Raw genomic sequence first — 116,326 nt, 5'->3', positions numbered from 1 at the left:
TAATCTTTAACAAAAAAGAGCATTTAAAAAAAAAAAAATCAAATGCAGTCCCACTTGGAAATTATTTTTTGGGAGCAACTAGTGAAAGAATTAATAAAAAAAATTCTTCCATGCCCTTGCCAATTTCTGTCTGCTAGCTGCCTTGATTTCAAGCTGACAACTAAACTCTGTAATGACCAATGTTCATGTTTTTTGTAGGAAACTGAAATCAATATAGTTATATAGCAAAATCATTTGCTTAGTTTCCCATCTACATGATTTTAATTTATTTTTAAATAAAAAAATTGATATAAATAACTAATAAAATAATTTATTTTTATAAAAAATTTAATTCCAAACAGAGAAATTGCATGCATATAATCTAAAATTGTCAACCAAATACAGAGTCAAAACCATTAAATGCCTATTTGACATTAGTTTCCAAATAAAAAAACGCTTTTAAAAAATTATATATGAAAAAATATTATTATTCATCCTGTAAAATATATACTTATATTTTTTTATAGAAATTAAAAGGTAAAATTAATATAGTTAAAATAATAAAGTTTATTTAGTACATTTTTAAGAGATTGATGACTTATATTAATTCATATAAATTAAATAATTTGTGTCATTAAATTAAATTTTAAAAATCAATAAATTTTATTTCTCAATAATATTGGATATTAATCCTATTAAGAAGAGCTCTGAGAGGGAACAAAATACGAAAGAAAAAATATATTTTCGGGTATCATTTGTTAGACCAGTTATCCTGACCCTGCAGTTTGCAGCCGAAGCAGATTCAGAATCGTGACGGGTAATTTTCTTCAGGTAGAGACTGTTCACGTACACAATTCACCACCACATGCTCCTAAACTATACAGTTTCCATCTTGCATTGTCGTGCAATCAGATGAAATTAATAGTGGCATTGAATGCACCCAACAACCCAGAAGTAGGATATTCAATTCAATAGCAGCAGGCACTGTATGATCCCATTTATTTATGGTAACTTTCGCTTATTTACTTCAAATTCTTCTTCTTTCTCAATTCGAACACTTTCCTTTTCCGATGCGCTGCTTAAAGCTCTATCCTTTCAATTACGCTGAGAAAATCCGGTGCTCTCTTTTCAAATATACTCATATTAAAGACATTTCCTTCTTTCTTTTTTATTGTTTTATTATCTCTTAGGGTGTTGTTCATTACGCTGTTTAAGTTGGTCTATAGTCTCATATCATTGAATTGTTAAAGAATGTAAGCGCTTTGGTGCTGCCCATTTGGTAATTATGAGGAATGGTGAAATGGATGTTTTCAGTGTAGAAGAGAATGAAGATGCAGCTAAAAGAGAGAATGGAATTTACTGGCCGCCTCCACATACTCATGTCCAACACGAATGCTCCAAAACGTATAATTCATAAACTAAATTTGATATGCTTCTTGTTTGCAGTTGCTTCTGGTGTTATGAATATTTATTGTTGTCAAATGGCAAGTTGACTCCAAGTGGGAAAGCATCTAAGATAGCAAATAAAATTATTTGTAGTCTATTTCTTTGCCCATTTTTGGTCCTTCCATCATCAGTCTCTGGTTTTTGGATGCACGAGTAGATTTTCTTTCTTTCTCTTTCAGTTTTCAATTTGTGGGAGGAGAGTCTCTCGGACACTTTGTTTGGATTATGTGAAACAATGAAGTTGAACATTTATAAAAATGAATGTTAGAAATCTGATGAGTTGAGTAAGCTTTGGAGGGAGTTCCAGTGTATGTTTGACAAGTTGAGGGAATATGAGATAGTTGTATATAAGAGGCAAGTAAATCTTTAAAAGGTAATTGATAGAACCAAATAGTACTTTCAGGTGATTCTACTTTTGGAAGGAGAAATTGGCAACCTCAAGACATGTTCTAATTTTCCAACTTTGCTTTAATTGGATCATTGTTATCTTCTTTTCCTTTCTGTTGCAAGTTTCCATCGAATTTCCTTGGTTGCATGAAGGGAAATATACATAAATATGATTTGATAAATGATATGTGAGTCCATAATGCATTCTGCAACCAATTCAAAATTTTGAATCTGGTGAGTAGATGGGCCTTTGCAAACATTAGATTCATCTGTTCATTTTTTGACATTGTGGCTTTTCTTTTTCATTTCAGTGAATCGGAGCAGAAGTTGGAGGTATCAGGAGGTGGAGTTTTGCATTCTATAAAGGACCAGAATGGAACATATGTCAGACTACATATTTCATCTATGTCAAATTTGTGTTAATTTTATGTTATCTTCTTTACTGGCATGGCATGGTTAAAGCTTTTGATAAAGAACACAGCTGAGAATGAGATAACTCACTAGTTTTTAACCCTGAATCTAACAAATGTCACTGTTTTCTACGAGGGCTTATAGGACACAAAGCCATACATCTGACTATCCTTATTGTACAAATAAAAATAATTCATCAAAGCATCAGGCCTCCTTAGAAACAGATGTAAGCATCACTGTTCCCTTGCATTAATATGCAAGGTTGCATCTGAATTTTTTTCTTTCAAAACTGGCTTGCAGATTGAGCTGCTGCAATTTCGATTGCAGCAGCTCAATCTGCAAGCCAGTGAAATCTATGCGCCTGATGCTAGATAGAGCAATGGGCCGAGCTTCAAGTACTTTATCTCCTGGACATAGACATTTTGCTACTCAGGTAACTAATTTACCTTTGAGGGTTTTAATTCCTAGAAGGATTTTGTTTTTTAGCCAGTCAGTATTAAGCAAATTGAATCTGGAGCTATAGTAATTGTGCTTGAAATGTTTACTTACTAAACCATTAGCAGCAGCAAATAGTTCTTTTTGCTTTTAGATAACATGCAATGGATTTGAAATAGGCCCTAGTTGTATCACTGCTTAACAATCTTGATTCCTGTGTAACCAAATCTTAAAAAATTCCTATAATGCATTTCATATTTAATGTTCAGGATGCTTAAATACAATCATCTGATGCAGAAGTTTATTGTTAATCATGCTTGTAGTTTTCTTGAATTGATTTCCATAAATCTCTCATTTTTTTATATTTGCTAAGACCTAGCTTCCGTGGGATACGGCCCTTGTAAGAAAGTTAACAAGAAATCAGTGGTTCTGAGTCTGAGCTCATGTGGCATTGGTCACGTCCATTGTTTGTTGTGCTCCTATTTTTCATCATACAAATTGTACCGTAATTATTGAAATGTAGTGGCATAATGTGAAAGTTGGCCTGGTGTAATATTCTTATATCTTTCTTATGAAATGGAAAGGTTACAGTAACCTTCAAATCATTTGTTGATTTCAGACAAAGGAGTTGATTGCAGAGATTGAGTTACTGGAAGAAGAGGTCACAAACCGCGAGCAGCATGTGCTCTCTATGTATCGGTGTATTTTTGAAAATTGTGTTAGTCAGGCTCCTTCTGATCCAAACTCAGGGGTTGCTTCTCCTGCCCATACAAAGCAAGTATCCAGGAAACACCCAAGTATTATTTCAAGTGCTTTCTGCTCGTCAAAAAAGTTGCCTCTGCGACCCCTGCAAGCTCTAGTTTCTATCAGGGAGTCTGCGAAAATATCCTCCAAGGCTAGTGATGCTCCATCATTCCTTGGAAAAAGTGATATTCAATTTGAGAAGACTTTTGACTGCGTCAGGGTAGGACATTTATCAGTTTGATTCAAAGAAAGATATGTCTTATCTATTGATTTTCTTGTTTTCCCAAACAATATTTCAGCATGCGTTTATGGAACTTTGTCAGTGAACTTGAAATGGTTAGCATGTTTAGATCATTGCAATCCTGTCATAAAACGACATTGATCTTGCAATTATGAAGAGTGACTGATTTCTTGTTTGTAGGTTTCTGCTCTGAATTTTCTTGGCAGCTGTCAGAAAAGATTTCATTCCTTTTTCTGCTTTTCTGTACATAAGCTTTTGATATCTATAAGTTTTGCCATTTAGAAACTGGGTGTATGCATAATCCTAGATGGTTTAATGCCAAATAGCAACTGCCCACATGCTTTTTGAAATTTCATTTATGAACATTGGTTGAGCAGTCAAGCAGGATTAGACTTGTGAAAAACAGACATTCAGTTAAGAGTAAGCCTTCCTACAGGTGGCGTGTTTCCACATATTAAACATCTTTTCTCGTTAAGAAACCAAAACTACTACAACAGTAAGTCTTACATTTAAAATGATAGATATCATTCTGTTGTATTTCATGTAGCATTTGCAAAATATTTCTTTCCTCATTATGGTTTCCATTGTAACTATTGTGTAATGTGTGTGAAATGGTAATAGGATTTTACAGTGATTTTATTCACACAAATATATAATCCATGCTTATCATAAATTGACTTCTTGCTGTGAGTCAGTGACCCTTGTTAATGGACTTGTTGGAAGGATTTTATTTTTCAATCCATCATCCTGAGTCCCTGACACACCATTACTCCTAGTGCATGTTATTGAAATCTATATGCTTCAGGATACTGATCTATCATCGGTCATCTTAACGTTCTCGTTTATGTTTTTTCTCAGGCTGAGGAACAGATTCACGTTATGGAGAAATCCTCAATGCTGCGAACTCTAAAAGACCATCTTTATCAGTGCCCAAGCAAGTTGTCTGAGGAAATGGTTAGGTGTATGGCTGCAGTATACTGCTGGCTTCATAGCACAGCATCTGTCCCTGGAAAAAATAGATCACCTCTATTGTCGAGGTCATCCACTAACCTTGTAATCCCTCGGCATGATATTGGACAGGATCGAGATTGGTCTTGCAAATCCACGGTAGAAATATCTTGGAAATCAACTGATAGAAGTCAGTTATCTAGTGCATCTTATGCCATCAACAACTATAGGTAAATTTCAAACTCGCAAAGTCGCAATTAGGGGAGTGGGGAAGAGGAGGAAGAACCTAAAGCAAAAGGACAGAGTTCTATGTTGTCTCTGCAGATATTGGGGTTTTGCGCTGGAAACTCTTTTTAGGCATGAGTTTTTCAATCTGAATTAAGTTCAGGTTAAATCTGTTTAAGGGAAAGAATGGACTAGCATCTCTGTAATTTCTGTGGTCTACTTTTCAATACCTCAATTCCTGCCTCTACTTATTTTACTGATGAACTTACATAACATGCATTTCATTTTTAGAGTTCTTGTGAAGCAAATGGAGAAGGTGACTGTTCATCAGATGGAAAACAATGCCCAAATTGCTTTCTGGATCAATGTGTATAATGCCCTTGTTATGTAAAAGATCACATTATCAGAAGATTGTTTCTTCTTAACGATGTGTCGCATGAAATAAGAGGTTTTTTTTCTCTTGGACAGGCCTATTTAGCATATGGAATCCCTCGCAGCTCTCTGAGGAGGTTAGCCTTGTTTCATAAGGTAGTGCACTTCCTTATTTCTATCCATCCTGCAATTAATGGAACTCAAATTTGTATGAGGCCGACCATTGAATTATCATATGATCCCCATGAGGATATTTCTCGAGTTTCCATTAGCTTGCTCTTTACATAGAAAAACTGGACTTAAACTTTTTTTTCTCTTTGGGTTACTCTTCATATGCATTCTCTGGAGAATCAGAATTGATGGACCTTTCTGTAATGTGTAGGCTGCTTATAACATTGGTAGCCACATAAGCAGTGCAAATGCTATAGAACAGTCAATCTTCGGCTTTCGCACACCCGAGTTGGAACGGTATGCGATTCTCATCTGTTATGGATTAGCTTAATGCTGTCCAAAGAATTTTCAGCAATCCAATGGAATTGTTTCTACAAGCTCCTTTTTGGTGTCCGCATTATGTATTAAAGCAACGTGCATATAAACATTTAATTAAATAAAAATTGTAAATAAGAGTGTACTTGGAGATTTCATTCAGATATTTCTTGAAGCATCTTTTTGCAGTCATTCCAAGTAGTGTAAGGGCAGTATGATTAATCATTTTAATGGAAATATTCTGACCATGATCCCATGCTTCCTAAATGCGGATTTTAGATGGTTTTGTACAAATTGCAGTGGCTTGAGACCATCCTTTCCACTGCGTTGCGGAAAAAATCCAGTGAAGAAAGGCAACTTATTAGTTCCAAGTTTGGTCTATCAGATGCCCAACCCCTAGTCTGCTTTGCCCTCTGCACTGGAGCTTTCTCTGATCCTGTGGTAATTTATCGCTTCATTTCTCCTTTTACATTTATAGAAATATAACTTATTTATACATGCGACACGGTATCTAAACAGAAAAAAAAATCAAATTTATGATTATAAAATTCCTAAAATTAAACAACTGACTCATCTGTCAATATTTATTTCCTATATTAACATATTTATTTTATATAACCTATAACACTCCCTCTCAAATTAGAATGTAAATATTAATTATGCCCAACTTGTTACATATATATAATCAATTTCAGTTATATAAGAACAACTAATTCAAAACAGTTAAAATAAACAAAGGATAAGAAAAACAAAATCCGTGAACAGTACCCGATGAACAGAACTCTAAATCTCGAAATGTTACCCTTTATAAATAACCGATGGATAGAATCTTAAGTATCCAAATATTACTTTACAGTAACCCAAATAAATAGAATTCTAAGTCTCCAAATGTTACCCGTTATACTAACCCAATGAATACAGTCCTAGATAACCCAAATAAACTTTTTCAAACGTTACCTTTATGGGTAACCCAATGAATAAAACTCTAAGTCTCCAAATCCAAATGTTACTTTTATAAGTAAACGAGTCCTAAATCTCCAAACGTTACCCAAACATTACCCTTTATAGGTAACTCAAATGAACATAACCCTAAATCTCTAAATGGTAAGCCAAATGAATATAACCCTAAGTTTTCAAAATTTAAATCTCTATAGGTGAGACTCTGATACCATATAGAAAGATAATATTTTATTGTTCCATAATAAATATTAAATTTATTTATACACGAGAGATGGTATCTAGATAGAAAGGAAAATAAGTTTATGATTATACAATTTCTAAGATTAAGTAACTGAACCATCTATTAATATTTACTTCCTATATTAATATTTTTACTTCTTATAACCTATAACAACATTCAAAGCACTTTGAATCTTTGATTAATATCCATTATTATAGAAAATGATATTCAACACATTGGCATTATATGAAGTTTTTGAGGGTTTTCCCATTGCATATTTGCAGCTAAAAGTGTATAAAGCATCAAGTGTTAAAGAGGAAATGGAGGTAGCAAAAAGAGAGTTTCTTCAAACAAATACAGTTGTAAAAAAATCGAGGAAAGTGTTTCTACCCAAATTGCTTGAAAGATTTGCAAAGGAAGCCTCTATCAACTCAGATGATCTTCTTGAATGGATTACCGAAAATGTCGATAAGAAACTCCATGATTCAATTAAGAAATGCAGTCATAGGAAATCAAGCAAGAAGGCATCTCAGATCATAGAGTGGTTACCTTACAGCTCAAGGTTCCAGTATATTTTCTCAAAGGAATTAACAGAGAAGCCATGGTGGGTTTGAGTGGGACAATGTCTCTATCACAACTCGGTCAGTAATCAGTATTGCTTGGCTTGAATTGTAGCCCATGAATTTTGGATTCCTTTTTGGTCACTGTAATATAAATTATGCTATAATTTCTTTGAAGATTTGCATATTTCCCAGTTTCAGCTGTTAGTGAGTTTGTTAAAAGAGTTTGCTTTCAGGAGAAAAAAAAAATCATTTTATAGGAAAATAATTTAATCAAATTTTCTTATAATTATGTTTGATTTTAATTAATTTAAAATTTTAGTCATTGAAACCTGAGAACAGAATTGTTAAGACCAGCAGCCTGCATTGCTTTAAAATGCAACATATGTTTTAGTGTCAACCCACTTGCACTTGTTTGACATTATTATTAAAAATATATATTACTGTATTTTCAAATGCGTTAATTAAAATGATATTGAAAAATCATTTAATAAATATAGATTAATTAATTAATTTTTTAAAATATAAAAATAATTTTATATATTTTTTAAAAATTAATAAAATTTTCTATAATATAAAAATTAAATATTAATTTTTCCTAACGATAAGTTTTACATTATTAGTCTCAATAGTAAATGAAGCATTGATTGTATGCACTCTATCTGGTATTTATCGATTTGACAAAAGAACGTTCCACTTTTCGGCCATTTACCCCAATTCATTTTATCAGCTAGGAATTTTTATTTTTTTTATTTTTTTATTCTCATCAGATAGGAACTTTGCTTCTACGGTTTCTACAAAATTTAGAAAAATCAAGAGGTACTTACAAAATAAATACTGGCTGTAGAATAATTTATTTAAAAAATTTTATTCCTTCAAAAATCAGAACCTTCACTTTTTTATTATAGGGGAAGTACTTCATAATCTAATTAAATTAAAAATGATTTTTTCAGAAAATAATTCGGTTGAACTCTTCATATTAATTAAGTTTTTTTTTCTTTTATTTTTTTTAAAATGATAAACACTAATTTAAGTATTGCAATTTAAGAAAACTTATATAGTAATCCTTATATTTTTAAAAATAAACTTATAATTAAGTTGATACTAAATGGTGAGAGAATTATAATTTCTTCTAGGAATTATCAATGTAGTGATTTTTAAAATTTTTTATAATTTTATTAAAAATATATATTAAAAAATTTAGTTTAAATAATTTTAATATACAAGTGGAACGTAAATACTTTAAACGGTTTATATAATTTCCATCAATTTCATAACAAAAACATGTTTGAAAATATTAAAAGAAATAATTACAGAGGCTTCAAAGGCAGGTATGATTTTGAGGAAAAAAAGTAAAAAACAAAAAAGCAGGTATGATAGGACTGCATGAATGGGTGGTCATATTTTGTAGATCCAGTCCAATCAAAGTACTACAATTCAAAAGCAAATAGCTTGGCCTTGCCTTGTTCACATAAGTCAAGAAATCATCAATTGATTAAAAAATAATCATAAATTATAATTCACCAGCAGCGGGGAATTTTTTTTATTTTTAATTTTATCAATGCAAGATAATTCTGCATTTAAAATACTGAGTAAAAACTACAAAGGAATCAAGTTCAAGAGAGCGCATGGTATCTAATATCCTAAGATTTAATAGCGCATAGATTCAATGTATGTTTTTGTGAATTTGATTTAATCGATTCACGTATTTTTTTTTTTATTCTCTAATGACATATATAATCATTATTCTGTATTGACATACTCTATTATTATTACGCGAAACTGTACGTACAGATATACTGTGTCATTTTTCATTATCAGACTACCATTTAATTCTCTTCGGCGTTTTATAGACACAATCCCGAATGTATAAGAGTATGTTGTCCCAACAATCTATTAAGGTTGGGGAGGTGGTAGGTTGTTTTCTGCACAACTATCCAAAAAACTCTGGAAATATGGTACCCTTCTGCATGACTTCTGTTGTTCTGACTTCGTTGAACTCGAAAATTTATAGAGCCTCCGAGTTGAACCTATCTACATATTCCCTTAGAGATTCGTTCCTTCTCTGCCAAACTGTTTCTAGGTAGCTCGTTTTCTTTTCGGTTGAGACCTCGGCAATGAACCTACTGATAAACACGCTGGCTAGGTCCATAAAACTTTTAATACTTCCTGTCTCTAGGCTGTTGAACCATGCTCGGACTGGCCCAGTAAAAGTGGTGGAAAAAACTTTGCACATCAGGGCATCCGAGTGGGTCTGTAGCTCCATAAACATCTTATAGTTCAAGATGTGCTCTCGAGGGTTCCCCGTGCCATCATACGCAACTATCGTCGACGTCATGAATTTTTTGATGATGGATTCCTGCTGCACCCATCTCACAAATAGGGATGAGGTTGGTAGTAGGAGACTGCTATTGTCTCGTGCCCCCAGCTCTGCTAGCAGTTGCTCCTTCAGCCTTTCCAGCTTCTGATCAATATCTACCTCTTCTCTCCTTGGCCTTTTCTCCATACGATAATTTCTCTCAAACTCTTCACTTTCTGACCTTTCTGTTGGTTCAAAAGAATAACTTTAAGCGCCATCATTTTCAATAAGGTCCCTTACTGTTTGGCCTCTCATTTTGGCCATAGACTCATTTATTCTGTTAGCTTCTCTGTCTCCATCACTCGTCCTTCTGTTGCTTTGCTGAGAGGCTTGGTGGTTTAGTGTGGGTTGGGACTCATTAACGTTGAACCCTTCAGTTACTGATGGTATGCTTAATGGGGTACTTAGTCCCTTTTATTGCAACGTCTGCCCTAGCCAATAAGCAGTGTTTTGGAGTTTGAGAGTATGTTTTGTAGATCATAGTCAAATAGGGTGGTTCGAGACATGGTCCCTGTTGAGCTTGACGAAGGGTTAAGTGACACAGAGGGTTGACTTAGTGGGGTGATAGGATTAGAAAATGAGAACTGTGGTCCTTCTTGAGCAGAACTCAGATCGTTTGAGATGTTTCCAGTATGATTTTCGCCGTGATTGGCCATGCGGATCTTAGTGAGTATGGTGAGGATGAGAACTCCGGTGATGAAAAAACCTCTTTCGTTTTCCACAGACGGCGCCAATTGATATCCTGAAATCTAATAATGGATAGACTCAAGGTATATCTTTGTGAACTTGATTTGGTTGGCTCACGCCTTCTTTCTTTTATCATTTTTTCTTTTGTTCTCTAGTAACGCATAATCACCGTACTGCACTGATACACCATGTCATTATCATGCAAAATCATACATACGGATGTACTGTACCCTCTCTTATTGTCAAGCGGCTATTTAATTCCCCCTGATGCCCTATGAATACGATCCTGAATGTATTGAGATCTGTTGTCCCACCAATCCCGCTGGAAAATAAATAGGAAATGAAGCCAATTATGTGCAACTCTAATAGAGAACCTCATAGGCGAGCCCAATCTCTCCGCCTAGTTTCAAGTTCAATCAAGGCAGCTACGTGCTGCAATGACATCCTTGTTATTATACGATACCCATTTTAGTAGAGTACCTTTTGAAGATTGTAGAGGAAGTATAAGTTATCCATGGTTGCATTGGCTTTACCTGCCTTTGAATTGAGCCCAATTATGGAAAGAAAGACGGAGCTATAGATGTTATTTTTACTGTCTCCAAAGTCATACATTCTATTTGATATGAAAACAATTTTCACTGCAATTTAATTCAATCAATTTATTTTTATATAATGAAAGGTTTTATTTTTTTAAAATTTTAGAAAAATTAAATTAAAAAAAAGTTAAATTATTAATTTTATAAAAAATTATTTAAATATTTTTATTACGAATTGAATAATATCAGACAATAAAATAAAAAATTAATGCATAACATTAGTTTTATTTAAAAAAAAAAAAAAATACTTATGTTTTTCAACATTTATATGCAATCCAACAGGCAACAAAGGGAGATCTCTACAAAATTCTGAATTTGTTTGAGCTTTCTTCCTTTTTATCTTTAGCAATAAAATTCACATGTTTTTAGTGTATAATCTCTAACCCTTTTGCTTTGCTTCAAATACAATACAATACAGTTCAATTCACTGATTCTTACCTGCAATAGGCTTATTTAATAGCATTGCCTCTCATCACTGAGATTTATCCTACTCTTTTCCTTTTCTTTCTTGAATTGAGTTTTAACTCACTTTTCATCTCATAATATTTAAATGTTTCTTTTAGATTTGTAATTAGACATTTCAAATTCATTGTCATTGTGAATTAGAAAGGGGTGAGTAATTATTAGATTGATTTTTATTCAAGAAATAACAAATTAATAAAATAGGAGAGGTAAGAGAAAATATATATTAATTAAATTTAATAGATATTACATCAGTGAAAATTATTTGAAAACTTATTATTATAGATTAAAGGACTTTATGTTACTTAAATTTAAGTTGAGAGGGTTTTAAGAGATAAAATAAAATTGTATTTTTGATTAAAAAAAAAAATTGTATTTAATTTTTACACACTTTTAAAAGGGTGTTTAGCTTAATTTTAGTTTAAATTATGAAAATTAACGTATAAACCCTAAGTGCTCAGAGTTGCTTAAAAACTTATAAGCATTAAAATTTTTAAACCATTTCATTAAAATACTTATAAATATATTTTATAATAATTAATTTATAAGCATATTTATTATTAAAATTATCATAAATAATATTAAATAAACTATGTAATGAAATTTTAAAATTATATGAAAATATATAATAATTTAATTGATTAAATTAATTTATATAAAATTAATACTTATGAATAGAAAAAAAGTTGATTTTCTCCATTTATTTTTTTCAAATTTTAAGTTTTAAAAATATTATAAATAGATGAGTCAAATTATTTTTGGAGTTTACTGATTTGATAAACTTATGAACTAAATCAAACACCTCTAAATTTAGATGTGTTATTCGTGCAAGTTATCCTTTCGAATTTTCCAAAAACCAAGGTCAACCGAAGTCTAACACCATCCCGTCATCATCTCTCTCTCACAGCACTCTTTATAACCGTCCATATCCTCTCCAGTGTCACGAATCTGGCGCTTTCCTATCATACGGTCACGAGTTCCACCATCACCGCAACATTGCTCTATACGCTTTATCGGATGTATTAAAAGGGCCACGTGTCGTATTACAATCCGTTTACATCCGTTGGATCATTGACTAACTCGGAATACCCTACCTTTTTATTTTCTTTTTTTTTTGAAGGTCTTTTTCTTTTTTCTTTTTTTTTTTTTAAATCGATCGCCTTCAGTTGTTCGCATCTAACGAGTCCGTTTTTATTTCCCTAGCGCGAGGGCACGAAACAGAACACCACTGACAAAGAGGAAAAATATCCCACACACACTCTCTCTGGTTCTCTCTATATCTCACTTGTTTGGCCTTTTGAACCCTAGCTCGATCAACCGGCGAATTAAAGATTCCGGTGAGTATACAGTCTTTAGTGTGCAGAAATTCTTTTGTGGTTGGCAGTCTGGGGCACTTGATTAGGTATTTCTTATAGCTAAAGTGGGCAAATTTGGGACATAGTGAAGGGCTAATTTTGGACTTTTTTTTGTTGTCGTGGTTACTGTGGAGCAGTAGATGAGCTTACGATTGGGGAAGAGTTGAGGATCAACCGGCCTGGATTTCGTCACCGGATGGAGGGAGGTAGCGTCTCTAGACTTACTTGTTCTGGTACTGTTCATTTCCTACTTTGTTTTTTTTCTAATTAAAGCGAATAAGGTTAGCCTTTTTATTCTTCTTTTGATAACGGGTGCAATTAATGAAACGCCAACAGTGTGCTGCTTCAACTTTTCGCTTCAAAATGGTGAAAATTTAAGTTTAAAGGCTCGACCTTTCGTTCCCTCTTTTAGGATATAGGTGGTTATAATAGCTAAGGAGTGGCTACTTTGCCTGTTAAAGTTATTAAATGTTTAAAAAGCTTAAACTAGTGCTTGTGGAATTTGGTTGTATTGCTAGCAGAAATGACTAGTAAGTTCACAGAGAAAAGTAGAGGGGATTTGGCCTTTCATTGAATTCACAAAAGAGGTTACACCGTCTAAGCTATGTTCTGGTAACATATGTGCATGCGTGCGCGCACGCTCAGGCACACATGTATCATTTGCAAAGTTTGCGCTTCTATCTAGTAATTAATAGTTTCTGAGGAGATTAAGTTATTCTTTTAATATAATTCTAATACCTATTTCTGGCCTTTTAAAATTTTTAATTTATATATTGAATTACACTGACAGGAACAGCAAAGCCATGTAAAACAGATAGTTATGTCACAGTTATTCTGATTTGCAGCAAAAATCCTTTGATCCACTATTTGCTTGTCCTACTAGTAGGTACATTAGAGCTTGTCCAGCAGACCCCTATGACTCAGCAGTCAGCATAGACAGGACCAATCGACATTCACTCTTGTACTGTCTTATAGGATGTAATCCTTTGTTAATTGGACACCATGTTTAGGAGGTTTATTGGCATGCTTTTATTCTAGTATATTTGGCCATGACAAATTTTGATTCTACTTAGTTGTATTAAGAAGTGAATTTGTTTGCTGCGGAGCTTGTGTGCTGAAAAGGTAAAAGAAAGAAATGTCTAACTTCCAGCCTTGTAAGCTTTTCATATAACATGTTTGTTGTATTTATCCCCATCCCTTCCCTATGCTTTGAATTTTCTGATATTTAATATACTGCTGCACGCTTTCCACATGTTCCACTCACTTCCATGATTAACTTAGGCATGCAACCGGGACAATCAATGGGTTTTTAGTAGCCATCGTGTATCCTGGTGTAATTTCCCTAGAAAATGAAAAAGTATTTCAAACATATGCTGCCTTGCCCGCTAACCTGGGTTAATGATCTTTGTATCGTTTGTATGTCGATGACATCTGTCTCCCCTCCCTCATCTCTCTCGCCATTTCATATTGTAGGCATACACCCATGGATTATGATGACAATGATTTTCAAAGCCAGAAGCTTCACTTAGCTGGTGAAGGGAGAGATAAATTTCCTCCTGTTCTAAGGCCTTATGCTCTTCCAAAGTTTGATTTTGATGACACTCTTCATGGAACTTTAAGGTTTGACAGTTTAGTTGAAACAGAGGTTTTTCTGGGCATTGAAAGTAACGAAGATAGCCAGTGGATTGAAGATTTTTCCCGGGGTAGTAGTGGGATACAGTTCAGTTCAGGTGCAACGGAATCTTGCTCAATTTCAAGGTGCAATAATGTATGGTCTGAGGCTACTTCTTCGGAATCTGTTGAAATGTTATTAAAATCTGTTGGCCAGGAAGAACATATTCCTGCTCAAGTTAATATGAAGGAATCGGATTCCTGTGATGAACTAGGTTGCATGGTCAAGCAAATGGAGCCGAGCTCAAAACAGGAGAGTAGTATACCAGCTAGAATGGTAGATGTTACAAGTATACAGCTGGGTGAACTTCCAGAAAATCTTTCCATGTTAAATGATGATGGTGGCGAGCAGCAGCCTCAAGTTGGGGGTAGTTCACAGACTCCTCAAGGTAATCCTTCTGTTGATCAAGGTTTAGGTGACCTAACTGCTATTAGTGTAGAGGTCAGGCTGCCTATTGCCAAGGGGAGTCAGTTGATTGATGATAAATGTAATGGTGTTAGTCAAAGGGAAGTTGATGCTGTCATTAATGAATCTTTAGATAACAGGAAAGAAGAAGGTCCCGATTCAGGGACTCAAATTACTAATGCATTTGCTAATGCAAAAAATAACGTTACAGGAAATGATGAATTGGTTAATGAAGGTTCATCAAATCATGTAAATGAAACTGCTGAGGAAAATCTAGATGTTTCAGGAAGAGATAAGGATGAGCCTCAGGAGAAAGGGGGTGTATTATTAAGCCAAGGGGCTCAAATATATGCTCAAGTTTTGAATTCACAAATGGCTGAAAGGGACTCTCCTCCTTGTATGGCCTCAGTAGAATCTATGGAAGAATCAAGTGCAACCAAGACTAGCATGGGTAGTGTGCAAGATCCTAATGTAATACCCAAGGGGGACTCTGGCTTAGAGATGCAGTATGTTCATTCTGGAGTAGCTGCACCTGAAGTACCACCGGTGGTGGTTGAAGGAAATGCTACAGTAGGAAGGCATGAAGTTGAGAAGTCTAATGGGTCCCACTTGGACACTAAGAACTTAAGTTGCAAGTCTGAGGCTTATCTGTTGCCTATTGAGGGCAATGGATGTTCTCAAAATAAAGTGGATAGAAGCAGTAGCTATAGAGCTGTTAATTCTAGTTTGCCTGAGGTTAGTTCTTCAGTTGAATTTATTAGTGAGACACATGCTGAAGGCCATGTTTCGCCATCCACAACTGTTGAATCCATGCAAATGGGTGAAGGAAATGAGGTCTCCAGACAATGTGATGATGATAAATGTGATAAAGATGTTCCTGTTATTGAGCAAAAGGGGAGTGAGGAGTTGCCTTCTGATGATAATGATAGAAATACAATCATTAATAAAGGGAATGGGGCCTCTTCTGGTGAAGGTAGCTTAGGATATGAGTTAATAGTTTCTAAGCCTCATTCAGATACTGCTGGAAATAAATCAGGTAATGATGATCCTTACATGCTGACTCTTAGCCATGAAGTTACGGAATTCAGTAATTTTGAAGCTCTTTTTCTCTTCTCTTTTGCAGCATCAGATTTTGCCTTTGAAAAAGGTACTAACATGTCATGTGATACAGTGGATGATGTTCCAGTGTCTTCTGAGAATTGCATTACTACTGATGGGGTTATTGATCAGAAGGATGTTGAAGCATCTGGTTTACCTGCAGTGTTTACTTACTCAGACAAAGATGTTGGCAAGATTTCTAAGGAAGCAAGTTTTTCTGATCATAAGGCATCTAGTCAAGTGACAACTGGAGTAGATCCTGTTTCTGAATCTGAAAGGGGATCTTCTGCTGCTGCTGATCAGATGCTGTGTGAGTCAGTTGCTCATTCTCTATCCAAAGTGGGTACTTGTAATACAGAAAGCCAAACTGAACGTCAAGCAGTAGCGACCAAAAAAGTTGGGGAGGAGTGCACAATGGATAAAGAAGTGTGTCCAGCTCCTTGTGATTCAACTACAAACAAGGGATACAGCGTTGAAGCTCTAGTACAAGAAAAGGATGACAAGAAAGCTAAAAATGTTTCAGGTGAGCATTTGTAATGTCTATATGCGCATGTGTACTTAGCCTTTTTGAATATCTGGTGACAAGATGCAATTTGGATGAAATTGTCTTTTACTACTTCGGCATGCACTCAGACTATTTCTCACTCTGGAATTATGTTTGAATTTTTTTTAGCAAACTATGTTTGTGTTTATCTTTTCTTCTTTTTTTTTTTTTTTTGGTGACATATTGTCATTTCTCACACTGAAACTTGATGTTTTATTGTCATTTAATACTCCTTTTATGCAGAAGCAACAGTAAACAATGAGATGCTTGGACCTGCGCCCTCAGCTATAAAGGAGCCTTGCCAGGATGGTAGTCAAAAAGATCAGGAGGAAAACACTGTCACGGGATCTGGAGATTTGAGTTTTGAGCAGACTGCTGTTCCAAGCTCTAGCGGTAGATCATTTCATATTATCTATATGTTTAACTTTGCTTTGATTGCCATTCTCCATCTTAGTTTTGTATGTGTTTAGATTAATATATAATCCAGGAGTATTCCTTCTGTCTTTCGCCTTCTGAATCCCAACCTGATGTGCAGTAGAACATGAAAGTACTGCTGATCTTGACAAGGCAGCTGGTGGTTCCCCTATTGTCATTAGTGCTAGTGAGTTTTCTCATGACAAAAATCATGAGGAGCTCAAAAGATTGTCAGACCAGAGTGTTTCAGTTTCTGAGGTAACTGATGGTGATGCCATCAAAATGCTGTCTGCTTCTAAGGATCCAAATCAAAATGATGCCTCTAAAGATGATAGTAGCTTTACTTTTGAGGTTACTCCACTGGTGGATTTGCCTCAAAAAGATGCCAAGAAATGGCAGCCCTTTATAGAAGCTGGCAAAGTATCCCCGGTAAATTCCATCACATTTTTTATTATATATTATTATATTTTTCCTGCTATATATCCCGCTTGTTTGACTGTAAGTTGTATATATGCTGACATAATGCTTACTAATATAATCCTGAATTAATTTGTTCTCCTTCCTGTCCATTTTAAAGATTGTGGATGTATGGACTTCAAGTTCTGGCTTAGGCCAATTAGATCCCAAGATTGCTCATGATCTTTCTCATGGAAGTTCAAAGGTGTCTGATGTACCTGTCGCTCATGGTGCTTCAAAAAGTAATTCCAAATGTAAAACAAGACGAGCTTCAGGTAAGGCAGCAGCAAAAGGAACTGCTAAAAAGGGAAGGCCTGTTAAAGTAACATCTTCTGTGATATCAGAAAGAGAAGTCAAAACAAGCTGTATTTCCCTGAGCCCATCTGGTTCTTCTCAGCTTGTGCCTGGACATGTTGACTCCAGTAATTTAAGACCATTTGTTCTTGCAACATCAACTAGTCTGCCGGATTTGAATTCTTCAGTTTGTACAGCTTCAATGTTTCAGCAACCTTTCACAGATTTACAGCAAGTCCAATTGCGTGCTCAGATCTTTGTTTATGGAGCTTTGATGTGGGTTCTGTTCTTTGATGTTTTCATATATAGTTACTACTATCTAATGACACATTATGGCATGATAAGGGTGGAGTTGGCCAAATTCACATTATGAATGTGATTAAGGTGCTCTTGGATGTCATTTCTGATACACTTGCACCTGCAGCTCCACCCAACTGAGAAAAAAAAATAAAGGAAAAGGAAGGACAAGAGCTTTGCTGGTCTCTTTTAGTTTATTTATTTATTTTTTTTATAAATATCAAAAGATAGAGTTTTGATGATAATGATTTTACTCCTAATTGGTTTTTGAAATTATTGCTGCAGTCAAGGGACACCACCGGATGAGGCATATATGATATCTGCATTTGGAGGACCTGGTAAGTGGTCTTCCTCCCTTCTCCTTCTCTCTCTCTCTCTCTCTGTGTGTGTGTGTGTGTGTGTGTGTGTGTGTGTGATGTCCTTGACATTGATGTAGAATTTTCTGCTATTGTGGGTCTGTAGATGGTGGTAGGGGCCTTTGGGAAAATGCCTGGCAGTCATGCTTAGAAAGGCTTCATGGTCAGAAGTCTCATTTCATTACACCTGAGACACCCTTGCAATCTCGTTCAGGTATGTGTCTGGTAAAACTTATTATTCTATATTTGAACTTGGCCGAGTGCAAGAGTTTCAGAATTGAGATTTACAGGTGCTAGAGCTCCCGAGCAATCAATTAAACAAGGTGGTCCCCAAAGTAAAGCAGTTCCTTCTCCTGTTGTTCGAGGCAGCAGCAAGAGTACTCCTACAATTGTGAATCCCATTGTACCCCCCTCTTCACCACTTTGGGGTATGCCTGCTCCTGGTGACCCTTTGCAAACAAGTGGCATGGCAAGGGGTCCAGTTATTGATTATCAGCTGGCACTTTCGCCTTTGCATCCTCATCGAGCTCCCGCTATCAGGAATTTTGTTGGGCACAGCCCTTCTTGGCTATCTCAGTCTCCTTTTGGTGGCCCTTGGGTTGCTTCTCCACATACTTCTACATTTGACACAAGTGGTCGTTTTTCTGTGAAAGCCCCTGCTGCAGAAACTGTCCAATTGACCTCTGGCAAAGAGTCATCTGTCCCTCATACTGCTGGTGCCAAGCCTATTGGTCCCATGCTTCAAAGTGGAGCGGCTGGAGCCCCTGCTAGTGTTTTTGCTGGGACTTCTTCTGTGCTTGATGCAAAAGTAGCAACATCAGCTAGTCAAACTTATTCTGATCTGAAGCCCAGAAAAAGAAAAAAGGCTTCAGTTTCTGAAAATCCTATGCAAAAGCTTTTGCCATCTCAACCTCATCTGGAACCAATTAGTGCTTCTGTGGTGTCTAATCCTGTGTCTACTTCCACTGCCATCACAAATCCAATTGGCCTTATTTCTAGAGACCCCCCTGGGAAATTCTTTACATCTTTAACTCCTGCATCTTCTTCGGATCTTAGGAAATGTGGCCAGAATGCAGAACCAAGGACAATTTTTTCTGATGATACCCTTGGCCAGATAAAGAAGGCTAGGCTGCAGGCAGAGGACGCTGCTGCTCTTGCTACTTCTGCTGTTAGTCATAGCCAGGAAACATGGGAACAGTTAGATAAGCATAGATATTCTGGGTTGTTACCTGATGTGGAAACCAAACTAGCTTCTGCAGCTGTAGCAATAGCAGCTGCTGCTGCTGTTGCAAAGGCAGCAGCTGCAGCTGCGAAGCTTGCATCAAATGCTGCATTGCAAGCTAAACTGATGGCTGAAGAAGCAGTCATTTCTGGTGGTCACCACAAACCAAGTCAAATAAATGTTAATTCTCTTTCTGATAGCATGGAAAGTTTGGGTAAAGCCACTCCTGCATCCATTTTGAAGGGTGATGATGGAACAAACAGCTCCAGTTCAATTCTTGTTGCTGCGAGGGAGGCTGCTAGAAAGAAGGTTGAAACTGCTATGGCTGCATCTAAACGAGCTGAAAATATGGATGCCATTGTAAAAGCTGCAGAGTTGGCAGCTGAAGCTGTGTCTCAAGCTGGTAAAATAGTGGCTATGGGTGATCCTTTGCCATTTAGCGAGCTTGTAACAGCTGGTCCAGTGGGTTATTGGAAAGTAGCACAAGGAGCTCTTGAGCTGGTTTCTAAATCAAATGACATTGGTAGAGAAATTTTAGATGTGGACAATGTTGGAGGTCCAGATACGTCTGTGAGGCAGCTAACAGAAGTTCCATCAGATAAGAAAGGAAATCAGATTACTAAACATGGGAAGTCACATAATTTTGGAAACGTATCTGGTGAGGACCATGAGAGATTGTTAGATATCACTGGCTCTGGTGCAATCATTGCAAAGGATGCCAAAGGGCAAGGCTGCAAGCCTTCTGATTTGGCCAAAACCATAGGGGTGGTCCCTGAATCTGAGAATGGATCCAGATCTTCCATTGTTCAGAATGAGTATGGAAAGGCAGAAACTCTAAAAGAGAATAGCATTAAGGAGAGCTCCAATGTTGAGGTTTGGAATTTCCAACTTTGTGCAATTGCGTTTTTTCACCTTATAGCAGTAAATTAGATTCTGTTCTTGTGTGGATTTGAAAACTGTTCCTTTTTAATGTCCTATCTAGTTTTTTGCTTCTTCCTTGTTTCTTTCGCTGGCCATTAATGAACATTTTAGACATTTCATTTTACTGTTACTATTATTGGAAGGTTTTCAAAGATGGAGATGGATATAGGGCAGCCTGGTTCCCAGCCAAAATTTTGAGTTTAGAAGATGGAAAGGTCTATGTTAGTTATACTGAGCTCACATCAGGTGAAGGTATGTAATTTCTTCAATGGAAAGCTGGCATATGTGCATGATTAATAAATTACTCCAATGTTGACACCTGCAAAAATCTTGGAGAAATCCTTGTGCTCGGTCTAGATAGACTTTGCATGCGTTCTCTTAGCATAATCCCATATCTGGTCATCACACTCAGCAGGAAGTTGATTTCTTTTAGATTATATATACCTGTAAACAACAAAGTCTAAATTGTCTGGTTGTTGCAGTATTGCCAAATCTTTATATTTATGCAGTTTCCATGTATTAGAAAAGAAAGATTAAAAAAGGGTGTAGGACCAGCTAGCCATATCGTATTGCTAGAGTCCTTCAATGCATAATGATTGATATTAAGTCTGACAAACATTTAGGACCTGTTGGATAATTGAACAGAGGTTATTGTGATGTGTATAGGATCTATTAGTGTCTTGATCCAGGCATTTCAGGCCAGCTCAGTTTTGAATAGGCCTTGTGGCTTTAGAGAGACTGCACAAGCATATATTTTTCATCGTATTAGTTTTGATTCTAAGTTGCAACTACTGTTCCCTAAAGATTCTCCTTATGTAAGGAGGTATTGAAGAAGTGGAAGACATATAATAGTGTTGGAATTTGTTCCTCATAATGCATGCATGAATATTGATAAAAATTTATTTTATCCATTTGATTTCATCCATCAGGCTCGGAAAACCTAAGGGAGTGGGTGCCACTTGAAGGTGAAGGAGATGAGGCACCCAAAATACGTGTTGCTCGTCCTAATACTGCCATGCCATTTGAAGGAACAAGGAAGAGAAGGAGAGCTGCCATGGGGGACTATAATTGGTCTGTTGGTGATAGAGTTGATGCATGGGTACAAGATAGGTATGCATGTGTGTTCCTTTGTTGTCTGGTTGAATAGAAAGATTAATTGCTTGTTTCAGGGAGAGGGGAGAGAGAGAGATGCAGAGAAAAAGATGCTTGAAATTTTGAGCTTTACTCGACTATGCACAAAGCAAAAACTTTTTTTTTAAGAAATTGATGGAAGTTTCCTTTTGGAACCGTTGTATTTTGCAATCTTGTTTCTGTTCTTGCACTTTGAATACTTTGAAATAATGAAGTGGTTTTTTCAAGTCTCCAGTTACTAAACAACGGCAGAAGTAATGCATGTTGAAGGCCTTTTCGTCATGGAATTACAGCTTATTAGAAAGTAATAGACTAAGATCATGTTTTTGAACAAGAGTTTGACTGACTTTCCACTTTCCTTTTTGTAAATCTCCTGTGATTGGTCCACGCGCTTTCTTTGCTCAAATTTTTTTTCCTCTTTCTTTGCTTCAATTCCCTATCTCTATTATGGATGCTCTTGTCTGTTTGTTTTCTTTTTCATTTTTCCTTTTTCCTCTCCTTGCTTGTTTTTGTCATGTAATCATTTAGAAAAATCCCCTTTTCGTTAACATGGACTGATGATAAGTTGTTAATTTACTTTAAGCAATCTACAATTAGAGGAGAGTAAAAGGAGATTATATTGATAGCATAAACCTTTTTCCTGTGATCAATAAGTTAATTTACTTTAAGCAATCTACAATTAGAGGAGAGTAAAAGGAGATTATATTGATAGCATAAACCTTTTTCCTGTCATGATGAAGATGACTATATCATTAGTTGTTATGGATTATTGCCTTGTTATTGGGAACTTAAAGGTTATGGTTTCTTTTGAACATCCTTTTCTTTACAATTTGGATTTCAAAAAAGATTACTGCTGGATATTTTTTTTATATGTATTAATATGAGTTTATGTATTGATGTGCCTCAAAAGGGGGTCAAAAATAGGCACATCATGTATTAATACAAGTACTCTTATTTTATTTCTTTTGCACCAAATCTCGCTCAGGCTCACCACTGCAACTTGCACCTAGGCTTCAGGACATCTTTATGACTTTAATGTGTATGATGGTTTTGTTTTGTTTTATTCTTTCAGCTGGTGGGAGGGAGAAATAACTGAAAAGAGCAAGAAAGATGAGCCTATGGTAACTGTCAATTTTCCAGGTATGTATGATTGATTGTCTAGTTCAGTGACAACCCGAAGTTTTCTGTTTTAGCTGATGCTACTTTTTCTTCATAAATAATCTTTCTGCCCCTCTGGTTGCAGCTCAAGGAGAAACGAGAGCCTTTAAAGCATGGGAACTTAGGCCTTCTCTTGTATGGAAAGATGGAGAATGGATTGAGAGGTCCAATTCAGGAGAGAGTAATCGCTCTTCTCATGGGGTGATTATTTGCGTTTCTTAACCTTTTGAATTTTTGCTGCCCAAAATTTTCATGCTTGGTTGCACTAATTCGAAAATCTGGTGTTCAGGGTGATACCCCACAAGAGAAGCGACCAAGGTTGCATGGCCCTGTCATGGAAGCCAAGGGGAAGGATAAGACTTCAAAAAGTACTGATGCAATGGAATTTGATGAATCTGATGATCCAACATTAATAGATTTATCAGCTGATGAAAAACTATTCAATATTGGTAAGAGCAGTAGAGATGGAAATAGGCGTGATGCACTGAAAATGACTAGGACTGGGTTGCAGAAGGATCGATCTGGAGTAATCTTTGGTGTACCCAAGCCTGGAAAGAAGAGGAAATTTATGGAAGTAAGCAAGCATTATGTTGCAGATCAGAGTAGTCGAATGAATGAAGCCAATGATTCTGTCAAGTTTGTGAAACCTTTGGTACCTCAAGGAGCAGGATTCCGGGGATTGAAAACTACAAAAACTGAATCAAATGAAAGACGAGTAGCCGATTCCAAGCCCAAGGTTGTTAAGTCTGGAAAACCACACACTGTTCCTGTTAGAACAGTTCCTCAGAAGGACAGCCTATCAAGTATTGCAATTTCTGCCCCTGATGATAGTGCTGTGGCAGATAATACTACAAAGACCAAGGATTCTGTAAACCATGGTGAAAGCACTTTGGAAAAGCAGAACGTGATGGCCTTCCAATCATTTTCTAGTACTGATGGAGCGATGGAGGGCCCGATCTTATTTTCTGCACTTGCTCATCCATCAGATAACATTTCCTCTAAGATAATGTCCAGCACAGATGCTATATCTGAACGGATGAGTAAAGGAAAACTTGCCCCTGCTGGTGGTAAGTCGAGTAAAATTGAGGACACGGATATGCATGGTTATTCTACAAAATCAACCTCCGATTCTGTTGAGCCACGTAGATCTAATCGTAGAATTCAGCCGACATCAAGAGTAAGTTCTAAGATGTGAAGTTCTTGTGTTCTATGTTGTGATATTATTTGCAAGAGTTTGTTGCGAGGAGTCTTTTTCACGTAATCAGGTTTGCCTATCTAAATAAGCCAGCATAGTTTCCTCCTGACCCTGCTCCATCTGCTGTAGATAATGCTGATTCCTCATCATTAACATCGTAGATTCAATGATTTCAATCTAACCTCAACTAATCTGGCTCTCCTCGAATCTTCTTAAAGAATCTATTTCTACAATTCATCCCACTTGGTGACAACTTCAACAGCCTATTAGCCTAATGAAGGGAAGGAGTGAATCCAAAAGAAGGGGAAAAAAAAAAGAAGAAGAAAAAGAGGGGGAGAGAGAGAGTAAAGATTAAATTTTTGTTGTTCATTAATTGTACAAATTGACCAGCATATTCATGCTTTCAGATATAGAGAATCTGACGTGTTTTTGTGCTTCTGGTGCTTCTTGTCCACAGCTATTAGAAGGGCTACAAAGCTCGTTGATGGTCTCAAAAATTCCATCGCTGTCACATGACAAAAGCCATAAAAGCAGGAATGCTTCTAAAGGTGAGATTTCAGTTCCCGAAGTGATTCTGTCTCTTTTCGCTTTGTAGTTGTGTTATATGCATGCATAAAACTGACGGATTTATTGTAGCAGGGAATAACCATGGTTGAAAGATCCTGGAAATGTTGAATCATATTCAAAGAAGTTGGATGGTCACTGGAACACACACACTAGTAGTTTGTGTATATTTAGAGGAGATAGCTAGGAATGGAAATTCTTGCTCCCTTGGGTTTTAATTATAAGATGTAGCTGGTAGATGTTCATATCAGTTTAGTGTATTCACAATTATGATTTAGTCTTCGTAGGCTCTGGCCTTAATAGGTTGTATATGGAAATTCTCCATGTAGTTACGGGTTGATATTGCAGGAAAAGCTCTTTCAGATCATTTGCTGGAATTCGACTTTGTAATCTGTCGTTCGTTTCACTGGTTCAAAGACTTCGAATAAATTTATCTGGGATAATAAATAGGCACCTGCAGTCTTCCTATACGAAAAGCAAATGAAAATGTCTTCAACTATTTTTATTATTTTTAATCTCTAGTTTGGCCCCTCCCCCGTCTGTTTCGCCATTGAAGTAATAAATGATTGTCATTAGAGTCGAGTCTGCATGTTTGGCTTGTGCGTAACTTTTTGTTTTTATATTTATGGTATTGATTTTGAATGAACTTTTGTTATATAAAAAGTATTTAATTGAGAATTTATCATTTATTATATTAATTCCATAATTCTTCTATGCGAACACAATAAATTCATTTGCGAAACATATTAACGGTATTTACTTGTCGACTCTGGGTATTAGCATCTCTACAATCGACATCGCCGATTCACGCGGGTGCTGTTATGTCGTGCTTCTGGGCCGTGCAACACTGATAATTTTAATGAAATCTACCTGGTAACGACGACAAAAAAAATTTATCATGATAAAATTTTTGGATTTATACAATTCGAATAAAGGAATTAAATCGCAATAACTATTACAATTAGACAAATTAAATTATTAAAAAAGTAAAATATGATAAATTAAACTATTATGATCTAATATTTAAGTTTTAATAAAATAACTATCTCATCTATATTGTGAAATCTCAAAAATATTTTTCATACAAAATTTCATTAAATCTCAGATTCTATATTATAATAAACTTTCAGAAATCATATTATACCTGCTCTACCTTTCTACCACGCATGACAAGAACTGATGGCCTGAGACCAAGAGTAGAAGAGAAAATTACCAGATACAGATCAAATTTTGGCAATGCAACTTAACCAAGTCCAAAATGAACGTTTGGATACATAAAACGTGCACCTAGCAAAACTACTTTATGAACAATTGCAACTCCTCAAAAGATACCTTCTGTACAAAGATTCAATTTGTTCACTGATCCAACCAGAGAAACTGAACGGAACTCGATCACCACATTTGAGCAGCCTTTCGTTATAATGCCAGCGAGTAAAATTTCACGCCAGCATCTGAGGGTTGGGAAGCTGAGGAGATGAAAGGCTGAGCCATAATTATCTCAGGAAATCTGATCAACATAAAGAATAAATTCTTCCCACCATATCCTGGCCTTAGTTCTTCTGCAACTCTACTAAGTTGCTGGTTCTTCTCTCATGCTTCTCTTCTTAGACCTTCAAAGGCTTTTCTTGCTTTGTTTCTCCTCCACATACTTTGATAGTACCTTTGCCTTGGAGTTCATAGGGACCTGCTGTAATAGATGAGCTTCATCATTGCTGCCTCCATCATCACTGAATGGCTTCTCACAGATGCAAGGAGATGGATATTCATGGAATTCACCTCGTCCAGGTCTCATCTCATCCGGTTCCCCTATGAATCCTCTCTGGCATGATTTCACCTTTTTAGCAAACGTATCCCATTCCATCTTATCCCTTTCCATTAACAATGCACTAAGCCTCTTAGCATTTGGCCTGATGGTCCTCTTATACCCCGCATACCTCCTTTGATCCATGACACAGACAACAAAAGTTAATGAGGAATGTCTAAGAGAATATCAGAATCATTAATAATAATAGAAAAAAAAATCTCCGGTAAATATTCAATATTGACAGGCCAAATGTGAATGCCATGTTCAGCCTATTAAATTGAACCAATGGATAAACCCAAGTTTACCCACATAAACGCTAAATTGAGCAACACAATGGACCAAATTTCTCACCTTTGACCTGCAAGAATCTTGGCCATGTTTCCATTATTATTGGTGACAAAAACATCACTTTCTTCACAGACAATGTAGTCGATGGCTGCTAGACGGGAAGAAAATGGAAGAAAAGGTTTCAGTTCTTCATTAGCAAGCATCTCCTTTGTGTAGAAGTTTGGAAAGAGTTCTCTGAGTGGCCGCAGCGTGTCTTCTCCGCCATATATTTCTCCAGATGCCACATAAATGTATGTGTCGTTAGCAAATCCAAGAGCACGCAGCATCATTCCCACTTCATGAGGGGTAAGTGGGCATTTCCCCCTTGCTCGCTCTTCCTCTGCACTTAAGTCCTATAACATCATATGAACAAACATAGATATTGCCAAATTACAAAGACCAAATAAATGCATTAGAATCCATCTCAATAAGCATTTCTCCAGGTAAATGGAAGAGACTATGACGTGCAGACATAAAAAAGCAAATAGACCGCACAATTTGTCAAGAACTTTTAAGCCAAAAATAACTTCCAAAATCCAGGGGACTAACAATTTTTCCGTAAATTTAAACCACAAAGTCATAAAGGATAGGAATCTCACTGGTAATGTTTCCCATCTCTTTCTTATTTCACCAAGCTCAAATTTCTCCTTTTCACCACCACCATAGTAACATCCAGAAAAAGCAAGCATATCAGGTTCAAACCTGTGATTCATAAGGGTTAAGATACAAATGACAAAATCAAAACATGTGATTGAAGGTTCAAACAAACATTCTTACATGTATGTTCGTATGTCTACATAGGAAACACATATTCCCAATTAAATACTAAGGGAGATAATATTCAAACAATGAACAACAAACCCAATGAAGAAAACAGAATACTATAGCAAAAATGCAGTATTAATTCCTTAGACATTTAACAAACATGAGAGGAGGAAAAATAGCCTGTAGCCCATATTCTTCTCATTATCTTCTGCAATTTCATAATGGGAGAGAGCAGCACTCAGCGGAAGGAATAGAATCTTAAATTTTTTTGCTACAATGTTACATCCAAAAGAAAAGGCATAAATAAATTTATTTTCAGTTGGACAATGAAAACATTACATAAATATCCTTGCACAGAAAGCAGAACATTGAAGGTAACTTGAATTCAGTATAAAACTAACATTCCAATTGACCATATACATCTTTAAGCAATTAAATTGAACATATCAAAATCTGATATCAATGTTCAAATTTAAAGAAAGAGACAAACCTCAAGTGAATTGCAATAAAATGCGGCACCATGTTTCTCATTTTCATAACAAGCCTTTGACCAATATCTTCTATGGGCTTTGCAAATCTTAAAGCATGATAATTAACTCGGCAGCGCAACTTTTGCAGCTGTTCATCATCAAGATTATTTGCAAGCCTATAATCGAACTTGGTCAATTGCACAACCTGTGAATTTCACAGATAAAAGGCCGATTGCAATTTAGAACCAAAATCAATAAAAGGACTTGGCCTATTCGGAATTTAAAAGGAAACAAAGGATGGGTATTAAAATGGAAGTAGTAACTGATTCTGCAAATTGTCTTACGTGTCTCCTCAATAGTATAGGCAGAACTTGATCTAGATAATACTCAGGGGGAGATTTTCTTGGAACACGCATTGTATATGGAGGCTTTTCCATTGATCGCATGACTTTATCAGGAACTCTTTTTACAATGGTCACATCTTTTGCAAGGTAGGAAATGAACCAATCAACATCAAAAATATTGACAAAATCACTGCATGCCAGGTGATGTAATATTTAAGAAGAATTGACAAGTTGACCATAAATAAGGCAACTGTGAAAAATAAAAGAAGATATTCTAAATTAAATGTTACAGTTAATTGACTAAAAGAATCCCAACTTACCTATCATCTTTCCAATAAGAATGATGATCCAACTCAGGTACAACTAGTGTAGCATTAAGAATCCGTGCAACAACCACAGCATCAGTTATCTGAGGGCAAAAAGTAATGCTTATTTTCATGAAAATGCATTTATCTTTCAATGAAATAATAATGAGACTAGAAGTCAAAATTTCACAGAATCTTTATTCAATAAAATCAATTAAGTGAAGCTTATTGGTCCAAACAAACATGATAAGTACATATGACATATAAATAACTGCACTTGACAAAACTGATACAGTCGCAATTTCTTCCACCAGATTCTGGAAAACCACAATGGGATAATAAAACTTTCACTTACTCCTGTTCTTTGTTGGTTCAGCCCTCCACTTGCTGCAATAAGCAAATAGCCATTTGATGACCGCCCACGTTTGGCAGCTAGATGTAAAAATTATAAGTGTTAAGAAGTTCAATCCATGAGTAGAAAATTAGTATCTTGAAATAAGAATTAAGATAAATAAATAATCTCCATTAGAAACACAACACGCATTTTGGTTCCTATCCTTAGTTATGGCCTATGGGGTACATGGGATAATATATATTAGAAAAAGGCCAATACATGTTTAAACACTTGAACTTTACAAAAAAAACCTATGTGCATCCTAAACTCTTAAAATGTCCAATCAGACACTTAAATTTCTCCAAAGTGCACCTAAAATGCATCTAAAACGTCCCATTAGACACTTGAACTTTACCAAAAAAAACCTATGTGCACCTAAACTCTTAAAACTCACGTCATTCTTTAACATTAATATTAATGCTGAGTAGTATAATAAGGTCCACTTAATACCACTTTCGAGAAGTTCAGATGTCTAATGGGACATTTGTAAAGCCCACTTGTTTAAAAGAAGGAACGCTATAGCTAAACTTGAAAGAAGTGATACCTTCAAACATCCGAGTACATATTATTGCAACAAAGAACTTAGTAATCACAAACAAAAATGAGCAAATCCTGCTAACCATTGCAAAGAAGTCAGATTCCAGCCAAAGAAATAAGGGACGCATGGGTTTAAAAAAGAATCTACATTAATTCCTCCAAGAACTAAGGCAGGGCAACAACACAGAACGACTAATACTTGTGCAATTTGTATGCTTAGGAAGATAAGTTTTTTGTAATTTACACCGGTGACAAATGCGCCTGATTGTATGATAATAAGAAATATGGCACTGCAGAAGTAGCTTGACCAAAGGAGCAGAATCCCTAAGTAAAATGAATGACTTCTGAATCCTAGAGAAAAATTGAAAGATCAACGCTTTTCGTTGGTGCAACTAATCTCCTTATTCCACAAGTTGCCCTGTCATTGTTCTAATCTAGCAGTTAGTGATTAGCATAAAAACAGAAGGAAAATCTTCCTCTCATAGTTATAAGTTTTTGTTTTCACTCCAACGGAATGACTAACTAGAAAGAAACTTAAACAGTAAGCACCCATTGCAAAATCAGGAGCAAACGCTATAATGCCTGCTTATGAATGAACTTACGAGCAAAATTACGTCCTCTTTCACTGCATCCATAGAAGAACTTCGAGTACTTCGATTTCCATATATCAATCGGTTCACGCCGACTCCCATCCTGCTAATATTAAATTTAAAATAATAATTACAATAATTTACATGAAAATTTGTCATCACATTTCAACTAAGAGCTTGAATCTTATCTTTTTCACTCTAGTTTGTTTTTTTTCAAATTAACTCTAATTTCAAAAAAAAGAGGGGGGGGGGGGGGGGGTAGAACAAGAAGTTTCTAAAGTTTACCAGTCGGCCCAAGCTGTGCTTAACCAATCTCTGAGAGTACCATTCAAGATCAGAGGCCACGTGTCCCGTGAAAAGCGAAATCAATCCCAAAATGAAGAGCATTAACCCGCATACTAGCGACCACCGGATCTTCCTGCGCTGCTGCGTCGCAGAGGATCTCCACCACTCATTGTGAATATGATGGTGGTGGTGCTGATGCTGATGCTTTCCGCGGCCTCTGCTGGGGCTGTGGTTACCGTTTTGCTGCTGTAATAGAGCCAGGTTCGTCAATATCACGCTAAACCTCAACGTCTTGATGAGTCTCATTGATTCCCAATCCTACCCCTTGTATCATCCTTTATTTACTCAAAAAGCCACCATGAGACCACAATACTCCATGGCCGAGAAACAGAAAATGCAGCTCGCTTTCTCTCTCATCTAAAATCAGAGACTGAACCAAAAAGAGTGAGACGGAGACACACACACACACACACACACAGAGAGAGAGAGAGAGAGAACAGAGGGGCAAATGAGTAAACAATGAGTGTGCTGTAATTTGGAAAGTGAAAAGCCTAATATCGAGGGGTTTTGTGGGATCGTCTCTGAGTTTTTAGAGCGATGAAATGAAGAGAGACGCTGTGCGTGTGTGGAACTATGAAGCTTTTTCTTTTTCTTTTTCTTTTTCCTTTTCTTTTTCTTTATTATTATAATTATTATTTTTTTATCAAAAAAAATTATGTTACAGTATCTACTATCTAAACAATTTTTGGCAACTGTGAACGGACTTTTATTTATGAATTAGCCCTAAACCCAGTGATATTTTTTTAAATATATTAAGGTAACTTGTAATTTAATCTTTTTAATTTAATAAAATATTTCTTTTAATCTATATATTTTTTTAAAATCTATATTTTAGTCTTCGATAATTGAAAAAACTATAATCTAGTTCATATCGTTAGAATTAAAGTTAACTAAATGTTAATTTTTATGAAAATGATCAAAATATCTTTAATAATCACTGTTTGAATTAAAGAAAATTAGAGGGACTAAACTGTTAAATATTGAATTTGCTGAATATCGCGGAATTGGATTTACAATGAATAGTGAACACCATTATTGTGACTCAACTAACGACCAAGCTCGATCAAGCCCAACGGTGGGCCACATCAACACGCGCTGTCGCCGTGCGATGATAGATGGCATGGCCTGATCGGGCATTAGTAGACACCGATGGCCAAGCAACTCTTATTCTTCTATCTACGACCATTCCGTCTTTTTTTTTATAAGAATCAAAAAGAGACCAATTCCTCTCGGTTTCGTCAACTGCCATAAAAGGCATCCGCCCCGTGAGTTGATAACACCACCTTATTCGGGTTTGGGCATTACCGATGATGGGAACACTACGGTGAAGGGACGTGTGAGTCTCGAAATTGATGGCATCGCAAAGGCATGTGCAATCTTCTGGAATTGCATAACAGCCCTTTCCTGTGATCTTGAAGTAATCAAATTTAGTATACAGTCACCACGCACGGTCTCTGCCTTTGCTGAAAATAGGCACGCTTCGACCGCTAGACCTGTCGCATTGCCCATTATTAGTCAATGCTGGGTCTTCTCGTAGTAGCTGCGACACTAGACCAACTCTACAATATTCAATAATTAGCAATTTAGTCCCTCTGATTTTCTCTCTGCGAGCAGTAAGGATTAAGTATATTTTGGTTATTTTTATAAAAATTAACTACAAGTAAACTCTAATTCCAACGGTAAGGACTAAATTGTAGTTTTTTCAATTATTGATGACTAAATTGTAAGTTTTTAAAATTACAGAGACTATAGTAGACATTTCATTAAATTAGAGGGACTAAATTATAGTTTATCCAATATATTATGATTTTTTTTTTTGTGGTCTTCCTCTTGAAATGTTTGATCTTAGTAGTCTTCCTTTTGAAAGGGTCTGACATTGTTGGTCTACCATTTCGGTTTTGTCCTTCCGACCTGACCTTAGTGGTATTCCCTTCCGACCTGATCTTAATGGTCTGCCCTTTCCGGTTTTGCCCTTCCGACCAGTCTGCCTTTTTGGGTCTTATTCTTCTGACCTGACCTTAGTGGTCTACCCTTTCAGCCTAACCTTAGTGGTCTGTCCCTTTGTGATCTTCCTTTTGAAAGGTCTGACTTTGGTATCTGCTCTTTTAAAAGTCTGACCTTGGTGGTCTTCTTTTTGAAATGTCTAATCTTAGTGTTCTTCATTTGAAAGTTCTGACTTTAGTTATCTGCTCTTTTGAAAGGTTTGACCTTGGTTGTTTTCCTTTTAGAAGGTTTAGTATTAGCATTCTTCTTTTGAAAGGTCTGACCTTGGTGGTTTGTTTTTTTTAGAAGGTCGGACCTTGGTAGTGTTCATTTTTAAAGGTTGGACCTTGGTGGTCTTCATTTTTAAGTCAGACCTTGATGGTATTCCTTTTTAAAGGTCTAACCTTGATGGTCTTTCTTTTAGAAGGGTTTAACTTTGTTAGTTTTCCTTTTAGAATGTCTGACCTTATTGGTCTTCCTTTTGGAGGATCTGACCTTGTTAGTATTCCTTTTGGAAGGTCTGACCTTGTCGGTCTTCCTTTTGGAAGGTTTGCCTTGGTGGTCTACCCTTCCAGCCTTCCCCTTTTGACATGACCTTAATGGTTTGTCTTTCTGGCATGACCTTATTGGACTGCCCTTCCGACCTAATCTTAGTGGACTTTCCTCTTAAGTTTTACCCTTCTGGTCTTGTCCTTCCGACCTGATCACAGTAGTCTGCCATTCCAGTCTGACCTTAGTGGTTTGCCCTTATGGGTCTTACTTTAATGAGACCTTCATCTTTGAGATCTTCATTTTGGAAAGTCTAACCTCAATGTTTTGCTCTTTTGGAAGGTCGGACATTGGTGATCTTCCTTTTGAAATGTTTGACCTTGGCGGTTCACCCTTCCAGCCTTGTCCTTCCGACCTGGTCTTAGTAGTCTGCCTTCCTATCACACCACTATAATTTTCTCCGAAAACATCCAATTTTTTTTTATTTGAGTTGGCACTAATTTTGGTGCCAAGTAGGTGGTACAAGGATGGGCCAAGTCATTTTGGGATGGTGATAGTTAATTTTGGGCCATTGAAGAGGTTTTAAAAATTATAGGGACCATTTTGGATATTTTTCATGAAGACAGCTTGTTTAGGGCCATTTAAAATTAATATGGGCACTGACAGGATGAGCTGCTAAGCGGGTGAGACTTTTGGACTTTAGTATTGGCGAGACGAGCTGCTAAACGGGATGAGCTGTTGAGCAGGACGACCTGCTTAGCGAGCGAGTAAAGTTTGTGAGGAGGATATTCAGAGCCTTGTTAGGGTTGATTGGGGCAAGAAAGCGCCTGGAAGTTTGTCAGGACTGATTTGGGCAAGAAAACACCTGAAAAGAGCGTCAATGCTGATTGGGGCAAAAAATTGCCCAAAAGCTTGTTAGGATTGGTTGGGGCAATAAAATGCACTAGAGAATGCCCGAAAGCTCGCAGAGCTAGTTAGAGCCAGAGAATCCGAAAGCTAACAGGATTGGTTGGAGCCTAAGAATGCTTGGAAGCTCGCCAGCGCTACTATATTGCTCGAACAATTTTGGTCTGGCATTAGACATGAATTTGGACCGAGCTGGACTAGCGCACATCCAGCTCGAGTAGAAGCTGAACTTTGCCAACTTTTCTAGAAGCGGCTGGAGAAGTCTAACACCAAAACAAAGAGGGTGTGGAAATAGCTTCTAGAAGATAAGTTTTAGTGGGGATCACAATTTTTTAGAATTATCTTTTATTTTATTTGGCTCCTATTTATTTGTATTTTTCTTTTATTTTAAAAGATTTTAGGACTTTCCTTTCACCATATAAATACTCATTTGTAATCAATTATAAAGAAAATAGACAGAGAAAAAAATAACCACACTCTCTTATACAACACAGTTGTAAATAATTTATTTGTGAATAATACAAAGTATATGTTCCTTCCATCTATATTAGCACTGGCATATTAAATCAATCAACTCTCTCGACTTAGCTTCCGCTAGTAATTACTTTTTGATAGTTTTGTGTGTGCTGAACACTTAAGAACCGTGACCTTCTGGTCTAACTTTAATAGACTACCCTTTTAAGTATTGTCTTTCTAACCTGATCTTAGTGGTTTGCTCTTTCAATTTACTATGGGTTTTGTCATTCCGACTTTACTTTAACGGTATGCCCTTCCAATTTAACTTTAGTGGGCTGCTCTTCTGGCCTTATTTTTCTGATTTGATTTTAATAGTCTATCATTTCGGGTCTTATTCTTTCAACTTAATTTTAGTGGTCTGTCATTCAAGTTTGATCTTAATAATATGCCCGTATTCTTATAAATATTATGTTAAATATAATTTGAAAAAAAAAAACACAAATTAGGATCTATTTGAATTTACTGAATATGATGTTGAGAAAAGTGATTTTTAAATCTATCAATTTAAAATTATTTTTTATATAATTTAGTTAGAAGCATATTTAAAATAATGTTTTTTAAAAATTAAAATAATATTTTTTTTTAATTTTCAAACTCAATGCAAATAAACTCTTAAGCTGATGTTATTCTATAACGCCATTAACGATATTGAATTATTTAAACCGCGCAGTCAGCAAAATTCTCCGTAGCTATAATCTTGTTGGAGTTGATCTTTATGAAAAGAAGCAACACGTGTCATCGTTAAAGGGTTGCTCAAGAACAAAACGGGGACCGATGTGGATAATCAGGTCTCGAATCATATGCAATTGCTAGGAATTAATTGTTTCTGTCAAGGATACATTATATAACGATATGATTGCTCCTTACAGTATGTTTGCTTCTGCAAAATAATATTTATGTTTGTAATTTAAAAAAAATATATAAAAAATTTTTAAAAAATAAAATTATTTTATTTTTTATTGTTTAATTATAATTTAAAAAATAAAATATATTAATAATTTTATATAGAGAGAGATTTTAATAAAATTATTAAAATATAAAAAATAATATTTTAATTTTTTATTTGATTATAAAAATATATCATTAAAGGATGTTCTAAACTAAAAAAAAAATATTTTTCATAAAATAAACAAAATTTTAATTATTACTTTGCTTCCATTGGCCTTCGCACGGATTGGAGCGCTTTTTTTTTTTTTTTTTCCTTTATTGCATAGTTGCAATGTAATGTACAATGGAGCAAATGAATACAAATAGAAAATCATATAACAAACCCAATAGGACCAAATTAAAGCCCATACTTTTGCAGAGAAATTAAATATATATATAATATATCATTATAATAAATTTGAGGTTTTTTTTATTTTTTTATTGTTGTTTTTTATATAATAGTTAAACGAAGTCTTATATAATATATTCAGAATAATTATTTGTAAGTATTTTTAATAAAATCAAAATTTTGAGTGATTAAAAGAAATATCAGTAGTTGGTGTTTAATTTATTTTTGGTAGTTTATTTATTAAAACGATGGTTAATTATTCACTCGAGAATTGAGATATAGGTTTAAAGCGATTGTATAATTATTCAATGACGTTATTTGCTCCGTTATACTCTCAATTGATTTAAGGAGGAAAAAATAAATTGAAGGTTTTCTTCATTTCAAATTAGGAAATTATATCGCTCCCTTGTGGATCAAATGCTGGATGACAATCCAATTATACACTTATAATTAATAGATGGGACCCATTAATTGATGAGGATCCCGCAGGTTATTGCTTCAATTAATACTTTTTAAACTTAGCCCAACTAACTGAAAGATTAAATTTAATGGTTTTAATTCAATTAATACATATTAAGCATTTAATTGATCGAGCGTAGAAACCAAAAGATTATATTATTTTTTCATAAAAGTGATATATTTTGGAAATATTTAAAATTTTTTATTATTATTATTTATTTTATCTCATAATTTTTTTATTTATTTATTTTATTATTTTAAAATTATTATTCATTTTCTAACACTATAATAACATATAATTAATTATTATAATTTTATTTAATTTTATATTATTTTAATATTATTTTAAATATTTTTAGTATTTAATATATTTAAAATAAATATAATTTAAAAATTAATAAAAAAATTATATTAAAAAATATAATGAATAAAAATTTAAAAAAATATATTTAAAAAAAAAAAAACATAGTGGCATGGCATTTATCCTGCAGCCACACACAACTTCCCATTGAATTGCACCAGTACTCGACCTGCGGTACAATTATTTTTAATCTGGCCGACCCCGTTTTTACTCTGTCATCTTATCATTTAATTTAAAAGAAAAATAAAGAAAAATTGAACCTGTAATCAGATTCTAATAATTGCCTGCAACTGAAACGTAGGTCCCATAAACAGAAGTGGAGCACTGTTTAGCAGCTCGGCACCTGCTACGAGCGACGACCAAGAAGACACCTTACTCACACCTCTCTCCCTCTAAACTGGGAAGCCCAAACTCATGAGAACCCAGTATTAAAGAAGCCCGACTGCAGCTTACACGAATGCCTTTAGCCCAATAAGACACAGTCTCAAATGCCAACCCGAGAAGGAACTGAGTTTAATGTTAATTTTCATTATGTGGTGTGGGTTTTGACTTCCGAGACGCTTGATGCTCCCTTTCTCTAATTCCTATTCTACATTTGACCACACTCAAAAGAATCTTCCGACCAGTTAAAAAAGCATTAACAATGGTATACACGCAAAATTTTTAAATTTTGATCAGAAAGTGTTTGCTTACGTAGCATTACACTACATGATTATTTTTATTAATATTATTATTTAAATTTATCCATACATCATTTAATTTAATTGTTTGCCAAAATAAAATTTAAAATTATTAAAGGAAAGTCATCTACGTCGTCACTAATTGTTAGTGTAGCTGAAGATTTGATGTTTATTTTCATCGTCATTTCAACTACTAATTAACTGCTAAAGTTAGTCCATTTCTAATTTCCAGTTAAAGTAGTTCGTCTTCCTTTCTTCAGCAATTGAACTGAGTAGTTTTTATGGTTCAACTATGAAAATAATGTTTTTTTAAGGCCTTGCATAGTTGAAGACTGCCCAAGTGGTGGCCCAAAAAAATAAAAAAATAAAAAAACGAGGGCGAAGTGTTTTTTTTTTTTTTTTTTTTTTTTTTTTTAAGAAGGTCAACTATTTGTTAAAGGTTTTTTCTTTTAAATGATAAATGTTAGCCAAAGCTTTAATTTAAAAGTTTATAATTAGTAGAAAATAAGCTAATATTTTGTATGAAACCACATAAGATATTTAGCACCAAATTCTTTTCTTAAGTTCTGTTTACTTCACATAAAAATATTTTTTTTATTTTTTAGTGTTTAAAACATTCAAAAAATTTAATTAATATAAAATATTTTTTAATTAAATTAAAAAATAAAATATTTTAAGAACACTTTAATATTTTTATTAAAGTCTTTATATATAAAATTTTTTAAAAATTTTATTTTTAAAATTAAAATTAAATAATAAAAAATAAGTTATTTTATTAAAAAATACTTTATATAAATTTTTTTTAAATATAAGTTATTTTTTCAAACAAATAGAGACTTAATAATAAAAAAATAAAAGAAAAATTATGTTCACTAGAAAAAAGTGAGAAAAAAATCAAAGAAATTTATTGAATAGAATAAAAATAGAAATTAAAAGATTTGATTTTATTTCAAGTTAAATTACATGTTCAGTGTAGCTTAGAAGAGCCTATTGGACATATCTTAATTACATAATATTTTCTAGCAAATTATTATTATCCATAATTAAAAAAAATATACATGAGCGGAGGTACACAACATTGAGTTAAATTAATCTCAGTATAAACCATTATATTTTTTGTTTAAACTTTTTGCACAAGCATTTAATAAAGTAATTAAATCGTCTAAAACCTTTAATTTAACCAAATTACTATTTATTTTACCTAATTAACCTAAAAATATAAAAGTAAAACAATTAATATATAAGTTTTAGAAGCTATATAAAAATTTATTATATAGCATAAACAATTAGTAAATAAAAGTGAATAGAGAGAATAATTGAAAGCTACAAGTATATATAAACATAAATGCTTATGCAGATTGATGAGCGGATATTACTATTCACCTTCCTACATAGATGCATCCATCAATATCCTTAACAGCTTACTACATGATATTATTGAATTTTTTTATTTTCATAATTATCTTATTTATTAGTTGCTGACATTAGCCACTATAAAAAAAAAAAAAAAGTCTAGTACAAAAGGGATTCCATATTTAAATTCCTAATCCTATTCCACAAAGGAAATATTCCTTACTAAAAAAAATGTGATTGTTTAGTCTTTATTACAGGCTTGTCTGATTTAAGATCATAACAACCCAGAATTGTTTCTTTGGATTTCCATAGATATTTGCTCGCTGATGAGAAAAAAAAGGATATTCTAGCTTAGCTTTGTCAATTACTATTTGAACCGAGCTTTCTTGACAAAGGCAGCAAATAATTGGAAGTTCCTTGCTAATAACAACTTGCTCTCGTAGAATGGTAGACGAGATGGGGGTTTCCAAGAAGTGGCCCAACCAATAGAGAACAAAGAAAAAGGAACGAGATGAGATGACCCCTCGATAATTATAATTCTAATGAAATAATCCATAATGGATTTTCGTCATGTAGATAACTTCATTGCGCTTTGAAAGCGATTCCACAGAAGACTTAGACCTTTGCCGTCCTTATTATATAGTTTCCTCTCTACAATAATCCCACCATTAATTTCTCTTCTTCTCCTCAATAAAACTCATGATAAGCATCCAAAATAGTGATGCCACTTATGAGAGCAGGTATTTATATGAAAAGGGTATTTGAATTTGTTAATTTTCGAAATATAAAACAAAATCTTCATGTTTTAAATAAATATACATATTCGTTCAAAACAATTTGGAATGACATCATTAAACATGATTCATGCTTTTTATGCAGTTGTGAATTTTGAGATCACACCTCTACCAGTTAGGCACAAAACTAAGTTTTCTAGCTCGGAAGTGATTTAAGATTTAGGAATAAAACATTATCTTTACCTAAATTTGGTCAACAAACAAAGCAACATGAGCAAACTCAAACTACTATATATCAAATTATTGTAATTTTTTTTGTTCAACCCCTAAAATAAAATTAGTGGAATAAAAAGATGTATGTTCAAATTTCAAGACCAAGTAGGAGTCTTTGATCAATTTACCAAGTTAAATTAAAATAATATAATTAATTAGCACCAAAGACAGTGGTTTACCAAACAAAGTCAGAATCTGCAATGAAAAGGCACGCACGGAAGAATCTTCGTAACTTTCTCCCCCAATTTTTCTTGTGCCTCGATACTATCTAATCTCAGTTTTCAATTACTGTATCATTATAAAATCCACAGCCTTGATTAACGTATTGTTGTCAATTCCAAGCTCCATAATAAAATCCTCTGCTCCTGGTCCCCTGAATTTATGTTTCTGGGCTCAAATCTCTAAATAAATACAGCTAAAAAACAGAGCTATGCTTCGGTTTTTCAGTTATTTCAGTTTCCTCTCCTTCTCCTTCATTTGCCTTTCCCGCCCTTCCTTTCCCACCAGATTTATACCGGACTCCATAACCGGCATAACCACCGATACCCACAACGTCACCGATGCTCACAACGTCACCTGGCATGATTTCGGTCGCTTCTTAGATGTCGGGAGGGGAAGTGAGGTCAGTGGCATGTCGGAGCTCAAGAAATACTTGTGTCGTTTCGGGTATCTCCCCAGCACCAACAATTTCACCGATGTCTTTGATAAAGAGTTAGAATCTGCAGTTAGAGCCTATCAATCCAGTCTGGGTTTATCTGTGACTGGGAAGCTTGACTCTGATACCATCTCAACGATCATGTCACCTAGGTGCGGTCTTAGAGACACAGCCCATAATACAACCGATAAATTGCACGTAACCCGACATTTTGCGTACTTTTACGGGAAGCCCAGGTGGGTAAAGGAATCACCGATGACCCTGACCTATGCCTTTTCAGCTAATAACATGATCGATTACATAAGTTTAGAGGAAATAAAGAGAGTTTTTAAGCACGCTTTTGCGAGATGGGCATCAGTGATTCCAGTGAGCTTCATGGAAGTGGAATATTACCAATCAGCCAATATTCGAATTGGGTGGTACCATCGAGATCACGGGGACGGAGAGCCGTTTGATGGGGTGCTTGGGGTGTTGGCGCATGCTTTCTCTCCAGAAAACGGAAGGCTTCACCTTGATGCTGCTGAAACATGGAGCGTTGATTTTGAGACGGTTAAGTCAAGAGAGGCCGTTGATCTGGAATCGGTGGCGACCCATGAGATTGGACATATACTTGGGTTGGCTCATTCTTCGATTAAGGAAGCTGTGATGTATCCAAGTTTAAGTCCAAGGTCTGTGAAAGTGGACCTCAAGCTTGATGACGTGGAGGGTGTTCAGGCTCTTTATGGGACAAACCCTAATTTCACGTTGAGTTCTTTGTTGGAGTCTGAAAATTCTTCTAACGGGGGGGGATTGGTCTGCAAAGTAGAACATCAAAATGGACCATTTCCTTGGTGGTGGTTGCTTTGTTCCTTTTTTTACGCACATGGTGACACTTTTGTTTTCAATTTGTCTTTTTTTTTTTTTTTAATAGGTATAGCAAAATGTTCACAATTCATACTCCTAAAAGGAATTCTTTGGTTTATAAGATATCTCACATCTCATGAAATTTGAATTATGGGATGACATTTTTAGTTCCTTATCAATATTATAACTTTATATTTTCATATAATATGTGTTATTGCAGATAATGGACCATCATATTAGTTTTGTAAATGAAAAAGGTTTTAAAAAGATTTACTTTCCCTAACTTGCTTGAGTAGCACAAAAGAATCATGCTCCAAGTGATGCAAAGACAGTAAGCAACCAAAGAATATGCCTAAATTGGAAACAGGAAAATAACCAAAGTATTACTTAATAATCAAGTCAATATTACAAATCCAAGGAAGGTTTTTAAATTATTTATTATGATTATATATATTGATAATTAATTATATTAAAATATATTATACAATTCATTATAATAAATAGTTGTGATAAAATTGTGTAATAAAATTTCTCTTATAATTAAGTGAAAAAAAAAACTTGTCATTAGTGTTTTGAGTCTTCAACTTAATATTTAGCCAAAACAAAAAATCAAACTTCAAAGTCTCCGCTTGGAATTGGGGGAAAAAAAAAGAAAATTACGACTGCAATTGCGTATTGGTTCAAATGAATGTGTAATTGAAAATAATTGACCACGAGCCATCATTTGGGGATCCAGCAGGGGTACGATGGACTTTTTCTACTCACTATACGAGAAGAGTAATTATGAAGTATTTAAAAAAGTGAAATTATTATGAATTTGAATTTCTGCATCGTTTTTATATGATTAAAAACTTATTTTTTATACGATGTCAAATCTATAATCTATTTTTAATATTTATATTTTTTATATATAAAAATAATTTTTTATCTAAATTAAATTTATATAAATTCATAATATTAATGTATTATAATTTATTTAAACTCTATCATTATTTTACATTGATTTATATAAATTTGATTTAATTAAATATTTTATATATACAAAAGTGATATTCCAGTTCAAAAAAATATATATATACAAAAGTGATAAAAGAGTAAAAAAAATAGAATTATCAAAATTATTATTAATTATTTATAATTATAATTTTATTTTTAATTTAATTTAGAGTTTATATGAATTTAAATTTCTTAATTCTACTCATGCTTAACATGTTTGGTTAATTTTTTTATTAGTACAATTTAAAATAAATTTTCTAAAAAATAACAGCCACGTTTTTTTTTTTGTTAGTAAAGCCCATTGTTTTCATGTTTTAAAAACAAATTCATTAATTTATATTAAAAAATAAAAAAATCCCTTTTATTTATAACTTTTATATTTTAAAAAATTAGTGAATATGGAATTGAAAAACTTGATCGTAAAACGCAAATAATGAGATAAAATTGTGTAATAAAATTTCTCTTATTCACTTTTGTTTGAACAGTATTTCTGTTATTAGTTTGAAATTTATATAAAAAAATAACGTGCACAAATAACATTTAGATACGTGTTTAATAATAAATTAACGTGTTTTATGCTATTGACTTTTGTGTTTAGGTAGGATTTTTTTATTAACTTTTAAGGTTAATTAATTAATTAGTTAATTTGAATTTTTAAATCATATATAAAAATAAATAACGAGCACATATAATGTATTTTTTTTATAATACATACAATGTATAAATAAAATACTAGTTTATATAAAGTATACCTTTCAAAAATTTAATTCAAAAAATATTATTTTCCCATTGAGAAGTGAGTGATTTAAGTTGATAAATTAATGTATTTCAGAAAAAATTTATAAATAAATTAATAATGTGGAAAACAAAATTGAGATCTATAGTCCTAAAAAAAAAAAAAAAAAATTCTGGCTCTTAATTGAATAGTAGCACTGTCAATTAACCAACAAAAAATTTATATATATAAAAATCTTAATAAAAATGTTAATGTGTAAAAAATAAATTTTATATTTAAAACATAAATCATTTTCTTTAAAATGATTTAATTTTTTTATTAAAAAAATAATTAAATTTTTGAATACTCTACATATTAAAAAATATGAAAAATATTTTTTTTATAAAACATAAAGAGCCTAAGTATTTTTATTATAAAAATTAATAAATAATTTTAATAACATTAAGAGAGTCACCAGTAATTATTAAATATAAATCTTAATTAAAATATAAAAGAAAATTGTCTATCCAATATGACATCTATCAAAATGCTTACAAGTAATACAAAAACAATATTTTTCTTTGTAACCAAAGAGTTGGTAGAAAGGAAATTATAAAAAAATGTATTTTATTATAATTGAATGTAGCTCAGTATATCGATGAGCTAAATTACACAGCTTTAAATAAGTAGAAAAACAACCATAGTAGCAAATAAACAGGAGAAAATAACTGAACTAACTTAGGCAATCAAACTCATCACTCGCAGAATCATAACCACTTAGACACATTCAAAGTAAAACATATTTACAAAAATACACCTTATCACTCCAATGCTCTAGCACACGGCAATCACCTTATTACTCCAGAGGGATGAACACATCCTTATAACTCCTTAAGCTATTATCCCCCCTCAAACTTTGTCGGGGCTGAAGACAAAGTTTGTGTCGAAATTGAGCCAGGCGAGCTTTAGTCATTGACTTAGTAAATATGTCAGCCAGTTGGAAAGTGGACGGAATGTGCTTAGTGATTAAGACCCCTTGAGCAACTCGTTCTCTCACATAATGATAGTCCAAAGCTATGTGTTTGCTACGGGCATGAAGAACCGGATTAACAGTCAAATATAAAGCACTTAAGTTATCACCATAAAGTATAGGTGGATTACGTTGAGGAACTCGTAAATCATCCAACAGATATCCTAACCAAGTTAACTCTGCGGCGGCATGAGCCATAGCTCGATACTCTGCCTCGGTGCTGGAACGGGCAACAGTAGTCTGTTTCTTGGCACACCAAGAAACAATATTAGACCCTAGAAAAGTGCAGTAACCAGTTGTGGAACGTCTTGTCATCTGACAGTCGGCCCAGTCTGCATCAGAAAAAGCAGAAAGAGCAAGTGACGTATCTGCTGTAAGAGAAAGACCTAAGTCAAGAGTGCCTTTTAAATAACGTAAAATACGGCGAACATATTTGAGGTGGGACATGTGAGGAGAGTGCATAAATTGGGAAACATAATTAACACTAAAAGAAAGGTCTGGACGGGTAAGCGTGAGATACTGCAATGACCCTACAAGCACACGAAAATAACTTGGATCATCAACAGGTGTGTCAACGGATGTAGACACCGATTTTTGGACCAATGGCGTGGGCATAGGCTGGCATTCTAGCATTTGAGCACGCTCCAAAATGGAATAGGCATAATGAGTCTGGGATAAATGAAGTCCAGTGGTTGTGGATTGAACCTGAATGCCCAAGAAGTGATGTAAAGGACCAAGATCTTTCATAGAAAATTTTGAATTTAAAACCTGCAAAAATGACTGAACAAGAGTACTAGAAGAGCCTGTAAGAAGCATATCGTCAACATAAATTAGAAGAATTAAAGTACCAGCTGCCGAATGGAAAACAAATAGAGAAGGATCTGCAAGACTACAATAAAACCCATATTGCAGTAAAAAAACACTCAGTCTATCAAACCAGGCACGCGGCGCCTGTTTCAATCCATAAAGAGCTCGTTGGAGGTTACAAACATAGGAAGGATTATTAGAATCAATCATTCCTGGTGGCTGTTCCATATAAATATTCTCAGAAATAAATCCATGCAAGAAAGCATTTTTCACATCTAACTGACAAATAGGCCAATGCCTGACCAACGCAACAGTTAAAACCAAACGAATTGTGCCCGGTTTAATAACAGGTGAAAACGTTTCAGTGTAATCTACACCGTCTAGTTGATGAAACCCTTTAGCAACAAGACGGGCCTTTAACCTATCTAAAGTGCCATCTGGTTTCAACTTAGCTTTATACACCCATTTACACCCTATAACATGCAAATCAGATATACGGGGAACTAAGGTCCAAGTCTTATTTCTAGTCAAGGCATTAAATTCATCAAGCATAGCATTTTTCCAACCATTATGAGCAAGAGCATGTTTAACATTTTTTGGTTCAGGCGGAATAACAGAAGACATAGTAACATTCAAAGCATATCGTGGATTGGGTTTAACAATACCTGATTTTGAACGAGTAATCATAGAATGATTAGGTGCTATACCCTCAACATGCTCCTCAGGTACATTAATTTCAGCTAAAGAAGAATTACCTGCTCCTGCACTAACCGAATCACCTATGTGTAGAACCTCTAAAGACTGCTCCTGTTGTGCACTAGATTCAATCATGTGCTGATCCGTGATGGGTTGATCATGGAGCAATGGAGCGGCAACAGGAAGCTCCTCTGGTTCCTGGTCTTGAATCAACTCGGCTTCTGGTTGTTCTGCAAATACCCCAACTGCAGAAAACTGATCGGCTAGTACATCTGAAGTATAAGACAGAACGTGGTCTGTTAATTGGTGTTGAGATGTTGTAGATGAACCAGCTTCCTGAGCTGCTGCTGGTACAACAGCAGTTTGGTCCGTTTGCAAGGGTTGTCCAGCAGACACAGCAGTGGCTGTTTGTTGAGCAGCTAGTGGGTCAGCTGGTGACTGTAACACTACTGCTGACTGTGTGCCTGCTGCTGGCGGGGACAGCACATCAGACTCTTCTTCACACGGCAAAATACCTGCTACATCAACAGCTGAAATAAATGGTGCACATTCCTGTAAACTAAGAGAAGAATCAGTTACATTAGTTTGGGTATTTAAACCAGAACAATCAGGTAGCCAAGAATTCATAATTTTAAGAGCAAAGGATTTATCAAAAGATGACGACTTGAAAGGAAAAACTGCCTCATCAAAACTTACATGACGGCTTATGATAAATTTTTTAGTTCTAGGGTTAAAGCATTTATAACCTTTGTGTTTTTCACTGTAACCAACAAAAACACATAAGCAAGATTTTGGATCAAACTTATGACTTCTAGAATCCCAAATGTATGGAAAGCACTTCGAACCAAAGACCCGTAATGAACTATAATCAAAATGGAATCCATGTAGCATATAAAATGGTGTCTCATTGCCCAACACAGTAGTAGGTAACCTATTCAAAAGAAAGACAGCAGTCTGAAAAGCCTCTACCCACATACATAACGACATATGGCTATGGTACATCATAGTTAAACCTAGTTCACGTATTACTCGATGTCGCCGTTCAACGGCACCTGTTTGTTCAGGAGTATATGGACATGAAATGTGATGTTTTATGCCATGTGCAAGAAAATGAGAAGACAAAGCATTATTAACAAACTCACCTCCTCCATCGGAATGAAAAACTTTAATTCGCTTCCCAAATTATCGAAATATAAATTGTTCAAATGCTAAATAAGTAACAAAGAAATCAGATTTCTTCTTTAAAGGAACTATCCAAGAATATTTTGAAAAGTCATCAACAAAACATGCATAAAACTTAAACTTAGAAAAAGAAATTACAGGGGCTGGTCCCCATAGATCACAATGAATCTTATCAAAACTAGATGAACTAGTATGTTCTGAAGAATTAAAAGGAAACTTACTCAATTTGCCTAACTGGCAACTATCACACAAAAACTTAGATTGCAATGAACCTTTTACATCAACTAGATTTTTATTAAATAAAACTGAAACTGCAGAAGCTTGTGGGTGTCCTAATCGTTGATGCCAAATCTCAGCAGTACCAGTCCTAAACCGATTCGAGAAATAAGCTGTAGGTACTCCAGACAACGTATACAAATTACGCCTCCTTGGTCCTGTTAAGAGCACCTGTCCCGTTTCCCGATCCTTTACATTAACAGACACGTTAGAGAATTCACAGTTTACAGGATATTCATCAGTCAGTTGGCTAATGGATAACAAGTTCTGTTTTAAATCAGGAACAGATAACACATTAGAGATAGGCAAATTATATTTTTGGTTTAAACAGGCTGTACCTACACCATCAATTGGCAGGAAGGTACCATCCCCTATCGTAATCGAATCAGGTCCATCATACTTATCAATATTTTTTAGAAGAAGTTTGTTACCTGTCATGTGATCAGACGCGCCCGAATCAGCTACCCAGTCCGTTTCCACGACTCCATTGTTAAGCGTGAGAGCTGCAAGGGCTTGTTGAGGATCTTCACGTTGTGCTTTAGATATCCACCAGCAGATTTTGGCTATATGCCCCTTTTTGCCACAGTATTGGCAAATTTCATCCTTATAAAGTTCCCGTTCAGCAGCAGTCATTCTTCGCTGACCAGGTGGTGGAGGGCGACGTTGAGAGGAGTATGATCCTCTGTTCTGACCCTGTCCTCGAGTTTGTTGGGCCTGAAACCCCCATCCATGAGAATCGAAATTGTTGCGTCGATTCGAACTGGAATTGGCTTGTTTCTGTTGATTACCATAAAAGGCAACATGCGCGATCTGGTCAAGCGCAGAATCCGACTGATTGGAGAACCAACTTCGCCTCTGATCCAGATTTTTTAATTGGGAAACCAGCTCGTTGTAACTTGGCCGTGGTGGTTTGAGCATGGTGGTGGTGAAGGTCTCATATTGCGGACCTAAACTTGTGAGAAGACAGAAGATCTTTTCATCGTCTGGAACTTTCTTCCCGATTGCAGCCAGATTATCACAAATCTCCTTAAACAAGCGTAAGTGCTCTGTGATTGTTTTATTTTCATCTTTTCGAAAATAAGTTAGCTGTTGGCGTAGGGTAAATACCCTTTCTTGTGAATCTTGTGCATAGGCCTCTTTTAATGCACTCCAAACAGCACACACAGTTTCTAGCCCAATGATAAGTCCCAGAGATTCTTCGCTAAGGGTTCCGTAGATCCACCCTCGAAGCAATCGGTCAGACTTTTGCCATGTCTTAAATTCATTTGACTGCTGTGGTTGATAATTTTCTGGAATTGGTGTTGGAGGAGGAGTGAATTTCTGATATGCTGGAAATTCCGCCACTAAATGATCGGATAATTCTTGACTCTCAGCTAAACTCAACACCTGTTCTCTCCAAAGTTGGTAATTGGTTTGTTTCAGCTTTAGTGTAACGAAATTCGCTACATTCAAGGTAGAAGAAGCCATGGTGAGTGGACAGAAAGAAAAGAAAAAAAGAGCGATACTTTTGCTCTTTCTGGCTCTGATACCAAAAGGAAATTATAAAGAAATGTATTTTATTATAATTGAATGTAACTCAGTATATCGATGAGCTAAATTACACAGCTTTAAATAAGTAGAAAAACAACCATAGTAGCAAATAAACAAGAGAAAATAACTGAACTAACTTAGGCAATCAAACTCATCACTCGCAGAATCATAACCACTTAGACACATTCAAAGTAAAACATATTTACAAAAATACACCTTATCACTCTAATACTCTAACACACGACAATCACCTTATTACTCCAGAGGGGTGAATACATCCTTATAACTCCTTAAGCTATTAGGTAGCACATTTATTTCACATAAAAAATAGTTCTTCTGAATTTAAGTTGCAAAAGAGGAGGCATCTTCCATTTTTTTATTAAATTGTTATTTAATTTATTGAATTAAATAAAATTAATAATTTAGATTCCATTTATTTTATAAAAAATATTTTCTGTATTTTCTAATATTTAAAATACTCAAAAAATTAATAAACAAAAAATATTTTTTTATTCAAAAAATTATTTAAAAAAAATATTTTCTTCCTTTATCATCTTTATAAGATCTATATATAAATTTTTTATTAAATTTTAATTTTTAAATTAAAATTAAATATTAAAAAATAAGCTAATCATTAAAAAAAATTTTCATTTTTTATAGATTTTTTTTAAATATAAATTATTTTTTAAATAAATGGAGGTTTGTTTTTTATAAATTACATTTTTTGTAATTTTTGTAGTAATTTCAGCCGTTCAATCAAGTTCTATTAGCTCTATGTAATGAAAAATACAACTATGTGATTTATATAATTTAAAGTCTTATCATTTAATTTTCGTTATGATATTTTTTCCCATCTTTAAATATATTGATAATAAAAATTTAATTTAAACTTATCGAAGAATAAAAGAGTAAATAAAAAAAATTGTATAAATTAAGTAATAAAATTTTTAAATGAAAAATATAAATAGTTAATTTTGTTAAAACCAAAAAGGCAAGTAATATTTTTTTTTTCCTATTTACCATATTTTCCCAAATGAGAAGAGTTCTTTTGATGGCAGGGCTTAGATCCAATCCAATCCAATCCAAAATCCAACCCGATCCGACCCTCTTTGACTACGCCTTGATTGTTTGGCCTTCGCAGCTAAAACCCTAAACCCTCACGACATAGCATTCCCTTCTGCGGTTCCGCCAGGTCTTCTCCCCATCTCTGTTCATCTCCCGTCATGGCCTCGTCTTGCAACAGATTCATCTCTAGATCATCCCTGTCGTCCCTTAAATCCGTCATCAGATCCAACGCTCCAAAATCTCCTGTTATCAGATCAACCATTTCGTCCTCTCCTTCTCCTCATTCCCCCTCCTCTTCCCTTCCTCGCCGCTTCTCTTTCTCTTCCAGGTACGTGTATGCACTTGTGCATTCATGTGTGATTGATTTTTTATATGTATTTGTATGTGATTGATATTTATTTGGCAGGGCTCCGTCTGAGCTGGGATGCGTGCAGTCGCTGCTGCCGCTGCACAGCGCGGTGGCGACGGCGAGGATGACTTCATGCTTGAGCACGACATCAAGGAGTTGCCGAGCACTTTCACAGGGTACACTCTGCTGCACCTCTCCCGGCCTCTAGTAGTTTATTGCTATGTTTTAGAGTGTGAGTAGTTTTGTTGCTTCTCCTAAACTGTGACTTCTTATTTTGTTCCAAACCCTCGATTTGTATTGATTATTAGTGGTTGAATTTGTTCATTTTTCCTGTTTCCGTTTGATTGAATCTCGTTTTCCTTTATCGTGTTATTTTTGGTACTGTTTGTCTTACCAATTTGAATTAGATAGTAGCATTATTGTGATTAATCTAATAATGAGAGTAGCGATAGAGAAAGAGAAGATAATTTTAATTTTGGAGTTGGAGACTGCACAAAAAATTTGGATGGTTTCATTAGTGGCATGCTTGGTTCCTTGGCTCCAAGGTAATGCGAGGTTAAAGTTAGTGATCCAACTTTTTAATCACAGTGTCAGAAATTAGCAGTTGACTTGAGATTCTTTACCCTTTATGGGGTTTTATCTTGTTAGATCTATTAGGTTCACTGTTTGGTTGAGCGAGCTCAGGTTCATTAGATAAATCAAATTCGGGTACTTAAGCGGCAGGAGAGTGCTTTAATCGGGGTTTTAACACCATCTGACTGGAATATTTGGTTCCTGCAGGCACATAATTCGAAAGAAATAAACTTGGGACCTGTCAATTATGGCCCACTGCATCTTTATCAAGTATGAAACTACGAGTGCTTTGTTAGTGTGATGTTTTTCACAGTAATCTTAGAAATATTTGTTATTTCAGAATCCAGGGTTTTGTTTATATTTTGTCATTATTTTCTATAAATATACATCTATTGGCTTATCTGTAATTTGTGTCAAGGAAATCTTGTAAAATCAATAGAAGGATTTTTCAAAAAATTTTTCCTGTTGAAATATAATTTGTATCATGCTACTGTGGTGTTATAATTTGGTGCCAAAATTCCTGTTAATTAATAACGATGTTTTGTTTAGAAGCAGTTTGTTGTTCTGCTGATATCAATTGCTTCCCTTCACTGCATATGCTATCATGATTTTGTGACTCACATTCATCTCCGCAGAGTGGATTATTGTAATTCATTTGCTTGATTTCTCTCTGAAATATCAAGTCATGTTCCATGATCTATATTCTTAACTTTCAGTTTTCATAGGTCTAGTGCATGCCTGCTTCTTCTTCAATATTCTAAAAATTATATAGCAGATTAACTCATGACACCTGTTGTGCATTTAGTGATGACACTTCTACATTGTAGCTCACTTCTGCATAAAAAGTAAACGAAATAGGGGAGTTAGGTGAGATTAGGACAAACGAGGCAGCAAACTTGTGAATGTTTTTAATTACAAATATATTGGCTTGAACTAGATATACAAAATTTATTTATGAGCAATTGAGGATAGTATGGTAACTTAGCTGCTCCTTTTCCCAGATGGAGTTGATGGTACGTGAAACATGTGTGCTGTTTTTGGAGGTGGGTCCTGTCATCAACTATACAGTTGAGTGTGACAATATGGGAAACTTTGGAGATGATATTTGTTGCATGACTTCTTAAATGTCATTATCTATATCTTTTTGGCAGTGATAAAATATTCTGCAACCAATCTTGTGATTATTTGGGAAATTGCAATCCAGTGAATTATATATTGTCAAAACTATTTTCTGGATTTCTAAACTTGCGGCGATTGCAAAACAACAGAGTCCTGTTAATTTATACCAGAATGCTGTTATTCATGTTTTATTCTAAATTTAGTCTCATTTTGCTCATCGGTTTTCTGATTCCACCATTTTTTTCCTCAGAGCTTGGTCTGTCAGTTCCAAGGTAACCTGTTGGGGGAAAAAGCTTTGTGATGGGAGATTGTCTTTGCATGATTGAAGAACCAAGGCCTAATAGCTTTTCAATACTGTGAAGATTTTTTTGTCAATTTATAAGTGCGTGCTAAACCTTTAAAGCAGTGAAGCTGATTATGAGTCTTCATAACATAGGGGACCCATCAACTGAAATGTAACAATTACATGCTATTGGTTAGTATTGTCATGCAGCCATTATATGTTCAATAGGCCCTATGCATTTCGTCCTCTTGATTTCGTAATTTGCTGATGTGATGCAAGCTAATTTCAGATTTCTGGAGGACCCACAGTTTTTTTTTTCCTTCCCTATTTTTGTTACAAAACAAGGTATTTGATAACTCTATTTGGTAATTGCCCTAAAGTAACAACACATGTTCATTTTCCGATTTCTGAGGGACCTATTTCCCCTTAGAAACCTGTAGGAGCTTGAGAACTGAAACTCCAGCTGTATTGACCAGGTCCCATGAGACTAGATGGCATCAGACTAGGATAGTTGTCTCTTCGGACCATATTCGTATCTAGAGCAGTTTCTAGTATAATCCGTAAACTAGGGCAAAAAGCAATTATGACTTGTACCCAACAAAGCATAAGGTGAGTATTGAAATATGCCTACAGCAGTTTCAACTTTAAATTCGGTTTTAGACTGGTATAGTTGGACCATGGTGGCTTCTAGGTCTCCTGTCTCTGGTTTAATTTCTGAAATTGACAAAAATCAACGGGTGTTGTCCATGATAGGATAAGAATTATCTTGTAATTATGCAACATCATTGGACAGAATCAAAGAGGGAGGAAATGGTTGCGAATTGCGATGTGGTTGCATTGCATTTTTTTATCTACAACCAATTGTTATGGAGGAACGCAGATGTGCCGGTCAGCGGCGGGTTCACAAAGAAAACTCCAGTCAAGTTTTTTTTTTTTTTTACTCTACTAACATTATTGCATTTAAAGCCCACCAATGATCACTATGTGCACATTTCAGAGTAGGGTGTAGGGGAGTCGAGCTCAGTATTCCAGAGTGACTTCCAAGTGCCATTAGTCAACTCAGCTAGTGGCCGGTTGGCTAGTCAAATAACCAATGAAAACACAAGGAACCGGCAAAAGGTAAAGTAAAACGGAAAAAAGAATTTCCTCCACCAGTTGAAGACCAAGTAAAGCAGAATTAACATTGGAGATAAAGTTTGGAACTTTTACTTCACTGGTGTTACTCGGCGTATATAAATATACTCATTTCTGAGAATTGGTCACTGTCCCAGAGATGATGAAATTGTCCAGGTTAATTACGGTTCTAACATATTACTGAAATGCCTCGTTTGCAGAAGTTATATGGACATGAATTACACGCAAGTTCTCAGTATAAGCCTTCTGGCATTTCAATTTTCAATCACCACAAAATGAAATTACGTTTCAGGAAGCACTTGCATTTTCCCAGGCGTATCAACCATAGGTTTTTTTCAATATAATTAAATGGGTCCAGGCCCAGAGTAACAACACAAACTTAAACCACTAATGTCATGAAGTGGGCCAGAAGGCCCAAGAAATCACCTCCGGACTCCGGAGGAGGGTCAAGGAGCTCATGGCTCCCCTTCCCACAGATATGGGTGGAAGCAATCCTTGGCAACCAATATGCACTCCCGTTGGCCTTTCTGTGAATATGATAAAACTTTAAATTCCCATTCACGCTGAATCAACTCCCTTACGTTATAGTTTCTCCTTATCCTGCAAGTAAGACCGTGACAGCCCGAGGAACATCAACCTCTTAGAGCACCATGCGACTACCGCTGATTCTCCACCTCAATATCTTAAGCAACCGCGCATTCCAGGCCATAGACAAACGTTGAAACAAAACCCACAATTCAGCAAATGGGGATTGAGCATGACAAAACTTCATCCAGAAACCTCCATGCTAAGTACCTTCATGATCACGGATCAAACCTCCAGAACATAAGCAGACCGTATATAAGGTTTGAATCCGTCATCCGCGTTGGACTCGGTGGAGTGGACCGGCCAATTGAAGTCTTTTCTCCCTCTTCGCTTTGGTGGAGGCGGGAAGAGAAGATTAAGCATGATGAATTGATAAAATCTTTAGCTTTGCTCTTCATAATATCCACCATGTTATGACAGCCGGTATATCCTTCATTAAAGCTGTGCTCTTCACAATTATCTTCATCAAAAGCCCTTGTTTCGCCGATTCCAAATAGATAAATGAATGACTATGGGGCGGCCCCTTCCACCTCAATCCAACTAGAACCAACTTCTTTTCTCACCCCTCTCTCCCTCATGATCTTTCTCACTCTGCTCACATCTCTCCATTTGCCATAAGATGCAAATATGTTAGACATCATGACATAGACATAACCGTCATCACCCTCCAATTCAATAACTTTTGCTGCTGCTATGTTTGCGACATTCAAATCCCTACAAGCTCCACAAGCACCAAGCAAAGCCCTCCAAACGGTCCCACTTGATCCAAATGCTAGTTCATATATCATCCTCTTTGCCTTCCACAATTTCCCTCTTTGTCCCATAAGCCGAATCATTGAACAGCAGTGCTCAACAGTTGGTTCAATCCCGTAATCGTTGAGCATAGATTCGAAATACCAAATTGCCTTCTGCAGTGGCACCTCGGTATTGGAGCATGCAGCTATTACATTAAGAAATGTGATCCCGTCAGGTTTCAAATCCTCGACAGTTTTCATTTCCTCAAAATGTTGGATCACCTTATATGAATCACCATTGTGAGCATAGCCAGAGATCATTGCATTCCATGTTATTATATTCCTTTTAGGTAACAACTGAAACACAGATTCAGCATTCTTTACTTGCCCACATTTGGAGTACATGTCGATGAGAGCGCTCCCGACCACTAAATATGTATCCAAACCTCCCTTTGTTGCACAACCATGGATCAGCATTCCCCATTTCAAAGCCGCAAGACCAGCGACACCTCTCAAAAGAACTGAATAAGTATACTCGTCCATTTTAATTTCACTTGAATGCATTTTAGTGAAAAAGCTCAAGGCTTCTCGTGCTCGATTTTTGTTGACCAGTGATGTTATGATGGAATTCCAAGAAGATGAATTCGGTTTTGGCATATTCAACAAAATTTCAACAGCATCCTCTACACTGCCAAACTGAGCAATCCCGTTAATAATTTCATTATATGAGATGGTGTCCGGCTCAGGCATCTGATAGAAAAATCCGCATGCCAATTCAAGTCTTCGGTTTCTAGCACTTGCAGCTATAACTGAATTCCAAGAAATTATGTCTTTATCAATCATTTCCTCAAAAACACAAATTGCCTCCTCTACAGAAGCACATTTGCCATACATATCAATCAAGCAATTCCCAACAACAATGGCACACTCCAGGCCATATTTAACTATCTTGCAATGAATTGACCTGCCAATCTCCAAAATATTTAGGTGGGCAGAAGCAGATAAAGCCAGTGTAAATGAGTAGGCATCTGGACATGTACCAGACCTCTCAAGTTGAAGAAACAAAAACAATGCCTTCCTAAACTGCCCAGAATGCACGTAAGCGGAAATCAAGGTATTCCAAGAGACTGCATTAGGTTGAGGAATTTCATCAAACGCTTTGTCAGCGTCACTTATAGACTCCGTTACGCTATAGAACCTAAGCAAGGCAGTGGAGACAAAGACATTGGGGGCAAACCCAGATTTAAGAATGTAAGCATGAAGTTGTCGGGTGTAAGAGTGGAAGCCCAGGTCCGTAGAAGCTCGAAGAAGGTGAAGCAGAGAATAGGCATCAGGTTTGGTGGCAGAGTTGAGCAATTTAGACGCATTGTAGAATGCGAGCTCCTTCGTGGTGCCGCCTTGGGCAAGGACTGGAACTATCGCAGACCAAGATTGGATATGGAGATGTGGGATTTTGTTAATTGAAATGTTGACAGTAATTTTATTTAAGAGCGGCGAGTGTGGATGATGTTGCTTTTGGGGGAATTCTTTGAGTCCCTTCAAGAGGGACATTCGCATGGATCTGAGCGACAGTCGGCAACACCAGGCTGCTTGTGCTGCCATTCTTAGAATTATACATACACATACACACTGATAGATTCTTAGACTGACTTGGCTTATCATCTATTTTTTTTAATGGATGATCCATTTGTTTATTATTTATATTTTATAAATAAATATTTTTATTAAAATAATAAATAAATATAAAATTTACAAACGTAATTAAATTATTAAATTAAAAGGGTTTAATTTGAAGTTAAAATAAATTAATATTTTCTATTTAAAATACTTATTTAATAAATGCGATAAATTTAACAGAAAAAAATTACAATTAATACAATTTAATTAAGCTTATAACTTAGAGTAAATTTGTTTGAAAATCTAAGTTACAATTGTTAAAAGGTTTGAAGGTTTTTAACTATTGTCTTAATTATTATTAATTAAAAAAGCTATTTTTATTATTATTAGTGATTAAATTTATGAATTAGTAAAATTTTAAAAAAAAATTATTATGCGGTTGCTACCGGATCAACTCTCCAACTCCACGTGTCAACCAACGGTATAAGTCTCTAGGTTTGAACGGTAAGTTACAATTACACGTCCATAACCTTTAAAAGATATAGAAAATTTTATTATTTATTTTAGCCAGCCCCTATATTTGAAGAGTAATTATTATTCCATTTATTTTTGTACAAATATCTCCATGATTATCTTTAAAAAGATTAAAGAAATATATTTAATACAGTTGAATGTTTCCCTCATCTATTTTTTATATGTCATTTAAGAGTTAATTAAAAATATAATTACTATTGTCTAAATTACTTGTTATTCATCAGACTCAAGAATCAAATATTTAATATTTATAAATAAAATAAATATTTGAAATATTTTATTTTTTAAAAGAGTGGATATGTTATAAATAAAATTTAATTTTAATTAATAAATCTCGGAATATATGTAATTATGCCAAAAAAAAAAAGATCTTTTCTTTTTTCTTACTTTCATCTCCCGTTTTTCCGTCAATGTAAAACATAAGGTAACAATCCCATCCCAGGGTAGAGCGGAGGAGCAAAATGCATGGAAGGGTTCGTAGTTGCGAAACACGTCGTAAGCTACTGCATATTCCCATCGACAGCTAGAGAATTAAGTTTACCATATGTGTCACTGCTTCATCTAACTCAGCTCACATTTCTCCTGCCTGCCATTTGGCACGCATACGTGCCATAACATCACAATTCTTTATACATATACATGTATTGTTGGCGGATCTACTGTGAGGCTGTAGGTATTTATTTGATTTTTTTAAAAAAGATAAAATATTTGATGTTTAGAAAAGTGAACTATAAATAAACTATTTGATTTTTTATTTAATTAATAAAATAGTAAAATAATAAATTTAATTTTGTTTTCGTCTACTAAATCTTTCTAAAACGGATCTCCGAATATCATTGTTTTCAATTTAGATGTTAAACACCTGAAGTAAACGTATCATTATGTAATTAAGGATTCATTAGATAAAAATATCAATGTTAATAAGCAACACCCCTTAAATAAGCAAATCCCTTTAAAAAATCTAGGAAAAATTTGAACATGTATGGTTGAGAAAATCTAGTGAGAGAAAGAGGGAGGGGGGCGTCGAAGGGTAGGTAGGTAGAGATCCTTGTCTTTCTTACACAACAAATTATCTTAAAAAAGGACAACAAATCTTCTCTTTTTACCGAGGAACCAGGGAGAAAGACTGGTAGAGAAGCGTCAGGAAGAGAAAATTAGCTTTCTACTAAAAACTATCAAAAAAAGAAACACTGGAAGGCAGCAGTTGCTGGACGTTTCTTCTCTCTTTTCCACTTCATGTTTCTTCTCTCTTTTTTCGTTTGCCAACAAGAAGAAAAAATTACATTGCAGATGTGCAGAGTTAGAAACAGGTGGTTTTAATTTCTGAGCTTTGAAATTAAGGAGAAAAACATCTTGATCTGGAGTTGGGGTTTTGTTGAGGAGAAAGAAAATGGTTGGGTACATGAAGAAGGAGATGATAGAAGATTTAGCGATTGTAGGAGGGTTGATAGTGGTGCAGTTTATGTATGCAGGGAACTCTGTTTTCTTGAGTTATCTGATGTCTCTTGGTTTTACACCTTCTACCATTGTTATCTTCTCTACTTCTGCTACCTTCCTCATCACCTCTCCTTTTGCTATTTATTTTGAAAGGTATCTCTCTCTCTCTCTCTCTCCTCTCGAAATTATATTGGTGAAGTTTGGTAATAATTGATGCATGTTCATTTTGCAGGAGGAAATGGCCTAAGGAACTCACTTTCAGATTGACGATTCAGCTCGTTTTGATCTCTTTTGCAGGGTATGCAAAACTTTCTTTATATGTTTAAATCTTTCTTCTATGTTTGCCTTTTTTTTTTAAAAAAAAAAAAAAGAAGAAGAAATAGTCATGTATAGATCTTCTAAAAAATTTTCAAGTTGGCATGTTTAACGAATATTTTTGTGAAGTTTGTGGCTTGGTGATGAAAAAACAAAAGAATGAATTTTCGTCATTATTTTGAAATTCTAGGAATGATTATGAAATGGTTGAAAAATTAATATCTCTCATATTTATGTATATGTATATTTATTCAAATGTATATTTATTCAAATATATTTATGTTCAGATTAAATCAGTATTTATATTTTTAAACTGTATTATATATATATAATATAATTTCTGCTTTTATTTTACTCGTTAAACCTTAACTTGCTTCCGGAAATTAACACACAATTATTTGTAATTAAAAGTTTTTTTTTTCTGGAATTTTATGATTCATACAAACAATTTTGCTTATGAGCATTGATTACATTGGCTAAGTTTGCCGCACGTGTGCTCTAATTTGTAGTATTATTTTGGGGTTTAATATGTATATATACACATAATGAAGTCACATTTTTTTATCTTTTTATCAATTTTCAAAGATGTGACGAAAGGCAAAGGCCATGTGCTGCTCTTCTATGACATTTTGTCGCCTTCTATGACAAAAGCCAAAAGAAAAAACTTCTCAAGTTCTGTGTTCTGGTCTGGAAATGGAACATTTTTCTAGTTCCTTCGTAATTGCAAGAAGCACCAAATGTCAGAATTAATTGTCTAATATTATATTCTGGAGAAGTGTTTTTATTCATGGGTTTATGGATTTTTCTTTTCAGGGTAACTTTATTTCAATCTTTATTCCTGAAGGGGATTAAACTAACCTCACCAGTACTGGCGACAGCGATGCCAAATCTTGCCCCAGGACTTATTTTCCTCATTGCTTGGACGGCAAGGTATATGTGTGATTCATTTCTTTTTCATCTCCAACATAATTCAAAGGATTTAGTCTCTAATGATTATGTTTTAAATAATTCTTTTAACTAAATTATATGTAGTTTCCTCTTAACTAATCCAGTACACTATGATTCAGGCTAGAGAAAGTTAGCCTAAGCTGTGTATACAGCAAAGTGAAGATTGTAGGTACATTGCTGTGTGTAGCAGGAGCACTATTAATGAGTTTAATGCACACCTCTAACGAAACAAAAGATGCCCACTTTCTAGTTCCCTCGGTGGATTTCATTTTTGATAAGCAAAAGATGATTGGTTGCATGTATCTCATGGGAGCTGTTTTTGTTCTCTCCAGCAACGTTGTATTGCAGGTAAAATTTTCTGTTGGATCATAAATTGAGGGTGAGAGATTTATTCTTTGTTTTGATTGCTTATAAATTGAGTGGTTGGAGGTGTTGCAGGCTTTTACTTTGGGTGGATTTCCTGCACCAATGTCACTGTGTGCCATAACATCCTTGATTGGCGTGGTTATAACTGCAATGGTTCAGTGGGTTCAAGATCCCAATTTTGGAATCACTTGGCCTCTCGTGAAACTTGAGGAGCTCATTGGCTATTCCTTACTGGTAGTTATTATTAATATCACCTTGCAGATAATCTCCTCATTTATCATACATATAAAACTCCATCTTATTATATGACAATGCACAGGCAGGTGGTGTGGGTGGAGCTTGTGTGAGCTTCAATGGATGGGCAATGAAGAAGAGGGGCCCAGTTCTAGTGTCCATGTTTAGCCCCATTGGAACAGTCATCTCAGTTGTTCTCAGCATTGTCACCTTAGGTGAAAGCATCAAATTAGGAAGGTACGCATATACCACCTTCAATCAGTTTACATTCATGAAAAAAAAGGTCTCTCTTGTGCGTTGCATTAAATGTATCAGTCTAAAAGCTGAAACTCATTATGTATAATGTTATATTAATTGCAGCCTTGCTGGTATGCTGCTCATGTTTACTGGGCTATATTTCGTGCTGTGGGCGAAAGGGAAAGAAGGATACCTTGATGGGGTTGGCATGGAAAGTGACTTCGATCCCCAGAAGCCTCTGTTGAGTTAATCTAATGGGTTTCCTGGATAGACCTGTAGCTAAAACTTAGAAGATAGAAAGTAAGTTGGGGAACACAAGATAAAATACTTTTAGAATTGTGGAGTTTGTTGGACGAATTTCCTGGTTTTGTTCTTAATATGGACTAATGTTTGACGTTGATCAGAAAATGCAGCACAGATAAATAAATGTATATAGTTATTAAGCTCCTGCATGCTTTTCTACTGCATGTTTCTGGAGAAAAACATGATGATCAGGTTACATATATGTATGTTGCTTAATTTTAGAATTTAGGAGGGGGAGATAAGTTGTTGCTTGCTGTGAAAAAGAGGAGTTCACGATCAATTTGAGAAATTTATGCAGTAAGCAAAAATAGTTTGTACTAAGACTAGCTCGTATCAGAAAAATGCGTACTAGTTCTTTTTGTTTTATTATAATGGGGAACTGCACATGCTAAACCTATGAATTTCATATGGAATTGCATGTGCAGATGCATAAAATGTTTTTAAAAAATTAAAAATAGAATGAAAATTTGCACAGTGACTTGCTCCAGGACATTACTTTGGGCGTATATTCATGATTTGTTGGGCCTCGGCATGGGCCAGGATTGTCAGGGCCGTCAAATTCTTGGACACACCGAGGCCACGATTGTAAACTTTTGCCATCTTCAATTCGTCGTGTTCACGTGCCCAAAAAAAAATCATTATCAATGGTAATTAAAACAAATAAATAAGAAAAAAGAAGAAAATAATATAAAAAGGGAAAGCATTAGGGGAGAACCTAAACTATGCGCAATGGAAGCCTCGCTCAGCTTAAACACGGGGAATCAGGCGGTGGTAGGCTGAAGTCTGATTATTTTATATATGAAAACTATTTTAAATTTTGATCTGAATATGGCGGTGATGAAATTATCAACGGTTAATATTTTTTTATTGGGTGTCATATTTAAAAAAAAAAAAAGCACAGAATATGAAGATTATGCCAAAGATTCTTTGCTTGTTGGTTGGTTGCTTGCTTCTGTCTGATCCATAAAATGGGGTTTTAGGCTTTTGGTTTGATTTCTGAATCCTTGTGGTGTGTCTCTTCCTCTATAAGCATATTATATAAAAACATTTCATCAACATACTGTGATTTTAGACCAGCCCACAGCTAAGGCCTACTCATTGGCTTCTACTGAAGTGTGATCTAAATGTTTTCACAGTTGTTCTCCATTCTTCTTCGGCCATATATTCTGCTGGTTCAAAAAAAAAAACACAAGTGCATAGTTTTTTTTAAAGAGTATCAGAAGTTAGTTTGATATAGGTAAGAAATTTTGTGATTATATGAAACAAAAATTCCAGATAAAGTAAAATGGTAGGGTCCACATGCACCCCTAACTAGAAGAAGACCAGGTCAAATAAAACTTGCAGCCACAAAGACCAAATGGGTGAATTTTTCACAAATTAGAAAAAGACGGATGAAAGAAAATTGCCAAGTATAGGTTTCCACTAAAGACTGGTGGAGTTGCCTGATTTTACTATTTGTTAATTGACGTAATTTGGAAGAAGCAACGCACTACTAGTGGACTTTGCACTTAATTAATTTTTTTTTTTTTAAAAAAAAGAGAGAAAAGGGACCAGTTTGGGTCAAAATCATCACACATAAAAGCATGGAATCAAATGCTCTAAAAGGAACTGATTACCAACAACATTTTAACATACTTGGAATTTTGTATTGGCTTATTACAAGTTTCTGTGTTTTTTTTTTTTTTTTTTTTTTAATTTGTTCTTTTGTGATGGGCTCATGGCTTTGTTGAATTCATGAGGTTGGATTAGATTATTACTTTCTTCCTAATTGGATGTTGAACAGACCTTGTTGTGGGGCCCTTTCAGTTTTGGAATTCTAGTTGAAACAAGCCCTTTTTTTTTCCTTTTTTTTAATTTTGTAATTAATAGGAATAAATGGGATTTCATTTTTTAATCAACCAAAATAGAAAGTCATATATCAAGATTTAGGAGAATAATAATGATATTCGTCAGCATATATCTCTTGTTTTAAACTTTACTTTTTTTTTTCTTCCGTATAACTCTTACAAAATTCACTTTAATTATCTTTTATTAATTATTATATTTAAAATTAATCTCCCACTTTCTACCCCTTATATTTTTAATTGTGTATATTAATTTGAAATGAATATATATAAATAAAATTTTAAAATTATCATATCTAAATGCCATTATTTAAATCATTATCCATCCAATAAACTTACCTTATTTAAAGTAATTAAATCAAAATCATCAAGTGAACGAAAAAAAAAAAGAAAAATAGGCACTATCTCATATTCAGAATCTAGGGGGAGGTAAACTAGTGAGACAATAATGAAAAGTACATATAATTTCATTTATTAATTATAAAGTATCATTATTTTATTCACAAAATAATATAATGATTTATTATTATTTAAAAATTTAAATTTTATTTGTTAAATAGATTTACTATTTGCATTCAAATTGGTTAGAAATAGTATCATTAGTGACAAAACAAATCTATTACCGCTAATGATAATAAATTTATCGTTAGTGAATATATATATAATATTCATTTAATAATTACAATATTCATTTTGCTTAATGAATATTAAACTGTAATAAATTAAACTTTTTTTTAGAAAAAAAAAAAAGAAAGAAGGAAAGAAGAAGAAAGAGGAAGCAGGAAGCTATAGTTAGGATAGTCCTAACTATAGAGGAAGCAGGGCAAGCGGGTAGGGGGACCCACGAAAGGACTTGAAATCCGACATGAGAAAGAAGCCAGGTGTTAATTTGTAATAGGATGAAATCATTAGTTGTTGACACGTTCCCTAGATTTGGCTAAATCGATCCGACCCCATCATTTTCTATTTATTATGGATTCTTTGATCTATTAATTCACCATTCTCTCCAACGCCCCGCACCATCTACCGCTCTCTACCTAACCCGTACTTTTGCATCTCTACGAAAATTTCCCAACTTTATTTTAAATGTCCAGTTACACGCTTCATAAAAAAATTAAATAAATAATGTATTGTGTACATTAAAAATTATATGAAATTTATATAATTCGATTCACAAATCATTAATTCAAATAAAAATTATAATATTTCAACTCAAATAGTTGATTTTGTTACAATATAAGAAACCATTTTTTTACCGATTTCAAGTTTTCGAACATATGAAGTTTTATTATATTGTTGTTTTTCCTCAATGAATCTGTTATTTTAAAAAATAATTTTTATTAGCATTTATTTTATATATATATATACTTTTTTTTTTCGTTGCGTTGTTATATTGGGACGGGACTGAAAACTCAATGACGCAGTATACAAAGAGACAAAACTGAAGAAGCGCGTGGGATTGAAACATTCAGCAGCAGCCGGCAGGTTGCAGAAACACCCCATGCATAGAAGCAACGTGTTTACAATTTGTTGCTTGCTGGCTTGTATGGCACGATACGGTATAAGTATTTAGTACTGAAGCAATGAGAAGGTATCTTTAGTGTGCAGTGTATAGTCCATCAGAAAAAGAAAAAAGAAAAAATCCCACTCGCCTCGAAATGCGTGCACAATGCCGAATCCATAAGACAGTCTAGTTTAGTGCGTACTTAGCATGTACAGTGTCTGGATCCACAGGCCTCGATGGCTCGGTCTGGGTAATTAACGGCAGTCGCCGGCTCGCCGCGTGAACACCATCATTTTTGTATGCTTGGTCTTCCTCTTATATAATCGCTGGTTATATATATAAACAAATAATAATTTTGTAAGAAACTTTTCCTAAAATAATATTTTGAGAAATTGCCAAAATTAAAAATGATTAAATTTTATGATAATTTTAAACTTCCATTATTAATTTTGTTGTGAAAAAAGTATATTGTTGTTTACTTTTTAACTCGGTTTTAGATCTTAAAATATATTTAAATAGTGAAATATTATAAGAACTAATTTTTATTGATATGTAATAATTTAGTTGAGAGAGTATCATGTAACATACTACACTATGTGTATCTTATGACTTTTACTATTAAAACCTTTTATCTTTCTTTCATAATTTTTCTCACTATCCAAAAACTATTTTGGCTTCAAAGAAAAATAATTTTTTTTTTTTAGCTTTAAAAAAGTAATTTGCCAAACGTAGCATGGGAAAACGAATGCCATAACGAAAAGCAGAAGAAAGACAGCACCGTTTTGCAAGTAAAATTTCTCCGTATCAAATGCTCCATTCCTTTTATATATATGGTTTATAATATATTTTCTGAAATTTAACTAAATTTACAGTTTAATTTATATTGTTTTAATAATAAATAATTTAATTTTTAACTTTTTATTTTATTAATAAAATAATTATTTTATTAAATTCACTATTAATAATTTAGTTTTTTAAATTTATTTTTTAACATTTTAATATTTTAATTTTAATAATTTTAATATTACTAATAATTCAATATTTAAATTTAAATTTATTTTTTATTAACAATTGACTAATGTTAAAATTTAACAAAAAATATTTTATTTATAAAATAAAAATATTAAAAATTAAATTTTTTATTGTTAAATTAATAAAAATTAAATTGTAGATTTTATTAAGGGTAAACTATAGTTTAGTCCCTCTAGTTTAATGAAATATTTACTTTAATTTCTGTATTTTTAAAAACCTATAATTTAATCTTTTATGTTTTAAAAAACTGCAAAATAGTTTCTACCATCAAATTTTCAGTTAATCTCCCGTTTATTTTAATGAAAATGACTAAACTACCATTTAAATAAAAAAAAATCAATAAAACACTATTTTTCACTTCCAAATCAACCCATCTCACTACCTCTCCTTCCCGATCCTCTTCTTCCTTTTATCTTCATCCTTCTCCTTTTTCTCCTTCTTCTCCTCATCCTTATTATTCTTCTTCTTAGTTGTGGTTGCTCTTACTCGCTTATTTGCTCTATCTTATTCTTATCATTGTTCTTATTCTCTCTTTAAATTTACCCATATTCGTATAACCACCGCTACCATCTCGCCCAAGAGTCAGCGTCATCATAGCTCCAGAATCATGACTGCTTCAGTACAGCCAATAGAATCAGCGGCTATGCAAGATAAGGTCACAACTCTTTACGGCTCTTGGAAGTCTCCAATCACCGCCGATGTCGCATTCAGCGCATCCAAGCGACTAGGCGATATTGCCATTAGTGGCTATGGTCACCTTTTCTGACTTGAATCTCATCCCACTGAAGTAGGGTATGCTCTATTATATCTATCTTTGTGATTTTAAATTGTTACTGATTCTAAGCTGTGGTAATTTTTTGCTTAGACGATCTGTTCTTGTTAAAGGAGGAGATAAATCTGGAGAGGAAGTTGTGGATGTTACCCTTCCTTATTTGCCAATGGAGAATCTTTGATTCATCATTCTCCAATTGCATGAAATCAAACACAAAAGAAAAAGAAAAAGGAGGAGGTTGATGATGATGAGAAAATGAATAAGAGGATCGGGAATGAGAAGTAGTGAGATGGGTTGATTTGGAAGTGAAAAATAGTGTTTTATTGGATTTTTTTATTTAAAATGTAATTTAATACTTTTTTTTAAATAAACGGGAGTTTAATTGAAAATTTGACGGTAATGATTATTTTATAATTTTTTTAAATGTGAAATATTAAATTATAGATTTTTAAAAATATAAAAATTAAAGTAAACATTTTATTAAATTAGAAAGACTAAACTATAATTTACTATTTTATTAAATTTTAAAGATTAATATTTTAAATTGTCCTTATATTTATAAATTTATATTTATTTTTTATGTAAAAGTAAAAAAAAAACAAAATAACGTAATTAAAGTAATATATAGTTCAATTTAATAATTTTTAATATATACATATTAAAATTAACAGATAAATTAGAATTAAAAAAAATAACTTGTATTTTTTTTTAAGAAAAAAAGTGCATGGTGCTGTATGTTTAAAAAAAAAAATTACACTAGAAATGAAAATCCATACAGCTCACAAGGCACGTGGAGAAGCTATGAATGGCCAACTGGCACAGGGCTAACGAACTGACCAATTTGTTGGCTTATACGAGCGAACCGCGTATTAATTTTTCGATTCCAATCTGGCTGCCCAGACAATGCTTGAACCTTAAAATTAAAATAATTCCAAGTCTAACCACATCAGAATTTTGACAAAATAATTTTAACAATAATAACAATATTTGACTGTGTTCATAATATGTGTATAGAGGATAAGCTAACTGCAATTTTTCTCTCTTTTTTTTAATAATAATGTAAATATAATAGAAAGTGAAACTATCGTTACTAGCGTATTTTTCCTTCATTATTTCTTAATTTCTTTTAGTCTTCAACATTGACAACTTTCTAATCCCCTGAACTACCATGGATGAATAGAAAATAAGAGGAAAGAGTAAGAAGAGCTCAACTTATAACCAAGTATTAGTACTTATTAGAATTCAAAAATTAATCTCAGTCAAAATTTTTTATAACCATTTTAAAATTTTAACAAAAAACTTATAAACTTAAATTAATTAACGAACAGGGCACTTGTAATTTGTCAATTCAGTGTTTTATTTTTTTTTTAATAAAAAATCATAGGAGGCGGTTTTTTATTTTAGTAAATAAATTTGCAATTTTTAAAAAAAAAAAGCAATTGAAATAACAATTATGAAAATTATTATTAGATATCTGAATTCTTAAAAAATGATTAATTTATTTATATTTTAAAATTAATTAATTAAAACATTAAACTAATAAAAAATAATATTAATTGTCTTAAAGTTCTTTTACCTTTTCGTATGTATTATATTAAATATATATATTATTTAGTTTATATAATTTTTAAATATAATTATTTTTTTATAAAAAAATAAATAAATAATTTATAACGGTATTTCGCCAACCATTGCGAGTTATGGGTGAAGGGCCAGAAAAGGTTAAAACTTGAAATTAAAGGTGTTGATGGATTTTAGGTATCCAGAAACCTGGCTGATTAAAATATGAGGCTTTGGATTTTGTGCTTTGTTACTGAATATGACTCTATTTTACTTAATTCATATCCATTTTCAATTATCTTAACTCAGTCTAGGTCAAATGATAAGGTCTGCCCATTATAAATAACCCAATTATTTTATTTTAATTAAATCAATTTGACTTTAAAATAGGGAGTGGAATGCTGTAAAATGACCTGCAAATTTCACACAGCGTTCAATTTTACCATATAAACTATTTAGGATAAATTATAATTTAATTTTTATATTTTTTAAATTATATAATTTAATTCTCAATATTTAAAAAATTATTATTTAATATCTATTAGAGTTTTAACCATAAGTATATTAAATTAATATAAAAAATTTACCATTAAAATTTATTAAAAAATAAATTTAATTTTGATAGATAAAAATTATTCTAAAGATCTCATGTTATATTCTCTAATCTTTAATTTTCAATTTTAAAAAAAATATATTGTAAAAACTTAAAAAAGCACACAAACGACATCGTTTCGTATCAGTATAAGGCGCATGCTTCATAAACCAGGTCACGGAAATCGGCATGAAAAAGTTAAGCAATGGGGCCAAACAAAATCCGCTTCATGCGTTCAAATCAAATTGAAATCCAAATGAAGTATGGAGAAATAAAAAATAGATAGCAGCAGACATTATATTATCACCTCAAAAAATATACTGCAAAATTTAATTAATTATACAATTAAATCACAGAAATAAAATGGTGAATTATATATAATATTGCTTATCTGGCATTATATGGGCTTCCAAAAAGTGGTAAAAAGAAACCCTTATTTACCCAAATGAGCAAGATTTGCATGTTACTTGTCCCTCTTTATCCTCTCATGATCATCTATTTTTATTTTTTATTTTTTTAAAATTTTGATATCTCAAAAAAATACCAACTAAATAATAATAAATATATGGATATATACAATTTCAGAATTTTACAACTATTTTATTTATTTATTTATTTATTTTATATCTAGAAATCATAATTTTTGGGTTGGGTGTGTCTTTTGGTGGAGGAATGCTTGTCACCTACTCCTTTTAAGTTCTCAAATCTCTCAATATGCTTCTTATAGCTTTTCAGAGAGAGGTTTGATCTTTGCTTGCTCTCTGCTTCAATGGAGAGGCACAAATGCAAGCTCTGCACTAGGACTTTCGCTAATGGCAGAGCTTTGGGTGGTCATATGAAGGCCCACTTAGCCACCCTACCTCTTCCTCCAAAGACCACGATAACGACTCAGCAGCAGCAACTCGGGGAACGTACTGAGTCTGCTTCATCCTCATATTCTTCCCCTGGTGAAGAACAGGAACAAGAAATCAAGAACAGAGAAGTTGAAGAGAAGGCTTTGGTTTATGGGTTAAGAGAGAATCCCAAGAAGAGTTTCAGGTTCGCAGATCCTGAGTTTTCTTTTGCTGTTGATGCTGGGTCTGTTGTTCAAGATAGAGAAAGCGAGACGGAGTCCAGAAATCCAACTCGTAGACGATCCAAGAGGACAAGAAAATCGGGTTTTGCAGAAAATCAGAAGCAGAATTTCGATGTCAAGAAACTAAAGTTGAAGAATCTAAGTTCGGTGGAGTCGCCGACGGAACCAGAACCGGTAAGCTCCGTGTCAGACACTTCCCCAGAAGAAGATGTTGCTATGTGTCTTATGATGCTATCAAGAGATGTCTGGATGAGAAACAACGAAGAAGAAGATCAGGAACAAGGTAAAGATGGAGAAAGATCAATTGGGATGATGTTGGAAGAGGCGGAGGAGATCAAAGTGAGCAAGATTCGCGGGAAGTTGAGATGTGAAAAATGTATGAAACTGTTTCGATCTTCACAGGCATTGGGAGCCCATAAGAGGATTTGCTCTCTAAATGGAACAGAGCTAAGAAACAATGAAGGTAACCAAAGAATTTTCGAGTGTCCATATTGCTTCAAGGTGTTTGGTTCTGGACAAGCACTTGGCGGACACAAAAGATCGCATCTTATAGGTACTTCAACTCCAAGTGCTGTTGAGAATTCTGCTAAACTGGACAACAATCTCATAGATCTTAACTTGCCAGCTCCGGCGGAAGATGATGACTTTAGTGTGGTCTCTGATGCCTAATTCATGGCCACGTACTATGAAGCTCTCTCAACTCTCATTGTGAGATCTAAGTCCATTCCATATAATTAATTTTTTCTTTTTGTTTTGTGCAACTAGATCAACAAGTGGGTTATCTGTAGCTATAGATCATATTTTACTGTTTATCCTTATTGCATAGTTCAATGCTTTCTTCTTCTTTTTTTTTTTCCCTTAGATTTTGCATTGGTTTGCTTTCATTAATGGCTGACCTGACTACATTTAATCCATATCTTTGTGTTCTCCGCAATTGTTAATTTTCGAGTTTAGAGTGTGAAATTCATTTCTTTATCAACTTACCCAACTTATTTAATGGAGAAAAATTCATTTGTTAGAGTTTAGTTTCCCACAACTTCCTCTTTTCTTTTTTCTTGTTTGTTTGTTTGGTGTGTGTGAATTGTGATTCTTCAGCAGTTCACGTGCCTTGTAACAGCCTATTTAAGTGTAGTGGTTGTTTATATATATATATATCTGTATATATATATATACCCAAGTGAAACAAACACTTGCTGCTCTGCTTATGGGCTACAAGCTTTTCTCAAATTTCACTTCATGGGTAATTTTGATTCTAGTGTACATTGTACACCCATTTCAGTGATAAAAAGCTAAAGCTTTTCTTGGATTTTTTGGGTTTGTGCTTGTGGACCTTAAATATTTGGTCTCTGCCTCTGCTTCTGCTAAGTACCAAAAGCGTCTCCAGCTGTTCTTGTAGACTATTTAGTACTACTGCTGCTACTCCTCCATTCCTATAGCTTACACATTATCATGATTACATTACAAATTTAATTTGCAGTTTACAAGGTTTGTCTTCGAGGGTATATTCTCTTTACATTTTCTTCTCATCTCTCTTCCTAGCTCTCTGTTTGGGGCTTGTAGTTTTATCTGTTGGAAAGCATTAAAATCAATGATTTGAAGAGGAACCAAAAAGGACAAAAACAACCTCCAAGTGTGTTGTAATGTTTTTGCTCTTACTTTTCTTGTGTTGCTGGGACCTGCTGTTAGATATCTTTGAGAAGGTGACTAAGAAAATCCAAATCCCTTCATTTTCTCAACAAAATTTTTTATCTTCCATGAAAATATCCGAGCAAAAAGGAGGTGCCATGCTATTCTTATTGAAGAATCAGTCAGATTTATTTATTTATTATATATAAAATTTTATTTTGTGGGTATAATAAATGCTTCTTTTTTAATTCCAATAAAAAGAATGGTTATTGACCACGGCGCCATGTACAAGGACATTTTAGACATTAACATATTGGTCTTTGTGTTCCTTTTTCTGATGCATGTGATTTCTTGTTTCAGAAGAATTCTGGTTAAAATTGCAGATTGAAAGCAGAAAAAGCTTCGTCTCCGCTGCAGTGTGATTGATCACAAACGCAACTAACCCTTATTTTTTTTTTTTCCTGATTTAGTTGAAATAATTTAAATAACAAAGTGTCAAAATTTTATTTATTTGTTTGGTTGCTTATATTTTATTGGCTTACTAAAAAGAATCAAATTATTTTTCTTAACACAATTAAGTAAATTTCTTAAAAAATAATTTATTTGAATTAAATAATTTTTTTTTTTAAAAATATCCCTCACAGTAGTCGATGGAGGCCATAGTTAAAAGCACCATTATTTGGTTGTGGTGTTTTTGATGTGGTGCTTGGGTGGCATTAGTGGCTGTGCCTGTGCACACTTGCTTTGACCAAATAGTAAAAGGACAAAATCAAGAAGAGAAAACGTTGCCTGCTTAGACGATTCTTTTTTGTATTATGTAGGTTATTACTTTCTATTAATTAACTTAATTAGGGTAGATGATCATTACACATTTCCTAATCTATCCAATGCGTTTTCTGTTGTAAAAAGCCAAAAATCATTGCACATTTCTTGAGGTAACTTGTTCTTTTCCTTTCTTCTTGTTCATCCACATTTAACTTAATTTAATTGTTGCTATTACCACTAGCCAAAAAAACGATGTGCATTTGGGAATTGGGCAAGTTTTCATTTTCTTCATGCTCTCTTATCAAGCTTGTCATCTTTATCAATCTTAGGTTCTTGCCATTCTTCCATTTTGGAAGCTATTTACTTTTTTTTTACTTTCCCAACTCTAACATTTCTTTCTATCCAACTAATTTTTAATTTGGTAGTCTTTTTATTTAATTGCAGTCAATCTTTTGTCATACTTATCATCTTTTGTTTATTGAGACTATTAGAAAACAACAGAGTGGAGGCTTGAAATCAAATATTTAGCGAGTTGACTCCTCAAAACCAAGAGCTTTTTTCCTTCACAGAACATGAATAATTGGTTGGTAAATGACAAATCATGAATAATCTTAGCTTGCAGTACGGGGGAAGATAGGGAGGAAAAAAATTATTTTTTCAAAAATATCTTTTCAAAAAATAACACATTTAAAACAAACATAATTTTACATGTTTCAAAACTTGCATTTTTCTGATTTTTTAGAAAAGAGTAGTATATTTGAACTAAATGACGTCGTACTGCTGCTGTAGGAGGCACAAGGCAGGCACGCTGTCAACAAGAGAGTAACGGAAGGGTATAATGGTAAATGCATGTGGATTTCTCTGAAAACGGGGAGCAATGACCTGAACTAGGGATGAAGTGGCAAACCTTTAACCTTTTCGGTCAACCTCTCTCGGATAAATGACAGTGGAACCCACCTCACTGTGTTCCTATGAGCTTTTATTGTATTCGTTCCATCGCATATGCACTCCAATCCCTTTTTTAATTAAACTATTTTTTTTATTAATTTCCGAGTTTAAAATTAAAAAAAAGTTTTTAAACTAAAAAATGTTCAATTAAGAAAAATAAAAATCATATATAATTATATTTAAATAAAAAAGCATAAAAGAATAAACCGGTAAAATTTAAATATCTTGTAATATAAAATAAATGTGTATTTATTGAATAATAATATATAATAATAGATTATAATATAAAATGGAATGTTGAAAATGTGTATTATGTGATAAAAGGTGCAAAATCAAATTGTTTCACAGCTAAAAGAAGGAGGACCTTCTCTTTTGATCCATGCATTGTAGCCTTTTTATTATTTGAACAGAATTAAGAATCTATTTTGCTGGTAACAAATTAAAATAAAACAATCAAATTTTCTTTTTCAGTATATCTCTAAACAATGTCCTACTGATTAGGAACATTTTGTCTATGGCGGAAAGAGAAGCATAAACTGGTCCCCTCTCCATGCGATAAATGTCATTTAAATAAGCCGCTGATTGACAGTGAGCTTCAAGCTTTGTTGGTCTTTGTAGCCTATGCTGCATTCCTACTCCCTTCATTATGGTTAGTGTTCGAACCGATAGAGGGAAAACATTTTGCCGAAGTTTATTTTTGAAAAATAGTAACATTACATTGTGTCTTGAAGATTTAAAGATTTCTTTTATATTCAAAATCAAGTCACGAGAATAGCACGTGACTTATTACAAGACAGAAGGTAAAATTACAGAAAAAGACTCTAACAACTGTTCTATTACAAGACAAACAACATTAAAAAACTTATTTAATACAATTCGACAGTTAGGAATGGTGTCCGTTCAATCTGCTAATACTTCACAGTAATTTCAATTGTAATAATAATAAAACATTACATATAGCTAATATTTTAAAAAACGTCAATGGGGAAAAAGCTTTAGAGACAGAGAAGGCACTCAATTACTCATAAAACCTGGCATATTTGTGGATGAAGAGTGTAAGAGAGCATGGGAAACAGTAATAATTATAGTCCCATGCATATGATTCAATATTTATTACTGTTGCATTATTTGACTATTAACCCAACCCATCAATCCCTACTCTTCTATCCCTTATCATTAGCATGTGGATGCTCTAGGAATTTCTATGTATAATTGCTGTGGACCGTATGCTGTTCTAATTTCTTTCTTTTTTATGATTAGACTATTAAATATTGGGTAATTGTTTCTTTTTCCTTTTAATCAATTTCGTATAAACGTTTTTAATGACGAAGTAATTAATAGCATTTATTAATTCAGTTTTTATGATTTTTTTATTTATAAATTTATAAATCATATGATACCATCGATCCAAAAAAAAAGTACGGGTCTTGTTAAAAACTGAATTCTGGACCACTTTAGGACAAGGCTTAAATACCTGAATTCGAATTTTGTATCTCTGATTATCCGGGCCGTCCGATAATTTGGGCCGAGTCCAGCTATTATTAAACAAATTGAGTTCATCCTTATGGAAGGAGAATCAAATAAGTTCACTGTGCATTAGAAAGTAAATGAAATCAGTTCATCCTTATGGAACGACCATACTATAAAATTTGCACAATAATGTAAAAGAAATTATAAAAAAATATCAAACAATTTTTTTTTTAAATAATTGACTTTTTGTAATTATTAAATTTATAACAATTTATAATTACACGATATGAAATAACTGATTTCCACAATAATTTTTCCGTTTGTTGAGGGCGTCAACTCCCACCTAAATAGGAAGCTAATTAAGTGACGGAGACAATATATAAATCTGTCGTTCTCATATTTGACAATTAGCGTCCGGCTGTGTTGAAAAAATTCTGCCTTCAATCCCCATTACTGTTAGGAATTATTATTCAAATTATTGTTTTATATTTTTAAATATATTAATTATATTTCAATTAGGTTTTTTTTATTAGAATTGCCATTTAGAAAAATGTTGCATTAATATTAAATAGAAAGCATTAAGGATGGATTAAAATAATCATTTTAAATATATTATATATGATATCATTTAATAATATCTAAAATTAATGACATATTATTAATATATTATTGATCACGTGACATAATTTTTATATATTTAAAATTTTAGTCATTTTATTTTTTCTAAAGTAAAAAAAAATTCAGTTTAACCAAATGAATGAAGTCTCGTTTAGTAGAAAACTCATATTATCTTTTTATTATTAAAAAATATTATATAACAGATTCTCGTTATATTTATAATCACAAAATATTTCATCTATTAATTGATTTATTTAAATATATTTATCACAAGATTAAACTGTGAGTATAAAAATTATTAATTTTAAAAATAGCTTAATAATATATAAATATTAATGAATATTCTTTAAAAAAAATATTAATGAATAGTTCATTAGGAAAAAACAATATAGAATTTATTACTTCAACTAATAAGATTTATTTGGAAAAACTAGTACTTAAAAATTGTAGCATCACAATTAAGAAAGTCATTCTATCTAAACATAATCATACTAAGTAAATATATATTTAAAAGGATAATATGGAAATTATCAACAATAACTACTACTTTTTATGATAAGTTAATTATTATGTCTTATAAATTTTTATTTACTCGTCTGATAATTTTTATAAATTTTTTTAATTATTTTAAAATTATTATTATTTTTATTATAACAATATATAAATAAATTATTATAATTTTATTTTATTTTTAAAAACATATATTAATATTTAATAAAATTTAATATATTTAAAATTACTATAATAAAAAAATATATTTTTTAATATACATAAAAATGATATTGATAAAAAAATTATCGAAACTGAGAATATTTATATAAAATAAATATAACTTTTTTTTTGAAAGCAGAAAATACATATAACTTTATAACTATATTCATTATATAATATTAATAATTCTATTAATATAATTATATAATTCCATAATCAATAATCAAGTAAATTCTTAACCATAATAATTACAAACATACTTTTATTAAAAAAAAAAAACTAATAAAAGGAGGCAGCTTTAATAAATCTAAATAAATTCAGGAAATCAAATGCTTATGGTTGCAGGTGGGAAGTTGGCGCGATTTCAATAAAAAGGAAGTTAGTATCTGAGATTAAGTCAAAGAATAGGGTGCCAGCGTAAATTTTATTCAATAATAATTAAAAAAAAAAAAAAAAACCAACACAGACCAGAAAAAACAAAAAAAAATTTTTGGTTTGGTCTTTGGTGCGAAATCGAACGCTTTCTCCTTCTCCCTCTAAATCTGTTTCTCTTTCTCTCTGCCTTGCCTCTTCGATTTTGTTCCTGCAAATCCCTACCCGGATCTGTAAGTTATTTAAGTTTTTTCTCATTATTAAACTTAACCGTATATTGTCGTTGAGATCAAATGCATCCAATTCAACCCAATTCTGCTATCTTTTGACGTTTTCATCTTAAGTTATGCTCCTGCAACTTCTGGGCGTCCTCATAAACCCTAGATCTCGCTCTATTCGCTTTTTTATGGATTTGATTTAGGGTTTTAATTTTTGGATCTCGAGGTTTTAGTCGCATTACATCTCGAATTTTGAGGTGTTGGAGGAGCGGGTCTGTAAATTGGGAATAATTGGAGTTTATATAGGTCGCATTTTTGTTGATCGTTAGGGTTAAGGTTGTTATTTTAGATGGCTTCCAATCCTCCATTTCACGTGATGGAGGATCAGACGGATGAGGATTTCTTTGATAAATTAGTTGACGATGATTTTGGACCTACCAACTCCAATTTGGTCCCTAAGTTAACGGAGGGCAGCGATTCCGATGAGGCCAAAGCGTTTGCCAATCTGAGTATTGAGGATGCAACCGGTGAAGGGAGAGATGAGGGGAAAGATGAGAGTGATTTGGTGCATGCCAGTGCAGGATTATCCAGTGTACTTGCAGAAGAAAGTGATACATTGGATTCATCTCTCGCATTGGTGTCCAATACTAAAGTTGATTCAAATAATGACTGGATTGAATCAGAGGTTGTATCAGATCCATTAATAGGTGAAACAAGCGGGTCCACAAAGTCAGGGGTTAAGGAGGTGGGATGGGGTTCATTTTATGCTGATTCTGTACCTAATGGGAATCATGAATTTGGTGCCTATTCAGATTTTTTTAATGATTTGGGAAACACTGCAGGGGATTTTCCTGAGCAAGCTGGTGAAGCTGCTAATTTAGAGAAAAAGGATGGTGACAGACTGCATAGCTCAGTCAGCAGTTATGGGGAATATCAAGAGGGCACACAAGGTTATGGAGGATCCATTGAGGAGAGTGTAAATGAGCAGGATTTGAATAGCAGTCAGTATTGGGAGAACATGTATCCCGGTTGGAAATTTGATGCCAACACAGGTCAATGGTATCAAGTGGATAATTTTGATGTAACAGCCAGTGTCCAAGGGAGTTCTAATGTTAACACAGGGAATGAATGGGCGGCAGTTTCTGATGGGAAAATACAGATGAATTATTTGCAGCAGACTTCACATTCTGTGCTGGGAACCGTGGCTGAGGCTAGCTCATCTGAGAGTGTGTCTACTTGGAATCAGGTATCTCAGGGGATTAATAATGGTTATCCAGAACATATGTTTTTTGATCCACAATATCCTGGTTGGTATTATGACACAATAGTGCAAGAGTGGCGCTCCCTGGAAAGCTACACATCGTCTGTTCAATCAGCAACTGTTCAGAATCATGATCACCAGGCAACTGTTCAAAATCACCATCAGCAGAAACAAAATGAATTTGCTTGTGCTGATTTGGGTTCTCAGAACACCAACAGTATTTATGCTGGATATGAGCAAGTTGACAAGCATGACTCACAAGGCCATAATAGCCAAGACAAGCATCGTAGCTGGGGTGAGTCTTATGGTGACTACAATCAGCAAGGTTTGAATATGTGGCAACCTGACGCAGTTGCTAAGACTGATACTGTTTCAGATTTTGGTAGAAACCAGCAATTGCTTAATTCGTATGATTCAAATGTGTCCATGAACAATCATGTGGAGCAGCATAAACCTTTTAATTCTCTGGGATCAGTTCTTTCATATGACAATCTGAGTCAGGGTCGTGTGGATTCTAATGGGTTCATTGGGTCCCAAAATTTTATGCCTAGTGAGAGCTTCGGTCAGCAGTTTAATCAGGGAACTGTGGAGCAGAGCAAACCAATGAACATTTCAAATGATCACTATAGCAGCCAGAAACCAATAAATTTTTCCCAGAAATCATTTCATAACCTCCAGCAGCTGTCTTATGCTCCCAATGCTGGGATGTCATCTGCTGGGCGTCCTCCGCATGCTTTGGTTACATTTGGATTTGGTGGAAAGCTCATAGTAATGAAAGATAGTAGTTCAAGTTCTTTGACGAATGCTTCATTTGCAAGTCAGGTGAGACCCCTGAAATATTCTCTTTGTTGTTTTTGTTGCAAACCCATTTGGGTGACAAAGGACTAGGAAATTGAGTGAAACATAAATCCTCAAGTTTATATTTGTTGATATCCCACTTTGTTAATTTTATTCAACAGTCTAAAGAGCTAATTGTGATTTCTTATTTTTGTAAAGGAACCTGTAGGAGGCTCAATATATGTTTTGAATTTGATGGAGGTTATCTTGGGAAATGACAACAATGCTCTAAATATTAGGGGGAGCACTTGCAATTATTTCCATGCTCTCTGCCAACAATCCTTTCCAGGTCCACTGTTGGGAGGCAATGTTGGAAGTAAAGAGTTGAATAAGTGGATTGATGATAGAATTGCTAATTGTGAATCACCTGACATGGATTATAGAAATGGCAAAGTACTGAAGTTGCTTCTCTCTTTGCTTAAAATTGCTTGTCAACATTATGGAAAATTTCGATCTCCTTTTGGCACTGATGTTTCTTTGAAGGTAAATCTCATCATTCTTTTTCATTACTTTTTATTGTAACTTAAATCTTATTTTGTTCATTAACTTCTGAATATTTATGCGTCTTGTCTAATAGTTTCCACTTAGGCAAGACATTATGACAAAGGAAGAAGACTTATATTTTTGCCTTTTATTTTGCATATATATTGTTTTGAAAACATTTCTCTTCATGCGGACTTTGTGAATGTTGTAAACTACTTCCTTCTGGTTCATAAGAGTTCATTATACTTCTCGTCTAAGGTGCCCTTTAGGAAGCCTTTGGCAGAAACTTTAATATATATTTCTTCCCTTGCTCCCCAACCTGAGCACTGCGAATAAAATGTATTTTTCCTTTTTTCCTCTTAGATTCTCCCTTTCTAATGTCCCTTGTATGTGATGTTTCTGTAAGAGAAGTTTGGAATATCATGCTGTGGAAGACTGTTTCAAGTTCATTGAAGGTGAAATGACCTTTGAAGAATGAATTATGCACATTTGATTCCATGAATCATCAGAGAAAGGTCTGGATGGAGAAGAGTTTAAGGGCTATTATTCTCTAAGATAGAAAGAGTATGAGGTCCAGCACACTAACAGGACGGTAGCTCGTAATAAATTTGGTTAATTTGTTCTGTTTTCTACTGGTTTAAATGCTTTAGCTTTTACTTTTTGGTCTATTTGTGTGTGCATGTGTGTGCATGTGTGCGCGTTTGTAACATGTCATTCCAATATGGTTTTATAAATTTACCTTTGCCATAATACTATTGGAAACCCAGATATGGAAATAAGTAATGTAATTATTTTCATAGGAGAGTGAAGCTCCAGAGTCAGCAGTTGCAAAACTTTTTGCATCTGCCAAGAGAAATGGCACAGAATTCAGTGATTATGGTGCTTTAAGCCGCTGCTTGCAGAGTTTGCCGTCTGAAGGACAAATTCAGGTATGCCGTTAATCATTCTGTAATACTGTACTATTCTATAAGCATTTTATTGTTTTGTAAAAGATTTTGATTTATGTTTTAGGCTACTGCCTCTGAGGTACAAAATCTTCTGGTTTCTGGTAGAAAAAAAGAGGCTTTGCAGTGTGCACAAATAGGCCAGTTGTGGGGACCTGCGCTTGTTCTCGCATCACAGCTTGGTGATCAGGTTTTTATCCATTTTATATGTCAGTGATTTTCTTAGGTACTTTCTTGTTTAGGAAAACTTTTTGGATGTTTACTGCTCTTTGTATGTTCGTGTACTTTTGTGGCTGGATCGGTGGGAAAAAATGCAGTTCTATGTCGATACTGTGAAACAAATGGCACTTCGGCAGCTGGTAGCAGGATCACCTTTGCGGACATTATGCCTGCTAATTGCAGGGCAACCGGCTGATGTATTTTCCAGTGACGCTACAACTGGTAGTGGTCTTCCTGGTGCTATATCTCAACAGCCTATCCAGGTGATGCTTCAAGCCTATATCTGTTTGCTACAGTATATTTCCAGGTTAAGCATTTAATATCTGCAATGCTTTTGATTCTTATCAAGAAATTTGCAAGAATTCAATTTAATTGATTTATTTTTTAGCCAATTCATGTTTGGAAATAAAAATCCAATTCTTTTTGAATGAAAATAATTTTCATTTAAAAAAAAAAATCATGTATGATTGTCTCTTTAAGAATTCATTTGAATTCTTTCTTGCAAATGATTTATTCCAAAAGAAGCCTTAATGAAAAATCACATATTTTAGCATCAGTGATGAACTGGCGCTATAGTTAAGAAAAAGTTTGTTAGTATTGTTACTAATAGCAGGGTCAAAGGATTTGTTTTTAATTATATTGGAGTTTGGAGATGCTGCTGATTTGTACCTGTCTTTTTTTAGTTTCTGTGCAGCAGCTATTTTAGTGTTCTTTTGTGTTTTCAAGCTTTTAACCTTCTCAATACTGTCTGCTATGATTCTGATTACTCAGTCCTTGATATAGCTGTCAAGTGACTGCCATCATTTAATTTTACAATATTTCTTCCTGTAAATTCCCCTGCCTCTTGAAAAAGAAAGGATGTTCAGCTTTATTTATATATATTCATAATCAATTGTCAATATTTTCAATGAATTGCAGTTTGAAGCAAATGGAATGCTTGATGATTGGGAAGAAAATTTGGCTGTAATAACTGCTAACAGAACTAAAGATGATGAGCTTGTGATTATACACCTTGGAGATTGCCTATTGAAGGAAAGAAGTGAGGTATCTTATCTTTTTGTATCATTTTTTTACAGCTGCTTTCCAAATTTTTTGCCTTAAATCTTAATGAACATTAATTACTCAGATTACGGGTGCACACATCTGCTACTTGGTGGCGGAGGCCAACTTTGAATCATATTCAGACAGTGCAAGACTGTGTCTTATTGCAGCAGATCACTGGAAGCATCCTCGGACTTATGCTAGTCCAGAAGCTATTCAGGTGATACTTTGTTTATTTTCTTCTTTTTCTTCTTCTCTCTTGCTCTTTCTCTCTCAGAGCCGTTTCTTGCGCTGTCTTCTGTTTATTTGTTTATACTGTGCTGGCTTCTCATAGACACTTGTATTAATGCAAATTTATGTTTTGAGGTTTGTAAGATGTTAATGATATAGCTTATTTGGAGGCATATTCTTTTAGTTGCATGATTTTTTTTTAATTGAAACTATATTCATAAAATCTAGAATGACAAAATCTGCAAATGCTCCCTCTCTTTATTCTTTCTATTTGCTAACATGATTTCCTTAAAACATTTTGTAGTTTCTTTTTAAGGAATCTTACCAAGTTTAATGTGTGTGTTGACAGAGAACTGAATTGTATGAATACTCAAAGGTGCTTGGCAACTCCCAGTTTATCTTGCTGCCATTTCAGCCATATAAGCTGATATATGCATATATGCTGGCTGAAGTGGGCAAAATTTCTGATTCACTAAAGTAGGTGGAAAATTTTCAAGTTCAAGGCATTATGTAATTCTTCCTGTTTCACCAAAAAAAAAAAAAAAAAAATCATTTTTCCTGTCTGATCCTGATGAGTTGATTCAGGTACTGTCAGGCAATACTAAAATCTCTAAAAGTTGGTCGTGCTCCGGAAGTAGAAACATGGAAACAATTAATATTATCCCTTGAGGAGAGGATTAGAACTCATCAACAGGTGTTTTTCAATCATGTAGTTCATAATTTTGTCTCTTATTGTTATTATAGCACCCTAAACTTAGCAAATATACTGTTCAGGGTGGATACACGGCAAATTTGGCTCCAGCAAAGTTAGTTGGTAAATTGCTGAATTTCTTTGATAGTACTGCACACCGTGTTGTTGGTGGTCTACCACCACCTGTACCATCAACATCACCAGGAAGCATGCAAGGTACTGACCGTCATCACCAGCCAACGGTGCCTAGGGTATCAGCTAGTCAGTCAACAATGGCCATGTCATCTTTAATGCCTTCTGCTTCTATGGAGCCCATAAGTGAATGGGCAGCTGATGGCAATAGAATGACAATGCATAACAGAAGTGCTTCTGAGCCAGATATTGGTAGAACTCCAAGACAGGTGGGTAACTATCTTCTAGTTGTATGAACTGACTGCTTGAAGTTTATGCTTATTATCTTGTAGAAAAGTTTTATGATGCCTTGCTGACTTGTGGGGTTGTCAGGTTGAGTCACCAAAGGGAACCTCGTCTAATGCGCAAGGGAAAACATCAGGTTCAGGCACAGCATCTCGCTTTGGTCGTTTTGGTTTTGGTTCACAGCTTTTACAAAGGACAGTGGGACTCGTCTTGAGGCCCCGTTCAGATCGACAGGTAGGTTGCTGTGTAATATTATATATATGTATTTGTTAGTGGAAAATTTGATAAGCTTGTTAATGATTATTGTTTGCATTATTGAAGGCTAAATTGGGTGAAACGAACAAGTTCTATTATGATGAAAAGCTCAAGAGATGGGTAGAGGAAGGTGCAGAACCTCCGGCTGAAGAAGCAGCCTTGCCACCCCCTCCTACAACTTCAGCCTTCCAGAATGGAGTGTCTGACTACAACTTAAAATCTGCACTGAAGAGTGATGGATCTCCCACTAATGGGAGCCCAACATCTAAGACTCCAAATCCTGTGGAACATGCTTCGGGGATACCACCTATTCCAACCAGTTCAAATCAGTTCTCAGCTCGTGGGCGGATGGGTGTCCGTGCAAGGTAATGTAGAAGCCTTTCCTTAGGCTGCAATCAGATTTTGTTAAATTAAAGCTATTTGTATAAAATAATTAAAAATAAGAAGATAATACCAAGCTAAGTCATGCATATTTCCTTTTGACTAAATATATTTTGGTTAGGGTGTGACATTAAGAGGAAAATGGGTCATTAACACTGCAAGCATCTTTTTCTCTATCTTGCTATGTGTGAAATATTAAGTTATATTATTTTTTCAGTAATTCTTTAGGCTCATGTTTTGTTGTTGTTTGCACAAATTACTGACCAATCAATTCCAGTTAACTTTCCTGGTTTCATGTTCTTATGGGAGCGGCATAATTATCTCCTGAAAATTGAATACCAATTCAGAGGGTCTTGTTCTGGGCCAAAGTGCTGCTTCCCCTCCCCCACCAAGCTTATTTTTCTCTTTTTTGATACAGTGGCAAGGCCAAATTGATATTCATTTTTATGTGGCAGGTATGTTGACACCTTCAACCAAGGAGGTCGAAGCTCGGCAAAGTTATTCCAGTCGCCATCGGTTCCATCTGTCAAACCTGCTGTTTCTGCAAATGCAAAGTTTTTTGTTCCCACACCTCTCCCATCAAGTGGAAATTCAACAGAAAATGTAGCAGAAAATGTGCAAGAAAGCGCAGGATTTGCAGAATATCCTTCAACCTCTATTGATGACTCTCTCCAATCTTCCTCATTGTCTTCAAAAATGAATATGCAAAGAGCCCCGAGCATGGATAATATTCCAAGAAGGGAGAGAACAATAAATGATAATATACCCATGTCATCTCATGCACGACGAACAGCATCATGGAGCGGAAGCTTCAGCGATTCATTTAGCCCTCCCAAAATGGTGGAAAATAAACCTTTGGGGGAGGCAGCGGGCATGCCTCCATCGTCTTTCATACCTGGTGATCCTTCTATAACACAGATGCCAATGAATGGTGGCGGTATTGGAGATGACCTACACGAGGTGGCCCTTTAGGAATAACGAAGATGTAAATACCAAGTTTTGTCCCGTGATCAATGCAATACTTGGGATGGGCAGCAACATGCACATCTCAAAAAAGGCACAATGTTTGCACCAGCATCTGGATTCAGAAAGTAAAATATGATGTTCACAAAAAAAAAATTCCCCGTGATCTCCCTCCTCTTAAATGTAAGTTGGAATGTGGTTGGCATATATTTTACTGCAAACTAAGCCTAGGCTTTATTTAATGTCACAGGAGTTGCCACCATCTGATGCTTGAGGAGCTCGTTTTTGTTTCTTAACTGCAGAACAGAGAAGGCCTTCACAGGCATTGTTGTACAGTTGGTTCATTTGTTCATTTGTTAAAAACAGGAAATGTCTCTTGGGCAAGATAGAAGCAAGCCCCAAAAAGGTGTCTCAAGGGACTAAAATAGTGTACTCATTTGGAAATTTATATATATTTATATTTATATATTAAAAGAACGTTTTGCTTGCTCGATTTTGTTTCTATAAATGCTTAATGACGCCAAGGTAGAAACTGGGTTTTTGGCTGGAGTAGGCCAAAAGACTGGTAGTTCTTTGCCACGCCTCCAATCTTTCTGTTAAGATGATAGTGCCTTTTTTTTTAAAGGAAAAATAAAGAATAATATGATAATTTGAAAGCTTGGAAAACTCTTAGTATCGGGCAATGTGAAAAGGTATTATAATTAAAGCTTTGTTTGTTTTTTAAAAAATGTTTTTCATATTTTTTGTATTTGAAATATTTAGAAAAAAGTGAGAAAATTTTATTAATATAATTATATATAAATTTATTAATATTTTTTATTTTTTAAATTAAAAATAAATAATAAATAATAAATTATTTTATTGAAAAATAATATTATTTATAAAAATATTTTATAAATATAAATTATTTTCCATAAATGAATAATAAGATATCTTAAATTTAATTTATGAGATTAGTCAATACTCTTGAAGCATAATCCTCTTTCATCGTTCGTATGGATGCCACCCTCTTTATATGAGAAGTAATCTTTTTTATTTTTTTTTAAAAATATTTATAGAATTGGTTTTTTTTTTTGTTGACCTGCATAGAGTTGGTATTTTTAATACATATATAATAAATCTGCTTAATTTTTCGTACTTTTTAACCTTATTGAATTTAACATTGAACAGGAACACACAACTTATAGTAAATGCAAAGAGTTCCATACATTTAAGTGTATACAATTTATTAATATAAAAAAGTTATAGCTCATAGTAAGATTTAGTTAATTGAAATCTTGAAATATGATAAACTTTAAAACGTTCGCCAATTTTTGTGGTTTGCTATTTTGGTTGTTTGAACATAATGTTGTCCGTGTAGGAAGGCTCATGTGTGGGCAGCCACTCACATAAATACCATTTATGGGAGTCCAAGGTGCACTTACAAATGTGCTTGCTTGTACTTTTGATAGGTTGAGACCAAAAAAAAAATTAAATTAAATTACCGGTTTAATATGGATCTAGAAGCCAGAAGTCAGATCTTTTGGCATCCCAGTTTGTGCTTTTACTTTGTGATGTGCCCACATTAATTGTTGAAGTTAGCCTATGGTTTTAATTTTTGTTCATAACTGCTCCATTTGTAACTAGGAGTCTAGGAATGTAAACTGTTTGGTATCTTATCTTGCATACGATTTTTTGTACTACTGAGAATCTTGTAAGTGAGAGCTTTATTAGATAGGTTACTTCATTTATGAAAAACCTTTTCCCCTCATTCTTAAGGGTGCTTTCTTTAAATTTGCAGTGTGTTTGTGTGTGTATGTGTATTCGGGTACTCAGCTTGGCTGTTGAATTATACGAGAATAACACTTGGGAACTACTTTAATGGATTGTGGCTTCTGTTTGTGGATGCATGTTTGTTTGTAAATCAAGCTACATGAATATGTTTTTCTTTGGTGTGCTATTTACAGGAATATGTTAAGAATGTCACTGATCTTGTGAATATGATATCATATTAGTGGAAGTTTGAGTAGCTTCTAAAAGGCATTACTTCTTTGTGAACTTCCTCTCATTTGGTCCCTCTAGCTATTGGTCACACTTAGCTGAATCCAACTTATAAAATTTATTTCCATCTAAATGGAATTGGACAACTTCCCCTGTTAAATAATAGTAGGAACTTGCTTGCTATAATCTTAGCATATGATTGAAGTACAATATTCACTTACCGAATGAATTTTAAGTTGTCTCGAAAAATGAAATTTCTAAATTTATAATAAAAAGACTAATAATGTGAGCAAAAGTATGGATGGTAAGAGAAGAGAAGTAAATGAAAGAGCTAATATTATGTCAAGTAACGATTACAAGATTGAGCAAGATTGAGAGAGCTAAAAAGTATAAGGAATTACTTTAAATTTATATTGGTAGAATGTTAAAGGGAATGCACAAGATACATTAAAAACCAATTGGGTTTAATCTAATCAAATTGGGATGAATTTGTAAGAAGAATCCAATTCATATTTAATCTATTATTTCAAGTTGAAAAAATAAACTTTTGGCCAGTGACTAAGGGTATTTACATATGGTCATTTTTTAGTTAACAAAGATATTCTTTATGTAAAAAGCATTAAAGTACGTCTAAAGTAAATAAAATCCATTCTACCAAAACAAGCTCAAATTTAAAGTAAATAAAATCCATCCTATCAAAACAATATCAAATAATTATTTAAATAGTTTAGTTTTGGGCTGTTTTAAAATCATTTAAGTTTGAACTTGTTTATTTTGGTTTAAGGCTTAATCTGATTGTCTACATCAAAAAAACTTGAGTGGATATAATTGTCTACATCAAAAACCATATTGAGTTTAATACTCTTCATCAAGGTTTGACTTGAATCTCTATTGCATCTAGAAGTCGATCTTTATCAAAGTATTTGCATACCAGTATATTTTTGTTCTTGATTTCTTAATCAACCAATTATTTACATTTTCGTTTGTATTAGTTATTTGCAGGTTCAATAGATAAGGAAATCTTCATCTTCTTTTTGTTCTCTATCACTTATGTATTTGGAGTTTCAGAATATGATACCTTGGGGTTCCGCATCACCATATGTATATGGCTCTTCCTCCTATTTTGAGATTGATGGAAGTTTTACTATTGATGCATAGTATGGTGTTTGGACAAAGACATAAATTCAGCATATTTGAAATTCCAAATTTTCTTTTCTTGTTTACTTGGAAGGAGAAGTTGAATGAGGAGCATTTACATTGGTAGTGGGTCACATGCCGGAAAGAATAGGTGTGGATCTGTTAATTTGACTTGCCTTGCTTATGGTAAGTATACTGGTGACTAAGCGAGGTTTAGCATAGCTTGGATGGTGTCAGAAGTTTATTTCTGGCAGGTTTTAAATCTGGTTGAGAACATTTTGGATCGCGTCTGAAGTTCATTCTTTCAATCTATGTTGCGCAGATTTGTCTTGTATATTCTTCCTTGTATTTGGAGAATCATACTCAAGTAAACAATGGCAGGGTCCTTAGGACATTGAAGGCGAAGCAACAGAGATTTGAGTAAGATTTAAGATAAATTATTTGCTTCTATCAACCGAAAATTTTGCAATAATATCTGTCTTCTAGATCATTTGAAGAGGGGGGACTTTTATTTCATAGCATGTGCAAGATGAATTCTAGTGCTTCAAGAAATCACTTTCTTATTTTCATTTACTTGTTTTTGCTTATATTAAATAATATTGATCTCAGCAGAGAATTTTTGGCAGGCTAAATTTATGCACAAGTTGCAATCGTAACTTAAAAACTTTTTGATCATGTGTTGGAGGATTAAATAAAAGAGACTAGCATCAAGTAAGAGGAGAACTGCCTGTCAGGCGTCAGACCTTCTAATAAATTAGATTTAATATGAGTTATTTTGAGAGGAGACTACCTGTATTTTGTCATAATATGAAGAACAAGGTTCAGAGAAGGTATGTTGCCTTTCTCCCACTTGATGTTGGAATGAGTTACAATTACAGAATGCTTTTTGCTTAAACATGATTCTGATAATTTCGTAGTCGGAGCAATCAACTTCTTTGACTCGATATAATATCAATACCATAACTTTATGCTATGCAGTTTTGTGAGATAATAGGAGACTTGGAATGAAACGCAAAATGAAGCGTGGTAGGGGAGGGAAGCAGATGAAGACTTTTGCAACTCATAGAAGAGCAGTTGAACCTCCCAAATCTAAAATTGTAGCTCCGCTATTATGTGATTTCTGCAATGTCAAGTGTGACACGCGGGAGGTTCTTGACCGCCATCTTTCTGGTAAGAAGCACATTGGTAAGCTTAAATGATTTCAAGGTCACCGGTTAATGTAGGGCTTCAGGCACTTTACCATCCTAATCCAGTTGAGCAAACTCATCCTCTCCCACAAGGGGCTTATTTTCCTTCCCAGGTACACCAATCTGCATCAGCAGTTGCAGGTTTGAACCATCAATTCAAAGAAAGTTCCATGCCTCGACAGTCAGAATCCACTTCAACTCTTGAGGCAAATTCTGCTACCGCAATCTGAGAATCTGGCGGCTTAAATCAGATCCTCCTCTTATTAGCATCAAATATCTGGCATAGGAGGTTTATGGGACCTGTAGATTTGCTGCCATGTTCTGTGAATATGGAGTCTCTTGTAGTGACGTTGCTTGCTTTGAAGTGGTTACCTTGACATGACACAGTAAGCAATGAATTTCACTTTCTACTAGTAGTCGTTGGCTCTTTTAAGATAATTTTGGTTAGTGTTTGTGCTGTTGACAATAATCAGATTGGAGATATATTGATATTATTGTTTATTTATATCAATATCATCTTACGCTACATCCTTTTGCTGGAGTATTTGCAGGTTAGGGACATAAGAACTGCCTTGTAAAGTTCACTCGATGCTGCCGTAATTTTTCTCCAGACAACATGTACGTATAGTGTTCACAAGTAAATGTGGAAAAAATTGGACTGAACTTTTCAAAACATCCAAAGTCATGACAGCGGGGACTGTGAAGGAACAAAGTTAGAGTTCTTTTTATTTTTCAGAAAAAAAACGTTTCTTATAAAAAGTACTTATTTTAAATTTTATTAAAATGTTTTTCAATAAATCCATTTTAAATATATTCTCCCCGACAAAATTATAATAATAATATCCAACAAATTTTAAAATTTAATTTTACCGATACCTCATAATAAAAAATAAATTATTATCAATTTTTTAAAATTTTATAAAATTAACTAGTTAATCAAAGTTATTAACTTTTTTTTTTTTTAAATAGGGGTTGGGGAAGTCGAACCTTAAACCTCTCAAGGTTACAAGAATGCACTTTCCACCAGGCTAAGTCTCGGAGTGCAAAGTCATTAACTTTTTAAAAGTATTTATATTATTTTATTTATATGTATTATTTAATTTGTAAAATTTTAAATATTTATATTATTTAGACATTTGATTAAAATTAAAATAAATTAATTAATAATTTTTTGAAAAAAATAAAGAATTTAATTTTATAAAATATAAAATAGTTTAATTAAATAATTTTAAAATAAGAATTAACTAGTAGTTTTTTAAAAAATTTAATTCTCAAAAATATATATAAAATGAAGTCTTAATTCTTACTTCTTTCAACTTTTAGAACTTAAAAAAAAAAAACCTTGCTTAACATAGTTTTTCTCCTAAAACTGTTAAAAGCTTTCTCTATTTATTAACTAGAGATGTTTTCCCTCTCCAAGAAACTTTGGGCAAATTGGAATAGTGGAGAAGAAAATATCAGGTAATTAAATAATAAATATTTATTTTATTTTAAGCGTTTAAAAAATTAATTTTTTAATTTATATAATACGATAAAATTTATAATTTTATTTTTTATTTTTAAAATTTCAAATTTAATTTTTTAATTATTCATTTATTACATCGCTATTTTTATTATTAAAAAATAATTATCTCATTTAATTAATTTTTAATTTATTTATATAATTAAAATTATTTATTAAACTATATAAATTTAGGGAAATAAATTTTAATTTTTATAAATAAAAGTGTTTTATGAATAATGAGTTTTATGAATTATTTAAATTTAAAAAATAATTTAATTTTAAAAAATATAAATTTAATGAGTAATAGGTTAAATAATTTAAATTTAAAAATACTTAAATATAAATTAAATATTATTTTTATAAATAATAAGTTAAATTATTTAAATTTAAAAAATAAAATAAAAATATTCTTTTATAATTAATGAGTTAAATAATTTAATTTAAAAAATATTATAATAAATATTATATTAAATTGATACATTCTTTTAACTATTATTTATTTATAGATTTAAATATCATAGTTATTATAGAAAAAAATTAATAAATATTATTAAAAATTAATTTCATAATAAAATGAAAAATAAGTTGTTAATGGGCTGATTATTGATTTATATTAAAAAATATATTTATAAATATTGAAAATAAAATTATTATTAATTTATTTTAATTAATAAAAAATAAATAAATTATATTTTGATTATAATGTTTTATTAATTTTTTATAAAATTTTTAAATATATTTTTTAATTCACATAAATGAGTCCATCCCAAGCTAAACCGAAAGAGTCGAAGACTGCTCTTCGTCGAGTCAAGTCACAAATCCATTGGATCTTTTTTTCTCATGGGTTGCACCGCCTTTTAACTTCGCCAAATTATGGCACGGCTATTTTGCCTAGTGTTTTTCTATCCCTCACTTCAAACTTCAATACAAGTATTTGAAGACCTTTTCTTCTTCAGAGCTAAGAAAGAGGAAGAGATAAGTATAGGTCCAATCATGGCTGACCACCACGACAATTTAGACGAACTCCTTGACAGTAAGCCTAACTCTCTATAAGACCATTCTCTTCATTTTCTCTCTTTACAACTCTCCTGAATTTGTTTTTACCTTTCAATATCTCCAGGTGCTCTTGATGATTTCCAGGGCCTTAACCTCGCTCCTTCCTCTCAGAGGTCTTTGTTTATTGCTTTTTTTTTTTTACTGCTCTCGTTCTCCCTCTAAACACAAGCATTTATAAGCTCTATTTTTCTCTGCATTTTAAGAACTGGACCTTTACTTATCTATTGTTCTTTTCTGGGTTGTAATTGTATTAATTTTAGCTGTCACTTGATTATAGGAATGGAGAACGCGATGGTACTAATGAGAGCAAGCAACAAGAATCATTTCCTTTACTGCCGATAGGGATTCAAGGGTTGGGTATGGGATTACCTGACTTGAAAAGCAAGAAGAAGGGAAAGTCAAAGGTTTCAGAGGAGTCCCATGTTGCGGAGGCGCTTGACCAGCTTAGGCAGCAGACTAGAGAAGCTGTTAAGGGATTGGAGTCCGTCACAGGTCCAAAACCAGTTGATTTTAGTAAGGATGCAATGATGGAAGATTGGGTTAAGCAGTTTGAGGAGCTTGCTGGCTCTCAGGTAAATCTGTTGTTTCAGCCCTCCACTTTTTTGTTGTTAAATTGAGTGATTTTGGATTGTTTGAATTGAGTTTCTGTGGTTTCTTGTTGCTGTGACATCTAGATGTTAATGTGGGTATGGTACTTCTTGGTTTGTGGTGTATTACTTGTATATTTAGGGCATCGAAATTAAAATTGAGGCAGGCTTTTTTATAATCTCATTTTCCTCTTTTATTTATGTTTTTATATCTTCCGTTGTAGTTGGGACTTCTTGATGCTTTAGTTGGCATTTTATGCTGCTGATTTTTGTCCATAAGGTTTAGATTGACAATGGCCTTTGATGATTACCATATAACATGCTTATCCAATTTAAAGCATTTTCCGGCAATCTAGATGCCCTGTGATTTGAAAAAATAGAACTTAAGTATATTCCTTTTGTTATGAAATTTGGGAGTGATTTACTTGTTTCATCTTTTCCTCCTTCCTCATTTCAAAGTAGTTTCTTTCATTGGGCTTTTATGATTTAAATTTCAAGACAGCAATCAATTGTCTTCGACAATTGGTTTGCTTGATTATGCTGCATCGTGTTTTTGAGTTCTCTACTGAAGTATATGTTTGTGTTAAAAGCCTCTACTCAGCTACTTGTTGCAGGTTGGTTGTGGTAATACAGTAGCCACGATGTTTTAGTGTTTATGAACTTACAGAAAAGGGATATAAATTGCAGAAGCATAAACCTTGTAGAACAGAAGTTTTTTAGAGAATCCTACGGATTCAAGTGACTTGATAATAATGTTTACTAGCATCATTGTATTTGTGAGCTTTATTCTTCAGTGCATTTACAATGAAAATCTCTGTCGTCCTTGATGAAATCACTCAACCTTTAATTCTTAAGTGTCTGACCTTGTCATTATAAATTTCCTAATCATTACTGGAAATGCATATATAACTCTATTTGCAATATGCAGTCCTTGATTTTTGACGGGCTGTTGCTGGGTGCAATGATTAGAGTTTGGGCTTCCAATTATTAAAAATAGCCACTTAGTGCAAAGATGCTGATTGTAGAGCTCTCTAGAACCTCACTCTTAATATCCCTCTGTTGTGGGACTATAACTAAATAGCAGTAGTGTTTGATTTTTGCAACTGTTATCAGCACAAAAACATTTTATTTGCTAAATGGAGAAATTATCAACATAACCTTTTGGAGAAAATTATAATGTAGCTGTGGAATTTACTTTATGGTCATCCATCCAAACCAAGATTAATTGATTTTTGTTGAGTAATTTTTTAGCCTTATTTGGCTCATTTAATTTAAACAGACTTGATTGGTTTCAATAATGGAGCCATTTTTTTCCGAGGGGGGCATAGAGGGCACACGTGCTAAGTGCATTACACACACCAGCACATTCACATATATATCTACTCATTTTTATATAGTTAAATGCATATATAAAATATTTAATACAATATTAATCATATATTGATGTTAAATCATATAAGATAAACATTAATTTTCTTGTCACATTATTTATTATGATACTTTTATCTATTTATCTCAATTTTATATGTATTTATATGTGTAAAAGTATCTATGTACATAAAATGCAATCTTTATTATGATTTTATCATTAAGGAGCTCATTCATTTGGAAAATTATTTCTTGAATTAATTCTAAAAGTTTTCCTATTAACCAAGTTATATTTATTAATTATATGTTAATTTTGAAATAAATAATATCAAATCAATAACTTTGATGGTGGTGTAAGAATTGTTAAAACTTCCTTCAATTTTTTCTAAATTTTGTGTTATAACTGGTCTAAACTTTTCAGTGCACTTCTAAAACCTTTCCTACATTTATCTGAGATAAATATAAAATGTTGATGGAAAATAATATGATTGATACCATTTTTCTTCTAATTGAAATATAATTTCTTAAATCCAAATGAATCATAAGTAATAACTTGTGTATAAAAATAAAAGTTAATAAGTATCTTCATGTTGAGGTTAGACTCATTAAACTAAGCACTAATTTTAGTAAATTGTTCTCCGAAAAAGAGCAGGCCAAAACTATAATTTAATTTATTTTGCACTATAGGTGCAAAATTTTGAACTTAGGGGTGCCATGACCTCCCCCAGCCCTTCCTGTCACTGATTGGTTTGGATAACTTTCATTGTAAACTGTTCTTCCTCATGCATGCATTTGTTCGTTACAAGAGTTGAAATATCATTTCTTGTGTTCTTTTTTAATAGGACATGGAATCTATTGTAGAGACCATGATGCAACAACTTTTGTCTAAGGAGATTCTTCATGAGCCCATGAAGGAAATTGGAGAAAGATATCCAAAATGGCTGGAAGAACACAAAGCCAGTTTGACCACCGCAGATTATGAGCGTTACTCTCATCAATATGAGCTCATCAACCACCTGAATCAAGTTTATGAGAATGAACCTAATAACTTTACCAAGATTGTTGACCTTATGCAGAAAATGCAAGAATGTGGCCAACCACCAAATGATATAGTGCAAGAGCTTGCTCCTGATATTGATTTCACTAATCTTGGCCAAATGTGAGTACTTTACCAAGGCATCTATATTTGCACACATGTATACATCAGTCTTTCTTGTCCCATCTTATGGTAATTTTATAAAGACAAGCTGACAGAATAAGGTTACGGTCAGAAAGCAGTTGTATTGGGATTTGTTGTAGTTATTAAGGTTCAGAGGTTCATTGTGGGTTCCTAGTGCACAACTTGAAACTTACAAGCCATATGCGAGATTGCAAGTATTTAAGTGACTTAATTTGGTACAAGGAGTCCAACTATTTTTCAGTTCCAGCCTTCCCTTGCCCTTGTCGCAAAAGACTGGTTTAAAATAGACTTTGGAGCGAGTCAGATTCTTTGAAAGGATATTAGTATAGCTGACATAGTTTGTATCCTCAATTCTAGACACGGGTTAGCATCTGAGATTAGCACGTTGTAAGAAAACTATTAGATTGGTAATTATCTAAAACTGGTGTTATAATGTTAAGATAATTGTTTTGCAACTGATTGATGTATTTCTGTTGCAGATCTCCAGAGATGCCCGAGTTGCAGTCAAATTGTTGCATAATGTGAGGCTATTCCTTCCTTTCTTCTGTACTCATTATTCCGCGTTTCCCATTGTTCCATAAGCGTCTTTTATGCTTCTGAAATGTTGTATTCTGAAAGATAAAATAGTGCACATAAATTGGGTTTATTATTATTTTTCTCACTTCCTAATAATAGAATGCTCAATTTGAGGGCCTTGGTTAAACTTGTATATGATTTGAGTGTCTCTCTGAAATTAATTTGTGAGAGGGAGTCGTGATTTTCGAGGCAAAGTTCACAACTCAGATGTCTGTGTTTCTTTAGAACAGTCTTCCTTAACCCTAATCAACATCTAACATTGTAATAATAAAAATAGAAATAGAAATAAAAAATATAAGATGCATTGTGTAAATTTTACAAGAAAAGAAAACGAATCAAGTATGGTGAGGATGAGTAATTTTTACAGGTATCCAAATAAATATCTGAATCAAGAAGCTATATAACAATTGAATCAATGAATGAAATTTTCAGTGGATGCGTGCGTGTGACCATGAGCTAAGCGTCCGATGGTGCGATCCAGTGTCTCCCATTGACAAAACTCTTGGCCAGGAATTTATGTGCCGATGCATAGTCCAGCTCCCTAGCCCATGAAACACCCCTAACTTTTGCGGCTCCAGGCCCCCAGCATTTGTACACGCCAAAGAACGCGGTCCTGAAATTTTCAAACAAGAAGATCAATGATCAATGATGAGGAGCTAAAGCATCCGAGAATCGAAATCGGAGAAGTATAACTAAAAGAGTTAGTTTAAAGTAGAAGGTGTGGGTTTTACTTGTTTTTGTTGCTGACGTGGTCCCAATCGTCCCAGCCACCGTGTGCAACCAAGTCATCAAAGTAAGTATAGGAGTAGACTATCCTCGAGTACTGGCCCATAGCCCTGCCCACATATAATGGACCTGTGCCAGTTACCCTGCAGCGAACAAAAGCGAAACCTGTTTTCTCGTCTGGTGAGTTCCTATTTTGGGCCGCAATGGATCCAAATCTGGTGGCGATCGAATGCAGCTCGCAGTCCTGCACAAATCAACGACCTTTAACACTTTTGACAGTGACTAATGGCCAATGGGCATTCCAACACGATAATTAGTTGGTATTTATATTCTCATCATAAAAAATTAGCAAAGAAAGGAGCAATTTAGTAATTTTTCAATAATTATGTCTTATTATACAGTATATTAAAATTTTCTTCTTTCAAGGAAAGGAAAAGTCAAAGTTGATCTTTTTCTCTTTTCTTACTAATTATTAAATTTAAAAGTCAACTTAAGGAGCAACGAGCAATGCAATTTTCAAATCTCTACTATTTTGGGATGAATAGTATAGCTAGGTCTATGGTGGAGGATAATTATTGTCCCAAACTGTACTCTTTTCTACTATATAATATGGGGAAAATTAACTTTAGAGAAGAAAAGGAAAAGATATACATGTATTTCAAACTGAGAAGGCAAAAACTTTGACCCAAAAGATTACTTAATGCATAAAACTCACACTTTATAAGACATAATCATAAAGACCTAAATCTTGCTACCAAAAAAGAAACTTTTTAACCGTAAAATTTTGACTTGAAATCACAATAAAAATCATTTAAATAAAAAATAAAATTAATAGTTTAGATATAAAAATGCATTATTTAAACCGAATCTATATGAATTTGAACTACAAATACATAGAAAATTTATATAAGTCCGTTAATTTAGACCGTCAATTTGGTTTAAATAAATATTTTGTATTTATTTAATTCACCCACATGCGAAGCAAGTGCACTTGAAGCTGATACTGATGATAATTTAATGAAGGGCTAAAACCGCGGGACAACGAGAGCTCGAAGCTAGCGAGCGATGCTTTTGTTAACTATAATTAATCATGCATTCGCATGCTTTATCTACATAGGCGCATTTTCTAATTTAATTAACAATTAAAACCAATCTAACTCAATTTTCTCCTTTTTTTTCAAGAAAAGCAAGTTGCCTGCCACTGACACCGAAAAATTGGTGAGGAAAAGTTTACTTTCTTTCAATTTTCACTGCACACAAACCAGAGACTCACAGATGACAGAACCCATATAGCACAAAAATGATGAAACATCCTTTTCTTTTATTAAATGATATTGTTGTCCTTAGTTGCCTGCTCCTGCCAATAATGCATCACGAGGTCGAGGACTCGTAATCTTTATATCGTGTATGCATGTGGTTGTGGTGTAAACCATATATTCCTTGGAAATGAAAACCATGTAGAGAGAGAGAGAGAGAGGATTTAGCTAGCTGCTTACTTTGTACATGGAGCGGCCATTTCCGAAAATGAAGTCTATAGAGCCCTCAATGTAGCATTCCTTGAAGTAATGCCTCCCTGCATCGTCGCATAGAGTGTCTTGTGCACCGTAGAATCCACAGCCTGAGAAGTATGCCTTGTCGCCTGATATGCGAAATGCCGCCGCTTGCCACCCTTGCATTCCTGGCATTGGTGCTGGTGCAGTGTTCTGCAACAAGTTAACTATCAAATTAATATGCTATTTCGAAGTTAATGTACTTTTGTATTTGTGATTAGCTTCAATTTTTCTATCTTGGGTTTTGAAGAATCTTAACTTTTTGTATGTACCTTAAAGCTGATGTTTCTAGCAGAGAAATAACTGGCAAAAACAGTGACAGAAGCTGTTCTATAAGTGCGGAGCTGTTGGCCATTGGGACCACGATCGCTTGCTCTATCATGCCATTCGATGAACGTCACGTCTCTCCCCGCACCTTGAAACGTTATGTATGGTTTCGTCACCGGCACCACCACCTTCTCTCTGCACCCAACGCCAAAACAACCTCACAAACCATTCAAATTTCAAAAAAGTTGGTTGTTAATTTACTTCTATTGGTTGGGCTTCATTGCATTCCCAAAAAAGGAAGAAGAAGAAGAAGAAAGGAGAAGAAATTAAAACCCTAATACTGTTGTCCCGTGACACTAAATCCACGGTTTTCATTACTTTGGAAAGTTCCTTAGACAATCTGGTACTACAAATAGACCCCACCAGTAAAGAAAACTACGTAGATTAGAGGAAAATATTACATGTAATATCCAGCACTAATTAGAATCAGCACGTTTTGTGTATTGTTCTCCTTAACAGAATCAACAGCAGTTTGTACAGATCGGAACTCGCCAGACCCATTAACGTCAACGGTGATCACACGGTGGCCGACGGGTCCTACCCATTTGTGGTGTTGCTTAGTGGAGTTGTTAGAGACTGTAGCATTGACCGAGTTGAACCTGTACCTGTAAATAGAGCTTGTAACTAAGAATGGTGCATGCAATAAAAACAAAGTCAATACAAAGTAGAAATGCAAGAACATGAAAGAATTTAAAGACGCCATTAAAATAGCAAAAAAAAAAACTCAGAGAACGAAATAGTGTAGTGAAAGCAGAATGTCTTGAAGCGAATTTTCTTGAAGAACTTCAAAGGAATGTAAAAACTTAGAGAGAAAGATGCAGGTAAGGAAAGAGAATGAGAAAGTGGAATGCATTTATAAGCTCAATCTCTATATATATATTAATATATTATTGTTTTGATTGTAGAGGTTCTTCTTCCAACGGTCATTTTATTTTTCTCCCTGGCTTTTAGGGGACATGTAGCTTATTACGGCTTTAGGCTTTATGGTATAGTTTTGGCTGGATTATACACAAAGTCTCTCCATGTGGGGCAGTAGCTCTTTGGCTTTGCATTACTTTTATGAAATACCCTTCTGGGTATTAGTAATAACTTTTAATTGTTAACTCCATTCTTTTGTCATTTTGATAGTTTCTACGTCCATCGTTTACAGTGTTCTACTGTGGGATACCGTTCGAAGTGCTAAACATCTGTGATATTTGATTCCTCTAAATTGCTCAAAGTCTTCAATCATTGAAATGCTTAAAATATAATGGAATATAGTATATCAATTTAAAAAAAATTCCTAGTAAATATAAGTTCGAGTAAAGGTTTCATGTTCCTTGTTCCCTAATACCATCTACCATCATGCAATTTTTTCAACGGAAATTCTTTTAAATTTTTGAAAACTTAAAGTTTCTAGATTAACTAAATTCTAATCAAATAAAGCTCTAGTATTTTGCATTACTATCATTCATGAGCTTGTATTAGATTATAATTAGCAGTGTTACGCACTGTTTATCTTTTCACGTACATGAGCTACAATTGTATCGTCAAATGTCTGTAAATGCGATGATTGATCAACGCAATATTTCTGTTGAGGTTTGATATATATATTTCAGTTTAATTAACAGCTGCAGAAATAGAATTAATAAACGTTTATCCTAACATGAGGATTTAAACTTCTTGATCGGTTTTATTTTCCATTCATTCTGATCTGTAAAACTGTCACCACTGGGCCAAGAAGAGGCGGTGGAGCGGTGGTGGGTGCCCGGTGGATGGTGGAGGAAGCGTGCAAGGCCAACATTATGGTCCAGGCATGGTTAAAAGGTATTTTGTATACAAGCTCTGTGGCTAGCTCGTGATATATCTCTCTTTTGAGAGTAATTGAATGGGTCCCAATTGTTTTAAAAAAATTTTTGAACGTTGGGACTATACACAACTTCTTTTGCTGAATTAGCGCATGGGACAAATTTTACCCAGATTCATACATAGATCTGCCTTTTGTGACAAAAATGCCCCTAGACAACGAGGAACTCGCTCATTTTGATTGGATTAACTATGTGTTAATTTGGACCCACCCATGATCAAAGGATTTCTTTTTCTTTTTTTTCTTCAACTTTATATTTTTTAAAGTGAACGGACCCATTTTTTCTGGGTTTTATTAGTAAAATAATTATTTTCGAAAAAAAAAAAGTGAATGGGACCCTGGTGGCAGAGTGGATGTGACATGCTTTGGGTTCCTATCGTAATCATTGCCAATGGTGATGGGCAAGACCGCAGGAGTTCCCCCAAACCTTATTCTATAGAACAACTTCAGTAGATTCATAATTGAGAAATTATTCAGAGTTTGCAGAGTGTCATAACATTAATAATTTGGTACTCTCCATTAATAAAATTAGGCTATTTATTATTTTATTCTAAAAATACATTAAATAAATCAATTGATTAAAAATCTATTAGATTATTTTTATTCACATTTTGTAATGTAAATTATACCACTTTATATGATATTTATTGCAATTTATTATATTTATTTTAAAATTTTTGGTTGGTTAAATTATTTCTTAATTGACATGATCTGCACTAAGATTTGTTGTTTTACAGGACTTAAGCTCTCATTAATTTTATTTTCTTAATCCAATAATAAAAATAATAATTTATTTAATAAACGCAATCTCACTGCGATTGTCAAATTTGATTTGACTAAAGATTTTTTTTTCTCCATCAAAAACTAAAGAGGAACGAAAAGATGAAAATAGACAGCGTCACCTAGTTATTGATCATACGATATATAAACCCGGTCCAGGACCAGCAACAAATTCAATTGCTATTGGATTGAGACAAGGGCCAGCTAGAAAGCCATTGCCCATGGATTTGACTCATAACACCATTCTAATGTTTTTGCCGTTGTTTTTATTTTCTTTTCATTTATTTTTTTAAACATGTTTCAGAATATTTAAACGGACAGCCTTTAATTAGAGATAGATGAAACTCGTTCCATCCGACTAATTTTATTTGATCCTATCTTTCACCCGGTGTTGGGATAATTACAAAAAGATATTGTTCTAGTTATGCACACCAAATACTAAGCAAGGAGGATTTGTCATGTCATGTCCAATTCAGTTCTTGCAACCAGACATGGGAAATTCCTATATAGCCCATATCATTTAATTGAGATACCACATCTGGTCTATAGTAATAATAAATTATCACGTAATTTCCACACCACAACCAAGATATTCAATCACTTATTTGGCAGCTTCAAATAAATATAAATTCTTTTAGCTTTTTTTTTTAAATAAAATTATTGTTATATTTTGCTTTTATTGGTTGAATGTAACAATCCTATTTGATGAGGTAGTATTTAGACTTGTGCAATAATTTTTCCACCAACAACCTTACACGCTAGTTGCAACGGAAGAGCATTAGAAGAGAAAAGGAAGAAGAATGATATTCAAGTAAAGACTACAAAACGTATCTGCAAGGTTACAAAAGATCACTTCCCACTTTCTCCTCGATAAGGTTCAGTGCTAACATAAATAATTCAAGCCAAGAGCCAATAGACTTACTAGGAATACAGACTCCTTTGACTACGCTATAAATTCAATGAAACAATGGCATGCCCAATGCGCATCAGGCATTCTTCTCTGGAGTAACTGCTGACCCCCCTGGCCTCTTTGTTGCATTCAAACACAACCCATGGAAGCTTCATGTAAAATCAAACTTCCCCTATAATTGCAACTGATCACCTTCAAAATTCTGTAAAAGAATCATCAGAAAGATGCTCTGATTTCTATATATGTATCCTTTAATACAACTTGTTGAATCCAGAAGGCGGTGAAGATTCACCCAATATTGGGAAGAAAACTTCCCTTTCAAGTGACAGTTGAAGGCATGTCATGATTTTAACTAATGATACCCAAGCCAAAGGTGCAAAGCAGAAGGCGTAGCCGAAGACTGCTAAAGCTCTTATAACCCCATCAGGGTACCAAGGACATGCCATGACCAGAAGTACTCCAAATATCCCTAACCATGGAGTCAGGACATGCAGCATCGGCAGCATAAATGCGTTGATCGCTATAGAGCAAAGCGCAAAAGAACCAAGCAAGTACAATGCCCAACCTACAACTGGGTGAATTGTACAAGGAATAATGAAGAAAGGGAGTACATAGGCTGCCAGGATTGACCACATCGCTAGTAATTTCATACCAGCATGCACCACGGAGCTGTTCCTGTCTGTTCGCCGATAGCAAAGCTTGGAGAGATTTGGTCGAGCTAGACGTGTCACTGCTATTATTCCTAGGTACAATAGAGTCTGAATAAGTACCATGGGTATCTCTGCTCCGTATCTGCAGAAGAAAATTGTGTTACCAATGTTCATGCAACTTTTTAGTTGTATAGTTTTTTGCTATAAATATCTAAGGCAATAGATGCAAAAAGGAGCTTTTGGTTACCCAAGATTTTGACGACGTTGTTCATGCCATTGAATGCCTAGTGGAAGGACAGGATATGACCACCAATACCATGGTTTCAACCATGGTGCACCTGGGAATGTAACCACACTATTAGGCCCGCAGGGTACATTCCACCGGAGTCTGAGATCTGGACCAACAAAAAATGTAATGTAATTTAGACAAAATATAGCTATTGATTTGAACGTAAAAACAACTTAATTAATTAATAATGAATTCACGAGAATTATTAAGAAATAACAAAGCAGAGTACTTTAAAGCATATAAAATTTGCACAAGCATCCTTTGTTTACTCACAATAATAACTGGCATCCATCTGGTAGCCTAAAGGAAGTCTGTAAGTTCCTTCGAGTTTAGTTGCATTAGGAGGAGGGTTGAACATCGGCTTGTCAAGCAGGTCTGGGAAGTAGCCACCAATAAAACCCTGGTCTGCACCATCAGGGTTGTCTTGTCCGATTTCCAATTGATGAAGCATGTCCTTAAACACCACTGTTGATGGCTGCAACAACAATAATCTCCCAACGTCACAAGTGCACTAGAGAAAAGTTGAAGCTATAACCACAGTGAATCAGAGATGGGAATTACCTGTAACACGAAGAGCCCAGTATGGAAAATGCAGGGGTTGATGAAGACTGCACAAAATTGTCCACATTGGAACAACTCGTCAGTTTTTCGAAGAAAAAGATTATCAGCGTCAAGCATTACCACTCTGTCATAGTCCACAAGACTCCACGCATAGAGTTTATTCAGCGTTAACTTAAATCTTCTGTCAAAATTGTCTTGGTTCTTGTATGGATTATTCACATTCTCTACGCGCACCACCTTTGCTCCATCTTCCTGTTCCCTGTACCACGAAAGCAGAATTCATTAATTATCATTAACCGACTTTCAGTTATTTTATGATATTAATTAACAGTATTGCTTGCTTACAAAGATTCCTTTAGAAAATATATTTTTCTAGGATTAGCACATGGAAGAGAGTTTGACAATAAAAATAAAGATTGGAGAATTGACGTTTGCTTAACAACAGGCAGGTGGGTACTGGTAACAGATACGTATGTACTCCCTCAGGCCTCAACGAATAGTCAACTACACAAAATAGCTTCTTAATTCTGACCCTACAGGCCCTCGACAGTCAAGATGTGGCTACCGGCTATTGGTTTGGTTAGGGGTGGCCATCATAATTTCATTTTTACCTTGTTTCTCTGCGTGCACGATAATTATTCAGTGAGCTTTTATTTTCACCTTTAAGCTACATTTGTCACTTCCTCTGTTTTTTGCAACTCTTTTATGATTTTATATTATGGGAAAATATCACTTCTATAAAATAGAAAAACCTTTTTGCTAATATACTAGTAAAATTAAGGATTCAAATCTGATCTAACGAATGAAATAATATAAAAAAATGTGTTTAGAGCTGACTTTCTTTCAGAACCCAGCCCAAGATGGCATGTTTCAGCAAAATTGACTGCTTGTAGGTAGAAAATATTATCCCTTATTCACATGCATAGTCTATAAATTTTGTTTTGTTTTTTTTTTCCACTTAAAATAACTACAACTTGATAATTAAGAATAATCTTAACTTTCTCAGAGGATATTCCATGAGCTGAGTTGGATTGCAATGAAGACTTCCACTTCCGTTTTATGTATTGCCATTTTGAAAAAATCACCAATTCAAGATTAAAGAACCCACTAATTCCTCCGATAAAAATAAAGTCAATTCCTAAAATTCCCAAACACTAAAAAGGCCTCACCGATCGAAACTCTCCACGTCTAACAATGAAACAATTCACGCAATATGAATGGTCAATACGCTAATCCGAGTATGCATAGTCTCTCCTTTAATAATCACTTTGGCTAATAATTAAGCAGATGATGTCAACCAATAAGAACAGTATCAGACCAAAGAAAAACCATAGAAGGCTTAAATGGTGATTATTTTAGTGAGTAGTGACAACTCGATGAAGACTTGTGCATTTATTATGAGAGTTTTTAGATATTTAAGTTCAGTATTTTTGAAAATTTTATTTGCAGGAAACAATTTAATGGATAACTCTACAGTCTTATGGCCATTCGCGTATTCATTGAGTTAGCAAAAGCTAATGATAGTGTTTAGCCAGGAAGCAAGGTGAGAACCTAGACAAGTCTTTGTCCGCTAATCGAGACCAGCTTGCACTTGGACAAAAATGGGCGGTGCATTATTTCCTAGTTTGCCTTTTATAATTAATGCTTTCGAAAGTACCTGATTCTAACCCTGTAAACGCCAGGCGCAGAACCCAAGAATCACTATACTAAACTAGGCTCACGGCGCACATTAGCATACAGCCAACGGCAACCAGAAAACAAACGAAAGATGTACGACAAACAGAGAGGCAAAAAAAAAAAAAAGGGAAAACGAGAGATGGTTGGAGCGAGACTTACAAGGCATGAACCCAACGGAGCGGGACGTCGACGGAAGCAATGACGACGAGATCAGCGTCCACGTTGAGTCTAGCAAGGGATCTGATCATGACACGTGTAGCCACGTAGAACTCGTAGTCCCTTGGAGTGCCCATATACATCATTGTTGCGTAGGCGTTTCTGTGTCGCTGCCGATGGTCCTGCTGTGGTTTCTGCTGCGTCCCGATCTCTCCATACGCCATGGTTTTATGAACAGCCAAAACGACTAGTAGCAGAAACCTCAAAAACCAAGGGTTTATCTTCCTTTCCCTGAAACTGGAAGCCATTGGTTTTCCCTTGTGGGTTATAAACGTGAAAAAAACAAGTAACGGACTCTTAAACAGGCAATATGTTGGTGTTTAAAGGAATATAGAATATATACAATCTCTGTCTGGGTTTGTCTTAGCTTTTGGTTTTACGGCAATGTGTGGATGGATACGGAAAATCCATTGATATATATAATGGAGGAGAGAAAGAGAAAAGGATGAGCTTTGGAAAATGGAAAGCGAAAGGAAACACAGAAAAGAAAGCACTTGTAAAAAAGAGGTAATATAGTAGAAGAGACAATTTGTTAGCTTCTTTAATTGCCTCGGCGAAGATAATGACTTTGACGACATAAACATCTCAGCCGTTGGTCTCCAGGACAAAGGGTTGTTGCTATTAGATTTTCTTTTTTTTTTTTAAATAGCTTATTAGAAATTAATATTTGCAACAAACTAATAATAATAATAATAACCTGCAATATATATAAAAATAAAATATCCCACTTTCTTCCTATGCAGTATAAAAATATAAATTTCAATTCAATATTAAAAATATGAAAAATATAGTGTGAATTTAATAAAGTTTTAAGTAATAATTTATTTGTAATCCACAATTATACCAATACATAATTTTTATTTATAAAAATGAATTACTTAAAAAAAATATAAATGCCCAATGTTAACATTTTTTTTCAAATTATCACAAAGGAAATGAAAAGAGAGATACATGTGGGCCAGTGGTCAGCTCTCAGCTGAAAATCAAAAACCACTGAAATTGAAAAGTTCCACTCGGTGTGCCCGTGGAAACTTGAATTGACCCAGTTCCATTTTTCTTTTGGGTTGGTTGTTTTACGCATCTACGGCAAAAATGCAACTTCGCTCGTCAATTTTGATGTTTGTTATTAAATTATTCAATAATTTTTACTTTATTTTATTTCACTACTTGTACTTTTCAGTGCTCTATTTTTGTTTTTTTTTTTTTTTAAATCCATGTCCATTTCGATATAACATTAATTAATTTCATATGTAATGAGATTAATAGAAACCTCTAATGAAGTTATTTGGTGATTAGATTAGTTATAATAAAAGAACTTTATTAAAAAGTATTGAATAATAAAGTAGTTGCATTTTTTAGTATTAAAATATTAAATATATGTACTATAAACTGAATTTCATATAATTACCGTTGAAATAAATATTATATATTGAAATTTTTACACAATAAATGCATAGATTTTAATTTAAATATTTACTTTAACAATTATCATATTCCTATCAACTCAAATATTTTGTTAATAAATAAATTTAAGAATTTGCTATTAATTACTTTAAAGATGAAAATACTTATACTTTAAATTCAAGTAAATTGATCTACACAAAAATTTCTCACTTTCAAAGCTCTTGTCTTTTTGGCTTCTCCTGCACATGGAAACAATACGTTATATTTTTTTTAATTTTAAATTATATACAAAATTCATAAGAATTTTATAAATATCACCCTAGACTGATCCGATCGAATAAAAGAAAATTTAACCCATAAAATATAAAAATCAAAACAACACTTTCAATTCTACTAAAATTCAGAACAGATGCATAGACCTCCTCAAATTTTAGTATTAAATATAAAACTGATCAATCATAAGTAATTAAGAAATCAATCTCGATATATATTGAGCAGCATATGATCTAACAAAATTAGAGTAAGATGTCAACCTCCTATGCACTGATCGTTTTCTCAATATATTGCGAAATTATAAACATACCTGCAGTAAAATGGGTTGATATGATGAGTATAATAAATAAGGTACGGACTAGTTGTCTTCAAATTCATTAGTCAATCACTTATAGTTAATAAATCATTTGACACACTCACGATAAGATATTTCAGCTAAGTTCGATGAGATATGACATAATATTTTTTTTTTCCGTTTTCACTTTGTAATTCTTTTTTTAAAATGCATCCGTAAGTGTGTGTAACAGCCCGGAAACCGATACCCTGCCGTAACGGCTCCAAACTGTTCGGCGCTAGGATCCAGATCGGCTTAAGGCCGCCGGGACCCGTAGCAAGCCAAACATACCTACTATTACCTGGTCAAATCCCATACATGATTAAAACTTTAACATAAAACCTGTAAAACTGAACATACACCAAGCTTGATCCGTATGCTACAACATAACTGTGAACATAAACTTTCCCATGCTAGAGCCCTCATCAAATGCTCTAGCTGGGTCAACATTACATACAACAAGCCTGGTTCTCAACTCAACATAAAAACATTACATAACCATGCATCAACAGGGATTAACCAGTCTATAGGGCCAAGCACACTCTAATCCATAAACATAAACTCTACTATCAGTTACATACCTTATCTCAATTTACATTACATCAACTTATATTACATGTCCACTTCTAAAACTACTAAACTGCAACATAAACACACGTCACTTAATCTTTACCCTGCTGACTTCTGAGCTCTGACTTAAACCTGCAACACTGGGGTTAGGGGAAAGGGGTGAGCTAAAAAGCCCAGTGAGTAGAAACATAGAAAACAGTTCATTAATTACATGCTTTCATGAAATGCGTCATAACACAAGTAAATCACATCACTTTGTCCGTCTCGGGGCTCATGCAGATAAATATTCCCCACGGAGTGTTTTTAGAGAGTTCCTTTGAATTGCTAGCATCTTTACTCTCAAGGATCGGACATGACCCCAAAAATCCCTCTGTCGGTGCCCGGCTCCCCCAAAGGAGCTCACACAGGACTTTCACATACATGACGGGGTACCTAGTCCATAGAGAGCTCACAGTGACTTTCCTATATGTACTTGTCCGGCTCTCAAGGGACTTACCCAAGACTCAATGACAGATATGGGCTATTGGAGTCGCCTTGGTCCAAACCTACCTCAGCATCAACATGAAACAATGCAATGCAACATATTCGTGAACTAGTGCAATCAACCTACTATACACAATCATGATGCATGAACATGCTTTAGGCATTAGATTTTTGTGCATAAAAGATTAAGTTTAGTTCTACTCACCTCCTGGCAGACGCCGACTGACTCTGCACCTGCTAGCACTAATGGCCTCCTCGGTCTCTCGGGTCCAATCCTACACAGGTGGACTCGAATGAGGTGCCAAACATACTCTAACAACTCATAAACATACCCCCAAAAACCCTTCTAAACATCACTTAAACATGCATGGAAAACACCCAAGAAACGGCTGGACAGGGCACTTTCGGCGGCACCTTCGGCGGCCGAAAGTCCCTTCCAGAGACGAAACTCGGGTAGTTTCGGCGGCAGGTTCGGCGGCCGAAACCCCTGGACAGAAACGAAAGTCCCTCCTTCGGGGGCACGTTCGGCAGCCTAAAGACTGCCTCCCATGCAGGTTCGGCGGCCGAAACTCCTTTCGGCGGCCGAACCTGGTCCCCTCTGGACGACAGGTCCGATTCTGCCAAGCCAAAAACCAAACTCAAAACACTCCAAATCCTTACATACTCTATCCCAAACATGCATACTCACTCCCTCAAGCATAAAGGAGCATAAACTAACATAAACTCCTCAACACAAACATCACATAACATACATTGGGTATAAAACCCACATAAACCTAAACATGCATATCTACCCATACTCAACCATCAAAAACTTCATAAAACTTCATGAAAACACTAGGGAAGCGAAGATCTACACTTACCTCTTGAAGATCGAGGGTGGTGTGATCCCAAACTCGGAGGTGTGGAGAATCCAAGCTCCAAAAGCTCCAAGCTCCCAAAACTCCTTTTAAGCTTTAAATCTTCAAACACAAGGGTAGAAATCATGAAAAACTTGAGAGATGGGTAGAGAAAACACGAAAACGACCAAAGGAAGGCATAAACTCACCTGAGCTCGAGAATGGGGAGAAAACTCTCCCATTTCCGATCTGAGGGCCCTTTATAGGTGGCCTGGTCGAAGACCTTCGGCAGCCTAATGTGCCCCCTAAACTCATGCATGTTCGGCGGCCGAACTTGACTTTCGGCGGCCGAACCTTGGCTCATTCAAACAAGACTTTCGGAGGCCAAAGGCGCTCCCGAAGCCTTTCCATGTTCGGCGGCCGAACTTCACTTTCGGCGGCCGAACCTGGCACTTGCCTCCTTGGTCTTTTTCCTTTCAAAACTAAATTCATTTCCATTTAAAACCATGAAATCAGTAAAGACTTTTGAGAAAACACATTTTACCCCTTCTAGAGAGATCCAACACCCTAGATTCCGCCGGAAGGCAGGAATCCCGATGCCGGAATCTAGCCGGGTATTACATTCTACCCCCCTTACAAAAACATTCGTCCCCGAATGTTACAACAACAAACACAAGCATGCAAGCAAGCAAGCGAATCCTAAAGGTTCTCTCCAAAGAGAGACACCAAACGCTGGAGTAAGAACTCCCAGGTTCCTAAACTCCACGAGCTTCTGCTGCGCTACTCTGATCCTTCTCTATCTTCCTCCTTCTCTGCACTTACTCTTCTCTTCTCATCTTTACTAACTGGCTTCTTCTCACTACTAACCCAAAACTAACTCTAACTCTCACAGGTAGTACCCGAATTTCAGATCTATCTTGGAAAAACAAACAGCTCCTACTAGCTGTCCCAATAGATCATCCATCCTACATGGGAATACCTGCCCTTGGTAGTGACCTTGTTTAACCGCTTACAGTCGTTACAAAGTCTCAAGGATTCATCCTTCGTTTCCCACAACCATACTGGAGCAATCCAGAGTGAGGTACTAGGTCGGACAAAACCCCTTGTCTACCAAGTCTCGCCTCTATTCTGACAACTCTCAACTACAGGTGCCATCCTATAGGGAAGGATAGAAATGGTTCTGCGTCCAGACACCACTCCTATACCAAACTCTAACTCCCTGACAGATGGTAAACCTGACAACTCGCCTGGGAAGACATCTAAGAATTCTCTCCAACAACTGGCACTGAGGCTGGTTCCCCGACCTGACTGCTGAACTCTCAAACAAGAGCTAGAACCCTCTGACAACCCCTCCTACGCACCCTACGAACCTTACAGGCTGACATCAAACCTCTAGGCATCCCTACTGTGTCCCCTCAGAAGAAAATCTTTGACCCATCCTGTCCTCTGAACCTGACTACCTTGTCTCTGCAGACCAAGATAGCACCGCGAGTAGAAAAACCAGTCCAACCCTAAACTGACGTCCAGATAGTCGAGTCTAGGACCTCAATGTCGGGTGGAAGGCATCTACCCTCAACTGTCATAGAACTGGACCGGCAGACTGACTCTGCCACAGATGAATCACACGAGAGTCTACTGACCAAAGAGAACACTCTAGCCCAGAAGCTATCAACTCAACCTCTCGACGGCTCCTAGAGCAACTAAAGAAAGAGAAACTCCAGGGTTCACAAAACACACACATCAGAACATTCAAAAGTGAGCGTACCTGACACCACCATGTTTGATGTGCCTGCCTCCTGCTGAGCTTGGGTGAAGATCCGAGCTGAAGCTGACGGACCTTCTCCACGGGAACCTGAAGAACGAGGGAATGACCCTCTTCCTCTGCCTCGACTACCAACCTGAAACATGGTTGGAGCTACTGACTGAGCTGTTCTACCTGGAGCTGCTTGCTGGGACGGAGCCAACCTGGGCGCAGTGGGACACTCACGTGCTATGTGCCCCTCCTGTCCGCACCTGAAACATGCTGTAGTCCCATAACGGCAGACTCCCTTGTGCGGCCTTCCGCACCTCAAGCACCTTGAACTGCCTGAGCCAGAGCTTGAGCCACCAAAACCCAAACTAGCCTTCAAATTCTGCCAAAACTTCTTCTGCGACTTCTTGAGACCTCTCTTCCATTTCTTACCTCTCGTGGCAGCTGTACTCAGAGTGGAGGGATCAATCCCTCCTGAACCTGAAATCCTAGAATCCTGAGTCTGAGCATCCTCCTGAGAATCTCCCATGCCTTCCTCTGGCACTCTGATTCCCAAACTGACATCCCTTCTCTGAACCTCCAACTCTACTTCCCTCATACTAGCTGACATCCTTCTTGGAGCCATTGCTTCTCTGCTTGCATCAAAAGACCTTTCAGGGTCCCTTGATGTTCCCCATCTGCTAACTCCCCACGACTGCGCTCTTGGCAAAGCAGGGGGAAAGGTGTCCATACCTTCCCTCTCTGACGGAACTCCTGTCGATTCCACAGATCGACGAGCACCTCGCATTCTGGCTCCTCTGAAGAAGAACACACAAGCATACAATCAATCATTAGCATCATACGGTTCATATGAAAACACATGAACCTACACATACATAGCATATCATACATAACGTAACATTAATGCACATGCATAACTCATGGCATTCCACATCATAAATCAAGACAGGACTCAACATCCTATCCTAGTGGACATGATTCTACTCTGAATCTTTCTTATTGTGCTTGCCCTTCTATGACATCTAAACCAACCTCTTTCCGATGTGGGATATCTCTAATCCTTGAGCATCTTTGCTCAACACACCGTACTCTTGAGGCCCTATGCTCTGATACCAACTGTAACAGCCCGGAAACCGATACCCTGCCGTAACGGCTCCAAACTGTTCGGCGCTAGGATCCAGATCGGCTTAAGGCCGCCGGGACCCGTAGCAAGCCAAACATACCTACTATTACCTGGTCAAATCCCATACATGATTAAAACTTTAACATAAAACCTGTAAAACTGAACATACACCAAGCTTGATCCGTATGCTACAACATAACTGTGAACATAAACTTTCCCATGCTAGAGCCCTCATCAAATGCTCTAGCTGGGTCAACATTACATACAACAAGCCTGGTTCTCAACTCAACATAAAAACATTACATAACCATGCATCAACAGGGATTAACCAGTCTATAGGGCCAAGCACACTCTAATCCATAAACATAAACTCTACTATCAGTTACATACCTTATCTCAATTTACATTACATCAACTTATATTACATGTCCACTTCTAAAACTACTAAACTGCAACATAAACACACGTCACTTAATCTTTACCCTGCTGACTTCTGAGCTCTGACTTAAACCTGCAACACTGGGGTTAGGGGAAAGGGGTGAGCTAAAAAGCCCAGTGAGTAGAAACATAGAAAACAGTTCATTAATTACATGCTTTCATGAAATGCGTCATAACACAAGTAAATCACATCACTTTGTCCGTCTCGGGGCTCATGCAGATAAATATTCCCCACGGAGTGTTTTTAGAGAGTTCCTTTGAATTGCTAGCATCTTTACTCTCAAGGATCGGACATGACCCCAAAAATCCCTCTGTCGGTGCCCGGCTCCCCCAAAGGAGCTCACACAGGACTTTCACATACATGACGGGGTACCTAGTCCATAGAGAGCTCACAGTGACTTTCCTATATGTACTTGTCCGGCTCTCAAGGGACTTACCCAAGACTCAATGACAGATATGGGCTATTGGAGTCGCCTTGGTCCAAACCTACCTCAGCATCAACATGAAACAATGCAATGCAACATATTCGTGAACTAGTGCAATCAACCTACTATACACAATCATGATGCATGAACATGCTTTAGGCATTAGATTTTTGTGCATAAAAGATTAAGTTTAGTTCTACTCACCTCCTGGCAGACGCCGACTGACTCTGCACCTGCTAGCACTAATGGCCTCCTCGGTCTCTCGGGTCCAATCCTACACAGGTGGACTCGAATGAGGTGCCAAACATACTCTAACAACTCATAAACATACCCCCAAAAACCCCTCTAAACATCACTTAAACATGCATGGAAAACACCCAAGAAACGGCTGGACAGGGCACTTTCGGCGGCACCTTCGGCGGCCGAAAGTCCCTTCCAGAGACGAAACTCGGGTAGTTTCGGCGGCAGGTTCGGCGGCCGAAACCCCTGGACAGAAACGAAAGTCCCTCCTTCGGGGGCACGTTCGGCAGCCTAAAGACTGCCTCCCATGCAGGTTCGGCGGCCGAAACTCCTTTCGGCGGCCGAACCTGGTCCCCTCTGGACGACAGGTCCGATTCTGCCAAGCCAAAAACCAAACTCAAAACACTCCAAATCCTTACATACTCTATCCCAAACATGCATACTCACTCCCTCAAGCATAAAGGAGCATAAACTAACATAAACTCCTCAACACAAACATCACATAACATACATTGGGTATAAAACCCACATAAACCTAAACATGCATATCTACCCATACTCAACCATCAAAAACTTCATAAAACTTCATGAAAACACTAGGGAAGCGAAGATCTACACTTACCTCTTGAAGATCGAGGGTGGTGTGATCCCAAACTCGGAGGTGTGGAGAATCCAAGCTCCAAAAGCTCCAAGCTCCCAAAACTCCTTTTAAGCTTTAAATCTTCAAACACAAGGGTAGAAATCATGAAAAACTTGAGAGATGGGTAGAGAAAACACGAAAACGACCAAAGGAAGGCATAAACTCACCTGAGCTCGAGAATGGGGAGAAAACTCTCCCATTTCCGATCTGAGGGCCCTTTATAGGTGGCCTGGTCGAAGACCTTCGGCAGCCTAATGTGCCCCCTAAACTCATGCATGTTCGGCGGCCGAACTTGACTTTCGGCGGCCGAACCTTGGCTCATTCAAACAAGACTTTCGGAGGCCAAAGGCGCTCCCGAAGCCTTTCCATGTTCGGCGGCCGAACTTCACTTTCGGCGGCCGAACCTGGCACTTGCCTCCTTGGTCTTTTTCCTTTCAAAACTAAATTCATTTCCATTTAAAACCATGAAATCAGTAAAGACTTTTGAGAAAACACATTTTACCCCTTCTAGAGAGATCCAACACCCTAGATTCCGCCGGAAGGCAGGAATCCCGATGCCGGAATCTAGCCGGGTATTACATTCTACCCCCCTTACAAAAACATTCGTCCCCGAATGTTACAACAACAAACACAAGCATGCAAGCAAGCAAGCGAATCCTAAAGGTTCTCTCCAAAGAGAGACACCAAACGCTGGAGTAAGAACTCCCAGGTTCCTAAACTCCACGAGCTTCTGCTGCGCTACTCTGATCCTTCTCTATCTTCCTCCTTCTCTGCACTTACTCTTCTCTTCTCATCTTTACTAACTGGCTTCTTCTCACTACTAACCCAAAACTAACTCTAACTCTCACAGGTAGTACCCGAATTTCAGATCTATCTTGGAAAAACAAACAGCTCCTACTAGCTGTCCCAATAGATCATCCATCCTACATGGGAATACCTGCCCTTGGTAGTGACCTTGTTTAACCGCTTACAGTCGTTACAAAGTCTCAAGGATTCATCCTTCGTTTCCCACAACCATACTGGAGCAATCCAGAGTGAGGTACTAGGTCGGACAAAACCCCTTGTCTACCAAGTCTCGCCTCTATTCTGACAACTCTCAACTACAGGTGCCATCCTATAGGGAAGGATAGAAATGGTTCTGCGTCCAGACACCACTCCTATACCAAACTCTAACTCCCTGACAGATGGTAAACCTGACAACTCGCCTGGGAAGACATCTAAGAATTCTCTCCAACAACTGGCACTGAGGCTGGTTCCCCGACCTGACTGCTGAACTCTCAAACAAGAGCTAGAACCCTCTGACAACCCCTCCTACGCACCCTACGAACCTTACAGGCTGACATCAAACCTCTAGGCATCCCTACTGTGTCCCCTCAGAAGAAAATCTTTGACCCATCCTGTCCTCTGAACCTGACTACCTTGTCTCTGCAGACCAAGATAGCACCGCGAGTAGAAAAACCAGTCCAACCCTAAACTGACGTCCAGATAGTCGAGTCTAGGACCTCAATGTCGGGTGGAAGGCATCTACCCTCAACTGTCATAGAACTGGACCGGCAGACTGACTCTGCCACAGATGAATCACACGAGAGTCTACTGACCAAAGAGAACACTCTAGCCCAGAAGCTATCAACTCAACCTCTCGACGGCTCCTAGAGCAACTAAAGAAAGAGAAACTCCAGGGTTCACAAAACACACACATCAGAACATTCAAAAGTGAGCGTACCTGACACCACCATGTTTGATGTGCCTGCCTCCTGCTGAGCTTGGGTGAAGATCCGAGCTGAAGCTGACGGACCTTCTCCACGGGAACCTGAAGAACGAGGGAATGACCCTCTTCCTCTGCCTCGACTACCAACCTGAAACATGGTTGGAGCTACTGACTGAGCTGTTCTACCTGGAGCTGCTTGCTGGGACGGAGCCAACCTGGGCGCAGTGGGACACTCACGTGCTATGTGCCCCTCCTGTCCGCACCTGAAACATGCTGTAGTCCCATAACGGCAGACTCCCTTGTGCGGCCTTCCGCACCTCAAGCACCTTGAACTGCCTGAGCCAGAGCTTGAGCCACCAAAACCCAAACTAGCCTTCAAATTCTGCCAAAACTTCTTCTGCGACTTCTTGAGACCTCTCTTCCATTTCTTACCTCTCGTGGCAGCTGTACTCAGAGTGGAGGGATCAATCCCTCCTGAACCTGAAATCCTAGAATCCTGAGTCTGAGCATCCTCCTGAGAATCTCCCATGCCTTCCTCTGGCACTCTGATTCCCAAACTGACATCCCTTCTCTGAACCTCCAACTCTACTTCCCTCATACTAGCTGACATCCTTCTTGGAGCCATTGCTTCTCTGCTTGCATCAAAAGACCTTTCAGGGTCCCTTGATGTTCCCCATCTGCTAACTCCCCACGACTGCGCTCTTGGCAAAGCAGGGGGAAAGGTGTCCATACCTTCCCTCTCTGACGGAACTCCTGTCGATTCCACAGATCGACGAGCACCTCGCATTCTGGCTCCTCTGAAGAAGAACACACAAGCATACAATCAATCATTAGCATCATACGGTTCATATGAAAACACATGAACCTACACATACATAGCATATCATACATAACGTAACATTAATGCACATGCATAACTCATGGCATTCCACATCATAAATCAAGACAGGACTCAACATCCTATCCTAGTGGACATGATTCTACTCTGAATCTTTCTTATTGTGCTTGCCCTTCTATGACATCTAAACCAACCTCTTTCCGATGTGGGATATCTCTAATCCTTGAGCATCTTTGCTCAACACACCGTACTCTTGAGGCCCTATGCTCTGATACCAACTGTAACAGCCCGGAAACCGATACCCTGCCGTAACGGCTCCAAACTGTTCGGCGCTAGGATCCAGATCGGCTTAAGGCCGCCGGGACCCGTAGCAAGCCAAACATACCTACTATTACCTGGTCAAATCCCATACATGATTAAAACTTTAACATAAAACCTGTAAAACTGAACATACACCAAGCTTGATCCGTATGCTACAACATAACTGTGAACATAAACTTTCCCATGCTAGAGCCCTCATCAAATGCTCTAGCTGGGTCAACATTACATACAACAAGCCTGGTTCTCAACTCAACATAAAAACATTACATAACCATGCATCAACAGGGATTAACCAGTCTATAGGGCCAAGCACACTCTAATCCATAAACATAAACTCTACTATCAGTTACATACCTTATCTCAATTTACATTACATCAACTTATATTACATGTCCACTTCTAAAACTACTAAACTGCAACATAAACACACGTCACTTAATCTTTACCCTGCTGACTTCTGAGCTCTGACTTAAACCTGCAACACTGGGGTTAGGGGAAAGGGGTGAGCTAAAAAGCCCAGTGAGTAGAAACATAGAAAACAGTTCATTAATTACATGCTTTCATGAAATGCGTCATAACACAAGTAAATCACATCACTTTGTCCGTCTCGGGGCTCATGCAGATAAATATTCCCCACGGAGTGTTTTTAGAGAGTTCCTTTGAATTGCTAGCATCTTTACTCTCAAGGATCGGACATGACCCCAAAAATCCCTCTGTCGGTGCCCGGCTCCCCCAAAGGAGCTCACACAGGACTTTCACATACATGACGGGGTACCTAGTCCATAGAGAGCTCACAGTGACTTTCCTATATGTACTTGTCCGGCTCTCAAGGGACTTACCCAAGACTCAATGACAGATATGGGCTATTGGAGTCGCCTTGGTCCAAACCTACCTCAGCATCAACATGAAACAATGCAATGCAACATATTCGTGAACTAGTGCAATCAACCTACTATACACAATCATGATGCATGAACATGCTTTAGGCATTAGATTTTTGTGCATAAAAGATTAAGTTTAGTTCTACTCACCTCCTGGCAGACGCCGACTGACTCTGCACCTGCTAGCACTAATGGCCTCCTCGGTCTCTCGGGTCCAATCCTACACAGGTGGACTCGAATGAGGTGCCAAACATACTCTAACAACTCATAAACATACCCCCAAAAAACCCCTCTAAACATCACTTAAACATGCATGGAAAACACCCAAGAAACGGCTGGACAGGGCACTTTCGGCGGCACCTTCGGCGGCCGAAAGTCCCTTCCAGAGACGAAACTCGGGTAGTTTCGGCGGCAGGTTCGGCGGCCGAAACCCCTGGACAGAAACGAAAGTCCCTCCTTCGGGGGCACGTTCGGCAGCCTAAAGACTGCCTCCCATGCAGGTTCGGCGGCCGAAACTCCTTTCGGCGGCCGAACCTGGTCCCCTCTGGACGACAGGTCCGATTCTGCCAAGCCAAAAACCAAACTCAAAACACTCCAAATCCTTACATACTCTATCCCAAACATGCATACTCACTCCCTCAAGCATAAAGGAGCATAAACTAACATAAACTCCTCAACACAAACATCACATAACATACATTGGGTATAAAACCCACATAAACCTAAACATGCATATCTACCCATACTCAACCATCAAAAACTTCATAAAACTTCATGAAAACACTAGGGAAGCGAAGATCTACACTTACCTCTTGAAGATCGAGGGTGGTGTGATCCCAAACTCGGAGGTGTGGAGAATCCAAGCTCCAAAAGCTCCAAGCTCCCAAAACTCCTTTTAAGCTTTAAATCTTCAAACACAAGGGTAGAAATCATGAAAAACTTGAGAGATGGGTAGAGAAAACACGAAAACGACCAAAGGAAGGCATAAACTCACCTGAGCTCGAGAATGGGGAGAAAACTCTCCCATTTCCGATCTGAGGGCCCTTTA

At 35.1% G+C, this 116,326-nt stretch overlaps 11 protein-coding genes and 1 non-coding gene across 27 annotated transcripts; 8 read left to right on the top strand and 4 right to left on the bottom strand.

The window, feature by feature from the left end:
• The first annotated feature begins 999 nt into the window (after positions 1-999).
• Positions 1,000-7,598, top strand: LOC110602544. Its single transcript, XR_006349962.1, has 12 exons — positions 1,000-1,383; positions 2,124-2,196; positions 2,339-2,449; positions 2,524-2,656; positions 3,278-3,622; positions 4,502-4,821; positions 5,108-5,204; positions 5,282-5,344; positions 5,571-5,656; position 5,814; positions 5,975-6,115; positions 7,139-7,598. It is a non-coding gene; the product is annotated as an uncharacterized LOC110602544 (transcript).
• A 5,091-nt stretch (positions 7,599-12,689) lies between these two features.
• On the top strand, positions 12,690-25,108 carry LOC110609645. Of its 5 annotated transcripts, none has more exons than XM_021749389.2 (17): positions 12,690-12,855; positions 13,011-13,079; positions 14,347-15,986; positions 16,074-16,571; positions 16,836-16,985; positions 17,128-17,435; positions 17,584-18,032; positions 18,339-18,391; positions 18,516-18,623; positions 18,700-20,504; positions 20,696-20,804; positions 21,482-21,662; positions 22,756-22,823; positions 22,927-23,042; positions 23,131-24,018; positions 24,494-24,584; positions 24,673-25,108. In XM_021749389.2, the coding sequence occupies exons 3-17, from the start codon at positions 14,357-14,359 to the stop codon at positions 24,690-24,692; spliced, it is 6,474 nt and encodes a 2,157-aa protein (XP_021605081.1). In that variant the 5' UTR covers positions 12,690-12,855; positions 13,011-13,079; positions 14,347-14,356; the 3' UTR covers positions 24,693-25,108. The 5 variants fall into 5 exon arrangements, with proteins under 5 accessions (XP_021605081.1, XP_021605084.1, XP_021605083.1 ...); XM_021749392.2 differs by having other exon boundaries at positions 13,011-13,106; positions 16,122-16,571; XM_021749391.2 differs by having other exon boundaries at positions 13,011-13,106; positions 17,131-17,435.
• Positions 25,109-25,797: 689 nt separating this feature from the next.
• LOC110609646 (O-fucosyltransferase 29) lies at positions 25,798-31,058 on the bottom strand. The gene is made up of 9 exons (XM_021749394.2): positions 30,422-31,058; positions 30,149-30,239; positions 28,971-29,047; positions 28,631-28,719; positions 28,290-28,500; positions 27,987-28,171; positions 27,331-27,433; positions 26,756-27,084; positions 25,798-26,537 (listed from the first exon to the last, which is right to left on the bottom strand). The coding sequence occupies exons 1-9, from the start codon at positions 30,725-30,727 to the stop codon at positions 26,213-26,215; spliced, it is 1,716 nt and encodes a 571-aa protein (XP_021605086.1). The 5' UTR covers positions 30,728-31,058; the 3' UTR covers positions 25,798-26,212.
• Positions 31,059-39,732: 8,674 nt separating this feature from the next.
• Positions 39,733-41,068, top strand: LOC110609644 (metalloendoproteinase 4-MMP). The gene is given in 2 exon segments (XM_021749387.2): positions 39,733-40,946; positions 40,949-41,068. Coding segments are annotated over 2 exon segments (1,092 nt in total). The 5' UTR covers positions 39,733-39,941; the 3' UTR covers positions 41,036-41,068.
• An 8,252-nt stretch (positions 41,069-49,320) lies between these two features.
• LOC110605841 (protein NONRESPONDING TO OXYLIPINS 2, mitochondrial) lies at positions 49,321-51,876 on the top strand. Of its 12 annotated transcripts, none has more exons than XM_043954288.1 (5): positions 49,321-49,634; positions 49,713-49,887; positions 50,436-50,498; positions 51,230-51,271; positions 51,598-51,876. In XM_043954288.1, exons 1-2 carry the CDS (start codon positions 49,465-49,467, stop codon positions 49,861-49,863), a joined length of 321 nt encoding a protein of 106 aa, XP_043810223.1. In that variant the 5' UTR covers positions 49,321-49,464; the 3' UTR covers positions 49,864-49,887; positions 50,436-50,498; positions 51,230-51,271; positions 51,598-51,876. The 12 variants fall into 12 exon arrangements, with proteins under 12 accessions (XP_043810223.1, XP_043810224.1, XP_021600228.1 ...); XM_043954289.1 differs by having other exon boundaries at positions 51,230-51,295; XM_043954292.1 differs by having other exon boundaries at positions 49,323-49,634; positions 49,713-49,831.
• Positions 51,877-53,016: 1,140 nt separating this feature from the next.
• LOC110608540 (putative pentatricopeptide repeat-containing protein At5g47460) lies at positions 53,017-55,694 on the bottom strand. Its single transcript, XM_021747791.2, has one exon. It carries the CDS (start codon positions 55,683-55,685, stop codon positions 53,859-53,861), a length of 1,827 nt encoding a protein of 608 aa, XP_021603483.2. The 5' UTR covers positions 55,686-55,694; the 3' UTR covers positions 53,017-53,858.
• Positions 55,695-57,345: 1,651 nt separating this feature from the next.
• Positions 57,346-60,565, top strand: LOC110608515 (WAT1-related protein At5g47470). Its single transcript, XM_021747760.2, has 7 exons — positions 57,346-57,824; positions 57,904-57,969; positions 58,800-58,916; positions 59,054-59,282; positions 59,373-59,534; positions 59,620-59,771; positions 59,895-60,565. The coding sequence occupies exons 1-7, from the start codon at positions 57,625-57,627 to the stop codon at positions 60,019-60,021; spliced, it is 1,053 nt and encodes a 350-aa protein (XP_021603452.2). The 5' UTR covers positions 57,346-57,624; the 3' UTR covers positions 60,022-60,565.
• A 7,456-nt stretch (positions 60,566-68,021) lies between these two features.
• On the top strand, positions 68,022-69,296 carry LOC110609713 (zinc finger protein ZAT4). The gene has a single exon (XM_021749487.2). It carries the CDS (start codon positions 68,148-68,150, stop codon positions 69,120-69,122), a length of 975 nt encoding a protein of 324 aa, XP_021605179.1. The 5' UTR covers positions 68,022-68,147; the 3' UTR covers positions 69,123-69,296.
• A 5,716-nt stretch (positions 69,297-75,012) lies between these two features.
• LOC110609712 (protein transport protein SEC16B homolog) lies at positions 75,013-83,391 on the top strand. Its single transcript, XM_021749486.2, has 13 exons — positions 75,013-77,264; positions 77,439-77,762; positions 78,563-78,691; positions 78,774-78,896; positions 79,024-79,188; positions 79,844-79,969; positions 80,052-80,186; positions 80,547-80,674; positions 80,783-80,891; positions 80,972-81,289; positions 81,393-81,539; positions 81,627-81,925; positions 82,397-83,391. Exons 1-13 carry the CDS (start codon positions 75,531-75,533, stop codon positions 82,911-82,913), a joined length of 4,254 nt encoding a protein of 1,417 aa, XP_021605178.2. The 5' UTR covers positions 75,013-75,530; the 3' UTR covers positions 82,914-83,391.
• Positions 83,392-89,544: 6,153 nt separating this feature from the next.
• LOC110604390 (peroxisome biogenesis protein 19-1) lies at positions 89,545-93,606 on the top strand. The gene is made up of 5 exons (XM_021742536.2): positions 89,545-89,745; positions 89,833-89,881; positions 90,046-90,340; positions 92,566-92,882; positions 93,383-93,606. Exons 1-5 carry the CDS (start codon positions 89,586-89,588, stop codon positions 93,426-93,428), a joined length of 867 nt encoding a protein of 288 aa, XP_021598228.2. The 5' UTR covers positions 89,545-89,585; the 3' UTR covers positions 93,429-93,606.
• Positions 93,607-93,759: 153 nt separating this feature from the next.
• On the bottom strand, positions 93,760-96,938 carry LOC110604380 (probable pectinesterase 68). The gene is made up of 5 exons (XM_021742524.2): positions 96,484-96,938; positions 96,028-96,217; positions 95,702-95,908; positions 94,211-94,449; positions 93,760-94,092 (listed from the first exon to the last, which is right to left on the bottom strand). The coding sequence occupies exons 1-5, from the start codon at positions 96,783-96,785 to the stop codon at positions 93,936-93,938; spliced, it is 1,095 nt and encodes a 364-aa protein (XP_021598216.1). The 5' UTR covers positions 96,786-96,938; the 3' UTR covers positions 93,760-93,935.
• A 2,548-nt stretch (positions 96,939-99,486) lies between these two features.
• LOC110609879 (putative glucuronosyltransferase PGSIP8) lies at positions 99,487-103,521 on the bottom strand. The gene is made up of 5 exons (XM_021749713.2): positions 102,955-103,521; positions 101,119-101,377; positions 100,831-101,032; positions 100,516-100,663; positions 99,487-100,410 (listed from the first exon to the last, which is right to left on the bottom strand). Exons 1-5 carry the CDS (start codon positions 103,257-103,259, stop codon positions 99,870-99,872), a joined length of 1,455 nt encoding a protein of 484 aa, XP_021605405.1. The 5' UTR covers positions 103,260-103,521; the 3' UTR covers positions 99,487-99,869.
• Positions 103,522-116,326: the final 12,805 nt, after the last annotated feature.

Source organism: Manihot esculenta, chromosome 2 (assembly GCF_001659605.2).
Source record: "Manihot esculenta cultivar AM560-2 chromosome 2, M.esculenta_v8, whole genome shotgun sequence".
Lineage (NCBI taxonomy): Eukaryota > Viridiplantae > Streptophyta > Magnoliopsida > Malpighiales > Euphorbiaceae > Manihot > Manihot esculenta.
This window is presented reverse-complemented; position numbering and strand designations above follow the sequence as displayed.

Excerpts from the sequence above, each read along its gene's own strand:
- LOC110609646 (XM_021749394.2), bottom strand. The coding sequence starts at position 30,727 with ATGAGACTCATCAAGACGTTGAGGTTTAGCGTGATATTGACGAACCTG. Across the intron at positions 29,048-30,148 it reads AAGAGGACGTAATTTTGCTC|CTGCCAAACGTGGGCGGTCA; the intron begins GTAAGTTCATTC and ends TTTTACATCTAG. Across the intron at positions 27,085-27,330 it reads AGAGATGGGAAACATTACCA|GACTTAAGTGCAGAGGAAGA; the intron begins GTGAGATTCCTA and ends ATGATGTTATAG.
- LOC110609712 (XM_021749486.2), top strand. The coding sequence starts at position 75,531 with ATGGCTTCCAATCCTCCATTTCACGTGATGGAGGATCAGACGGATGAG. Across the intron at positions 77,265-77,438 it reads ATGCTTCATTTGCAAGTCAG|GAACCTGTAGGAGGCTCAAT; the intron begins GTGAGACCCCTG and ends ATTTTTGTAAAG. Across the intron at positions 81,290-81,392 it reads TTGGTAGAACTCCAAGACAG|GTTGAGTCACCAAAGGGAAC; the intron begins GTGGGTAACTAT and ends TGGGGTTGTCAG.
- LOC110604390 (XM_021742536.2), top strand. The coding sequence starts at position 89,586 with ATGGCACGGCTATTTTGCCTAGTGTTTTTCTATCCCTCACTTCAAACT. Across the intron at positions 89,746-89,832 it reads TTTAGACGAACTCCTTGACA|GTGCTCTTGATGATTTCCAG; the intron begins GTAAGCCTAACT and ends CAATATCTCCAG. Across the intron at positions 90,341-92,565 it reads AGGAGCTTGCTGGCTCTCAG|GACATGGAATCTATTGTAGA; the intron begins GTAAATCTGTTG and ends CTTTTTTAATAG.
- LOC110608540 (XM_021747791.2), bottom strand. The coding sequence starts at position 55,685 with ATGGCAGCACAAGCAGCCTGGTGTTGCCGACTGTCGCTCAGATCCATG.
- LOC110609879 (XM_021749713.2), bottom strand. The coding sequence starts at position 103,259 with ATGGCTTCCAGTTTCAGGGAAAGGAAGATAAACCCTTGGTTTTTGAGG. Across the intron at positions 101,378-102,954 it reads CTCCGTTGGGTTCATGCCTT|GGAACAGGAAGATGGAGCAA; the intron begins GTAAGTCTCGCT and ends TTCGTGGTACAG. Across the intron at positions 101,033-101,118 it reads CTGGGCTCTTCGTGTTACAG|CCATCAACAGTGGTGTTTAA; the intron begins GTAATTCCCATC and ends TTGTTGTTGCAG.
- LOC110609645 (XM_021749389.2), top strand. The coding sequence starts at position 14,357 with ATGGATTATGATGACAATGATTTTCAAAGCCAGAAGCTTCACTTAGCT. Across the intron at positions 17,436-17,583 it reads AAGCTGGCAAAGTATCCCCG|ATTGTGGATGTATGGACTTC; the intron begins GTAAATTCCATC and ends TCCATTTTAAAG. Across the intron at positions 24,019-24,493 it reads GAATTCAGCCGACATCAAGA|CTATTAGAAGGGCTACAAAG; the intron begins GTAAGTTCTAAG and ends TCTTGTCCACAG.
- LOC110604380 (XM_021742524.2), bottom strand. The coding sequence starts at position 96,785 with ATGGCGTCTTTAAATTCTTTCATGTTCTTGCATTTCTACTTTGTATTG. Across the intron at positions 96,218-96,483 it reads ATTAGTGCTGGATATTACAT|AGAGAAGGTGGTGGTGCCGG; the intron begins GTAATATTTTCC and ends CGTTGGGTGCAG. Across the intron at positions 95,909-96,027 it reads CTAGAAACATCAGCTTTAAG|AACACTGCACCAGCACCAAT; the intron begins GTACATACAAAA and ends AACTTGTTGCAG.
- LOC110608515 (XM_021747760.2), top strand. The coding sequence starts at position 57,625 with ATGGTTGGGTACATGAAGAAGGAGATGATAGAAGATTTAGCGATTGTA. Across the intron at positions 57,970-58,799 it reads GTTTTGATCTCTTTTGCAGG|GGTAACTTTATTTCAATCTT; the intron begins GTATGCAAAACT and ends TTTTCTTTTCAG. Across the intron at positions 59,283-59,372 it reads CCAGCAACGTTGTATTGCAG|GCTTTTACTTTGGGTGGATT; the intron begins GTAAAATTTTCT and ends GAGGTGTTGCAG.
- LOC110609713 (XM_021749487.2), top strand. The coding sequence starts at position 68,148 with ATGGAGAGGCACAAATGCAAGCTCTGCACTAGGACTTTCGCTAATGGC.
- LOC110605841 (XM_043954290.1), top strand. The coding sequence starts at position 49,465 with ATGGCCTCGTCTTGCAACAGATTCATCTCTAGATCATCCCTGTCGTCC. Across the intron at positions 49,635-49,712 it reads CGCTTCTCTTTCTCTTCCAG|GGCTCCGTCTGAGCTGGGAT; the intron begins GTACGTGTATGC and ends TTTATTTGGCAG.